Raw genomic sequence first — 140221 nt, 5'->3', positions numbered from 1 at the left:
CAACTCCACCTCAATCCTGCCCTCACGATCAGCTCCATATAAACACAAGTGCTCACACAACAAACCATAAGACAAACTGTGAAGCATCAGATGGGCTCATGGATTCTGAAGTTCAAGTGAGTAGCTCATACTTCACTATTAACAAAAATTATCAGTCTACTTGTGCATGAAATTCTCTCACTTTCACTTGTGGAACACTGTTTTATTTCTGTGCGTTTTGCAATTTTGCATGAGCATAGAAAACATGGACGGAATATATTGTATTTTTGCAATTAGCAAACTCATTTGTGATGAAAACAGACATAAAAATAACAATAATATCAAACTGAAACTCGACAAAGCTCTTCCTCGCTGAACAAACAAACTTGTCTTTTGAATCTGGGGTTTTTACACTGTTGTAAATTTCATATCAGAGAATCAAAATGTTTAGAGCAAATAACTAAATAGCTGATTTTCTTTTTTTCTGTGGTTCCTTTTTTTCGCGATATATGTTCTGCTGACTGACAGCGGTCCAAACACACAATAAACAGCAACACTGGGTCATTTGAAATCATCACTGACCTGGATATTGTGTTAAACAGCGATAACCCTCCGAGTTTTTAATTAGCAAGAGGAAACGGACCAGAAAATAAACCGTCTTGGCCCAGAAAACAAGCTCAGGTTGAAGAGATGAGTGCATCTCAAGTGCACTGGGTAACGCTGTGCATGTTTCTTGTGGGTGCAGCAGGGCACCGACTCTGTATTTGGAGCCTTATGAACAGATGTTGCTGTGATATACGAGTGAAACGGCATGGTATTAGAGCATAACAGTGTTGGAGGGGACACGTTCAGAAGTGGTGTTGTGCATCTCACCTGCTGATCTCCACCGGAACCCCACAGTCACTCATCGGCTTGTCCTGCTCCGCCTTGGGCTCCGGAACCTGAGGAGAAGCGAGCAGGTCACACATGACCGTCTGCAAACACAGCCTCCATCCTCAGATAAAGGTGCGAACGACACGCCGCGTGCCGTCCAGGTGTTGCCGTCCAGATGTCACACCGACAGGACAGTCGGGGGGGAGGTCAGCCCTAATGTCGGGGACCCCGGTGAGAACTCAGAAGTGGGCGGAATCAGGGGTTCGGGCAGCGGCGCTACAGTTAGCCTAGCACCGAGTTCGCTGCTAACGCATTAGCCAACAAACTGGCTTCTGTTTTGGCTTCTCACCGAGCAGCGCGTCGCGTCCGCCGGCGGGGAAACAGCTCACGAACGCCCGCGCAGACCTGTGACGAGCCGGGCTGGAGGGTCGGCCGTGACAGCGGAGTCCCTCCTGGCTGTCAGCGGGGCCTTGGAAAAACACCGTGGAAGGCCCGCCTCTCCATCGGCCCGGGAGCTTCTCAGTCGCTGGCCCGCTCCGAAACCTCCATTGTCTGCCTCCGCGGTTCACTTTTCACCTCGCCCGCTTCGGTCCGCTTCCCAGCCCCGGCGTCTTTGTTGACTTTCCGCTGTGTTCCGTGTGCATTCCTCCTGCCTTCGGCTGACTGTTCTCCGCTGTGGATCGGGTCTCGGTGCCCCCCCCCCTCCGGAGACGGCTGCTGCTCCGATGCTGCCTGTGTTAAGATGGTCGTTTCCTGTCTGCATAATGGTTCCGGGTGGCACCGTGTCGGGGGTCACCGGTGCCTCGGTTCCCCCGACCGCCGCAACGCTGCAGAACTGCCTGACGAATTAAGAACCATTCTCGAGTGCGAGTCCTTGCACAAGCACAAGCATTGGCGAGTAAATTATTTAAAAATTAAGCGACTTTTATTTTCCTACAAACGCTGCCAAACCACAAAACACACACGTTTAATTGTTATTTTGACAGTTTGTTCATCGTTTTTAGACAGAAATAAATATAAATAAATCATATATAAATAATAAATAAATCAGATGTATTTCGTTAATAATCCGTTTTAATCATTATTTGTCAAATGGTCAAAGTCACTGTGTTTCTTAGGTCATTTTATCCTGATCAGAGTTGGTGATGCTTAATAAAATGTGTATGTAAAATCATGTAGCGTGACACAGGACTGAGTGTAGTTCTAGTAAATGACACCAAAGGGCGCTCCTGTATATGCAACCGGCTTTATGCGCTTCAAATTTACTGACACAAACGAGGCAAGGGCCACATTTGGAGCGTATGTTTTTGGCCCTCTGGAGAAATGATTTTCCATTAGGTTTTCTTGAGGAACACGACTCATCTGCCCTCACGAGCATCACGCACACCTCAGACATGACCTGAACAGTGTGGCCCCGGGGGCCTCATGTGGCCCTCATGAAGTCAGACTGAAATTATGAAGCGGATCAACAAGAAATATGTCCAGCAATAATCTGAATTCTAAATACAACTTTGAGGACTTGCTTCTCTGTACTCTACCTTTTTATCCCACTGACCATTTTTCCGTCAAAAAGACCTTAAAATTGAAAAAAAACTAAAATAAAAAATATTAAAATAAAATGCTCATTAAAAACATGTTCTGTAAAAACTCAAAATTATATAATCATATAACCTATTTTACAATGTGTGAACAACTTTGAAATCTGACTTTGCAGGATTTGTTTTTAAAATATTTATTTACAATTTTTTTTTGTTTTACATATGTATTTACTTTTTCTGTCTGCACTTTTCGCTTCATCTTCTTCATTTCTTCTTTCTTGGGGTTCGAGGAAATGTAATTGCACGCCCCTGGTGTCGACAGTTATTAAATGAAAGTTATGAAATCAACCGTGTCTCGGCACTAAAACAGGATACAGACAAAATTTCCCCCTAACTAAATTTTAATTGGCCATTTTAGCAGTTATTTTTAATGGCAAGACTTAAAAAAATGTTACTGAATCTGTTTGTTTGCAAAATAGCTAGCTTAACGTTATCTGTAGAGATTTAAAAACTACAATAATACTTAAAAAAAAAAACTTGGTGGTGATAGATTTGTCTCTGTGTCAGCTGAAAAACAAAACATGACTTTATCAAACAATAAGATCAATAAAACAACCGGCTGTGGTGTCAGGCCAACAAAAAAGAAGTTCAGCTTCACAACTTTTAAGAACGAATGATGACAATAATATCAGACGACAGATCACATTGTGCGGAAAAGATCTGTGCCTTTTTAGTTTAATTCTCTTTTCTGTCTTCTATCATTCATTTGCAATCTGTGTGTTGCTTCTCTGTCATTCACCATTTGGATTTGTGCCTCGCATAAAGGTTTATTTATCTTACATAACAACAAGCTAAAATCCGTGCCTCACAAAACACCACCCACTCCTGCAATCCCTGGCTTCACCTGACTCAGAAACACCACAACATCAAATGGACTTCAGGTGCAGCCTGGCACACGACCTTTGACTCCAGCCCTTGTGCTCATCACATCAGAGGTTGAAGGTTCCATTCTCCACAGGACCATCGCTCGAGTCCTGATGGCTGAGCCAAAGATCTGCTCCACAGACGGACATGCAGCTTTTCGTATTTCAAACGCACAAAACATCTCGAACACATTGTTCTGAGTGGGATTTTTTTTTTTTTATTCTTATTATCAACGTACCAGTATGATTTTGTACAAACGCAAGAGTTAATCACCAATAACAAAAGGGTCGCACATCACTTTTGCTTGGACCTCGGACATATTAGAGGGGGTGTAGTAAATAAATGTATCATACAGTTTGAGGTATGCAGAGTAGATTTGAGATTACAAATATGTCCATGCCTGTTCCTCCTCCGCCTCCTTCCACAGTGGTGATGCAATCACACGCAGACGTCCACTCACACCCATAAAGGGACAAAACGGTTTCACCGACGTTCACCGTCGTGTTTCTGGCTCCTGTAGCCAAACACTGTTTCTAGCCAGCCTAAATCTGGTATCACAGTCCACTCTGTGTTGGGGATGACCTTTGGTGCCTGTCGCTGAGGAGCTCTGATATACGGGTGGTGGCAGCAGGACTGCTGGGCCTAAGGGGCGCACGCTCACCTCAAACCTTCCCTCCGCACATGGAAAGCAGAACGAATGTAAAAGAGGGTATTTTAGGAAACAATGCTTGGCATTCTGTGCGTGGGCGTCCCGGGGCTAGATGAACATGCAGACGACTCCCCTTAAAATAAGACTGATTCGTGTCGACATTTCATCGCACCTCTCAGGACACGTGGAATTTGGTTCAGCCGACTGCTGTCGGTAGGAAGACATGCCATGACGCAACAGGCTGGATGCAAGCTGGCAGATTCACACCCTCATCTGAGTTGGGAATCGATGGTGAAACTTTGGTGGTTTAGAGGTGTTTATCAGTGGCATGTGTGGCATGTGCCGCGACAGCTGGTGCCATGCTGCGTCGGAGAACTTTATAAGACACAGCTTAAAATCAAATTGAATATAACAATTTAAACTACTTCCCAAAATGTGACGTTACTTTGGGGTTGCTAAGTAAGATGGCTAGCGCTACATGCTAGCATCGGCATCACCGTTTAGCGGCTAGGACTCTGTGACATGTGTGAGCACAACAACAAGGTAATCATTATATTATAGATTTGATTTAATGTTGCGTATTTTACGAAGTGGCAGAGGTATGTGCTCTCTGAGTACTTTACTAGTTCACAATATTGGTTTGATCTGGTTTCATCGCTGTATATGACTAATATCAAAGGTCCTGTCCTCCACAAAAAGTACACACATTTGTGCCATGGCAGCTGGCGCCATGCTACGTTGGGAAACTTTATAAAACACAGCCTAAAATAGAATACAATAATTTAAACTACTTCCCAAAATGTGACGTTACTTTCGGGTTGCTAAGTAAGATGGCTAGCACAACATGCTAACGTCGGCATCACCATTTAGCGGCTAGGACTCAAATTTAAAAATTATTTTGTAGATTAGATTTAATGTCGTGTTTTTTACGAAGTGGCAGGTGTTTGCGCTCTCTGAGTACTTTACTAGTTCACAATATTGGTTTGCTCTGGTTTCATCGCTGTATATGTCTTGTTCTACACAAGATGCACACACATTTGTGCTCGTAAAGCGACGACAGAAAAGTGTTGATCCTGCATGTTAAAGTAGCCGCCAAGGAAACCCTCCAGTCACAGTCGAGGCTGCCTCTTCTTCATAACATCAGTGAACAATGCAGCGGCCGTTTTCGGCCCCTGAAGACACCAGTCTTTCAATCTGTGAAATGTTGATATGAACGACAAACGCTTGTTAAAGTAATCCAAGTTAGCTTGTAAACAAAGAGTCAGCATTCCAAAGACAAAGGAGACACGGGGCTACAAACACATACAGAAACAGACACACACCGTGACATCATAAGTCAGCACTATGACATCATCAACGCTGGCATCGGACATGCGTTTTGTTTGCATCGGCTCTTTTTCTTCTCCAGACAGTTAAATTCCTGTAGAAATGTTTCAAACGTAGGAAGTTCACAGAGGTTAAAAAAATAATATATGTGTGGAAGTTAAACACACTAGCGGTCACTCCGAGTGGAAGATGAGAACCTCGAGCTCGAGTCCTTTACAAGTCCGAGCGGCCCAAGGCTCAAGCTCACGGCTGCTCGGAGAGTTCTAGAAAATAGAAATGTATGACATCATCATGGCCAGGGCTTCTCCCATGCTGATTCCTCCGAAAAGAAACGTGATTAAAAGTCGCGTAAAAGTTCACCGAATAAGCGGCAGGATTTTTTTTCCACTCGATACCGAAAATGGGTAGTTAGCACACGGGCATGCCTCCGACAAAGACACAGAGATAAAACCATAAGTGAGGCAACACTGTACAGAGCAAAGACGCACAAAGAGAGTTCGGTTTAGCCCTTAGTGGAAAGATTTTGCTCTCCTGTATCCCAACCCCCCCACAGCAACCCCCCCACGCAGCCTGTCGTATGAGTTGAGCAGCTGAAGTGTGTGGCATCGTCGACCCGCAGGGGTCACCCTGCTTCAATAAAAAACACATTTGAGAGGTTGTTTTTTTTCTTTTTTTTTTTTTTTTTTTTTGAAAAGTCAGACCCATGCAATTTTGATGAAATCAAAGGGAGTTCCGTCCGCTAAAATATGGACTATCTTTAAGCGCGGGCTCACAGCACAATGTTTCGTAAATGGCACACCAACGGGTTTCGACTGTACAAAGGCTCGCTCCTCCTCCTTCGTAGGTTTCTTTTTTTTTTTTAATCGAGAATTCAAATTTCAGTCAAGGCCAGAGCACATCACTGCTTTTTGTGTTGCTGTGGCGGGAATATTTGAGCTAGCAGCTAGTGAGCGATCGCACAGGTTTTGGCAACGTCTTCTGGCTGTGTGCGCTTAAATCAAACTGGGTCGAGCAACACAGCCTTGAAGTGGAGCTAACCATGACAAGCTAACATCGGCTAGCATTAGCTAACTTCTGCCAGCGCTCACCTTAAATGCTGGTGAGACAGTTTGTGTCGTTTTTGGCTTTTTTGGAAGCTCCCCGGCCGGATTTGTTTTTGAAATCACAGCCGGAGGAGGAAATGGCAGACTGCCCCTAGCCTTCAGGTTTGGGGGAAAGACCTACCTCAGTGGGGTTGGTCTTCATTGGGAACCATTTTAGATTTGGAAGCGGGGAAAATCGGAGTGACCTCGCGCTGAACGCTCGCCACAAATTCCCGAGAAAAAAAGCCTCTTCCTTCTCCCAGTCTGACGTCTACTGGTCTTCCTCATCGCCGCCTCACACGGTCACTTCGTTCTTGCTCCCCGTCCGCAGCCCCTGCCCCCCTCCCCCACCCGGGATGAAGTGCAGCTGTTCGATGGTGTTCTGCCGCTTGCTGGCGAACGCCATGCGCCGGGCATTCGGGTGAGCTCCGCCGTGGCCCCCGTGAGGCTCCCATCCGCCGTGCATCATCCCCGCCGAGCTGCGTTCGTGCTCGTGGCCGGACGTCGGGTGCGAGTTCATCTTGATCATGTGGTGTCGGTCCATGGACGGCGTGACACAGATGTTCTGCTGCGACTGCGCCTTCTGGTGGTGGCTGAGCCGCCCCATTGTGGGAACCATCCCTCCTCCGCCTCGGTCGCCTCCAATGAGACCCATCCCCATCAAGCGATCCTCCAGTCGGTCTGGGGAGACCAGGAGTCTCTCGTGGGACCTGGAATCAGAGGTCAGTCAGACTGAAACCCTCCAAGTTCTGACACTACTGGCTCCACCTTCCCAGGTAGAACAGGTGTAAAAAGAACAATGTAAATTAATTGGGATGACGTGACACAAAGCACACAGACAGTACTGCTGATCTTGGCTGGCAAAGTTTGACTATTTCAATACAGTTTTGTGTGTGGATCCTTCACATTTTCACTTCAAATGAAGGTTTAAAAAGCAGCCTATACTCCAAATGAAACTTTCCTATCCACAGACAGATGAACCATGAGAATGAATTATCTTTTTTTAGTGTGGTCCGCGCCTGCCTGGACTGAGCAGAGTGGACTGATACCAAAAGTAAATTAAATTGAATGGAACACCCAAAACAACCCTACTTGCAGGGTCTGCCAACCCCCCCTCATGGTCTCACCTGCGGAGAGTCTGGGACGTCGAACTCCTGCTGGGATTCATCATGGCTTTGTAGTACTGGTGCTGCTGGTTCTTGGACAGGCGTGTCAGGGTGTTTCCCTCGCCAAAAGCCAGCAGCTGGTCCTGGGACCTGACCCGCCGGGGAGGACGGTCGAAACTAGAGCTGGTGTACTGAGTCTGGACGGGCAGAGGGTACGGGTTCGGCGTGGAAGGAGGCATATGGAGTCTGGGCCTGGAGCCGTTCAGGGGCAACGTCCCTCTGGATCCCAGAGTGTACTCACCCCCCCAGGGGAGGTGGTGCTGGGAGGAGTGGAACGAGGGCGGGGCATTGGTGGAGCGCCGTTTGGAGCCGTAGTACCCCGAGTACTCGTCCAGTTCTTTCTCTGTGTCAGGAAAGAAAAGGTTGCAGATATTCAGTGAATATTGCCACTACTTTTAAGATCAGATTGGTCTCGCCAAAACAAAAGGAGAAGGACGTGATCTTGGTGTTTTTGAGGGTCTCATCAACAGCTATGAAGCGCCAGCAAGACTACTAGATGAAGACGCGATCAGTTTGGGTTAAATCGAATGCAAAAAGGGTCGTGTTGGTGGGGCCAGGTGATTCTGACTATAAAACAAATCCAGATTTTTGCAACTTTAAAGGACAGACAAACAAGCAGAAAGCGATATTTTTGGTTGTTTGTCCGTCATTGTTGCACATGAAATGGAGATGGTGCTGCGGAAAACTATTTCCCCAAGGACATAGAAAGATAAATCCTATGTCTTTGACCGCAGAAATGTACCGTGAGCCTCACACTGGTTGGTCTTGCCTTTTATCACTACAAAGTCATTTTCTTCGTTTTGGTCTCCAAAGCTAGTGTTGCTTAGTTTTCTCACTGCGAGTTCTCTGGCAGGAACGATAAGGGGGCAACTACAGCAGTGCGCAGGAGAGGGTACTGTAAATAGCCTAGTACGAGGGATAATCGATTGTTTAAAATTACTGTTCAAATAAAAAATCCTGATGTCAATGGAAATCGCTTAGTTCCCCAGCCGTACATGTGGAGACCATGTCAGGACCAGATCATACAGAGAGCAAACTGAAGTGGCAAGAGTCTATCAGTCATGCAGACACACATTTATTTATTCTTGCAAAAAAAAAAAAAAATCAAAATAAATAAATTGAAGTGCTTTGACCTGAATAATCATTCATTATTTTTTTTGTTTCAAAATAAAGTCAAATAAAAGCAGTTTTGATTTGTTTTTCCGTTTTGAAACAAAAACAGAAACCATGATTTTTCCGTTTTGCAGACAAGAACAGAAAAACTAAAGCATGAGACATAAACTGTTTTGATTTGTTTCTACATTTCGGCCATTGCCGCGACTTACCCGGAAGTAGAAAAGGGAGTAAGAAGGCGAGCCTGAATAATGCAACATTATCCATACTATGAGCCGATAAACGATCTTTTTCAAAAGGGAAAACTCCCACTAAACAGAATGTACGTCTCCGTGGTCGACTGAACTAATCCACACTCACACACACAGATTCCACAGGAAATCACAGAACGCTGCAGGAGTCCCTGGATTGTGTTTCCGGATCGATTTGTGAGCAAAGTATTACTGGAAATTGTTTGTTTGAAACAAAACAATGAATGAACGCAAGGATTTGAAACACATGAGTAGTTTGTCCTGTATTCATTTTGGTCTTCCAGTTCAACAGTGACAGAAAAATCGGATGTTTTTAAGTCTCATTCAAATACATGGGCAAATACCGTTGAGCTATTAAGATGACTCCGAAAGCACATTGTGATTTGGACGGATCAAAAGAGTTGCTTTTGCAGATGAAACTGTGTTCTAGCCGCTGCGTGTCACGTGTGTGCCTCACCGAGTCTCTTCAGGGAACTGTAGCGGTTGATTTCAGGCTTCATGGCGGCCTCATACGATGGCGGCAGTTGGGCCAGGTTATGGAAGGAGTGAGAGAAGGAATGATGGCTGCTGTTGTGCCTCATGCCGCCGCCAATGATCCCCCCACCCCCGCCAGCCATTCCTTTACTGGTGCTGGAGATGAGGGTGGGCCCGGAAGAAAGCTGGGGGTTGTTGTTCATGCGGGCGCCTCGTTCTGGTCAGGAAATAAAGAAGGGGAAAAAAACAAACTAGTTAACGAGCAAACACGGAGAGTGTCTCCAGTCTCCATGGCGACCGTCAAGATTGGTGTGCTCCGGACACCCGCGCACACACACACACACACACACACACAATCTATAAAAAACACGACCACATTTATGTGAAAGCGCTGATCAATAAATACAAATATGATTATGTAAGGTCAGCGGCGAGTGGGGGAGGGGTGGCGTGTTATAACACACAGTTGCCGGTTCTTACAGTGACCCGACGTGCGAGTGACCGTAGGGACATTCAAGCACTTATGATGACATCATAGCCGACACGCCAAATCCTGGGCCAGTTTGAATTTCGGGCGACCATTTTGTGGCGGACTGGAAGGTGGGATCATAGCAACAGGCAAACCAACGTTACGTTTTCATTTTAAAACATTTGCTTTACACATCCACTCAGTTTTAGTCTTCATCCAAGGCACCATCTGAAGAGGAAAGTCTATCAAACACAGTGGCATGTAGCACAAACTAATCCATCTTTGCTCGCTACAGTCGTTGAGCTGTGTCAAGACAGAGCGACAGCACAGAGCGAAAACACAAATATCCAGCAGACAAACATCCCGCCTCACACGAATCACCCCAAGCTACTTCCTATCTTTTACTGGTGCACCAACTGCCAATTTGCTTATTTATTTATTTCGCATTTTAAACTGACTAGGATACATGTTTTACGATTTTTTTAAATTTTTTATTAAGAAACCAGTCTATAAAGTAACACCATGGATTCATAATAATAATATAAAGTGTGCAAGTTTTCAAATGAAAGACGGCAACTAACAAAAAAACGACAACCTTAGCAACTGGTCGACGGCATATGATGTGCAGGGGTTGCCAAACACGGCAACATGTCTGAATGTAACGTTGTAAATAGAATATAAATATAGATGAATAAAAACGCATGTTCACTATTTTTTGAAACTTTGCTTTTGAATTTTAAATATTCAAAATACGATGGGGAAGGTACGTGTTGTTATTGAAATGAATGTTTGGGGTCGCAACGGTCACGTAGCCTCAGCTATTTCTCCCCATACTGCAGATTATGCTAAGACAATGACGATCTCACAACATTGCAGTGGAAAATATAGTGCAGACAAAAATGTAACTTTCAAGTGAGGAATTCTAAACTATGAAGTTGCTAATACTGCAAAATAAACTGCCAAAAAAGAGTAACATAAAACTGATATAAAGTGATAACTGCAACAAGTGTAAACTGATTTTTCTACTCCAAATAGTGTGCGCGTTCCGCTAGAGTCAGGAGTACGGCGCAAACATTTAGACACTTGTTAGCTGCGCTAACGTTAGCATCTAAGGATTCAGCTGGCATTAAACCAAAAATAGAACATTTGCCAGCTTGTACATGGTGCGTTGACTTTCCATGACATCACACAGAGGCAAAACAATTTTGCAAAACGAAACAGTTGCAGAGGAAGACAAGCGTCTGAAGCAACATGCATGAACAAAAAATGTGTGGTCAGAGCTTTCATTTACACACATCTGAAAGAACCTGGAGTCCTCTGAAACGAATGTTTCGTTCCGTCTCTGTACACTGACGTTGCCTTCATTTTGTTTTTGTCTCACTGTGCGCACCGTACTCCAGACCAGTTGAAGACAGGAGGCTCTGTCGTGCAAGACAGTAACGTTTCTTGGCCGGCTAGCATTAGCCCTGCTAGCCTCTTGATATCTGTCTCCTGTGTTTCGCCATCAACCGTCCTATGGTTGAACCTTTAGTGTTTTGGACGCTGTTGGTCCCTGGCTAACTGCTCGGTGAAAGGATAAACTGTTATATTTTGTTATTCCTGTTTTTAATGTTCAACGCAGGAGGACGCATAGAGTTCAAACTGACAGATTGTGATGATATCATCATACTAATACAGGGTTTTTGCCAAGATTTTTTTTGAAAAGGTGGCGTAACCTCACAGATTGTTTTCAATTGGAATGTAGCCAGTCAAGAAGAGATCTGACAAAGAAACAAGGCAACCTTGAATGGATGACAAAAACGCTAGTTCTAAATCACCAGAGGTGTTAGAAGTATTTATTTTGGGTTTTTCCCACTAAAAACACATCTGAAACACGTGTTTTCTGATAATCTTTTGATGTTTCCACTTCATTTTATCTTTAGATTATATCTTTTATATTATTATAATTCAGCTTTCTCCTTCTCCATGGTGGAACGCAAGCCATTTTATTGGTGCACTCCCACTATTTTCAAGTTACATCTCGCTCGAACATCCTTCGAACAGGTGACTCTCTCCGCAACCTTGAGCCAATTAACAGGTAAGCAAACATTTGAAAATGAAAACGTAGAGAGGTGGATGTCGTACACCAACAGCTACATAGAGAAGGACACTTGAAAGCAGCTGTGGTGGAAGTGTTGATGGGGGAGGAAAAGGAAGCAGCAAGCAGCTCTGGATCGTCTCATACTTCCACAGAAAAAACAAGGTGCTTGACTTTCAACAACAACCGGGGCTTGTTGGCGGTGGCACGGCTGCTTTCAGCATGTCATCATGGCAACAGAGACACAGACAGACAGTCGGGTTGTGAGGCCAGTCGCCGGGCCGGCAGCAAGACGCCGCCTGCGTTGCACCAAGCCGTGCCAACGCCAGGGCGCTTACCAATGGTAGCAGAATGTTTGGGACTGGAAGCAGACCCCTGCTGGTTAAAATGGTGGTGCAAGTTTCCAGCTGCAGAGAGAGCAGAGCCGACAAACTGATGGACTCCAGAGACAAGAGCATGTCAAGTCAGCATTTGTGTCAGTACAGAGACAGAGAGAGGGAAGGTGGTGAGACAGGACAGAGGGAGAGAGTGAGGGAGGGTGTGGTCAGAGGAGGGGGGCGCTATTTCTCCAGGAATCAACTGATGTTCCTTTCTATAACCAAAACACACGGTACTTTTGTTATTTCATAAACCAGACGCTTTAATTGAATCATGCTAATGCTAACTGCGACTCTGTCCTGGATCTACCAGGTGGAGTCGGAGAACAAGCTATCTCAGAGCAAGATCTCAGCATCATCCTGGAGAAACAGGACCAGAAGAGTTTGTGTGAGACAGCAGCAGAGAGAGCAACAGCAGGACAGAAGAGCCGTAGACAGTCGTAGCAGATTCATCATACGCGACCAACAGGACAGCGGTGTTCCAGTACTGCCTCAACTACTGCTGTGAAGTAAAGGCACCACAGATGGGCTTCTAGCAGACACGGTAGTTGCTAAGGTAACGGTCAAGTTTTTCCCTCCCTCAGTGTTTTTGCAATGACGTTGAACCACATTATACTACAACTCTTGTGAAAATAATTTTCAGGGTTGTTGCTAAATGTCAGACTTCGTCTTAGACTTTTTACGGCAACAATAAAGGCCCATTTATGCTCAACGTTACGTACAGATCTGGATACGGACAGAAACTTCTGTTTGTGCTCTGCCTTCATTGCCTCATATTTCTGACCATTTCCACAAAGCTTACTGATACGAACCAAATGGAGCAGTATCACTGGAAACCATGGGGGGCAGTGTTGCTGTTACTACCCGATATGTAGAAGACATAACAATGGTGGAAACTCCAGAGACCTCCTCCAGTCCTCCAGTGGCGACATATTTAACGGCCTCCTACAACGCTGTCTGCGTTTCTTCTTTTGTGCAAGAGCTACATGATCAATACCTAAAGGAAGCATAAATGGGCCTTTATGTCTTCACATGGCCTTCATTACGTCTTCTCCGACTGTGTAGCGGTTTGCAACAAATGTTCGGTTTACTCAAGGAACGACAGTCTTGAAGATGACGTGCCTATTAGCACGCTAGGTAAATCCACAGAAGAGACTTCCAAACGGTTGGAAATCACATGTTTTTAAGGCGTTCAGGACCTGAGCTAGCATCCTGACTTGAGATCGTAACGGTACCAGTGATGGTATCTGTTTCATCACTGTGTTTTCACGCAGGATTGTCAAAGGGGCCAGACTTGTAACACACACCTGAAAAAAAATAGTGTTTATGCAACAGCCCATCACAGGAATTCTCACTTTGCCATTATTAGTGGCTCGTTTTTTTTTGCGTAAATCATTGTGTGTCACCTTTTTTTCTCCACACCTTTCATCAAATCTGCATTGATTCTGCAATTTTCAGGAAATTAACTGCGTTTTTCTTGTGGGCCTTGACATTTTTTAACCAACTCTTTTAGGCCACGAAATGACTTGACAGGCCAGATTTGGCCGCCAAGCCTCGCCTTTAACCTGTGTCAAGCAAGCAGCGGAGTGACACCTGGACTCCCTCCTTCACTGGGACCAGCCAAAACCTGATTTATAAGAAAACCAATGTTGCACTTCTTACCAACAAACTTCAGTTCAAATCACCTTCTCGAAAACAGCATCTTTGGTGTCTGACCTTGTACATCCGAAGTTTTAAAACGACACAAAACTTCAGTTCTGGTTCAGGTTGAGCTCAGCGCTGCAACTGAATAGGTTGAATCCAACATCTTTTGGAGGGGTCACTTACTGCGGTTGTCTTTGCTCTGCAACACAGGGGTGTAGAGGTTCTTGGAGGTGGTGCTGGTGGTCAACACAGCATTGTTCCTCTCTCCCTGCTGGACTGGACTGGACTGGTGACGCAAGATGTCCACAAGTGACCTACAGCAGGGAGAGACGGAAGGTCAGCAAGACACCAGGAGGTGAGACCAAGTGGAAGTGCAGCCACTCCACAGTTTAATGACCAGTAACAAGACAGAGTGTATAATATATTGCATGATTCACCTGGGCATGTTGACCTCCCTGTTCCGGGGGCGTCGGGCCACCTTGCTGAAGGCAATCCGAACCCCGACAGCGACCACCAGCGTAAAGGAGATCACACCACCGATCACGTAGGCCGTGCTGAGGACAAGAAAGAATCCTTCAGTCCCACGTTACAACAAACATACGACAGCAGCTCTTCTATTCCAAGGTAGATTCAGGGACCAAAACGGAGGAATACATTCTCCAAACAGATTAAGCTATATATTTTCTCTTGGAAGTCCATTCTGTTTTCCAGAGTCCTCTAAGTGAACTGAAGTACAAGTCAAAGCACGCGTGCGAATGAAAGATACAAGAAAGATTCGGTGGGAGAAGCAAAAGTGTTGTTTTGTTACTTCATATTCAGCTGGTAATGCGCCAGCGGGCATGTTTTGCTGCTTTAGGTTTCCTCTCAACTATCTTGGAATTGAGCTCTCAAGCAACTGCTGGGCAGGAAATGAGGGTCTGCCTTTGTTTGCAGGAGCATCTTTCTTATCACCACTTGCCATCCAGAGGGAAATCCTGCTCTAATCTTTGAGGTTTCTAGTCTGTCATGCTGCTCTGAGAACCTTGGATTTAGATGGGTTGAGGACGAACAAATCTTCTGTGTACCCCACCTCGCCCCACACTACGTCCTCTCCTGGCCTCAGTCTCACAAAAGTTTGTTTCATTTTCTCAGATCATTCCACTGTTCTGCCTTGTTTCTGATGAGATCTTCACTCAGATGTAGTTGTCAATATAGTCCTTTGTTTTGGCAGTGTCCTCCTGCCCAGGTGTCTGCTACATGTAGACAATAGTGATGCGGCGCTGCGGCTTAAATGAGAACCGCTATGCCTTCACAAAAATGTCTTTTCTTGAAAGATGAAACGTATTTCAACGATGAGGAAACCATGAAACAAGCAGGAAACACATCACGGAGGTGGTTTGATGTTTTCAGTGGAAAACTGCCCAAAGAAACACCTATAATAATACCATAACCAGCCATTTATAATACAGTATAACCACTTTTTTGGCTTTTATTTTGATGGTTTACTTTACTACCTCCCTCATTGAGGCAATCTTCTTCTTCATCGCCGTCATTTGCTCCTCCCTCCGTCCTTCATTTCTGTTTGAGTCAGTTTCTCCACTCTCTGGTTGTGACCCTCCTTATCTCCGTCATCGCCAACTCTCTAATCTCTTCTGATGCAGCGAGTCCAGCAATGCGGCCGGTGTGTTATCGGTCTATTCAGTCGGAATTTAACTCTGAAATTTCTCAATTTCACCGTCTCTTCTGTCGTTTCACTTTTCTTCTTGTACAACCTTGTAAATCATAGACAATGACCAACAGGACGGGCCAGCTCAGCTCTGACTCTCTGAGTCAGAGATAATCTCCAGCAGCCCTGATTGTCTGCGGGATGACTGAGGTCCCCTCTCTGTCTCGGGGAGACATCGACCTATAAAAATAAATTGACGACCCAGTGGAGAGCCTTCATTTGAGTGTCGTTTTTGAGTGTCACAACTGCGCAGTAAAACACACTCAGAACTGCACCCACAGCTCTGATTAATTTCACTTTGCTTGGCTTCAACAAGACCTCAAGAAATGAAAGCATCTCCCACGTTTCTCGGCCTCGCTCCAGAGGGGCAAACAACCCCACCTTTCACGGGACGAGTCCCCTACAAAGGCTGGGTCAATCTTCACCCACTGAAAGATCCGAAATCCTACAACTCTCACTTGCTAACCTGCTGTTCTGCTGCTGTAGCGTCTCGAAATCTGGGTCGGGCTTGTTGGCTGGTACCGTGACGGGGACCTGCGCCTCAGCCCAGATGGGGGACTTGTAGTTATTGCAGGACTCCTGGTCCAGGCGGTTCCTCTGGTGCTCACAGCAGAAGCGGTAGTGGCATGTTCCGCAGCAGTAGATGTAGCTTCCTTTGGAGCAGTTGAAGGTGCTGTCAAAGTGACCCATCACGTCGAAGTAGCCCCTGAGCAACAAACACAGAATTTTGATTATTATGTTTGTTCCATTATACACCAACAGAGTTCAACGTCACAGCATCCGCCACTGTCCCCATTCCATCGGGGTCCAACTCACTGATACACTTTTCCAGCAGGGATTTCCCGGGAAGACCCAAGTATCAACTTCAGCCCCAACAAGTCCTATAACTCAGGCTAAAGGTTCCAATAATTCTGGGTTCCACGCTGAGCGCCTTTCGTAGATGGTTGACAGACAGACAGACAGATATACAGACCAATGGACAGATCGATGGACAGATAGACAGACAGACAGACAGATCGATAGACAGATAGATAGACAGAAAGATAGATAGATGGAAAGATAGACAGATAGATAGACAGACCGATGGACAGATAGACAGATATAGACAGACAGACTGACAGAAAGACAGACAGATATACAGACCAATGGACAGATAAACAGACAGATAGAAAGACAGACAGAACGATGGACAGATAGATAGACAGAAAGATAGATGGAAAGATAGACAGATAGATAGACAGACAGACAGATAGATAGACAGACCGATGGACAGATAGACAGATAGAAAGACAGACAGAACGATGGACAGATAGACAGATAGATAGATAGACAGACCGATGGACAGATAGACAGATAGAAAGACAGACAGAACGATGGACAGATAGATAGACAGAAAGATAGATGGAAAGATAGACAGATAGACAGATAGACCGATGGACGGATAGACAGATAGATAGACAGACAGACTGACAGAAAGACAGACAGATAGAAAGACAGACAGAACGATGGACAGATAGATAGACAGAAAGATAGATGGAAAGATAGACAGATAGATAGACAGACAGACAGATAGATAGACAGACCGATGGACAGATAGACAGATAGATAGACAGACAGAACGATGGACAGATAGATAGACAGAAAGATAGATGGAAGGATAGACAGATAGATAGACAGACCGATGGACAGATAGACAGATAGATAGACAGACAGACTGACAGAAAGACAGACAGATAGAAAGACAGACAGATATACAGACCAATGGACAGATCGATGGACAGATAGACAGACAGACAGACAGATCGATAGACAGATAGACAGATATAGACAGACAGACTGACAGAAAGACAGACAGATATACAGACCAATGGACAGATCGATGGACAGATAGATAGACAGATAGAAAGACAGACCAAAACATCTGCACACCATCTGAGAAAGGTCGAGCAGACGCCAACCAAGGTCAGCATCAGCCAGATGGTGCATGTGACAACTGGCATGTTCACTTTTCAGGTGAAATTTCATTTTCATCATTTGGTCCTTGGCTTGGATGTAAAAGTTGTTTTGCAGATCTGAATCAGGCATTTATTGTCCGACACTCGCCAACACATGAGGGACGTTGCCTAGCAACAGCCGGACGCCTCTGAGTGCTCCAGTAGGGCCGCAGCAGCGGGAAGAACGGAATCAGATCATCCTGTTGGCTCAGCATCCCACACAGATTTTCTGAATTTTGATGCATAAAATTTATTCTGACCCACGGACGAGCTCTGCACTGTTCACCAGTTCATATGTGAGCGATGATCACGCACCGAATCAGATCACTTCTTCACAAGAGAATTGACTCAGCATCATGACTGTACTGTGTCCCCCAACTGCAGCACAACACACTGAACCCCTCCACTCTCTGAAAAAGCTCTTTGTGTCCAAAACAAAGCTCTTGTTTTGGACACAGTTTGGTGCTATACTTCCTTTGTCTGTGGGTTTTAAGTAAAGGTCCATTATGCTTAATATTACTCATGTATCCGGACGGATCCTTACGAATTTCCTCTATATTTCTGCACGTTTCCACAAAGCTTAATTTAACGCACCATATGGAGCAGTACCACTGGAAAACATGGGGAGCAGTGTGGCTGTCACTAACTGATACATAGCTCTAATGGAGACACGAAGAAGACATTCTCCGTCCTGCAGTGGTGATATATTTAACGTCCTCAGCGACCACCGCCTCCTACAACGCTGCCTCTGTTTCCTCTTCTGTGCAAGAGCTATATGATCAATACTGACTCCACAGGCGCCATGTTGGTTTTGGAGTTTGTTGTTGTCATAAACTTTTGACTGTGAGCTGCTCCCCTTGGTGGATATATTGGTGAACAACAACACTTGCATAAAGAACACATGAAAACATGATCACTGAAGGTTTTAAAAGGACAGGTGCATTTTCATACTTAAAGGGAGCATAAATGGGCCTTTAACATGCATTAAGTGAAAACACTGGATAGTTTATAGAACATGAGACCACAAGAACAACTACGGTCTTCTTTATTTTCATCTTCTTTATCCCCATCAATCTCCTCCACCACAACCCATCCTGATCCTCCTCTAACTTCATGTCCTCCTTCATCATGATCCCCACTGGTTGACTTCTTCTCATCTGTCTCTCTACTCCACATGTCCAAACTTCTCAACATGTCCCTCGAGAACACCCACTTCTGATCTTCTTCCTCAGTATCTTTATCACTGACTCTTCTAACACTGACCGAGACCTCAAAAGGCAGGTGTCAGCGCCCGCTGATAAAGCATCTTGGTCACTCAAACTGCTACATTAACAATCGTCTCCACCCTGCCTGCACCCTCTTCTTTCCTTCCCATGATCTCTGTCTGTGATTCTGGATGACTGGCGCAAAACAATGGTTCCACCATTTCTACTGCTGGTATCATCACCGTTCCTCCTCCTCTCTCTTTCATATTCTATCCTCCACTTTCATCTCGACCTAACCCTCACAACAAATCGCTACATCATCAGCAAACACCGCCATCCATGGCGGCTCCTCCCTAACCATCTCTTCCAGTCTACTCACCGGAGAATTGTCACGTGAATCCCTAGATTCACCTAGAATGCTAACTAATGCTAATTCGAAGCAACATTTCATCACTGTGTTTCATTCTTTGTCAAAACTAGCTTGGAAACTTATTGTTCCTTTGTTTATCTTACCTGCAAACATCCACATCCACCAGTTGTCTTGGGGGCGGAGCCACTTGGGCGGCACCGAGAGGCGGTTTCAAAGCCTCTGAAGTCACGTTCCTCGGCAGCATCGTCTGTGGGAGGGGCTTCGGGGGGACCTCCGCCATGACAGGGGAGTCCTCGCCGTCCTCCACCTCTGCTTTTTTAGGGGCCACTTTAGGTCCAGAGGGAAGCGACGGCCGCTTGTACCCGGTAAGGAGCAACATGGTAGCGCTGGACTTTCCAGTAGCAGCATCAGATTTTCCGGTCAGAGTCCTGACAGCGTTTTCCACAGTGCGTCTCTCATTGGCGAGGGTTACCGTGGAGACGGAGAGGCAGGAGAGTGAAAGCAGGAGGGACACGGACAACATCCTCACTGAAGTTGCAGGTCTCATCGTTGATTCCGAACGAGTCTTTAGTGGGAAAAAAAATCCCTACAGCGTTGATTTACAAAAATATCAAAATTGGCGGGACGGCACACGAGCAAAGTTCCAGACGCTTCACTCTTCTATGTAAACAGTTCTGGAAACTTCACGTTGAGCAGCTTTTGTAAACAATGAGGTCATTTAGAGTTTCAGGCCCGAGTGAAGCGCTGGTCCTCACATTGGGCACCGTCCAAGTTTTCAGTATGGCAGCACGTCGTTGCAAGAAACATCATCCAGCTGGCCTGAATTGTTAAAAACACCCGCCACTGTCTTCAAGAGTCTCTTTGTTCATGGCACAGATGCGTGAGTCTCTCGAGAAAGGAAATCGTGTCTGTAAACATCGAATGCATGTAAACTTCAATGAGTTTGGACAAACGTTCTGAGTTTGGCACTTTTCTTTGTGGAAAACTGGTGTAAGAAGCTCGCAGTTAAGAACAGGTCGTTTGAATTTGGCACAAGCTAACGCGTTTACGATCCCTCAAAGTCAGTAAAGGTTCTTCGACGGAATATAAAGGTTCAGTCGGGAGTTGGCGTGACATCAAGGCATTCACAGAAGATGATGGTGTAAGCAGTCTATGTGCATTCCGTACTCGAGTGTCTCTGCTCGGAACTTAGCTTTGCCCAACCGAAGAGACCAAAGGAGGGCTTGGGCCCGGTGCGGGCGGAACAGCGAGGTTCTGCCCACAGAACAGACATGAAAGTCTCCGGATTCATCCGTCAAAGCAGATCGGAGGAAAGTCGATGACGGGAAGTCGTCAGAAGTCGCGGGTAGAAAAACTGAAAAGCGGACGAGGTGTTAGCTCGACCAGCTCCCTGAATGTCGTGAGTCGTATGGCTGGTGGTGGTTATGGCTTCGGCTCGCTCGGAACTTCCATGGAAATACAGTGGAAGGTTCGGATTTGCATGTTTTCCATTTGAGGAAGAAAAAGTCGTGCAGCCGACCAGATGTCCCTTCTAACACGTGCCGATCCGAAGTACGTTAGCAGCAGATTCACAGCAACACTAGCGACGACTGTGGGGTGATTATGGTCTCATGGGGTGCTGATGTGTCGGGACAGAAACACTAAAGCAGCTTCTCCAACAGTAATAAAGCTCTATGAGGCTCTTCTCCATCTTCTTCTTTTGTCAGTTTGGCAGCAGGTTTTTGGTTTTTATATCGAAAAAACAAATTGTTCTTGTTCCTCTTCTGAGTCGTTTCCTTTACATTCGAGGTTGTTGATCAGTTGTCACACTGCAAGAAACGAGAGACACAGGTGGTAAGATTTGGAACAGCAACATGAGCATGATGCGTTCAGCTAGCGATGGCAGAGCCCACGAGATGGCAACACTTACATCATTTTTTTAACTGACAGCGCCACCTACTGAGCTGTGGCGATGAAGACACTGTTTCATGAAGCCTCGCCACCCTATCAACATGTTTTTGGTGTCTCAGTGAAGCAAAACCTGAGAAGGGAGGCTTAATACCAAGGGCTTCAAAACCTTTGGGGTGAAGTGACTAGGGCTGTGTATTGGCAGGTACCTTGCTATACGATATGCATCCCCATACAAGGGTGGCGATAATTAAAGTAGACTAAGTTCCTTAATGAACAAAATGACTCAAGTTTACAAAAAAACATTATCAGTGTTAAACACATCACAAATGCAGCAGCAAGCCCAGGTATTGTGCATTAAATATCAAGATAGCCGACTTAAAACATCAAGACAATATCACACAATCAAGTATTGTGATGTTTCAGCAAAAATATTGATTCAATAACGTGATATTTAAGTGTATTGATTTTTTTTTTACACCCTTAGAAGTGACCACACACAAGTCAGAGTGCTCAGGTTGACCTGTTGCTCATGTACTCTGAGACCTTAACATCCTGAAAAGCAAGCAAACGTTTTCAGCATCTTGATCCATCAAATCTCATCGCAGGATCAGCTCTATTCTTATCGTAAATATTGACCTTAGCTTAGCTATAACATAGGCACAACCCAGTCTCTTCCTTGCCTGGTATAGGGTTCACAGAATTCATCAGGTTGCTGTGGTGTTGTCTCATCGGTCCAAAATACCAGAATTATTATCACATAACTAAGCAGCATTTGGCAAACAAAACACTTGCAAGTGTTTTAATCCCCAAAGAATAAACGTTTGAAACCCATAATGAACCCAAAAAGCTTTGGAATTTGCAGTTACGGAGTCTATTTCAGTCCAAAAAGGAGGTGATAGCGCCCCCAGTCCAACCTGTCAGAGGGCACTCTCTAGTGATGCGCTTGTGAGGCTTCATGAAACAGTGTCCTCAATTGCAAAGCTACTCCACTAGATGGCACTCTCTCCTCCAGAGTCTTTGGATTTGAATGGCCATTTCCATGAAACATCACATCACAGAGCGCCACCTAGTGAGCTCTGAAGATGAGGACAGTGTTTCATGAGGCCTCACCAGCCCCTCACCAGCTCTCTCTTTCATCTCATCTCACTGTTGAGTCGACTTGTTTACCTGAAGTTACGTACAGAAAACTCAGAGGCACAGAGGTGTTGGCGTATGAAGGCAGCATGAGCCACTATGTAAGAAAACGGCAGCTACAAACTGTTGGATATCACATCTCTGCTCTGCACATAGACTAACAATGGACGTTGGTCACCTCTTTTCCACTCTGCTCGCTCGCAGCCAGTAAACGGAGAAGAAGATAGCTGTTCTTTGCTCTTCAAGATAAGTGGCTGTCCTTTTCAGAGCTCAAATCAGAGCTAAAAGAGGTGAACATGCGGTAGAAGGATCAGCATGGCGGAGCGCTGAACCAACCAGAGGGTCGTATTGTATTCCCTCACTTCAGAGGAGGACAGATTGTTCAGGGCTCAATGTTCTCCTTTCTATTCTCCAGAGTCAAAACTGAGTGACACCTGGTGTGCATTCACAAACCGCGTCCCCCTTGTGTAAGTCATTCTCTTGACGTCACGGAGCGGCTACAAAAGTTCCACTCTCCAGAGAACCTCCACATGATTCAATGGCATCATCGTCACAACTCAAAAAAAACTGTCCGATTTTTAAACAAGTCTGATATTTTCAGCAGCAAGTTATAAAACCTGAGCGGGTGACTAATGTTCCCGGAGTGATTCAAGCACCAGCGACCCTCGTCTGCATGAGCTTCACTCTCCAGTAACAACTATGTGACAGGCCGGATGCCGAGGAGGAAACAGCAGATCAAGATTGGGCTTTTTTTAACGATTTCACCCTTGTCGACAAATGACCTGGGTGTGAAGTGTCTGCAGGAGGGAAGGCGAGTACTCAGAGGAAACCCACGCAGAATAACAAACCACATCAGCAGGTGCTGCAAGACGGCTTTCCAACAAGCCCTTTATTTCCAAACACAGGTCCCAGCACCAACCTTTCATTGTGGATTATATTATTACACGATAAATTGTGAGGACATCATGGGAAGGATCGACCAAGTCACACACAGGATTAAACACAGCTATCTTCAAATGAGGGATGGTCGATGATGGCAAAGTCAGGATGACTTGAGCCAGGCTTTGAACTAGAGGGGCGTCTGAAAAATATGAGCAGGACGCCCTAAATTTCTGATCACTACAGCCTGTATAGTGCCCTAATCGTAGTCCATGAAAAAGGGGTTTCTCTCCAGTAATGTTGTGGGCGCCATATTTGTTTCTGGATCGAAATCTTACCGTGGCGACATGGAAGAGCGCTGTTATTGGTGGGATGTCTGAGGCTGTTGTGAGTGTATTTTTATCCCGACTCACATAAAAGAGAAATTAAAAATATGCATTTGACCAAGAAGAGAATTCCACAAAATCGGCCCCTCAAAATGCCGGAAACAGAGTTTCAGGCAGGGTCAAATTTCTGTTGGGGGGTGCTTCAGGAAGGGTGTGTCTCCGATGGATGTGTGAGGGTGGCAATGTGTCGGGACCTTGGCCTCCTTAAGGCAAATTCATGCTCCCTTTACGTACAAAGTCGTACCTGTCCATTTCAAACAATGTTACCGTCACGGATTACATGCTTCCATGACATCTTTGATGTTCAGCAATATATCCACCAGGAGGAGCAGCTCAGAGTCAAAAGTTTATTACAACAACAAACTCCAGAACCAACATGGTGCCTCTGGAGTCAGTATTGATCAGCGTGGTAGGAGGCGGTGGACGGTGAGGCCGTAAAATATATCGCCACTGGAGGGCGGAGAATTTCTGCCATTGTTATGTCGTCTCACTCTCACGAGGCTACTGACCCCACTGAGGGTTTTCTGGTATACTTGACCTTCAGCGACACCTGTTTGTTGTGTAACTACACATCCCATAGCGTATTTTAAGGGGATATTGTTTTAGTCGAGAGGGTATTATTAATATTGTTTTAGTCAAGAGGGTATTATTAAGAACCAACAACGCAATTTTACAGCGGGTTAAAAGCTCCATAAGTCCGTTTTGTTTTCCCTCCTGTAAATCACCCAGCCACTGTTCAAGTCAATTTTGCAGCTTTTAGGAAGATACTTTTTCAAAAGATGAAATGAACAGACCTGCTGGGTTCATACCAAACACGATAAGATCAATGACTTTGGTTTTATTACCACTGAAAACTATGCATACAAGAGGTAGCTTCCGGGGTTCGGCTGGCTTCACGTTGGTCAGCAACATTGCTAGCGCTAGCGTCAGTTGTCCAGAGAGGTTAATGTCAGTTCATCTTGCTTCACCATCAACCTAAAAACTGAACTAAGTGAAGATGGTTAAGTTAAAATCTATGCCTCAGCAGTTTGGCGACATTGTGAGCTGTAATATCACGGTTTGCTTCCCAGAATCAAAGGACCAGGACCAACGCAGTGTCTAGTTACAGACACACACGACTTCTCTGTCCTGCAAAATATCTGTTCTATAGTCAGAGGAAGCTGTTTCTGGGTGGAAAACCTCAGACAAAACATAAAAAGTTTAACCATCTCCGCTGCTCTACTCCAAATCTATGGTGGATGACTGAGCTCCTCACTGTATCTCAGAGGGAACCACCTACCAGAGTATCTCCGATCTTCCAGGTGAGAGAAATAGATGCCTCTGAAACTCATGTCCAATCACATGCAATGACTATATGACCGAGACTCACTACCTCAAAAAAACAAATGATCTTCATCCATGATCTTAACCCCTGATGCCTTGCCCCCTGGTCAGCGAAACATGTACGAACTAGAATATACAAATGCAACACCGAACTAGAGGGAAGAGAATAATTATGCGTGTGTGAGTGTGTGTGTTTTCCGTCCATGTGCTTGTGTATCTGTGTCACTGCATGACTGGGCTTCCCTTTGAGCGACAGACGAGCTGGAGATACACAGAAGTTCCTGTCAGCTCGGATTAAACAGTAGAACGTGCCCCCCCACACAAGCACACTGACAAGACTTTAGACACGTTTCCCAGACTTTCAACCAGAATTTGTTTGTGCATTCTTGAACCAGCAAATGGAGGCTGAGTTCAAAGGAGACCAACAGGAACATGGGGCGCTTTGTCAAGAGCAGGCCGCCACGATAAATCGCTAAAGACAGAAGATCAAAGAATTTAACACCGCGCCCCCCCCCCCCATGCGATTTCATTTTTTACTTGAGTTTGATTTACATTTAATTTACAAGCCAACAGCATTAGCACCACAAACACTCCTCTCTTCTGTGAGTATTACACTCCCAAGTGCTGCTCTCCTCCGCACAAAGCTCAGGGCTTCACCCTCAGCCAATGACAAAGCGCTTTGAAGTCATGTGTTTAATAGTGACTGACTGTATAGTGCGGCAACAGGATAGAAGCAAAGGAAATATGGATGACAAGCCAGATACTAGTCATCAATCCGTCTCAAACCCAACTTGTTCCTGAAAAAGGATTGATGCATTTGGTTGGCAGTACTTTGGATTCAAACAGGACAACAAGTGTCAGACTCGGGACACGCACAAGACACACCTTCCCCTCGTAACAACAGCGGATAGCAATTGTAACAGGGTTGTGCCGAACATTCGGTTTCTTTACTGGATTCTGTTGACTATTTATGCAATATTTAAAAAAAAAGAAAAAAGTAAAGAAAAGTAAACCACATTAGATATTCTATATTATTCTTTATTCGGCTAAGCATTTAAAATTTTATTTGGTTTTGGCATCTAAATTTTCAATTCGCTACATCCTTACATTCTAAGCTAAAAAAACAAAAAAAAACTATTCATATTTTTCCCAGAATCATGCAGACCTGTTGGCATCTACAATCTGTGGTTGCTCAATTACATTTTTTCCAAAGGCCGCCAATGGCCCCGGGGCCCGACCGGGCTCATGTCTGTACTCAGTAGAAAACAGTCTCCACTACAGCTAATTATTGTAATAATTACCCGACATACATGCAATAACAACTAACATGAGTGTTACACAACAACAGTCCCTGCAGCAGGCGGCAATGTTGCGATCACAACAGTTGACGCATATCTAACCAATCCCTGAGGCGCCACAGTTTTGTCCAATCACAGCGACTTTCCTGCAAATTCCACCCACCACTTTAGCCTCCTCCCCTCTACGCGGCATGTGCCCACAAATGTTGCCGCCAAGGATCGCGATTTGGACGTGAACGATTTTGAATCCATTCCTAAATGTCCAAAGTCCCGTGATGGAAATGTAGAGTAGGGGGAAGTGAAAAGCGGAACTTGTGCAGCGTCACCTGAACACTATAAGGGGCAGATGTAAACAAACATGGCCGACCTCCAGAGCCATCTCTCTCCATTTCTTACACTCCACATGCACCATAATGTTAAAACCGCCATCATGGCAAAAAACCCTGTCTTCACTAGAAGCTGATAAATAAAAAAGTAGTCACTTCACAGCAACAGATAGTTTATGTTATTGGAAATAAACACAAAATCCCACTCACACATCCACAATTGAATCCCAAAATAAAACCGACAGAACAGGCTGTGTTGCACTCCACATGCTTTCTAGGTATCAGTCAGCGTGTCACCAGCTAAACCTTCAGGGTTAGCTGGGATAAACTAGACTGATGATGATGATGATGATGATGCCCAGTGAAAGTGATGTAATTCACTATGGCTGCCACCAGGTGACGTCAAAATATGCCTCTTTAACAGTGTCCCTTGTCTCTAGCCATTTCCAAGCTGCAGCCTTTAGAAGAAGTGACGTCAACGTTTGATAAAAAAAAAAAAAAAAAAAAAAAAAAAAAATCGGCTAAAGGGTTAAGAACAAACCCCTAATCTAACACCATGTTGACCAGAACAAAAAACCAACTTGAAGATGATGTTTCGCAGCTGAAGCCACAGTGAGTCAGTCGCTCTTCAGCTCATCCAGACTTCAGGGCTTCAGCAACACATCCACTCCTATTGTTAGTCTCCGTGTGGCTGCAGTGACCTCAGTCCAGAGAGGTCAGCGCTGCCCTTGAGCCCGACACACTCATGTCCTCTGATCAAACTGGTGTAAACGTATGGATCCATTAATGTGGCCCAGTTCTGGCGCGACAGAGGAGCAGGACAGTCCATTAGCTCTGAAACAACACATTCACGCTGGAAGTTCAGTCAGAGTTGAGGGAACAAACGCCCCTCAGAGGGACACCAGCGTTTGGCCGCAGCAGCCGGGCCCCAGGGTCCCCTCCGCTGGTGAGCAGATGATCGCTGCTGTCATGGCGCCAGCCCGGGCTATCATGGCGCTTGTGCTAGCACAGATACCACGGCGGGATAACACACTTTCACAGACTGAGGGACCCCATTAGACCAGGGAGCTTTTATTGAACCTCAGTTCAGGTTATGATTTGAATCATTATTGACTATTGTTTACACTATAATAAGCAGAGAACAAGCCACTAATACGAGCTGACATTTCCCCGTAGCATCAACCTTGTAGTATGGCAAACAAGCCATTAAGTAATGTAGTAATTTAAATGACTGCGACAACACATCAAACCTCCTTTAATCTGCAGGATGGGGTGGGCAGATACCCCTCTCCTCTCATGGGAGAGTTTGAGAGGACCTCTGGTGACCCACTCTGCTGCTCAAATACTGCACAAACTGGTTAAAAAAAAACTGCTTTATTTCACAATAACAACTGACTCAAGTCTTACTCAAAAAAAACAGAGAAGTACTGTATACTACATCCCGACCCACCCTGTCCGCTCGCACACACCTTTACCTCTCAGACTCCGGCCATCCAAACCTCTGTCAGGCTCCGCCCTTGTGAGGAGCTCCGGAACAAAACAATGAGTGCTTAACTACAGGTTGCCAGCCCAGAAACTACTCACGGAACATCAGCATAAAAAAGAAGGACTTATTTTATCATTGGTTTTTATTCAGCAATTATATTTATTTATTTATTTTGTGTGTGTGATCTTTGCACTTGACATACTAATTGCTCTTTGCAAATAAAGCGCGCTAGCCAAAAACATTCCCTCTTCAGTGGAGGCAAGAAATATCGATACAACTCAAATATCACGATACTAGATTGCACAATCGCAGTATCTTTTTGAGTCCATTAAATGAAATGAATAAATATTAAATATATAATTTAATAAGTTTGCATTTAATATTTGATAAATCATAAAACACTTCAGTATACATTTTATTTAAGACATTGAACAAAATATATTTTTACACATTACATGTATTTTTTTTAAATATCAAATTAAATTGACAAAATAATAAAACTTTGCCTCTTGTTTATTCTTAAACGAATACAATTCCTTAAAAATCTATCATAAAGTGAGACATAAAAAGTCGAAACCCAAAAATAAACGTGCATTGCTTATTTACTAATTCATGATTTGTAGTGGTCCAAGCAAATTAAAAATATATAGGTAAATAAAATTCTAAAAACAAAATCTGAATTAATTTAAATTTATGAATTAATCTTTATTAAATAATTATCTTTTTTAATCACTATTGTTAACGAATGACAATATATGGCAGTGCTTGCAGTATATCAATTTATCTACGATATATTGCATCGCCACACCTGCACCAGGATACGTATTGTATCGCCAGATTCTGTCAAAACGCAGCCAAAGTATTGTATTGTATGTTACAATATAAATGACTTGATGTGTAAATGTTTGAATTCATTGTTGCTCTCGGTTTGCAACACAATCTGTTCACACCACAACTGTGAGACGATTCTGACAAATCTGACTCTGTTTTTTCCCGCGTCATCACTCAAAACATTTCAGACGCCGATGACTTGATTCTGTCGGAGGTGAGAATTATTCCCGCGAGTGTTAAGATTTCACCAGCGACGCCTCAAGAGGCGAGATCATAACAGACGTCGGGGAGGAGGTGGGTGCCGCGGCCTCCCTTCCCGGGTGGGTACAAGACCAGCCACATGATTTGCGGGCCCTGAAAACGATGACTCAGCACTCAGTCAACAATTTGAGGGAAGCGTTGAAGAGGACACGGGTAAACAAGTTGACAAACAATAGCCGTGACAACAGACTGCTGCTGAGTGTCCTCGCAGGGAGGGAGGCGAGAATATAAGCCAGACAATGAGGGTGTTTAGAGGATTATAGCGAGTTAGCGACCAAGCTAGCGGTCAGCAACACGCAATGTTTGAAACCCCAAATTGTTTTCTCAATACGAAAACCCCTGAGTCAAACAGCTCACTGAGCAGGGGAGAAAGATATGTGACTGAAGAGAGCGTTGACCACAGCGGGTGTTGAGGCAGGACACTCGGTCCACAACCTCCAGTCTTAGGTTTAAGGTGCAGTCTGAACCCCTCCAGCCGATTCATCACCCCTGACTCACCCAGCAGCCTGAGTAAAGCTGCAGATGATGAACAACCTCCATCACCACTGGGAGACCAAGCGTCATCGGCAGTCTGACTAAAGTGGCCAGTTGGTAATCGTGGCTGGAAAACACCCCCGTGGCAACCCCTTTCCTCTCCGTTATATAAGGCAGCGTTGATGCGCTTCTGTGGCTGGTGAAGCCTCTTTTGTTTCCACTTCAGTCAGAGATTCCCAGCGATTCCCAGAATGCCCTTGAGCGGCCCCCAGAGAGTGGGCGTCCACTTGTTGACTCTGAACTGAAGTGGGCGTTTGCGGGCTTCAAAGTGCCATGGCTCGGGATGCGCTACTCTACTTTCCAGCGGGTGCATCGATTTTCACGGCCCGTCGATGAGAACAGGCATTTCTGAGAGCGGCAAGAGAGAACGACTAAAACCCGAAAATCTATACGTACAGTTGATCAGGCAACGGATCGGCTGAGGCCTCACATCCTTGTTTAATAGGCTCAAATCAAAATGAAAGTCAATTCCTGAGGATTTTAAGGGGCTTAACAGCACATCAACCTCTAAAGTCTCTCATATCCTCTTCATAACCTCATCCTCTCCTTCGTCCCCAACATTCTTGCTTCACCACTGTCTCTCCTCTCTGTATGTCCAAACCATCTGGGCTCCCTAACTTTGTCTCCAAGCTTCTCCACCGCCATATTGACGATTGTCTAGTGGACCTTGGCATTCAAAGTCAGCCTTCCACGTTGGTGAACTTCAGGTAAGAGCCACCCCAAGACTTTACTCTCCCCCCATTCTCCGGTACAACTCTGCCTACAGCGTCCGTAAACATTGGATTCAGACGCCTTAGGAGTGAGGCCATGTTGTCTCCACATGAGTCGTCCTCCAATGTACTCATTTATGACCTTGTCCTTTCCAGTCACTGGACGACCTCTGTATCTTCATCTCCGACTGTTCTAACTCCGCCTCTTGCAGTTGTGGGGGAGCTACTCTTTCTGCACCATACCTGCTGGCAGGTCTCACTGCTGTCCTAGGAGGTGTCCCTTTCACTTAGGTCAATGAATATAGCTCAACACCCACCGACTGAAGCCTGATGACTTTGAGTCAGCAACAACTGCAATCTACTCCGAAACGGTTGGTATCAGTCCACCGAATTACCTGAAACAATGAAGGGGCGGGGCTTTTCCACGGACATGACTTAAAGGAAAAGTCTCCTGGACGATCTCGGAGCCACAGCACTAGCTCACACAGGCTTTTAGCTAGGATTTTGAAACATGGCGTCCAAAGCCCCGCCCCCAGCCCATTCTGACTAACAACTTGCTTTGTAAAAAAACATCAAGTAAACATCAATTTGTACAAAATAACTTAAAACTTAAAGATAAAAACAAACATCTGAGTCAAATAAGAAACGTTAGCAGAGATGAACTCAGTAGCTGTTGCCACAACACTTTCAGATGCAGGACTCTCACTCAGCTGACCCTGATGTACAAAAAAAATACATATTTTTTATCATGATTCTTTCCCTTACTACAAGCTAAATGAAGCCAGATTATGCCGGTAAACAAATATGGCGTCCAAGATATGGCTGCAAGATTCAGCGGAATGTCGATCATTTTGGGTGAAATTACCTGGCGGAAACACTCGCGTATGAGGACACTACGAGCTGGGTGTTGTACAGGCACTAATAAATGGACATTGTGGGCGTCCTGTGTGACATGAATGATGAAAACGGCCGTCCACCCATTTGCTGCTGCTTATCTGCATCTGAGTCGCAGTGGCAACAGTCGCACCAGGGAAGCCCAGACACGCCTCTCCTCTGCCACCTGTTCCGGGTTGGATTCCGCGGCGTTCCCGGACTAGCTAGGAGACAGAATCTCTCCAGAGTGTCCTGGATACTACCCATGGCCTACTCCCAGAGGCCCATACCTGCAGTACCTCCCCAGGGAGATGCCCGAGAGGGAAACCCAGGAGCAGCGGTTCATCCTTCTCTCTCTCCCAGATGTCGGCGCGCCTTCTGACGCGACTTTCAATTCCAAAGAAAGATCAAAACACTGAATCACTGTCACCCAGAACAAATTCCTGACCTTGCCCTGACCAGATCTGTCCCACCCTCTGGTCCACAGGCTCTATGTCAACCGAGATGTAGCATTATGAAACTGGAACTGGATTTCTGATTCATGATTACAACTTGGGAAGACAGGGAGCAACACAGTGACAGTGCTCACTGGTTTTTGGTGATCATCTCACACATAAGTCCTCACAAGGACGGACAGACACTGGTCTACAGCACAAGTGCATGACTGAACTGGAAGCATGTGGAGTGGCGCCAGCAGAACGACCTCCAGATAAAGTCTGAGGAGCAGGTGCTGGCGCTTCAAAGGCCCAGCCTGGACCCCACAGCAGCTGTTCATGCTCGAGTCCATGTCGGGAGTCAAACTGAGCTTCAGAGTGGCAACTTCCTTTCAAAAAACAGAGTCCAGCTGATGTCCACAGAGCCAACGCTCACATCTTATCAGCCAAAATCCTCACAGCGGCCAAGTCTCAGCAGGGAGGAGTCACAGAGGAGCGACTTCATGAGCGTCAATTCATAAATATACTTCAGGTGTAGGAGGCCGGAGCCAGTCCCTCGGTTTAACAACATCCTGAGTAGCAATCACCCGCAAACACACACCCACCCACGCACACACCTACAGGCCTGACACACACACGCTGGTCATCTGGTGGAATTATGGTATAACGTTGTCACGGTAACAGCAAGTGCGGTTGCTCGATGGGTCTGATTTTTGCAGGGATCTTCAGTGTCCTTCTCAAGGTACTCCACTGTTCCTTCTTCAAAACAATAGCAAGGAGGTAGTGAAGAACATCCCAAAAAATATTTGACCATTACATTTTTTGGTCAAACATTTGACCAAAAAATCTCCACAACATCCTCCCCCTCTCTCCAGTTACACCCTCCTCTGGATCCAGCTGTTGTAGCTGCACCTCCTCCACCCCTTGTCTCCCCCCCGGGAGTCCCACAAGGATGTGTGCTTGGTCACCTTCACTCATGACCCGCGGCACCACATTTTCAACAGAAAACTGAAATCCAGCTGACTGAAATGTCGAATACTTTTACTGCAAGTACATTTTCAGCACAAGTAAATAAGTAAGTAGTTATTTTAAAAACAAAAATGTAAACAAAAAAAACATTTGCACTTGCTTCATCTTTGCATAAATTGAATAGAATATAATCTTATTATGATGTCATTTTCAGATTCTATTTCTAGACCAGAGGAAAGTTGTTTTCATATCATCTTCACAACAAGTCGAGGATTATAGCGAGTTAGCGACCAAGCTAGTGATCGGCAACACGCAATGTTTGAAACCCTAGGCCGTCTCTTCATAAGTTGCAATGGATTTTCTGTCCGGGATTTTTCCCATTTAAAACACGGCAGAAACCAGCAGGACCATGATGTTCACTTTGTTTTTCATCACATGCACATTGATCTATACACAGAGATGATTATTCTGAGGGCATGGCGGCTCTTGTGGTGGTGCACTACACTCATAAACATGTAGCAGAAACCCTGCACATGGATCCAAAAAAACTTCTTCAAATAGGTGACAAATATTGATCCAGAATACACACACTGCCTTCTCACATCTCAGGAACAGAAGACGTCTCTGGCTGCCAGCCTCCTAGTCCTCACCCAGATCAGAGGATCTTCTCCACCTCAACAGATGCTCTTGAAAAAATACGTAGAAGAGACACCGACCTTCAGAGCTTTTAATATAAGATGAAACACAATACAGAGCTGGAGCTCAAAATACGCAGCGAAAAGTACTCGTAATTGGATGTGACAATATGAAAATCAGTGTTTTAACGCTACATTTCTCTTAGTTTGAGACATTTCTTCTCATTTATCTTGGTGTGGCACGGCCCCCCTCTGCTAGGACCAAATCCTGGGGAGGAACCTGCAGATATTTGGATCAAAACCAGGCAATCAATTTGTCTATAAAGCCAGGAAGCAATTTTCAATATTGTCTTTTGGACTCTCAGCAAGTTCTAGTTTATGTGTTTCACAACAGGTTGGTTCCAACAAGACAGAAAAACAGGAGTGACTTTTCAATATAATTACGACTTTGTTCGATCAAGGGTTGTCACTTTACTGAAAGGTCACATCCGGAATTCACTATTAATGCATTCATAACACATCATAATGCATCTATGAGGCTTTATGGAACATGACTGCTCATAGTCATCTACGGTCAAGTCGAGGGGCGAGGTGGAGGTCTGCAGAAGAAAGGGCCAGAGAGGCAAGGTCTAAGGGCCAGAGAGGTGACGTCTAGGGACCAGAGCGGCAAGGTCTGAGGGCCAGAGAGGTGACGTCTAGGGACCAGAGAGGTGACGTCTAGGGGCCAGAGAGGTGACGTCTAGGGGCCAGAGCGGCAAGGTCTGAGGGCCAGAGAGGCGAGGTCTAGGGACCAGAGAGGTGACGTCTAGGGGCCAGAGCGGCAAGGTCTGAGGGCCAGAGAGGCGAGGTCTAGGGACCAGAGAGGTGACGTCTAGGGGCCAGAGCGGCAAGGTCTGAGGGCCAGAGAGGCGAGGTCTAGGGGCCACATGGGCGAGGCCAAGGATCCTGAGAGGTGAGGTCCAGGGGCCAAAAAGGCAAGGTCTAGGGTCCCGAGATGTGAGGTCTAAGGGCCTGAGAGGAGAGGTCTATGATCCAGGGAGGTGAGGTCTAGGGTCCTGAGAGGAGAGGTCGAGGGGCCTGAGAGGAAAGGTCTAGGGTCCTGAGAGGAGAGGTCTAGGGTCCTGAGAGGAGAGGTCTAGGGGCCTGAGAGGAGAGGTCTAGGAGCCAGAGAGGCAAGGTCTAGGGGCCAAAGAGGTGAGGTCTGCAGCCAGACTGTTTTGACTAACAAGGTAACTTCAGAAAAGATTTATCTGATATCATAAGTTGTAGTTTTCACTTAATCTAGTTATGTAGACTGTCGAGTACTAAGTGTATTGTTAGAAATAAGATGACACTGTTATTTCAAATTCTGTACCTTAAAATCCTTAATAAACCTTGTTATAAGTTGCCATTCATCCATGGAGCCTTATAAACACACTCTTCTTTATTCCATGCTGTGCCTCTCATGATGACGTCTTTATGTTGGAAGGAATTCCCTCCACAATATAGCACCTGGTTATTAACAATCATGACTGGCTTCCATCCCGACTCCACTGAAGTCTGCGCTGGTCCCACTCTGCCCATTAAAGGCCAGTTAAGTCACCTGGAGTCCAGAAAAATCAATTATGATTCTGTAATGGTATAAATCTGCGGCACATTATGGGCCTTTATCATGGCGCACTGATCCAGGCGCTTGAGCTACACCTGCGCATCGGATCCATCTGTGTGAAGCCGACCTCATCGGCGCAGGAGCGTCGCACCGGGGGAGACGTGGGACTTTTCTTAGCCTCATTAGACTTTGATTTTAATCCGATAATACACTCTGATATGCAACAGGCCACGGCAACAACAACGTTTTAGTGTCATCATGAGGAGGCAGCACGGCACTAAGACGGCTTTAACGTTTTTTATAAACCCATTATAGCCGATGTCTCTCTGGTGACTGAAATACACAACACCGACGTAAGGTCCCTCTGGTAATTAAGCCACACTACTATCGCACAAAATATTAGTTAAAGAAACATAAAAAAAGCAAATGAACAACTCAAAACTTTCCATTTAAAAATATAAAATAAAAGAGGGAGCACATAAAAGTAGCAACTTCCTTTCCAAAACCGCATGAAAGATATGAAACTCAACACAGATAACTTGTTAAATCCAAAAATATTAAGCAAAATACACAATAAACACACAAGCCTCGCACAATATAAACATTCAGTGCCAGTTGTTGCACACTGGAGTGTTTTTCTTTACAAGCAGAAGCATTTCTGACTCCTTTTCTCATCCATCGCGTCCGATCGAGCTAAAGTTAAATGCTAACTATCGGTCATACAACAGTTCTGTCCATGGAACTACTGAGCGTGTGAAGATCCACAGCAGGAAGCCGTAAACTTGCTCTTAACCTCGAAGTCATTTCAGCCCTTTTCACACACAGTTTTCCATGTGAAAGCAGAACCCATCCTCCTGTGTCCGTTCCCAATGGGAAACGTTTGGAAACTGGATCTGAGAAATACAAGAACACATCTGATCTGAACCACAGCCATTCAGATATCGATGTGTCGTTTTTAATTCAAGCATCTGATACCAGAACACACACTGAACAGAAGGGGCCACTCATTCAAGTGGAACGTGCCGTGTAAATTATTGTAACAGACTGGATCAAGTTTTTCAGAATTTACAACTGGAGCCCACGATCTGCCACAAATATGGCCGCCAAGGGTCAGGATTCAGATGTGAAGGATTCTAAATCCATCCCCAAATGTCCAATTTCCCATGATGGAAATGTAGAATAGAGGGAAGTGAAAAGCATAAGTGACTAGTGCAGCGTTCCCCAAAAACTCTACATGGCGGACGTAAACAAACATGGCCGACCTCCGGATCCATCTCTCTCCAGGCTGTTTCTGAGCCTCGACATCCCTCACGACACTGTGGAACAGATCAGCAGCTACTGTGTGAATGAGCCGCTCACACACACCTTCACCTCTCAGACTCCGCCCCATCCAAACCTCCATCAGGCTCCGACCTTGTGAGGAGCCCCGGAACAAAACAACCAGCGCTCACTACACGCTATCAGGCCGGAAACTACTCAAGGAACATCAGCATAAAAAAGCTTCTGTTCTTTGCACTTGAAATACTCATTGCTTTTTCAAATATTTGGTTCAAATGGAGCTTTTTTAAGGCTAAAAACAGATGCTATCTTTTTTTTATCTTATTTCCCATCATGTTGTTCCAAAAGGAGAAATGATCACCGCTATTTTTTTATTTTTTTTTTAAAGATCGGCCGCAAAATCTGGCGTGTTTGGAGGCGACAATCAATAAAAGTGTCCTGGAGGGTCAGATTAAGCGATCACTTTCTACGAACCCACTGACGGCCAACTCAACAAGTGGTCTACGGGTGACGAGTCCTGAATGCTGCCGCACAACACACACAAAACCCACTGTACAACTTTGTTGCCTCTTTAAAAAAGGGGATAAAAATGGGAAATGAGTTCCCAACCTTCACTATTTCACAATTCAAACAAGGTTCTGCAGCTTCTTTGATCCAAGTTCTCAGGTCCAGTTCGATAAAATAACATTCCTGCACGTTACATTTGGTTATTTATCGCTCAAGTTAAGCGCAATCTTAAAGAAGAAGAGACGACAGAATTGCAGCTATGATTTATCAATAAAGTTGTGACAGGTGCAACATAACTAAAACGCCATGCACCATGACATTAAACTGGTTTAGCCCTGACTTCCTCGGTGAACTCTGACATTTCCAACATGAACATGCTCCCGTCCATCTCTCCTCCATGAGGGCAGACGACAATGGAGGCTGAATCCGGGGAGTCACGGTGAATATTTCATCCCAATAAACGACATGTTGTGCCAATGTGTGGCTGCATCACAGGCAGACAAAATGGGAGGGTTTTGTTGGGCTCAACTGAGGCGGTTCTCCATTGTTCCGAGGCGATTAAAACCCAGTCCGGGTCTCCACTGCAGCAACTACTGAAAAAAGGAAGCACCTGTTTGTGTGTGTGTGTGCGCGCGCGCGGGCGCGTGTGTGCTGGCAGCAGACCCGGAGAAGATGCTGGTTCTGATGATGCGGCACCGTGTGTGGAGCGAAACACCGATGACGACGCGTCAGTTCGACACATGAAACGTTGCCTCTCGCTGAAAACTCCACGCTCCGCCAGACCATGTCACACTCGAGGAGGGGGGAACGCGACGTTCGGCTCACCTGGACCTGTTGTCTCCTCCGCTTGGTTCCGGTTCAGAAGAAGAAAAATGTCACCTACATTTTCCAGCGCGACTCATGGGCTCGTGAGCGAGGGGCGTGTGTCCGCAGTGGAGCCCGGCTCGGTGGCCACATCCCGGGCAGAACCAGGGCCAGAGACGCGGGGCGAGGGGGCGGAGGAAGCCGCGGTTCTGTTCGGTTCCAGAGAGCAGCTCCGACCTTCTGCTGATGCTCCAAGGCTCCGCGTCCACCTGGACTCGCCTCTCCTCCGCGTCGCTGACTGATACTGCTTTCACTGAGGTCCGCCGCGGAGCTCCGCTCGCCGATTGGACCGTGTGGTTCTGGCCCATGTCCGCCGCAGTAGATCCGCCAATCAGAGCGCGCCAAGGTCACGTGCTCGCCGGTGATAGGCGGCGGAGCGCGCACCGCGGCGAACATGTTCCCGTAACATGCGAACCTGATGACGGACTATATGAATATTAATGTGCAATAACCGGAATAGAAATGTAGAGATTCCGCACATTCGTGACACATGAATTCGCCTCGGTCGAGCCTGGCTGCAAAACCAGAGGTGAAAGATGTTTATATTTCAGCATCCAGCAGATGGAACACTGAAGAATTCTGCTCCCAAATCCTTCAAGTCTCCTTCTTCTTTGGATAAAAACCAGTCAGATTTCTGTGATGTCTGTGGTCACACGCACACGTTTCTTCATCACTAAATCATCATCACCACATTGTAGTAGATTATAGTAGAGACTCAACAACAGTGAAGTTGGTCTGCATTGAAATGTTCACCACTGATGTTCAAATCCCACAGTCACAGCTCTGGCAGATGGATCAAGACTCAGGACTGAAATGGCCATTTTTTCTAGTTTCTCTCCTTCTCCAGGGTGGGATTCATCTTCTTCCTCCTCTCTAGGGTGGGACTCCTCTTCCTCTAGGCAGGACCTCTTTTGTTGGGGTGGGACTCCTCTTCTCCTGGGTGGCTTCTCCTCTCCTGGATGGACCTCTCACCCCCTGGGCCTTCTTACTTGTTGTCTCCAGGGTGGGACTCCTCCTCTCCTCTATGGGACTTCTCTTTTCTGAAGTGGGACTCCTCTTCTCCTGGGTGGGACTCCTTCTCACCATGGTCTTTTTACTCATCTTCTCCTGGGTGAGACTCCTTCCCACCACAATCTTCTTACTCATCTTCTCCAGAGTGGGACTCCTTCTCACCAAGGTCTTCTTACTCATCTTCTCCAGGGTGAGCCACCTTCTCACCAAGGTCTTCTTACTCATCTTCTCCAGGGTGAGCCACCTTCTCACCAAGGTCTTCGTACTCATATTCTCCTTGGTGGGACTCCTTCTCACCATGGTCTTTTTACTCATCTCCAGAGTGGGACTCCTTCTCACCAAGGTCTTCTTACTCATCTTCTCCGGGTTGGGACTCCATCTCTCCGAGGTCTTCGTACTCATCTTCTCCAGGGTGGGACTCCTCCTCTCCAGGGCCTTCCTACTCACCTTCTCCTTGGTGGAACCTCAGGGTGGGCTTCACATTAAGCCAACAATCCAGCTAAACCTGCATCGTAGATACAGGCACTACAATAGTACAAATTATTACAGCTATGCTCCGCCAACTCTACATGAAATTTACCATAATATTACAGTATGTTGTCACACAGGTGTCTTTCTGAAAAATTTGCACAGAATGTTTTATATCTTTGGGTCTCTTGCTGAAGTGGCTTTTTGTCACTGTAATGAAAACAAAAATTGTCAAGATGGTTCAGATAGTGGAAAAAAACAAAACAAAAAAACTGCATCAATGTGATGAGATTTGTTCAAATGACAGCTGAGGAAAGTCACATTTGGGCGCAGGTCCAGTGTGGTGTTGTGCACATGTGGCTACAGTGATTCACGTGAGGAGGAATGAAGAGGAAAAAAAAGGGGGGGAACAGATATTCACGGGAAAGAAACTGGGAGGAGAGTGGCAGGACGTGATCTTTGTGACTCAGCAGTTGAACACTTGGTTGGGCTGATGCTGACGGGAAGGGTGGCAGGAGTGGACCTGACTTGAGAGCTGCAGGAGCTGTTCACCCCGGGTCAGAAGTGTTCACCTCAGAGGCTCCTTCAGAGGTCATCCCTGCCCGACCTCTTCAGGGTCAGGGTCACCACGAGGGCAGAGTCAGAGCATCATTAACAACGCAGCGGCTCTTTCCAGCCTCATTTCCAGCCTCATGCAGCAGATGTTTTTGTGGCTGTCGCCTCTGTTTCGAGCAGAATCTCATCAGGGTTCCAGCGTGGAAGTGTAGCTGGAGCTGGGACGTGATGGATGGTGAAATGGGACCAGGAGAGGGCTCCACTCGGGGCCGGGCTCCTGGCTCCATGGTTAGCGAAGAAGCGACCCGTGTTCCTGCGCTGGAGCTGACCGGGTCGTGACCCCGCCTCACCGCTGCCGCTCTTCCAGAACGTGGCGAACCTTCATGAGCGGTATCTGTCGCGCAGTCAAAGCAATCCAGACGTGGCAACCCTCCTCCAGCATGAATCCGCTTCTCAGACTCCCCTCCCCCGTCTGCTTGCTTTGCTCAATGGTTCCTGATGAATCGGAGAAAAGGGTTGGGGGGGAGGGGAGGGGGAGCACCAAGTGATAATGTTGTGTCATCAGTTGCCTTGACAACAGCAGCCTTTGCATCCAATGTGTTAATTATGTTTCATTTTTGCCTGGAAAGGAAGAGCAGCTGGTCGTCGGTGGCGCCTCGGCGCCGACTTCAACAACAAATGCAGAGCTCTCTATAAATGTGCGGAGCATGAACGCAGGAGAGGGACGCGGCACTGGAGCCCACCGTCCACGCTGAAGTGATGCGACGTGACAAGGAGCCGCACACGCCGCCGAAGACTCATCGAATCCTGGACAGAGCGCCGCATTTTAGCTGCGGGAGCCTGCGCTGTTCCGTAATGCGCTCGCCGGCATGTCAGCGGAAAACAGCAGATCAGAGACGTGACCTCACAGGTCAGTGGGCAGGAAGTCGAGAGGAGCGCTCTCCTGCCACTGACACAGATGGGATGACTGAACACTCTTCTGTCTGGCCACCTGCCTGTTTCTAACACACGTGAAGCACTTATATCCACAAAAAGATGAATTATTCCCTCCTGGTAAAGATGGCCGGCTGTCGCTTGGTGATGATGTCACGCTGCGCACAGTTCTCAAAACAGAGCAATTGTGTTGTAGTCAAAACACCAAGAGTGCGAGACTGAGTCTAGGCCGACACCAGAACATACAGAGACCATGTCCAAGACCAAGACATCGGGCATCTGAGACTGAGTCAAGACCAAGACCAGAACATACAGAGAACGAGACCAGAACATACAGAGACCAGGTCCAAGACCAAGACATTATAGTCTAGTCTTGGTCTAGTCTCAGTCTAGTCTCAGTCTAGTCTAGTCTCAGTCTAGTCTCGTCTCAATCTAGTCTCAATCTAGACTCAGTCTAGTCTAGTCTCGGTCTAGTCTCAGTCTAGTCTAGTCTATTCTGAGTCTTGTCTCAGTCTAGTCTAGTCTTAATCTAGTCTCAGTCTAGGTCTAGTCTCGTCTAGCCTAGTCTATTCTCGATCTAGTGTTTGTCTAGTCTCAGTCTAGTCTCGATCTAATCCCAGTCTAGTCTCTGTCTAGTCTCACTCTAGTTTATTCTCGGTCTAGTCTCAGTCTAGTCTCAGTCTAGTCTCAGTCTAGTCTCAGTCTAGTCTCAATCTAGTCTAGTCTCAATCTAGTCTAGGTCTAGTCTCAGTCTAGGTCTAGTCTCAGTCTAGGTCTAAGTCTAGTCTCGTCTAGTCTCGTCTAGTCTCGTCTCGTCTAGTCTAGTCTAGTCTAGTCTAGTCTAGTCTAGTCTAGTCTAGTCTCGATCTAGTGTCTGTCTAGTCTCAGTCTAGTCTCGAATCCCAGTCTAGTCTATGTCTAATCTCACTCTAGTTTAGTCTCAGTGAAGTCTCAGTCTAGTCTAGTCTAGTCTAGTCTAGTCTAGTCTAGTCTATTCTTGGTCTAGTCTCAGTCTAGTCTCAGTCTAGTCTAGTCTTGGTCTAGTCTCAGTCTTGATCTTGTCTCGATCTAGTCTCGATCTAGTCGATCAGGAACTGGCTCTGGTCTAGTCTCAGTCTTGATCTTGTCTCGATCTAGTCTCGATCTAGTCGATCAGGAACTGGCTCTGGTCTAGTCTCAGTCTTGATCTTGTCTTGATCTTGTCTCGATCTAGTCTCGATCTAGTCGATCAGGAACTGGCTCCTGCGCCGGAGTCACATGGACGACGTCATGAGTTGGACCAACAATTCTTATGGCCTTATGGTGCACGCATCGGAAACAAGTCTCAAGTCCAGGGAAATACCGCTAAGATACTCAAATATCAATAACAGTATTATTAATTTCAGCTCCTTCTGCTCCTCCACATCAACAGATTTCAGTCATGTGGGTGGCAGCCTCGGGGCAGACCCAGGTCTCAAGTGGCTTGGGAGCTCCCCCTGAGAAGTGGCGAGGGAAGTCTGGGGCTCCATGGCCCGACCCTGACTGAACAAAACAATGCCAATGACAACACACACTTTCAGAGATGAAGAGAGGTGAAGGGCTTAAAAGCCAGATGGATCCATAAATGGTGTTTATGTAAGGCGCTCAATAGATCAATGCCTCCACCAAACGCGTGGTCGATGCGCCGCTTGATGACGTTCTCGGCTGCGCTGAGTAACGTTGAGCGGGAGGCTGTGGAGCAGCTCCGTTTCACTGCCATCAATCATTCACGACCGTCAGCCATCATCGCCGCGGCCACTCAGTCGTCTCAATCGTTGGCTCCCATTGATCCGGCGACATCTGCTCCTCCAGCTTCAGGAGGTTGAGCCGCTCACCTCTGAGTGGAGGCACAATGGAATGGCCAGCGCAGACTTGGCGCTCTCAAGTTCCACACATCTTTGTCCCCCATTGTCTTCCATGACAGGTCCCCAGTGACGGGAGGAGACCGCCACGTCGTTCCACGTTGAGTCGACCCTTAAACATCGCAAACCATCCCGATATCCCGAACTATATTGATATTCAAACATAAATACTTGAACATGCTGCTGCATCCGTGACACGCGTTTTATAGTATTAAAGTTTTCTCTCTTTGTGGATGAAGGCAGCTGTTCATTCCTCTGAGTTCATAATAATAAACTTGTTTTCATGCACATTATGTTTGGCTGCATGATCGGATTTTCCCCATTAAAATCAAGGCTATTGTGGACAATATATTCCTGGACTTATAATATCGCAATATATCACAAAGCACGGTATCACTAGACTAGTGACGTGCTCATGAGGCTTCATGAAACAGTGTCCTCATTTCAAAGCCCACTAGGTGGCGCTATCAGCTGAAAAATCTTTGGATTTTAACAACCACTTCAATTAAACCTCGCGTCTCTTCACGGATTAACTTTAGGTTGGACATTTATTTTCTTTACGGGAGCTTTGTATCGATGAATATCCCTGAATACATGTTAAAAATGTACAAATAAATCTATTCATTATTCAATTCTATGAGTTTAACCATTTTTTAGAAGCGTTCAAAAAAGTGCTTCATAACCTGTAGTTTCCTGAAATATCCGCGTTCACTGAATCCATGCAGTACACATGCCAGGCCTGTAGGTGGCGTTTGTGGCAGAGAAGAAGCGGCTACAGAAGATTGTGGGTTCATGTTTCGAAGCTGTCAGATGTTGCAGAATGATGCCAACTTGGTTGTCCACCCTTGTTGTTGTCAAGCTATGAACCCAGAGGGTCGGAGCTCCAGCAGAGACTCGGAGAAGAGCAAGTAGCCTGCTGTGAAAGAAGATGCATATGCAACATCTTTGGTGAAGAGGGGATCCTTCATCGGGGGAGGGCGATGTTGTCATTCGACCTTCCTCCCCCGTCTGTCGGAGCGAGTCCCCGCGAGAGTCATTCAGGGTCGACTTCACACAGGAGCTCAGGATGACCTCCGCTGTGTGTCCTCACCTCCTGATGCTTTGCTCCTGGAACCAGACAAACCATCTCTGTTTCAGTGGTGGGCCTGAAGTTCACGCCGTCTGTGAACTCCCTGCAGAGACTTGCAGAGTTGCCTGGTCCTGGTGGGCCTTCAGACCTTCACACACCCACTGGATGTTTCTGGACTGTGGGAGGAAACCAGAGTGCTGGGAGGAACCCCGCGCAAGCACGAGGGGAACATTCAAACCCCACACCAGAAGGACAGAGGTTCACCTGCTTCAAGTCGGAGTGGAACCCTCTAGCTCAACCTTTGAAAACAAAATATAAATATATATTTTATTACTGGCAATAGACTTTGGAATGATGGGAGTCTCATAATGTGGAAATAAGTGAGGGAAAATGAATGAAAATAAAATCAAATATTATATGTTTAATTACATTTACAGTTCTCTTTATTTTCCTCTTATTCATTCCCACATTGTGCATTTATTTCTTTTTATTTTTATTCATTTACACATTTATTTTGCAATGGTGGAAGTGCATTTTATATGTTTGAAATGACATTTTATTTACATTATCATAGTTCATGAATACAACTCTTTTTTTTTAATAACAATGTATTTAAAATATCCAAAATATCATGAGAAAAAAATTTCTTCAAAGAAATAAAAGTTGAAACACACACACACACACATATATATATATATATATATATATATATATATATATATATATATATATATATATATATATATATACATCTCCTTTGTTGTTTGTGGGTTATTTATTTTAATTTTAGTTTAATTTATGTTCATGAACACTTTCCTCTGATTCTGATTATATACAGTATATATATATATAATATTGTCCAAATTCAACAATATTTATTGAAAAAAAATATATATGTGTATATATATGTACACTTTCCTCTGATTCTGATTATATACAGTATATATATATATAACATTGTCCACATTCAACAATATTTATCGAATATATATATATATATATATATATATATATATATATATATATATGCCTCCAAATTCAACAATATTTATTGAATATATATTTCTTTTTTCAATAAATATTGTTGTATATATATATTTTTTTCCAATAAATATAAATATTGTCTATATATATATATATATAGATATATATATACAACAATATTTATTGAAAAAAAATATATATATTCAATAAATATTGTTGAAGTTGGAGGCATATAACAAAAATATTTGAGCGACATGATCCATATTTATTTCCTTGAACCGGTGGGTCCAACATTAGCAAGAATAGCTTTTGACGTTGTGTGGTTCAACAAGAGAATAAAAGGAAGACGAGATCATGCAAATCTCAGTAGTCGCCATAGAAACAAATCTTTGGTGAAGCAGTGGAGTGGTGCGACGGTGCAGCACGTTAATGTGTGTGAAGTTTCCTGTCTTCAGCAGCAGAGCCAGCGCATCTCGGGGGTCGAGGCCCGACGGTGCTGCTGTTGTCGGCAGCAGCTGCTTCTTCTGCCTCCGAGTCCGGAGCAGCCAAACTTTCTTGGGGCAGTTTCCTGCTCGTCTGCTCCAGAAACACCAACGCGTGTCGCCATGGTAACACGTTGGAACCGATAAACGTCAAGAATGTAGGTCAAAGCAGAAGCTGTCTTCACCTAACGTGTGCACGGAGGTGTGCACGGGCGAGCGCAGATCCCTGAATCACCGGAGGAAGCTTCAGCGGCCGAGCCGGCATCTGCACGACTTTGCTTTCATCCTCAAGGATCTGGTGAAGAAAGTGACCTGGATCGGGAGTCAGACGCTGTTTGTTCCGCCTCATTTCCCGCCAGTCCTGAGCACAGATGGTGCTGTCGTGCTCCTCCTGCACGTTTGTGGGTCCCAGACAGGAAAGAGTGGTGTTTGATGGAGAACTGAGGTCGACTGAGCGCCGGCGTCACGACCAGAAGCCGCTCGCTGCTTCGTCCGCGATGAGTCGCGAGGATTCATTCCCTTCAGACGTGTCTTGTGAATCCAACACCAGTAAAAAGGCGGACTGACCGTTGGAAACTACAAAGCAAAACCGAAACTACAAAGCGTCAGTAGCCACTATTACTAGCTGATGAGGCTTCATGAAACACTGTCCAGTTTTTTATCGCCCACTGGATGGCACTCTGAACAATAATGTCAAAGGAACCGCACATTATTTTTAGACCAAGGGCGCCACCTACTGACCTCTAGAAATGAGGAGACTGTTTCGTGAAGCCTCGTGAAGCCCATCACGAATATTTTTATACTGATGTTTGTCTGTTCTTTACGCAACAACAAGGACCATTTCCCAGGAAGAAGAATCACAGTCCTCTCTGCTGATGTCAGACGGCGGCTGGCGGAGACAGCGACCAAGGGACCATCCTCCAATTGACGAACAGAAACTTGTAATATCTCCAAAACTACAGCGCTAATGTACAACAACCTGAGTTGGTACTGAAATTATTTGATTTCATTTTTTATAAATAATTATGTGTAATTTTTATGGGTTTTTTTTTCTGAAGCACCAGCCCTATAGTCATGGAAGTGTTGCGGAGAATATATACATGATTTTACGACCTGACATGAGGTCGCCTGAGGTAAGGTCGTGTACCGACATAGTGTTGAGTTGGGCATGAAAATAATTCAATATTTGTTCTTGTTCTGTTAGTTAAAATGGCTGACTCTGTTAAAATGCCCCTAACCATACGTCGCCATTTTTCATACAGATAAAAGAAAACTTTTGATACGGGCTTTCATTTTTGTACTTATGATTTGATGTAGCATTTGGGTTTATATTGTAACAGTATTTTTGTATTATCTGTGCGAAAATGTATATGGTACAATGTCATGGTGATTCGCTGACACGTGGTCGCCAGAGATTGCTGACTCATGGCGCGCAGCACTCCATCTGTCCTTAACACGCGTCGTTGTTTTTGATACAGATGAAGCAAATTTACTGTTGTGATTCCTCCACAACGCAGAGTAAGAACGCCTGGTAGTACCATGTACTAACTATCAAACCTAACAGTGAGCGCTAGTTTAGCTCGGCCGGACGTGTGAAGGGTGGAAAGTTCGTCTTCTTGCGATGCCTCTTGATCGCCTCCCGGGTCTGGGCCCGGGTCAGATCCTGGTCATCCATGAGGAGCGACTCCGCCTGGAGGAGGATTCAGCTCCTCTCTTGCTGGAGACGTGGGACAAAACATCTAATGTCAACACAAACAGGGCTCCTCTTCTTCAACCTTTGGACCTCCCTTGTAAGATCTCATCTTATGAAAGACTTCGGGCTCGGAGGATGCGATTCTAGGTCGGAGGTGAGGCTGAATCTGTGGTGTGTGGTGAGCAGTGACGGGGCTCGGTGACACCACACAGGACGACCGACACGAGGCTTTTTATCTTTCAGTGTGGAGTCCTTATAAAGATACAGATACAAATCCTTGTGCGACGTCCCCCTTTATCCTGCAGACGACATCTGGGTCATTTTTCAGCATCAGATTCATGAACTGGTTTGAAGGTCTTCCTCCTCCACCTCCGTCACAAAGCCGTCCAAACTTGCTCTTCTGAACAGATCCATATCTTGGAGCGTGGACTGAGGTGAAGCCCCCGATGTTCGGTGACCCGCACAAAAGACGGATCGGGACGGCGTCAACATGGCGGCAGATGGACTCCAGATGTTTGACCTGAAGTGAAGACGAGACGAGGAAACGAGGAAGTATTTACGCTGAGCGAAGGTCGACACAAGCTGAACTCTGACTGGGATTTAACCACATCTAGTCGCATGAAACATCTTTCTTCACATGAGTAAAGCACCAATGCAATACTTCTTTCCTGGAGAATTCATGCTGACATTTTTAGGGAACAACATTTAGAAAAATACTTTATTACATCACAAATCCCCATTTGTTTTTAGATTAGTTTATATCTTTTTAAACCATCTGTTACCCAAACACTTCATTTTTGCGAACGACTCTCCCCTAATTTTGTCTAACAATTGATTCAAATATAAAGGTGACGTCTTAGTTTCTGTTATCGACAGCAGCATCAGTTTTGTACCTCCACTGCTTCCGTAGCTATTTTGGGACTTTTCGTTTTTACATCCGTCTTGAAGTAGAGTCACGTGTGGAGGGACATTTGCACTTAGTCAAATAGAATAGAGAGCAACTTCAGCCTGTCCCCGTTAGCATAAGTTAGCTCCTTAAGCTACGTCACAGAGGTTTGTTTGGCCCTGAATATGTTATTATTGTGGCGTGTGTTTGTATGTCTGTTCAGTTTACAGAGGCTTCAGTCAGGCGTCCGAAAGTAACGTCAGCGTTTTTATTGGTTCATAGTCTGCCAAGTCAGATAGAAGCTAAAGCTTTTAGAGTGAAGTTGACTCTGTATTGATTCGGACTTCAATAAGACAAACGTGAAAACGTGTTGAAACACAAACTTTACCCGTTTCAGTGTGAGCCACAGACTTCAGACGCTTTTTAGCCGAAATTTTATCTGGTTGAACTATACGGATGTCAGCCAGCAGGTGGGGGAAGACGGCGACCAAGGGACCGTCCTCCAATTGACGAACAGAAAAAAAAAGTTACTACTACTTTAGTGATGTGTAATGTACAACTACCTGCGTTGGTACTGCAATAATTTGTTTTTCAGATTTCATTTTTTGTAAATATTGATGTAATATTTTATTTTGTTTTTCTAAACTACCAGCCCTGCAGTTACGGAAATATTGCAAAGAATATGTACGATTTCACATGGACATATTTTTGAAAAATAAAGCATCATGGGGAGGTCAGAAGTGACTTTCTGAAGATATTATTCTACAGCGTCACATTTTCCGAAGTTTTCAAAACCAAACAGCAGCTGCTGAACTGTTTCATGCTGTTGCTAACAAACAACATTATCTTTCACTTGAACTTTTCGGGGTCAGTTTTATGGTTCATGCGTGAATTAACTGTTCCTCACCTGCCAGGATGGACTTATTGATGCGAAGGAAAAGCAGCAGAATAAAACATTCAGAAATAAAAACACACATTAGCGACGGGATTAATTTTTAACAAACAGCAAGGGAAGAAAAAGGCGCCGGTGTTTCGCTTGAATATTTCATTCTTCTCTACATTTACACATTAAAAGCTTCGTAACAACTTTTCTCACCTTGATCCTTTACCTCCTGTTTGGTCCCCTGGTAAAAATAGAAGCCCCTCGTACGAGCCGCGTGGCAGGTGATTAAAAAAACAGCGTGAGCGTTGAGGTACACTTTAAGTCGTGTCAGCAGCGCCGTTAGCTGAAGCATCGGCGCGGAAAACCAGTCAATTTACTGAAATATTTATCAGGATTCATATTAATGCAGCGCTGACACGTGTTCGGTACGAGGGAACAAAAGTTTGACGGGAGCATCGGGTCACACGACTAATAAAAGACGCCACATGGAGACCAAACCAGAGACATGCTAGCAGCTTGCTAGCCTGTCGAAGCGAAAACTGTGATAAAACGCTAGCAGGCTAGCTTGTTTTAATATACATGATTAATACAGAAGCTGTGTATGTATGGAGCTAGAACAGGGACAGCTTACATTGGCTGAGAAAAAAAGAATATTGGCTGAAAAAATAAATTAAAAAAAGATATTCACATTCTAAATTTTTATGATTCAACGTCAGCTCTTCTAGCCCCATATGCTAACTGCTTTCTCGATAGCATACTGTCGATGATGCTAACAAAACAAAGTAGCCAGGCTCAGTGGAAGCTAACAAACGTTATTGACTTGTGACACATATTTGACAGCATGCGAGCCTGCACATGTAGCTAGCATCACACAAACATGCTAACAGTAATATGGAGAATAAAACCTAGGTGATCTAGGGGGCGCTACGGAATAGCTTTCCTGCCACTCACCAATCTTTAAAGCAATTTTCCGGGTGTTTCCGACTATTCCAAAAACCTTGGCTCAACAACTTTGGACTGAAGTTGTGTGTGCGAGGAGCTAATGTTCGCGTGAACACGCTAATGGGCGCAGTACGAAGCTCAGCGTCAGCAGAAGCTGCTGAGCCAGTGACATCCATTAAACATGCCTGTGTGCGGAAAGTGATTTCTAATGTTGCAGGGAGGGAGGAGGAACGCTCGTAGCCATTAGCACAGGGCTTGGCTGGTATCACGGAGAAGGCCTGCCCGGGACAAAGGTGCTGCCTGAACGGGCCCCGAGCTTTTCAGGTGGATCTGCTCACCGGATTAGATCAGGTTAGAGGGCGATGCTGAAAAGTGCATGGTTTTCATGAGACTCTGACTACATACATACATACATATATATATATATATGTACACCTTGTTAAGATTTAGATGAGCAAAATAATGTTACAATGAAGAACAACTTTGTTGATATTGTTTTTTAGTTTGCAGCAGAAAACACTTTGTAATCTTTTAACTGTAACTCAAAAGAGGGCACGACAAATATTCGCATCATACTACATACTATTAGAGAAAAAAGAAAAATAGTGGAATTTGCGGATCGACTTGACGTCCCATGGTTCATTGCAACAATTCAACCACTAATACTGGTTACATTCTTGGACCAATTTCAGCGTGAAGCCTCCGCAGTGAGAATTTCCACTGGCATTTTTCGTTTTTGTCTCGATGAATTGTTGGTATTTGTAATGTGAATTTGCGAGAGAACAACCTTATCTTGTGATCGTGACGTTTGGAAATGACACGTAAAGCTCGAGCAGGTCACATGAAACGACTTGTGGGGTCAGATTTGAGTTGAAACGATGGACTTCAGGCCGCCAGCCAAACCCTGCATCTTTATTTTGCAAGTTTCATGCTGCATCTTAAACTCAGTATGGAAACACAGCCACAACAAAAATCCACAACTCACTTCAGTGAGTCAAAATAAAGAGCAACGTTTGCCTTCAATGAGCCAAACTCTGGCGAGAACTCATGAGGCAGAAAGCAAAGTGAACAGAGGAACAGGAGACGTGGTGTCAACGCTGGAAAACAAAGTGAACTTTCTCCTCAAACGATAAGGCTTTTCCACTCAGCTCTGTCGTGGACGGCTCCTAACTCTTCCTGAATCTGTAGGTGATGGGGAGCAGCTTGTTGTTGTTCTTCATCTTCTTGATCTTGGCGTGCATCTGCTCGTCCATGGAGGCGTAGCAGCGCCGCGCGTACTCCAGCAGCTTCTCTTTCGACGAGTCAAACTCCCCGACCTCAGCCATCTGAGAACCGCCACACAGAGCCGTCAGACCTCGAAACTCACCACGGGCTGCTGACAAGCAACCTTCTCGGGGGCCACCAGCAGGAGCTCGGCGATGGGGTTGGTGGAGGCCAGAGTGTTGCGGTCGATGCCGTGAATCCGCAGAGACCTGGAGATGCTGCGGACGTGCTGGAACGTGGTCAGGATCTTCTTGTAGCGATGCAGGACACCGTCTGGGTTCTTCACTGTGGAACAGGAAGGGACACACGGCTGCATCTCAAAACGAAGAAACAGTGGCCCCAAGCGCAAGACGATGGTATTACAATGTGTTTTTGTAGCGCATTTCACAACCAGGCGGAGAGGAGCCTAGAGGAGGCTGTGGTCACGTGACTCTCACCCCTCTGTCTCTCGAACCTCGGTGCAATGCCAAGGTTGCGAAGGCGAACCCCTCCGTGGCCCTTCATGGCCCCGGGCTCCAGCCACAGCTCGTCCTCCTCCTTCTTCTTCACGTAGAGTTTGGAGTCGCAGTGCTCCCGCTCCAGCGCCGAGTCCTCAGTGTCTGAAAGGCAAGAAGAAGGGCAGGAACATAGAGCATGTGGACCAAGCATCTGGCAAAAGGTGGAGCCCACAAAGACCTGGGAAACTGAGGTGTTCCTTGGTCAGAGTGGGGGCCCCTCCACAGCTGGCTTCATCTCCTCCTCTGGTCACAGAGCGGAGCTGCAGTGGTGGGCTGGTGAGGCTTTGTTTTCAGAGCTCAGTAGGTGGCGCTCTTCAAGAGGGATTTGGAGCCCAGAGCGCCATCTAGTGGGCTCTGAAGAGGACCTCACAGTTTCATGAAGCACCACCAGCGACTGAGTGAATTGACTTCGAACTAAATTACATACATAGTAGTACTACAATCTGGAGTACTAAGATTTTGCAATCTTAATAGTCAAAGCGCTTATCGCAGTGGTGTCCAAAAAGCGTATCACGATGAAGGAGTATTGCAGTTCCTATGTAGTTCTTATACTCCCAGTACAGTACTTGTAGTCCTGCTTCGTGTTTGTTGCCGGCGTGCTATCACAGAAGTCGTGCTACAGTTCGTACTAGCACACCGTGCTAGTTCTGGCGTAGTATAAAAGGAGGCTGAAGGACAACAGTACTAGCAGTTCTAGCCTCCATAGTACTTGTGATCACAATGTAGGAAGCACTGTCGGCAGTACTAATGTTAGCTTGAGAAAAGTATTTTGAGTATTACTGCTAGCTGTTTTATTCTTCAATGTTCAGTCCTCATGAGGTTTCAGGGGCCCATCCCAGATGCTACAGGTGAGAGGCAGGGGGCGCCCTCTCATGGCCATCACCCTTCCCCCAGCCTCCCCCCCTAAACCGAACCATCCAAAACACATGGCTCACACGAACCAGGACTCACACAGACTGGAGCCCAGTTTGGTATTTTGATGTTTTCATCATTGAGGCTTAACCTTGTGAGTTACAGGCAAATGCCCCAGTAATGTCATACGGTCCTCACAAGGATAGTGTTTTGTCAAGAATTATAGGATAAACAGGATACACAAACCCAGTAATAATATAAATTGAGGCTTCATCTTTTGGGGCTAAGCCTCAAATGTCCCCACAAGGCACTAGTAAGTGTGTTTCCAAGAATTGGTCCCCACAAATAAAGCTAAGCCAGGTACCCATACACACAGTTGGTTTTTGGACTGTGGGAGGAAACCGGAGTGCCAAAGAGGCAAACAAACTCTGCCCAGAAAGGACCCAGGTTCTATCTAAGCGCTCCCAGCTGGGAGGCTGCAGCGCGAGCCACTACCCCACCACACTGCTGTCACAGCAGCGCCGCTGTGCTTGAAGCTCTGATCAGGAAGCAGCAGTGCAGTGAGTGAGAGTGGGGCCTCCTCACCCATCACGGCGCTCCTGTACTCTCCTGGGTCCTGCAGGCTCATTCCCGAGCGGGTGGTCACACACGAGGTGGAGCTGGCGGGCTCGGTCTTCACCACCACCTCCTGGTCTGAGCACACCTGGGCGGAGGGATCTGCGCCGGCAGCACCACAACAAGTCACTCACGGGTCGGGGCCACTCGCCCGGACCTGGACGCACCCTTGAAGCTGATGTTGGAGATGAGCCGGTCCAACTGCAGCCGCAGGAAGTTGCGCTCCTCCTCCAGCTCGGCGATGCACTTCTGCATCCAGGCGTTCTTCTCCAGGGCCAGGACCAGGTTGGTGCGCAGGTTGATCACCTGGATCATGGAGGTGCAGCCGCAGGGGAAGGACTCCTGCTGCTCCTCGCCCTCTGAAACCAGCACGCACCTCTCAGTACGGCCCCTTACCACAAATGACCTACTGCTCAGGAAACACACCCACAACCCCTGCTTAAAAATAATAGAATATTATGACATATAACAGAGTGCAGAAGACCAAAAAATACATTATTTATGTGATATAAAATAGGATTTTTCATGAAAACAGCAATGAATTCCTCCTCATTAACAAAGCAAAAACTTAAGCACAAGCCACGCTAGATCAGAAATGATGTATTTTTACATGCAAGTTATTGATATTTAAGGTTTTTTTTTTAAACCAACCTAATACTTTCGCGATACATTTTTACACTTTTTATACTTCATACATACATTTTTTTATTTCTATGTACATAGAAATATATATATGGGGAAAATGTTTAATGTATGAAGTATAAAAAGTGTCAAAATGTAAAAAAACAAATGTATTCATATATACACACACATATATATATATATATATATATACATATACATATATATATATATATATATATATATATATACATATACATATATATATATATACACTCTGTTTAGGAGACTGTTTCATGAAGCCTCACCTGCCCAATACTCGTGATGGTACTTGAAACAATAAAACAATAAATACATTTTGGCAAAATAAAGATAAATATTGACAGCAGAGTGAAAATACGAAACAAGTCCTGAAGTTTTCACTCCAACGCCGCCTGACTCTGAGGCCAGCTGAAGTTTCACATCCAGAAAGAGTTTGACTCCTTGCTGAAGACGCTCCCCCTGAAGGCTGGACTTTTCTTTCCCTCAGCAGCACCCGTTCTTGAGCACAACTTAAACAGTTTATAACAGCTAGAATGGCCTCAGAATTTTCTCAAACATAATAAACCTAAATTTAATTTGGAATCTGAATTCAACCTACCAGTAGTGCTGAGGAACTAGTGGTGGGTGTGCTGGAGTGTGTCGTACCGTTGGTGGTCTGGTTCTCCTCCTCAGGATAGGACGTGTCCAGGGACTGGCACCTCAAAGCGCCTTCATCCTCCGCTGGAGCAGAGTGAGACATGGACACTTCTGTGGACCCACACAGTTGGCTGTGACCAAGCAGACCTTGACTGTTCTGAGGCTCTGACCTTCAAACAAGGTCACGTTTACGGACAGGAACACAGAGCCTCACACCGTCGACCATTTTAGGGGTTTAAAGATGAAACGTTCATACATTTATGGCCATACATTTGGACTGAACCTGCCGCAAGTGTCCGGTTCCAAGGAGCAGCAGACGAGCGAGTGTCCAAAAAGTACAGCAGCGGTTTCACAATGGGTTAAGCTCAGAAATGAAAGATCTTCAGCTTTTCTGTACATTTTTTTCAGCATCGCATGGTCACAAGTTTTCTTGTCTGAGATCAGAGCAGGGCATCACAAACACACCCAGGTGATGTGCGTTTCAATGGCTAGTTCTCAATAGCAGGTCCAGCTTCAGCAGGAAGTGACATCACCAAAGCTGCATGAGCGTACCGTTCATCTGCAGACTTTGGTCTTGGTCCCGTGCGTTGTCCTCCACGGAGACCGACATGTCGAGGGCTTCCTGAGTCGGCCCTGCAGCGCCCCCTGCATGAGCACACTGGGACATGGTTGCTTCTGAGGAGGACATCAAGAGAAGTGTGTGAGGGAGGCGCTGCACGTGTGAGGGCCGAGGTGAGGTGAGCTGCAGGTGAGAGGGTGATGTCGCCACGTGTCTCAGGAGTGAGGAGAAGCTCCAGAGGTGGAGTGGCTCAGACATGCAGCACAGAATATGGGAGTGTGAACAAGAGAGTGGCAGAGGAGGTGGTGAAAACAGTTCAGGTGTTTGGGTTCAGCCGCAGAGATGAAGTCAAACACATAGCAGAGCTCCAACTGAACAGTTGCATTCAACAGTCAGTTCCACTTTTAGGTCGACAACTATAGATAAATGATTGAAAGACAATGTTTCACTTGACATTTTTGCTCCGCTACAGGTGTTTTATTCAAATACCTTCAGTATTTCTAGTAGCAAAATAAGCAAAACGGCAGATACAAGTATTCAACTAATAATGACGACATACTGAGTGCGTTCACTTGGATAAGCGCCAAAAACCTCACTCCAAATTCACCTGCACTAAATTAAAATAGCTGATAAAAACGGGACCACTGCAACACAAACGCCACCGAAGGTAATACGAGTTGAACAAGCTTTCGTGGCTAGCAAACTCCACCAAGCTAGTGGTTTATTTTTTCAGTTTACAGCCACTTTTTTCCTCCCAGCAGAGGTTTGTGGTGATAATACGTGGAGGGGAAGTTGCTAAAAGTTGCCGGTTTGGCGAGACAAAGTGAGCTCATGACCAAGTTTGAAGAGTAATTACCACCGGCGACGACACGACGACGTTAGAAACACCGGAGGCTTCAGTCGCTGCTGCTGCTGCTGCTGCTGCTGGAATCACCTGCAGCTGAGGAACGCCAGTTATCAGCCGCGCACATGCGCATGCGCCTGCTCCCGCAACCCTCGGCTTTACCGCACTTTAAAAAAAATATTTATTGTTAAATAAATAATAGCCATCGTCGCAATAAATATGAGTGGGAAAGAAGACATCGAATATAAATAGATTATTGCACTGAATAAATTTAGTTTTTAATTTAAAATAGGTCATTTTACTCGCCATCTTGTCCTTTTTTTCCACTATTTTCTCTTTAAAAAGCATTTTACGAGTTCAACTTTTTTCCAATTATTTTGAAATATGTATTCGTTGTACTTAAAACTGATCACTATTTTTTTATTGATTATTATAATATACAATTATATTATTATAATCTATTTGTAAATAGCAGGAAAAAAATAGCGAGCCACACCGGAAGTGGGTGTGGCTCAGGTACACGGCCGGGAGCCGCTCTGGAACCAGGAAGCTGCGACAAAGGCGGAGTTGAAAACATTTACAGGTAAAAGATGAATAACAACAACTAAGCAACGACCGAGCGAACGTCGCTATTTAACCGACACGAGAATCGTTTTCAGCTTGACTTCCGTTCCCGCAACTTTTCTTTTGTTCGGTCAGTTTCTGTCAAACAGCCAGCGAGGCACAGTAAACGGTGCCACCAGCGGCTCGCGACCGCTCCACGGGAACCTGGTGAAATGCATATGTGGTGAAGGTTCGATCACAAACATGAAGACATGAATCTGCTGCTGCGTTTCTTCCACCTGCTCTCCCGAACTCCGCCACTAGAGGTCGCGGTTGACCTTCTTCTGTGGCGCTACTTTTCTAAATTCTCATAATTTACAAAACAAAATATACTTTATGACAAATCCAAATGTTTGCTTTTACAGCGCTTGCCTGTCTATAATCTATAAATATGTTTGTGTGGGAGTTCAGAGTAGACTAGTATTTATATTTGTAAGGATGGAACATACACGAACAAAACAAAACACGGTTCATGGTGTCTAGTTATGGCCTTAAAAGAAGCAACTCATAACTAAAACATAAAGTTATGACCATTTTGACCATCGTGCCTGCACTTATGCTGCCCGCATGTGGTCACAGCAAAACCCAACGTGTTGCTGTTTGAATTCTGAATTAAACTTTATTTATTTTTGCATCTGATTTTCCCTGTAGATATTGATAATTATATTGGAATGTTAAATGAAAAAAAAACGAAAGAGCAATATACATTTTCACTGTATGTCTTGAAAATGTCCTGAAAATAAATACAGTGGTACCTCAGTTCCCGAACGTCCCGGAATTTGAACAAATTGGAGTTCGAACAAAAATGTCGAGATTTTTTTGCTTCGGATTTCGAGCGAAAATCCAGAACTCGAATGCCCACGGAAAAAGCCAGAAAAAACATAATGTGCGTGGACTGATCGGCTGACCCACGAGGCGCTCTGTTATTGTGTATAAAGCAGCTTCTGTATGCAGACGTGTCCCGTTCGCTACATTTACTGACTGTTTTTTCTTCATATTGAGGTGTAAAACCTTTCCTGTCTCCACACTGGACCGTGGTAGAGTGTCACAGGGGAGGTGCTGGAGCGCTCACTCCAGGGTTTGATGTCCTGTTGTGGGCTGGAGCTGGGACAGGGATGAGGCCAGTCTGGGACAGAGCGTGACTTGGTTTATGACTTTGTCACAGCCAAACTGCACAGAAGCGCACATTCAGAGCTGGACACGCACCGGGCACCTCTTCACTTCTGGAGAGACCTCACTCACTCGGCAACCCCTCCCACATGCAGCGGCCACACACATAGAGGAACAGCGCACCTGCAGCAGACACTCCACATTCACTCCTACAAAAGACTATTTTAAGGCTTGGAACACATTATTTCTTTTTCCATTCATTGTAATGGGAAAAATCCATTCAGATTTCAAACAATTTGCTTCTTGAACGGCCGTCTGGAACGGATTGTGGTCGAGACCCCAGGTACCACTGTATAACAAAATCCATTGGGCCCAAGAAGCCTTGTTATTAAGCGCCTGTCAGGATGTCAACCCTTAAAAAGATCATCCATTATTATGATTTATATCGGGAATCTTTTAATAAAACGTCTTCAAAGTCAAATGATATGAAAACAATAACATATTTGAAGCAACGTATATTGACACAATCTCCCTGCTTCCTCCTGGTTTGATAATATTTAGCCGCAGAGTGTTGTTTAACTTTTAAGTAGTAAGTACTTAGTTTTTTTTGTCCCTTCCGTATTTGAGCTTGGGGCCCCTCACAACAGTCCCAGTATATAGGCACTTGAATTGCCCAGTCCTGCTCTGAAGGCAGGTGTTGGAGTCTTTGTTTCAAACTCTTCAGAGGTCGTGGTGTTCACCCAGCTGCTGTCTTCGCCCGCAGGGCCGCGATGGGCGTGTGCGATGGCCTCTCGCGCTGTAAGCTAGCGCTGGCCTTTGCTGTGCTGATGGACCTCCTGGGCGTGGTGGCCCTCCTGCTGGGGGTCTTTGCCCGGCTGGAGATCAAGGGACGAGACTTTGGGGACTTGCTGGTCTACACAGGTGCCCGGTGTTCTCATCTGTCGGTGATGATGTTTTTGGCTGACGCTGACGTCTGTGCAGGAGCGCTGTTCGTGCTGATGTCCCTGGCTGGCTGGGTTCTGTGGTACAGCGGGAACATCGAGGGTCTGACCTCCAAGCGAGAGCTGGGACACATTAACAGCGCCGTCGACAGGCTGGCGCGAAACCTCAGCCGCAAGATACGCACGTACAGAAGCAACCGCTGAGGCCCGGTCCAGCGCCCGCCGTGTGCCAGTGTTACAAGCAAATGTCCGCAACATCTCAGTCGAACGTTTCATGTTACTTTTTTTTGTACTTTTTAAATAAACACCTTTATATATGTGTCTTGTCTGATCCAGAATTATGGAAGAAAATATAAACTGAGTGATTTAAGGTTGCGGGGGCAGCAGTCGTGGCAAAGAGGGCCAGACATACGTCTTCTTAGGAGCCTCCTCCAGCTCCCAGGCCAACGGTAACACACCTCTCAGGTCTGACGCATGGGCTCCTCCCGGTATATAAAGAAAAAACTATGTATAAATACAAGTCATGATAATACAAATGAATGCTAGCCATGCTAACTGCTAACAGACTTGTCATGAGGGAACTACAAAGCCCTTCCTCCTCCATCTCCTCAAGCCTCATGGTTTAAAGATTGGCTTCCTCAACGCATCAGGTCCTTCAGTCCGCCTGGATCTGGATCCACTGATCTACTTGCCACATGCGTGGTGCTGCTGCCAAATCCTCTTTAGGCCACGGTCCACCAGCTCCACTCTCCCTAATCCTGCCCTTCTACCAATCAAAGGATTCTGCTCTCCTTTCGCTCTAATTCTGGTTTGGGGCCGGCGGTGAGCTCCTTCCAGCCAAAGGTCTGTGTCAGGAGACCAAGACTGATAATCCCATTTGTGCAGACCTCCGCCTGGAAGCGAACTTTCTAGTCCTGAATAAGGGTCCAGATTACCACTCAGCTCACACTTTGATCTCTGCTGGAGACAGACGAAAAGGAGGCGGACCCGTTGAAGCGGGACTGTTTACGATGCCTGTCTGTACCTTAGAGACCTTAGAGATCTACGGTTGTCAACTAGAGTCCTGTGCTGCTCCTCTTTTTTGACTAAAGTCGAGGCTCCAGCGTGATATTTAGAGGAACCGGTACGACTAGCTAGTTCTGCTTGGCAGAACAGTTGTTGTTCACCCTGCGTGTGGCGCTACGTTGACTTCCAGCTGTCACCTCTTGGGCGAAGAACGCAAACATGTTCCACCACTTATCCTTAGTTGGGTCACGGGGGCAGCAAAGAGACCCAGATTTCCCTCTCCGGATCTTCTGAGGGAACACCTGGCAAACCTATAGCAAAGTCCCTCCCACGATGCCTGGCTTCTCTCATCATGGAGGTTCTACTCTGAGTCTCTCCCAGATGACGGAGATCCTCACCCTCAAGAGACAAAGTCAGACATAAACACTTATTTCGATGCTGAAAAAGACCAATGGGCTGCGGCCAAAATCTATTTCACTTTGAGCAGAGTCTACTGAGACAGACTCTACTCTGAGTCTCCTTCAGTAGAGACTCACAGTAGAGTCTCCTCTTTGTTGGGAGGACACACGTGCTCTGCAGGAGGCGAGGATTTCAGAGCCAATAGGTCAAAAATGCAGTTTATATTCTGTCAAATCACAAATATTTCAGCCTCATCCGTCCATCTAACTTCCCTTGCTCACCATCACCCTCATGCAGTGAGCTGGGAGCTGGTGTTGCCAGCTCCAGAGCGGGTGGCGAGGCCCCTCCTCCCTGATGAGGATTCAGCCCTCAGGTTTGATGGCTCCGCCTCACAGTGATCCACCTTAATAGACTTATCGCAGCAGAAGGAGGTGCAGTCCAGCTGACCCGGGGCTGAGCATCGCGTCTGTCCAGCACCCGCTCATCCAGGTAAGAAGCCGACCTTCTCCTCAAGTTTCGTTGTTTAAAATAGTGAGTGAATTCCACATGGCTTTCTGTCAAAAGTGAGAATAATACTTTTTTAATAATACAACTTCATCCACTGACAAAAATAACAGTAATATTTTCTAAGAGTCAAATAGTATCTTCATCGCAATAAATTGTATTCATTTATTAATAATAAAAAAAGTATATTATTAATAATAAAATAAATGCTACTTGGTAGTTGACAAATTCAGTAATATTTATATAATCTTTTTTGCTATTTACAGTAGTTAAATTATAAAATAAATAAAAACATACATCTATAAAACAAATATATATGTATATATATATATATATAAATATATATATATATATATATACACACATATATATATATATATAGATAGATAGATAGATAGATATATATAGATATATAAGCAATAAAAGTTACGTTATTTTATTTGAACGATTAATAATGGACCACTGCACTTAAATGTAAACTCAATTCTGTTGTGGTTTTGTCTGTAAACAAAGATTTTAGTGAAAATTGAAACGTGCAAAATAACAGCACGATTTAATCCAACTAGTTTAGTTGAATTTAGTGAAAGATTAATGTCTTCCACAATTAAAACCAACATCCGAGCGCCATCTAATCTCTTCATTTACGACCAGTATTTCACTACCCTGCTGTGGTCTCAGGCGTCTGCTTCTCCTCCAGTTTCCACTGAGGACTTGGCCTCCAACACTTCCACAGGCACCAAAGCGAAACAGCAGAGGAAGCTCGAGAAGTAAACAAGCATGGGTAACGCCAAGAGTGGAGCCATGTCCAAGCAGATCCTGGAGGACCTGAAGCTCAACACCAAGTTCACGGAGACAGAGCTGGTGCAGTGGTACGAGAACTTCCAGAGACAGTGTCCCACGGGTCAGATCTCTCAGGAGGAGTTTCAGACCATCTACGCCAAGTTCTTCCCGGAGAGCGACGCCAACACCTACGCTCAGCACGCCTTCCGCTCCTTCGACACCAACGAAGACGGCACTCTGGACTTCAAGGAGTACATCGTGGCCCTGCACATGACCTCCACCGGCACGGCCACCAGGAAGCTGGAGTGGGCCTTCGCCTTGTTCGATGTGGACAAGAACGGCTACATCACCAAGTCGGAGGTCAAGGAGATCTGCACGGTGAGTGGCACTGAAAACACAGCGTGCAATTTAACCAGATCCTGACAGTCATCCTTCCTCCATGTGGAGGCAAGATGAGGGGAAGCGGTCGTCCTTCAGAAGCATCGGAGCCAAACTGCTGGGCTCCAACTGACGTCCCTTATGACCTCAGACAACCAGTCCTTCTCCGACTGGCTGTTGCTTCACCAATAACACCATTTTCATGAGCAACATAGGATCTTTCTGATAACTGAAGCGGTAAAAACAGAGCAAGACTAATGCTAAAGGTTCTCCGCACTGTAAATTGTGCAGACGTTTCAGAGGTGACTCTGGAAAGCCGTCCTGGGCTCACAGTCAGTTATTGTTGAGGCTGAGTTGAAGTGTCCTGCGATGGCAGCGCTGGAGCCAGATTGTCCTCCTTTGGATCAGACGTTAATTGAAGCTATAAACTGTTTAGGATCAAGTGACTACAGGATAAACAACTCATGCAGGGAACCTGGAGAAGGTTCGGTCGCTGTATCTGGGTCAGCTCTCACACCTACGACTTCTAGCATGATCTGATATCGTGTCGCGGCTTTAGCGCCTTTTTTTGCTGTCAGGTCGAGAAGATACAGTTGCTGTTGAAGAATCACAAAATACGAGTGAGAGGTCAATTTGAGGAAGTGTATCCAGAACCAAAGTAATGTCACAGTATCATCAGCGTACAGCATTATTTTGGGCTCCCAAAAAACTATAGAAAGACTAACACCAGGAGGAGTAACATCAACTGTTGCAGTGCATTATGCGGACACAGAGTGCTGTTGACTGGCCATTAATCGGAGACTGCAAGCTTTATATCACTGTACTGCGACAAGCCTGGTGTCGGGATTCATCATGGTTTGAAGATGACCTCACTGTTTGTCTTCCTCTTCTTCATCTCATGTGTCCAAACCATCCAAACGCCTCTGCACGTCCCTCTGATATCCTCAATCCGGACCTTCAACATACTCCTTTTGACATCCTGAGCCTCTTCATCTCTGCTCTTCTAACTATGACTCCTGAGTCTAAACCATCTGTGACCCTTCTACAGTAACTTTGACTCCTGACGGTTGTCTCCACCCGTCCCACCCTGCCTGCTTGCTCCTCTTCACCTCTCTTCATCTCAGATCCCAAACTCCTCTATTATCATTTGAAATAAATCTCCTAAAGCCCCCTGGCAGCCATCTTTGTTATGGAGTCGGAGATAGGTGTTTATATCCAGTCAGCTTGGAAACAAGACCTGTTCTTCATACTGTTAAACACATGCGAACAGCAGGTTCAGCAGAACTGCCAGTGATACTGTGAACTACTGCTCATCATCATCATCAGTGATGAAGGTGACTCTATAGTGTTTCCGTCAATTGTTATTCTGTTTATTCCAATGTTGAGAGTAAACTATCACCGTCTGTATTTATTTCACACAGAAGACAATTCTGTAAAAATGCAAATATGTCTGTGATGAAACATGAGGAAGAAGTTTCAAAGATATTTCTGAGTTTCATGGGTTTTTTTTTCTGACGTACGGACCCACATGCCGACGTTTGGACCCTTGAGCAGTTAGAATGGCGGTTTATCGCGGAAATAACTTTAACTAGTGACAGAAACTGCCTCCTCATTTTCAGAGCCCACTAGATGGCACTTAAGTCTTTGCATTTGAACAAAATTTCATTGAAACCCCACAACATTCTTTCACCAAGAGCGCTGCCTTCTCTGAAGAGGAGGACACTGTTTCATGAAGCCTCACCTGAGGGACGGGAGTTGGGAGCCATGGCCACCACAGACAGCAGCCACACAAAGACCCCATGCGAACACGACTGAACGCACTTCACCTTGAGAAGAGTCACAGAGAATTAGTGATGGATAGATCAGGTGTCATGACACAGTGTCCTGATCTTCAGAGGCCAGCAGGTGGCGCTATCTGCTATAAAATGTTTGGACATGAACAACTAATTCAATGAAACCTCACATCATTTCTAAACCAACAGCGCCATCTAGTGGCCTCTGAAAGTGAGGACACTGTTTCAATACTGTTTCACGATGCCTCATCTCCCCATCACCACAGAAAATGAACCGTTTTGCTTCATGTTTGAGATAAAAATGCCATTCTCTCATGAGTTTATCATCACATCAGCTCTAATTTCAGTAATGGCTCCCAGGAACGTTCTGGGACGGGGGTCTCAAAAAACCGCTGAAGCGTGAGTCCGTCTCCACTCTGTGGAATTAAACCCTCAGTTTAATCACCCCTGCGAGCTCAGCTATTGTCTTGGTGCCGCCATTGTTTGTCACTTTTGGATTTTGGAGATTACAGTTCATTAAATCATAGAAATAATCCGGAGAGCTTTTCGTAAGCCTTTAATGGCTCCATAAAACTTCCTCTTCCGAGACGACGAAACGTCCAGGTGAGGTGAGGATGAAAGGAATCCTGGGCTTTGACTCATGACTGAATTTGTTGTGTCCCTTCAAGGCCATCTTCAAGCTGATCCCCAAACACGAGATCCCCCGCCTGCCGCCGGACGAGAACACGGCGGAGAAACGAGCCGACAAACTCTGGAAGTTCTTCGAGAAGGAAAATAACGGTGAGACTGAAGGAGCAGGGGAGAGCTAGACTCCTGGAATATGATGTGAATCTGAATAATGGGAATGATTTTTAAATAAAAGACCGACCAAAAAAGTCAGAAAATATTGGAAAATTCTGACGGAAAAATAAGAAATTTAAATGGAAAATTTAAATGTGTTTTGTTTTTATATTATCATGTAACAATGACACTTCTGAAGCAAGAACCTGCAACAAGCTTATAACAATGCACAAGGATAAATACGACAGGAAATATTGAGTAAAACAAAATGGGGTGAAAACCGGTGCTGGTGAGGCTTCATGAAACAGTGTCCTCATTTCACTGCTCAGTAGGTGGAGCGCTGTGTTTTCAAATGATGTGACTTTTCATTGACATGCTTGTTAAAATCCAAATATTCTGGAACAGAGAGCGCCATCTAGTGAGCTCTGGAAATGAGGATGTGAAGCCTCCTCAGATCATTGAAAGAAAAAAACCCTGTAAAAACAAACTCTGAATGTGGAGGTTTACAGTGGATGCTGTAAGGTTTACAGCAGAGTGATGGGCTGGTGAAGCTTCATGAAACAGTGTTGTCACTGAGAACACTATTTCATGAAGCCTCAGTGCATCACTACTTGTTGCTTCAGTTTACAGTAGTGATGAGCTGGTGAGGCTTCATGAAACAGTGGTCTCAGTTTCAGAGGCCACTAGATGGCACTGTCTAAAACCTTTGGATTTGAACAACCATTTCAATGTAGCATCATATCATTTTTTAAAAACTGAGAGCGCCGCCTACTGAGCTCGGATGAGGACAAGGTTTCATGAAGCCTCACCAGCCCGTCCCTCCTCTGAGGATTTGCTCCTGAGCTGATCCAGCTGTTGTGTTTCAGAGCGAGTGACCGAGAGCCAGTTCATCAAGGGGGTTCTGGAGAACGAAGCGGCTCTGGGACTGATTCAGTACCGAGCCGCCCAGTAGAAGCGCGAGCTGCGTCGCCCTCCTGTGTTCGTGCGCAGAAGTCCCAGAGTAGAGCCCTGTTGGTCCTGAAATAAAGTAATGAACACACTCTGGTGTGGCGTTGTGTGTGTGTGTGTGTGTGGGAGCGAGTGTTGCACATGAGAGAGAGTGAGGGTTGTGTTACTGTCTTCATCACTAGTGTGTGTACTTAACTGTCTGTTCATGTGTTTTTGCACCTCAAATCCTAATTTGTTAAAAAGCTTCATTAAACATATGAGTGTATCAGCTCCACTCACTCTGTGTTCTTCTGCTGCTTGTGTTTCCACGGTGCTCCCTCAGAGGTCAGTGACCTCAAGACAGCTCTGACGGCAGGAGAGTATCGACTGGAAATAACGAGATTAAAAAACGGAATTATTCGTCAGATATTTCAGGCGCAGTGTGTTGATCTGCTCACCTCACAACTGGAGCAGTGAACCAACAGGTGGCGCCAAAGTCCGAGAAAGAAAAGAGACTAGTAATAACTTCACTTTAATTCAGGCAGAAGTTCCAGGTGTTTTTGAGGTTTTAATTCCGATTTCATTTCTCTCATTGACACACAAATCGTACTTTTCGTTCAGAAAATGAAGTGACTAAAAAATGAAATATTTGTATATATATATATATATATATATATATATATTTGTTGATAAGGTTGTGGGATCGAACCCACAACTTTCTTGCTGCTTTTCACATTTTTTATTTATTTTTTGTTTTTAGAATGCAAACATACATACATACATACACACACACACACACATATGTATAAATTAATACATTTATTTTTCATTTCTCTTTTCGTTCAGAAAATGATGTGACTAAAAAATGAAATTTAAATAAATATATAATACATATATTTTTTAAATGTAAATCTACTGCATATATTCATTTATTTTTAAAATTTATTTTATTGTTTTTTTGTGGATTCGCTTTTACAAAAAAAAAAAAAAAAAAAAAAAAAATATATATATATATATATATATATATATATATATATATATATATAAATGAAGAAATATTACTTATTACTAAATACATAAAAAATGTGAAAAGCTTTGAAATGAAACCCCTAAATTAATTGAAGCACTACAGAAAAAAACTGGTGAAAAAATGTTTTTTTTAAATCGGCCAAATAATTAAAATAGAAAAATAGAAATCAGGATCCAAACAGTTTTGATTCAAATCAATAAAATGAGCTTCCTGTCAACAGTAAGGAAGAGGCTTCACCTCGATCTCGATGAAGCTCTGTGAAGCTCCACCTGCGGCACAAATCTCATGTGAGTTTGAACCACTGCTGCTCGACTCGGACACGTGTCACAACTTCACCTTCCAACAGAAACTCACCAGTCATCAGGAACCTCATTGATTGTGGATCGTCGGTCTTGGTCATGTGACCCGGCCGTTGTGTTGTATAACCAGTTCTCTGGTTTAATTGAATATTTTTAATTACTGGTTCAGTTCGGCATCAGAGAGTCCCTCAGATTAGCGACTTAATCTGCCGCCAGAGCTGGAAAACATCTGCTGCACCTTCCAAAGCTGCTGGAGTTTGTCTGTCGCTCGAGGAAACCCTGAATTACACCAGGGAAATATAGTCTGCCTCTCAAATATATGACAATAATAACAATAATACAGTAAAATAAGCAGGTAAAAACAAGCAAAAAAGTGTTTATACAAATGAGAACAAATATAGAAACTACCTGGACAGAGGAAAATGGAACCATGAGCACAGAAAAGTGTTTCTTTTCTTTCATCTGTCAGGATTCTTCCTTGTCTTTGTCTCTCACTCAAAGGAAAGGAAACCAAAAACAAGACGATCCAGAGACGTATTGAAACGATTTAATGTTTCTGTAGGAAACAAGTGAAACAACTGAGCGCCAGGGCTCAGCAGAGTGAGTCCTCTCTCTCTTCCTGCAGAGAGTATTCTATCTCATCCATCTCACGCTCACAGTCTTCACATCCTTCGGCGCAGCAGCCCTCCACCACCACCAGGGGGTCCACCAGTCGTCCTCCCACTGCTCCCACCGAGCCCATCCTCCCTATAGCTCCGACGCCGATGCCGGCACCGCCCACCAACAGCGCGCCTCCGGCCCCGCACGCCAGGGGCCCCACGGCGGGTCCCACCCCTCGGGGCCACAGCGAGTCCATGAGCACCCCCTGCTGGCCCAGCTGGATCAGCTGGCTGACGGAGTAGATGCTGCCCCCGCCGCCTCGGACCACTTCTTCGTAGGAGGGGGCGTGGCTCGAGGCGCGGACCTCCTCCAGCCGCACCCGGGCGCGGTGCTTCATCTCGATGATGGTCTTGGTGTAGGAGTTGAGTGTGGCCACGGCGGCCGCCATGCAGCAGCTGAAGGAGAGCCAGGCCATCCTGGAGAGCAGAGGGCCGTTACGGGGTCTCCAGCTCCGGTCCACGCTCACTGACTGCAGCCACATATCTTTAGCGATAGCTCCATGAGTACGGCTCCTCATCTTCCTCTTAACCTTCCAAAATAAAAGCCTGACCAATGTGCGCCACACAGCCTCTTTGTATCAGGAAGGAAGAGCGACGGATCAGTCCCAACTTTCATCTAAATTATCGCGCTTTTCTCTGCTTCTCAAAGACATTTTACAGAGCAAAATAAAAAACACAATGAAGGGTGCAGACTGGCAGATGATGAATACTGAGGAGCAAGTGAAGAGGAGGCAGACAGCTCATGAACATGGGTCGAGGAGGAAGTCAGTTTTCAAAAGTGGCTCTGAAGAGGTGGGTTTTGCGTTGACTGTTGAAAGAGGAGAGTGTGTTGGAGGACCGGATATGAAGGGGCAGGGAGTTGGGAACCTGTCGCCCAGGGTGCGGTATTTCAACCTGGTGATGGGGGTGAGAAGGTGGGCGTCAGCAGAGCAGAGGTGTCGAGTCGGGGAATGATGCTGCAGAAGGCCAGTTAGGTGTGAAGGGGTGAGGATCTTATCATGAATAGACATGTGCTGATGAAGCTCCATGAAGCCTCATTTTCAGTCGCGATGGACTTCATGAATAGTGCCCTCATTTATAGTGGCCACTAGATGGCAGTGTTTGCTCTAGAGTCTTGGGATTTGAACGATCATTTCACAATTTCACAATTTCACAAAAACAGAGCGCCACCTACTCAGCAGTGGAAATGAGAGCATTGTTTCATGATGCCTCACAAGTCATCAGTAATATTCAGCGCTGAGGTTTCATCATAACCGAAGACTGTAGAGCAGAGGGCACCATCTCGTGGGCTCTGAAACAAAACCCTGGCTACACATTGGTGATTTAAGCCGTCACTTTCAGTTCAGAGTTCCCAAAACCTGAGAGCTCTGAAGTTCAGTATCACTTCAAACACCCATCTGAAGTTTGCAGGTCATCCGCCATCTTTCCCATCACTGTACGGAAGCAAACTCACGCGAAGGACCAGCCGTAGTCCCAGCTCTGGGGTCTCCAGTCTTTCGGCCCGATGCTGACGGTCATCTGGAACACGGTGGTGTACATCATGTGGGCGACCATCCCCATCATACCTGACCACAGGAAGACAGCAGGTGTGACACGGCTTACATAAACAATACGTAAACAAGAGGAAAGAATCAGGATGGCAGCGCTACGACGGGCAGATGATCCAGACTCATGGAGCTCAAAGGTCATCCCTGCTTCTTCATAGCTTTCAGATGAACCCTCTGTTCGATCAGTTTTCGTAACCTGGGGTGTAATGTCCATCATGGCGACCCTTCAGTGTCAGGTGGGATTTTAAAACTTGTGTGGCTCCACTTTGGTTTTCATCAGCTGACTTCCTGGCTCAACGATCCGATGTACTATAAGGCCCATTTCTGCTCCCTTTTCGTATGAAATTGAACCCGTCCAACACCAACATGGCGACTGTGGAGTCAGTATTGATCATGTAGCTCTTGCACAAAAGAGGAAACGGAGGCAGCGTTGTAGGAGGAGGTGGTTGGTGAAGCTGTTAAATATGTCTCCACTGGAGGACGGAAAGGTTCCATTGTTAGGTCTCTCATTTCAGCTACGTATCGGGTGGTAACAGCAACACTGCCCCCCATGGTTTCCGGTGGTACTGCTCTGTTTGGCCCATATCCGCAAGCTTTGTGGATGAAATACGGAGGAAATGAACGCAGAGCACGGACAGATGTGTCTGTCTGTATCCGGATCCGTATGTAATGTTGAGCCACCTGGTTCTGCTGCTGGTTGTAGGTGCTCATCTGGGTGGAGACTCACCCACTCTTCCCACCTGAGGTCAAGAGCTTGGGTTCCTACCTGACAGGACGGTGCACATGGCAGCGAAGGCGTTGATCTTCAGTGCGTTCATCTCTCTCTTGGCACAAAGACAGATCACCTCCACACACATGAGCAGGAAGCCCATCGCCAGAAGCCCAATGTAGGTGAACTCGCTGATGACCGAGAGCCACAGCACGCCTGGAGGGAGGACAGGCAGAGAGGAAGGTAGTTTGATCTGAGAGACTGTGTGGCTCATGAGAATCAGGGGGAAGGAAGTGGTCTGGTGGGTGAACTACAGCTCATATGCTGTACCGTAATATTCTTTCAGATTAGGTTAGGCATCCTTTATTGGCCCCACAGTGGGGAAATTCAATGTGTTTTTGACTGCATCACATGACTTAAATGCCTGAAAAGAACAGTTTGGACTCACCTTGTGTCTCTCCTGGAGTCAGCTCGATGAAGCTGCGGCACTTTTCCTCCTGGTCTTCACCTGACGGAGGAAACGTTTTGAGAACTATCTCACATGGTACACACTGTTGTTTTGTGCGTGTGTAAACAACTCCCCACTATGGCTTTGGGAATACAGTGTAATCCCAGTATAGGCATGAAACATAAACATAAGCTTTAATACTCACTGATGTCAGATATAAAAAGTATTTACCAAAACTGTTCTAATCTCTCTGACCTTCTGTCTGGGTTCATGAAGATGAACGACTGTAGCGTCTGTTTGTGTTTGCTTCATGCAGCACCCGACATATTAATCGACAGCTGCACATACAGCAAAAGCGCTTCACAAAACAAACAAAATACCAGCGGATTAATGGCCCAAGATCAGTCTGGCGACTCAGAAAACAGTTCACTCAACTAAAGTGAAACCGCCACGTCTTGGTGGCCCCGCCGCTCACCTTCGTTGTGCTTCTCGCAGGACAGCCAGAATCCCGTGTGGAAGTAGCGCAGCATGTATTTGTCTTCTCCCGTCTCCCAGATGTAGTGGACAGCGTTCGCCATCTGCTTTCTCTTTAGCCGGGCCAGTTCTTCCTTCTGTAGAGGGGTCAGGGTCACATTGGTTGATGGGCTTTTGGGGTCCGGAGTGGGAGCCTCTGACCGGAGGGAAGATCACATTCAGGGACAAGAATGAAGGGATTAGGTCTGGCCGTAACACAGCACAAATCTGGCTCAAGTTTTTCTGTCCCACAGAGATAAATAAGCTAAACTAAGCAAGTCAGCCTTCACCTTAACCTATCTTCATCATCCTCCCTGCGCACAGAATCACACCTTTCATCCACACCTTATTACGAAGTTGAAGTTCCAGTAATGTCATCATAACAGACAACCAATCATCTGTTATACAAACAAACACCTACACACAATAAAACAGCATCGACAAGCATGATGGTATCAGGTGGCTGTGATACGTTTCACTGATGGGACAGAACTTGTTTAATACTTTGAACTAGTGATGGGCTGGTGAGGCTTCATGAAACGGTGTCCTCCTCTTCAGAGCTCAGTAGGTGGCGCTCTCAGATCAAGAAATGGTTATTTAAATCCAAAGCTTTTAGAGCAGATAGTGCCATCTAGTGGGCTCTAAAATGACAGCACAGTTTCATGAAACCTCACTAGCCCACCACTACTTTGAACCCAAAGAGACACACTAAGCTGATCGATCTCCATTGTCACCCTCATGGCCTCATTCATCCATCCATCATCCTCATTGGTGTAGTTCATCTGCTTCATCTCCAACTCTATCTCTCCTCTCCACATGTCCACCCATCTGTCCACCCTCACTTTGTCTCCAAACATGTTCCTCTGATAGACGCATTTCTGATCTAGATCTAGTCCCAACCTCAGTAACTTCATCTCCGACTCGGACTCCTGAGTCTCTAAACAAAATATCATGACAGCTCTCACGACTGAATGAGGCTTCCCTTTCATTCTGCCTGCTACCTTTATGTCTCAGTTCATTCCTCTCAGTCATCCACCCTGCCTGCGCTCTCTTCTTCACCTCCCTTGAACTCTGTCCATCACTCTGTGTGACTGATCCCAAAAACTAGACCCTCTACTCTTCCCCACCTTCACTCTCCCTCCTCCTCTCTTTCATTTACACACATGACAAAAATACACAGCCACTACACTGCACAGGTTTTAGAACTAAAATGAATCTGCCAGTTCATAGAGATACAGAAACCCTTGCGGAGGTGGGTTCAGATCAGACACAGTGTTGCAACATATTCAGATGCTGTTCCAAGAATCCTGACATAAATCCTGACATAATCTGGGAAGAAGGCCTGACGGGGGTCATGTCACGAAAGTGACGCTGTGTCTGAAACGGTCGTCACCAATGATCACGCAGAGAACATGGAAACAAGATAAGACAAATCCACAAAACAAGAGGTATGAAGTCGCGAGATTAGAGACAAAGCTTGGATTAGTAGGATCTCCGTCTGCAAGTATTAATCTTGGACAGCGACAAAAGAAGAAGTTTCAAAGCAACATTTTTTTAGTTGATTAAAAACAGCTAACGTTGAAGCCAACTTTGAAAAAAAAGATGTTTGCGGGTGCCAGCGAGCAAACTTGAGATGAGATCAAGGATATAACCGACAGCCATTGATGCTGCTTTATCAGGTTGTTGTTGTCGGGTGTTCTATTCAAATGCTTCAAAACTTCTTAGCGAATTTAGAGAAAACACGCAGGAAGAAAATACAACTTCACACCATTTCCATTTGTTATTATTTTAAGGTTATTGAGGGAAGTGTGCACCATGTGATGATGTCATCAGAAAGTGTTTCTCTGCCGTCTCTCTCGGCTGACGGTCAACAATCCCCCACAAACATCTCACTATATTTTCTATTTTTGGACCATAATGTATATGTGTGGCGTGATATCTGGTCCATTCAATGTTTATCCCCAAAACCTGTTGCCAAAGCAAAAAGCCTTTTTGCCAATTTCCAGCCACTTTTTCAAAATTTAAACATTACCATGAATATTTATTTTCACTATTGGTGATGGATGGAAACCCCATTATTGTCTAAAGATGCACCTTGGTCACAGTCTTTGTCCCTAATGGGGGATCCATCTGTACAGAGATTGAAGGCAGACCAATGACCAAATGGGAATTAAATATCTGCATTCGAAATGCATGAAATATGGAGGGCGACGATGCCTGGACAGGTTGTTTGGCCACCACTACTGAAGCCTAAAACCCAATGTGAGCTTCCCAGCAAAGGCCATCGAAGGTAGAGTGAGTGGGATGGTCTGGTCCAGGACAGACACTCAGAGAACCTTCTAAACTAGTTGGTGTTTGAGATGTTGTTCCATCTTTAAAGTCTCAATTCAGACAGGAGATAAAGCCTTCTCTTTGAAGGATCCTTAACTATGGAGCCAAGAGATACGCCTGGTGAGGTGTTTGCCTTCTTTTTTAAAACTCACTTTTATACATTGTCATGCGAGGTTGCCGTTCCGTCGCCTTTCGGTGGTTTTCATTTGCGATATGTTTGAAGCTTAGGTGCGAGGCGCCTGCTGCGAGGCTCAGCTCACTGTCGGCAGAAATGTTTGACGTCCTCACCTGTGGTGTAAGGCTGGCTGTTGTTCTGGCCGCAGTTCTTCATTTTGACCGGCGACAGGCAGAGCGGCTTCACCACCTTGTGAGTCCCCACGCACCAGTAGGACGTGCAGAAAGCTGAGACGGACAAGGTCAGGGCCAGAGAGGTGAGGGAGAGGGAGAGCAGGGAGCGGTTTCTCCTGGACACTTTCTCCAACATGGAGGCAGCTTTGGCAAACAGAGCCAGGATGATGTCACAGTGCTCCAAGTTTCAAAACTCAGAGAGAGAGAGAGACAGAGAGAGAGGTGGATCCAGGTTTCAAGAGGAGTTATTCAGGATCGCTGGGGTCAGGTCGAGGGTTTTGGTGACATCACAAGAACAAATGAGTGATGCAATGATGCAGCTAAGATTCAATTCATAGAGTGGAAAAGATAAAGCGAGGAGAGGGGATTAGAGACGTTTGAGAACAAGAACAAAGGTCAGCAGGGGAGCTGGAATGAGGAACGATGGTGCGGGGGGATTGAAGGAGGAGAGCAGGGGATGAGCTGAGGTCAGAGGACAGTGGAGAAATATCAGCTGCTGGGATTTAATCACTTCCAGCACAGATGTGCTGTGAGGAACCAGCTCCCGTATTAGTCAGGAAAATCAGAAAGTTATAAAACAGCAGGAGACGGACGGGACAATGAGGAGAAGTGGCCGCTTCTGAAGAGTGAGCGGAGGAAATCCTGCTCCTGTGGCTGTCAAGGACTCAAACACAAGGAAGCCACGGGGAAGATCTTCAGCGCACGCCACTCTTCTTTCACTGTTTGCGCTCTCTCTCCCATCATCTTGTTCCAGTCAGATGAAGATAAAAGTCTGATCCAGCGGATTTGCCGCTTCCTCGTCCTCCTCCTGTACTTCTCCGGCGCGATTGAGCCGATTATTGAAACGTCTTGCAGTTACCTTCGGGCTGGGGGCGGTAATCATCCAGTGGTGGATCGGATTAAAGGCCACCTGCACTGAAGGACAAGCACACAAGAAAATATTCTTGGAAACAAAGAGGAGGATTTGTGCTTTGCCCTACATTAGAATCTCTTAACTGGAAGATGCAGATGTCATTGAAGGACAGACTTGGAACAGGATGTTTCAAGTGATTTGCTCAAGCTACTTAAAAGCCCACTATGGTCAAAGAACCAGTTACTATCGTGTCACAGCCGACTGTGGAACAGTGGTCGATGAAGACATCAATAGATATAAGGGAATAAGTGGTTTATCTCACGATTTCCACACCCACTAAATTTAAGAAGATTTGTACCCACATGGTCTGATGCGACAAGGCTCAGTATCTCAGTGGCATGAAGCTTGTTTGCATGTAAAAATCCATGCATTACACGCATCATTGTCAAAGCCACAGGGTTCAGACGATGAGAAAAAAAGGAGCAGTTTTTTTCTCTGGAAACATGCGGTACATTTTGAGAACACAACTAGTAAGGTTTGGCCCGAGGCTCCTCCTGTGCCTCCTAGTCGAGACAGCAGTGATGGCCCCTTCGACAGGCCATTGAGTGAATATGAGGTATATCATAGGTTACCGTCTCAGACAGGTACGAAACTGCCCACCAATCTGTGTTCCGCCAGGCAAGGACGACAAGAGCTGACCACAACAGACGGTCAGGGCTTCTGAGAGGATCACCAACCCTCCACCCAAGACATGGACAGAGTCAGGAGTCGGGCCCACCGCGTCATCTTCCACAATGAGGGCCAAAACCAACAGCCTGCACCATCACAGTCGTAGGCCAACACACCTCAAGGAATGATGCAAAAAACTATGACATAAAACTAAGAAACTAATGAGAGATTCCAGAAGATGTAACCATGGCTTCTGTTGTATGGAATAAATGATGATGTGACACTATCTGACATTAATGTATAGTCACAGATGGCCAGTCCTGGTGTGTAGCCAGACATGATATCTGTTCACAGCCAGTGCTTCACATGGCCATGGCTCATGCGGCCAATGGTTACCAGCCTATTTTTTTTTTTAAAGCTTTAAAAAAACTTAACGAAAGTATGCTTTCATCATTTTAATGCATTTTTTTGCCGTCAAAAATAATCAGGATTTGTGGTTTCATCAGCAGCTGTAGGGGGACAATGGACTTTATATGAGAAATGTTCGGTGAAGGAATTAAGTGAAAAACAAATTCTGAATTTGTTTGACCTGTGACTTCTTTTAGTGGGGCGACTTAAGAATGTATTCAGGCAAATGTACCTCGAACAACTAAGGAGGGACAAAACTTAAAGGGGAACATTTGCGGTGCTGTGAGCAACATGGTGGTCACTTGAGGAACATAGTTTTTCACAGATAATACTGAAAATAATCTTTCAATTTCAGTTCCAAATAAAAATAGAACAAATCAAGCGCATGTTTTTTTAATCTATTTTTGTTTTATCCATCCATTCATGTGCGTAATCGTCAAAATCCTGAAAGCCTCATGACCTCATAAATGTCATCAGTCTTTCCAGTGCGGGGATAACTTGCGACAGCTTGAGAGAAAATATGCAAGTTGTCGTAAATATAAAACATTTCTCTCCCATCTAGCAGTGAATTGGGATGAAGCAACATGAGACCAGGTTCTTGACATACGAATACCAGTCCTCATCTTCACACTGGTTGAGAATTAAGTCTGTTTCACCCACAGATGCAAACACAAGAGAGCACAATTAAACACATACAGTGAATAAACAACAGGTGCAACTCACCTGAATGCGGAGTCTTCTCTTCTCTTCCTGTGCTCCCGTCAGCTGCTCATGCTCCCTTTGCTCGCTCCCGTCATTTCGCCCTCATCTTGAGTGAGTTTCCCCCACGAACTGTCACAGATTTCTCCTCTTTAATCCTCAAGTCCATCTGTTACTTTCTCTCACTCGCCACAGTGTAGCTTCCTTGTGTCTTTGGTTTCCTCCCACTGCTGATCGGAGCGCTCTAGAACTCTGATCCCAAAGTGATTAATATGACATCGATGGTATAGAACAGCTAAAGGGTTCATCTCCACACTGACCGGTACACATGTTCTCTGCTGCCTCGGCTTTTCTTGCCCGCACCGGAGGAGTCAGCGTGTCCAACAACACGTGCCTGGAGGACTGAACAAAACTCCTAAAATGTGCCAACTAAGCAGAAAATTTGGTTGACACAGGAATGTGGAGATGAATATTTACAGGAAGGATGTGCTCATGCTTAGCTCCTCACCGATTCCTTTTGGGGAGAAGGAAGGCATGGATCGGGGTCAGCTTCGTTGGGTCACAGACCCTGGTTCAAGCACCTGTTTTCCGGTGATCATAAGCTGGAGCATGTGATTTGCTGAGACTGAACTGAGCCAAAAGGCAAAGCTCGATCCATCCTTCTTCTCTCACCTAGAGTCATACGTTTTGCAGCGCTGAAGTAGTTAGGACTCACTTTAGAGTAAGAGCTTGGCCATGCAGGTGAGACTCAGCGTGAAGCTTCTCAGTTTTAAGAGTTGGACCTGAACCTGGTGTTTCTTGGTTGACCTAAGCCTGAGCTTTTGGGAAGAATGAAGTCTGACCTCATCACTTGAACTACTGTCCCCAGGACCCGACCATGGATAAGTGGAGGAACAAGACCAATCTTTTTTTCAATGAAAATGCTCCCTACCGACTGCGTAACTCTACAGATTTACTTGTCTGATTCTATACAGACCAACAGCGTCTGACAGTGGAAATAACCACATGATCCCACAGACTACATGTTCTGTTGGAGACAGCTTAGGGGAAAGTCTTCCTGAAGTTGAGGGGTCACCAAGGGAGTAATGTTCTCAAAGGCAAGTCAGACTTGATATTAAAGATGGCTGCCCCTTGCCCACATCTTTGATCCTGGTTTTCAGGACAGGAGGCCTCGAACATTTCAGACACAAGTTCAATGAACTGAGGATGAAATCACTTCTTTTTCACAGATGATGTAATGGTGTTGGCTTCATGTGTGTAACCTACAGCTCACACCAGATGTATGGGCCTTTGAGAAGTAAGTCAATCTGATCTGCTCTCAGCATCATGCGATGAGTTCTTTTTGCGAGTCGTAACAAAAACACATAGTGTACTTCACACCTTTGATTGAAGCCACTGTGGGAATCAGGGACAGTCTCTCCGTAGTCCTGAGGTTTCTGGGGTGAGGGAAGTCTCAGCCTCTTAGTTTAGACTGCTGTCCCTGCGGTCTGACCTTGGAAAGGCAGAGGAAACTAGATGGATCCATGGAGACCATTTCAAGGTTTTCAACACAAGACAAAATATCATAAAATTCAGCAGTTTAGTATATTTAAAGGAAGGAAACTGAAGGTATCCAAACCTTGTGGAAATTTACTGCAGATGTCATTACGAAAAGAAAGCTGGGTTGGGTCCACTTCAACAGGGAATCTCATGAATGAACATCCGGAAGTGTGTTCTCACGAAATCCTAAAAAAAAGGCAGTGGTCTGAGCCAACTGACCATCGTGTCCTAATGTTGCCCCGACAAACTGACAAAATCTCAATCTCTCCTTCATGCACTCTAAGCTCTGAAAGACAAACAATCCGGCTCAAGCACCAAACCCGCTTTGCTCCCTCACCATACACTCTGTCACTGACTCAATTGACACAGATGCAGAGGAAAACACAACTGCAACTGAGAGCTGAGGGCAAAGTTGTCCTGAGAGTAAAATGTACCTGGCTCAGATGTACTCTGGGATCCCATCTGGATCTCAGCCGATCTGTTATCTGGATCCGAAACAGAGGTGTTACAAGTCAATGTGCGACACGAAAACAGTACATATCTGGGCCACAATCTGTCAAAATATAACTGCACCTCCTGGTGGATCCGACCTGGACGGATCTGATTCCTATATAGACTTAACAGCCAGGATCTGGGTGGGAGATCCAGTGTTTTTGACATGACATTACCATCAGCATGAACCAGACTTAAACAAGCCGGTGATCGATGCCCTCAAGTCTGCAGGGTCATTAAAGAATCAAAGCTCTTCTACAAACACATTTTGATAATTCCCACTATTAAATACTCTTCAGACACTTAAATAAATGTAGATCTATCACTAAAACCAGTAAAACCCACAAGTAAAAGTTCATCCACATACATTCAAAGTTAGTTGGGGATTTGACTGAAAGCACAGTCAGATACAAGTGCTATCTGTTGCTGGTTAAAAAACATAGAAAGCACTGTGAGAATAGACCGGGGACACGCGAAAATATGACGTTAAGTTTAGAGGCGGGAAAATGTGGATCATCCATCATCAAAAAAAGTTAATTTATAAGAAATACAATTGAATTTGTAAGCGACTTTTCTTATCAATAATAAGCAGCCGAAGGTCCACCCAAAGTAGGGTGAATTATATTCCCCTCCCATAAATGAAAAAAGTCATGTAATAAAGTGTTAAAACACTGTTAGAATGTTAACCCTGAAATGCATGGTTTTTCACATAACACAAAATTAAAATGTCAGTACGCAACATCTCTGCTGTTTTCATGTTTTTAGCTCCTTTTTTAGATAATATCAACTAGGAAATGGTAAGAAAACACAACAACGTTTCCTTAATGTCGCTACTATCTAATAATGTTGTAACTATCAGACAAAAACGTAACACCTGAAAACATGTGAAACCACAAAAGCAGCGATGCCCATTAACAGGAAACTCAAACTGTTTTATTCTCCAGCTTGTCGCGGCTGAACATCTCACACGAATACACTTGTGTTGGTCGTCTAACAGCGGGAACTACAGAGAAACACCGATCACTCACACGATGAACCAAAACATCAGGAGAGATAAAGCCACAGTTGGTCACTGAGTCGATTGATGAACGATCATGCGCGAACAAGAGTTAACCTGATTGGCTGCTGGCCTTCGCTGCATCAATAAATATTCAAGCCATAAATACATCAATAAATACTCTGATATACACTATAGGTCATGTGATTACAGTGAGTATTTACATCAGCACAATATTGAATTCACACACGAACACTCACTCGGCGAGAGGAACCTCCTCACACTCGATTTATCTGCCAGGTTTCACCTGGTCCCATGAACATGAAGACTCACTCTGGCCGTCCACAAAACAAAGAGGGATCTGACGGCTGGTCGCTTCAGTCAGGCTTTAATGTGCAGGTAAATATGATGGAATAGAAGCTTGCTTGAAGCCAAGAATGTAATTGCATCCATGTTCAGCTCTTCAGAGCAGGAAGGGATTTGTTCCTTTGGACTTGTTAGGGCCCTTCAACAACGGCTGTGGTCCTGATTGATGAACCGGGGCAGAAACACTGGGATGGACCAACCGCTTTCCTGTGTTTGACTCCGGGAATCTCAAGAATCCAGGGGTGGTTTGAAGTCCCATCTCAGGTCTGTTCCACGCAGGAGAAAATAGATGCGCGACCTCTGCATCCCCCGGCAGATTTATGGCTGGCTCGCGCCCTCTAGTGGCTCGAAAAGGCGGATGAAGGAGTGGGGTTTGACCGGGAGTGATTGACGCTCCGAAAGGTGCGATGGGTGAAGGGTTAGCTGCAGCAAGGATGGAGGTGGGACTTCGGGGAGGAGGAGCTGAGGGCCTAGCCATGATGGAGGTTTTAGCGACTCCTGGGAAATGATGAGAAACTAAAGGAGGCAGGCGAAGATATGAAGTGTATACCAGGATGAGAATGAGAGAGATGGCACATGGTCACGCGTCTGATCAGCAGAGGTGGTAGGAATAACAGCTCTGACACCACGTGGATCAGACACAGAATGCTGGCCGGTTTGACACCAGTTTGAACACTTCCTTGAAGAATGAAGAAAGATTTACTGCTCCTGCTGCTGCTCTCGGATGGATCGAATTCAGCACAATGTCAAAGGGCAAAACTTACCTGGCACACTCTCCTATAAGACACCTGCGTCCAAAGACTTGTCTATCAAAGCGGTTTAATAGGACTCAGTCTATCGGTGTAAGTTACTGTAGCGATGTCTACTCTTCTGAGGCACCACAGTGCATCAGTGAGCTTGTTTCAAAAAGTCACTCGCGAAAGGAGGTTCTTCAATTATCAACATCTCTTAATTTCTAGAGAATATTTAGCATAAACATGAAATTAAATAAGTAAACAATGTTGAGGGATCACATGAATAATTCAGCTATTGCTTCGTTCTCCCGTTTGAACCTTGACCTCGACACGATCTTAGTTTGAGGCCCATTCGCACCACTTTCCTCTTCCATCCTGTTAGTGCATATCAAAAACACTAGCACCACCCCTGCTGACCAGCGCAGTATTCAAAAAACACAACATTGATGCTCCACAGCAGACCACCAGGGGGCGCCCGTCCAGAACACACACACACACAGAATGACACTTATGACAATGTTGTTGCCAACGTTTGCTTACTCCCAGCATAAGATCCCCAGGGTCCTGAAATCCTCACGTCTTGTGAGCAAAATCCTGCTACCGTTCCTTACCAAAGCCGGGAGTCTGGACTGAGTTGGATGACAACAGGTGATCGAGGTGGACCAGCGAAGAACCAGCTGAGCCAAAAAACAAATCAGCCATCCTGTTCCAGTCTGTCACTTGAACTGTTCCTGCAATAAGATAAAGGTCCGGTTCTACTCTAGAAGGTGTTTTCTTGCAGGTGAGGGAGGGGAAGAGAGAGCAAAGCAGAGAAGAAAGTTAGTCGGTTAAAGCAGCAAACAGAGAGGAGGTTGAGGAAGACAGGAAACTACAAGACAACATAGACTGCGAAGGTGTGAAGATGAAGAAAAGGGTTAAATGAAGAAGTAAAAAGACCAGGTTGTTGTGCAGCTATTGGTTGTTTGGCAACTTGGCAAGGACACGGACATCTCTCTTGTGTACCAGACAGCTACACTAACATCTCCACCAGTTGCCTGTCAAAGTGACTCAGTGAAGTAGACACACTCGATGATAATGAACAGGTATTGTGGCTGGATGAAAACATGAACATCTCGGACTCATGGCACTCAAAGTCTCCTACCTGTGCTGTTGGTGCTGGGCGCCCCCCAGGGATCACTGTTTTTAGCATCTCCGAATGGGTCACTTGGGGATGAGTCTGTGGGAGGAGCAGGGGAACCCCACGCATCATCAGTGCTGGTCGGCGCCACAGCTGTAAAACAAGTGACAGACTCAGGTACGATTTATTTATTAAACAATGACCAAATGTAGCTTGACTGGAAGCATCATTTTCTTTGGTTATTCCTACACACTGGTTGTGAACTGCTGTGAAAGACCAAAGGTCCAACCTCGGAAGTGTACTCAGTTAATTTACGCAGTGCTATGATAGCCAGCCAGAAAACATAGTTCAACTGAAAAGTTAGCCTGAGTGCAACCTTCAAGGGTGTTGGCTGCACATAAAGACAAAAAAATAATTGCAATAAATGTTAATTTATTTATAAATAAATGTAATTTTGGCGATATACAAACTGTCAGTTCTTTGTCTTGTGTTATGAAAAACCGTGCCTTATTGAAGATTTCAGTCATACTTTAAGCACTTTAGAATTTGTTGATGCCTAAGTGAGGGCAGCTTGTAGCATTAGCGCTGCCTGTGAGAGTGTGTCCGCGATCAGTGAACCTTAATGGGGACGCGGAAGAGGTCGCCGCTGCCAATACCAGAGTGGAGCTCCGTCCAATATCGAACTATTTTCACCAGGGTGTTTGGCCGAGGCCCCAGCGCAGCACGAGACCTGCATGTGTTGATGTGAACCAAGGCAGACGAGCGCGTCAGAGGACCACTCGATCTAATAAATTAAATAACTCAGAGTCGACCAGTGTCATTATCAAAGGTTCCATGGATTAAAAATCACTTTCAAACTAAAATGGTGAACCAAAGTCCACCACACTCTCCACAACTGAAAGTGTGAGAGTGCTGCAGGTCCATGTATGCAGGTCCAATGCAGCGAGTGTGAGTGTTTATCGAATTTATCGTGAGATGCAGAATTGTCATCATGGGTATTGTGTTTGTCGGTATATTGTGTACCATAAGTTATCGCCCATCCCTAGTAGAATCAGTCTGTGTGAATGTACAATCACGCTAGTTAAGATTAAGATACCGACAGCTACAGTTTCAACAGTACCTGGTGCTCCCCAGGGGTCGTCAGCCTTTGAGCCATCACCAAATGGGTCGGAGCTGTCCACTACAGAGGAACCATCCACGCCGTCTCCCCAAGGGTCTGCACCTTTTGTTTCCCCCGGTGGAGATGATACATCCCCCCAAGGATCTGACGCAGGTGGTGAGCTGGGCACAAATGCAGCCGATTCCGTTAAGGGGCTGGTCGGAGCGTTGAACGGGTCGGCTTGTGTTGCGGGTTCAGTGAAAGGGTCCTCTTTGGGGGAGTCGCGTTTAGGTGGCGAAGTGGGGGCAGCAAATGGATCGTCTTGACTGGCCGCAGAGAATGCATCCTTCGGGGAAGTTGGCGATACAAGAGCTTCTTTCGGAGCACAGAACGGATCATCCTTAGACGTTCCAAATGGATCATTTATAGGGGAGCTAATCGCTTCATCTTTATCATTGCTAAATGGATCCTTTGGTGAGCTACTTGAATCATCTTTTGGAGTGCTGAATGGATCATCTTTAGATGCTGTAAACGGATCGTCCTTCTGTGCCGTGAACGGATCGTCTTTAGATGCTGTGAACGGATCGTCCTTCTGTGCCGTGAACGGATCGTCTTTAGATGCTGTGAACGGATCATCTTTAGATGCTGTAAACGGATCGTCCTTCTGCGCCGTGAACGGATCGTCTTTAGATGCTGTGAACGGATCGTCCTTCTGTACTGCGAATGGATCATCTTTCGATGCTGTAAACGGATCGTCCTTTGGTGCATTAAATGAGTCATCCTTGGAGGATGTAAACGGATCATCTTTTGGGGCATTAAATGGATCATCCTTAGGTGTGTTAAATGGATCATCTTTAGGTGTATTGAATGGATCATCTTTCTGTGTGTTGAATGGATCATCTTTTGGTGTGTTGAATGGATCATCTTTTGGTGTGTTGAATGGATCATCTTTTGGTGTGTTGAATGGATCATCTTTTGGTGTGTTGAATGGATCATCTTTTGGTGTGTTAAACGCATCATCTTTAGGTGTTTTAAACGGATCATCCTTGGGTGCTTTAAATGGATCATCCTTAGGTGCATTAAACGGATCCTCTGTCTCTTTAGGTCCATCAAAGCCATCAGCTCCATTACTTGCACCTTTAAAAGGGTCTTCCTTTGGCGCATTGAAAGGATCTGAGCTATTCTTTACTGCAAATGGATCCTCCGAGTTTGTTGGTGATGAAAACGAATCGTCTCCATTCTTCGCGGGGGCGAATGGGTCTTCCTTACTGTTGTCAAATGAATCCTTTTTAGGCGCAGCACCCCATGCATCATCATCAGGCGTTGTGGACTTGGATGGCTCTGCAGATCCGCCCCAGGCATCCGTTTTCTCCTCTTCCTCAGCCTTCTGTTCTCCCCATGCATCTCCTCGAAGCGCACCTTTGCTCGCATCCTCCCATTTCAGCTCATCTTCACTCAGCTTTGCCTAAAATATAAAGAAAACAGATTGAAAACAGTCCCCAAACACTCACATAGCAAGTCACTTGCAAACCAAGCTACGACTATATTAGTTTAGTTTTGATCAATCTGACTAACTCATTGAATATTGTTGGACAATATTTAATTGTATTGTTTCTATCTATATACAGCATGGCATGGCAGTAGCTTGGAGCAGTGAGTTAAAACTGTGTTGTGCTTCATTGCCTCCAACTCTACCCTGTGTGGACACCCTCCTTAGTAGGAACCAACCAGTCATTGCTTCTTACATACATGGACAAGCTGACACTGCTTGAAATCCTCACACATTCATGAAAAAGAGCAGGTCCTTAACACTCCTGATAAAACTACCTTGACTTCCGGACTTTATAGCGCACTGGAATATTAGCCGCATCCACTAAATTTAAGAAGGAAAATAGATCTTGTTCATACATAAGCTGCACCAGGCTATAAGCCGCAGCTTCAATGGTACTGTCTGCGCTGGACAGGTCAGTGGTCCAGCATCGAGAGTGAGAAAATAGCGGAAACAAGCAGCGTAATACGGAGCGTCTTGATTTATCCACGCTGCTCTCACAATAGACACGGTGCAGCTCTCCAGCCTCAAGTCAGCGGCCGAAACCCGACTCGCATGTGTTCACATCGGGCTTCTGAGTCCAACATGAGACAGCGTCTCACATCTTCCGACACAAAGTTCAGACACCACAGCCAGTCTCAGCAGCTGCTTCTCCAGACCTCCAATATCTCCAATTCCAGACCTCCAGGAGATCGACTCTGTTGACAGAGCTGTGGACACGTGGGCGAAAACAGAGTGCTTTAACAGTAAATATAAAGCCTCTGATTTAATTGATTTCATCGTCTCTGATTTAATCTGTTTAGAGCTGAGCTGTTGTATAGGACGCAGGGCTCAGACCAGGAGAAAAAAATAACGGCTTATGGTCTGGAAATTAGGGTGACCAGAAATGATAAAGCTACCTTGACCTAGCATTTACGGAGGCACCAGCTATCTTGAGTCCAATTCCCAGAAACTGTGTGCCACTCACTGAAGTCAAATGTTTAGTGGTCAGTGACATGAAATGCTGTGGACATTGTTGCGTAGCCACTTACCCTCCTCTCATCCTCCTTCTTTTGAGCTTCTTGTTTCAATCGCTCTTCCTTGCGAGCATTAAATGAAGCAGTCAAGTCAGCCACAGAAGGAATGTTGTCCAAAGACGGAAGGCCGGTCGCTCCAGGAACATAACAAGGCTTGTAGTTTGGATCTTTGACAGCATCTGTAGATGAGGCTGAGACAGGAAATGACATCAAGAGTTTAAATAGCGTGCTAAACGACAGAGAAATAAATGAGTGTCTCCTCCTCACCCGCAGCGCCTTTGGAGGTCTTCTCTCTGGTTTTGACGGCAAAGTCTCGTTCTTCTTTGAGCTTGTCATCGTCTTCCATGAGAACCAGCACAACCTTTGCCTTCTCTCTCACATTCACGCCCTGCAACATATCCACCGGTCTAGTTAACCACATTTTCTTGATCTACGGTCAATATGAAGGCGTGCAAATAAGACAACAACCGATAAGAAATATCACCTGGTCTTTTCCATCCTTCTCTGTAAAGCGATACTCAGTCAGAGCTTTGACGATGTAGATGTTATCTTTCATCTTGAGAAGCACGCGGTCATCACCAGTCTTCAACAGGTACTCCAGAAGAGTCAAAGACTAGAAGGAACGAATATGATCAGTCAAATAGAAATATAGTATCTTGGCCATATCAGAGAGATCACTTGATGCATAAAGGAAAACTCTCTCATAGATCCAAGTCGTTTTTGTTTTTACTGTGAAATGGTAATTGATGAGTCTCTATTACCTTATGAATGTGTCTCCAGTTCCTGTCATCTTTCAGTCGTTTCCACAGCATGGTCATGATCTCATTACAGGCCACAACATTGTAGGTGAGGTCTGAGATGTCGGCCATCTGAGTGCTGGACGGGCCCCATGGGTCATTGGAAGTCGCCTCTCTCACCTGGGTATCAGGAAAACGGACTCGAGTACAAATCTTGTGCATCATAATATCACTGACTATTTTATTGGACCAGCAAATTATAACGTACATAAATTACTAAATAAATGACGACAAACACAAGAACAGCAAGATTTAAGAACAAAGAAACAGCAAAGCAAAAACAATGAAGTCATAAAAAAAATAAATGATAAAATAGAATTTAGAGATTACATTAATCACAGGTTAAAAAATGAAAATGAAACGGTGTGATTTTAAACCGTTACAGCCCTTTATTAGTTTCCGTCAACTCTTTCCTTTAAGCTTTCTCATACCACCACTCTATCAAACCTTCAAGTCTTACCTTGACCTCAGCCTCAGAATAATTCTGGACCAGGTTCTTCAGCTGTCTACGAAGCATTGAGGACGTCATGTTGCCTGGGGAAAGTAAAACATGAGTTATGATCAGATAGAAAGTCATTTGCAGATGTGTTTGTCAGCATTAGCTCTCCAGTGATATCTGCATCGCATCTTTCTGCTTGTTCTTCTTGTGTTATTGAGGTGCACCACTAAATGGCAGACTGATGGACTAGCCCACTTTATTGTTATTCTGCGTGTAGTTGTCACAGAGAACTGATCATGTTGGGCTCTTAGAGCGATGCATTTGCAGTCATTACTGTAAAACACTTTTGCATTTCTAAATATATCAGGCTTCACAGTCACAACAGGCTACGTTTGCAGGACTAAATGTGCCCGAGTATGAGTGTGTATTTTGTCTGGCAGTGAACTAATGTCCTCACAACCATGGACGACTGTGAAGGGTGCTGTCTAGCTGTGAGAGCCACACAAACCTGTTGTTTCGTCCTGTTTATATACGACTGCGCAGCGTTGGAGGGAAGGTTCGTCTTCACTGAGCGTCCATCCTACTGCACTGCTCTCTCTTGGACCGCAGACAGAGAAAAACAAAGACATATCAGCACCCGAAACGACTGAAGCCAAACACCAGGCGCTATAATCTGAGACTCAAGTGTCGCCTCCACGTACTGTTGCGACAAACAGCCAGCACGTAAGCTAGCTGCTAAGCTTAGCTGCTAGCCAGGGAAAGCGTCAGGCCTTAGTTAAGTTAAACTCGAACCAGTCATTTGCACACATGAACGTGGTCTTTATCACCACAGAAGGCGACGGTTTTCCAACAGCTCCTGTTGTGTTTCAGAACCTCGGAGAGCGACGGAAAGGACCTGCTGTGGTCAATATGGCGACGGGCTAGCAGCGCCCCACAACCCCAGGATTTACAGCTCAAACGCCGGAAGAATAGCTTCAAATCAGCCGCGTAATACAAGCCCCATGGTATAACGTCACGCACCGGTCATAAAAAGCGACACAAGTGATCAGGTACGAGAGGTATCTCCATAAACCAGCGCCTCACCTCGATAATAGCCAGAGAATCCTTCGAGGAGACTGTGGACGGTTTCCGTTTCCGGTGTTGTCACGCCAAAGCGACACGCCCCTTTGTTTTAAATTGATGGGAAATAACGTCTACTCTATAAACGCTTAAAGTACAGCGCTAGAAATATTTTGTGAGTATTTTTCTATTATAGTTTAATATTTTTTTGTTTATTTTTCATATTTATATATAGGTCAAGAGAACAGGTGTTATTCTTTATGTCATTATTAGTCATTATGGTTATAAATAAGTACATGACTTAATAAGAAGTGAAAATGTACTAGAGAATACAATGTCATTATTAATAAATGTGGTTTTCCCCTTAAACTAAATGCCAAATTCTGCTCATATGTATTTCAACATGACAGGCCACTGCCTAAAAATACTTTTCTCATGACCTTCCTCATCTTTGACTCATATTTCTTCTATTTTTTATTATCTTTGCCCCTCTAAAAACTGTTTATCACAGCTGTCAATAAAGAATGAAAACATATATTCACCTCTCCTCATGAAAGAGAGGCTTGTCTGTTTATCAAACAAATTTTGCTTCATGCTATGTGCTTTATTATACTGTATAATGTAGCATGTACAAACATAGGCAGCCATACATTATATTTTAAAATCATGTTGAAGTACTCAGACTTTGCCAAAGGGCTCCTTTTTGCCTCACGTGTGCCTGTATTTGAAGTCATATTCATTAAAATATCTGAGCAGAACTGCCACGCCACTATGTCTTCTCCTGCTTGTTGAAGCAGAGAAAAGATCCGGAGCTCAGAAACCCAGCAGGAGGTTGTGTACGTGACCTCATCCTGCGGCAGACTTGAGTTTAGCTGACAGACAGAAACAGAGATCCGTGGCAGCAAAGGTTCACCATGCCCAAAGAGACAATTCATCTTCCTCTCCTGACTCTGCCTCATGACCTTAGACTTCTGGCAGTGGAACGCATGCACCACGTCCTTTTCAGTTTGGAAGGTTGATTTATGTGTTAAAGTAAACACATCACACTGTCGTCCATATCAGCTGCATTTGGAGGCCGAGTCACTATCCTGCGCACAGGGCTGTATTCAGCTGGTCCCCTGCCAGTGACACCAGGCGGAGATTCGGTTTCTTATTGATCATCTCCATTATATCATCCTGCAGATGCTTCAACTGCAATTCATCAGAAGCAAAACAGTGGACAATGGGGACACAGACTGATATAAAAACCAACAAAAAGAACAGAAATTGGAAATCTGAGTTGTTTTTTCACAATCAATTACAGGAACTCTTTCACTGTCTTGTGTCTTGCCTGCTGTGAAATGAACACATACGTTTGTTTCTCTATCCTTGTGAGGACCTCACATTGCCATCACCCTTTCCCCAGCCTCTCATCTTAAACCTAACCATCCAAAACACATGGCTCACCTGAACCAGGACTCTGAACCAGACTGGAACCCACTTATAATGACCAAATTATTTTGAAGTTTAGATCCTTGTGGAGACAGGCAAAGTGTCCCTGCAAAGCAAAATGACCTCACAAGTAGGTGTGTTTATTGATCCCCAGAAGTATAGCTAAACCAGATACACACCCACATAGTCAGGCTATACCTTACACAACTTGGCAGCTCTTCCTCCACCTCATCGACCTGGCCACTGCTAACAAGCCAGCAAGGTCGAGGAAGCCCACTGCTGATTTGCTGATGTTCACAGGGTCGAAGGTCAGTGGGTTGGTTGAGTTGGTTTAAGTTTAGAAATAATTACGCGCATAAATTAATATCATGTAAAGCGGAGTTATTTATTCAAGTTTTATTTCATTTCACACCAAACAACAGATATAAAAGGCCAGAATTATTTCTGTTTCAGCGCTCCACTTGCAATATTTTTCCAAAAATAAAATGCTTTACAGTTTGTGGATGAAAGCCAGGCAGAACAGTTAGCCACCACACGTCTTCACCTGAATCTCTTCCAGGAAAGTTTGGCCACCTCTGATCTCCCTCCTGACATGTAGCTCAACAACACCCATCTCATGTTTCCTTTGTCTGTCCGTCCTCTACACACGCCACATTTGCAGTCAATATCATTATAGGCATATTTTCAAGTGAAATTTGGGGTGACTCTGAGAAGTGTTGGACCGAAAAGATTTGAAGCCCAAATACAAATAAAAAATAAGTGCACGAGCTGCTGTGTGTGACTTTGTTGGACCGAGGGCGAGGGATCAGAGGCGAGCTGCGGAGTGGCACCGTATCAGGTTCAGCGGTGGCAGTCGGCTATTTTTGAAAACATCTGGAGAAGCTCTGCTGCTGAACGTCAGCCAGTGCAGTGCGTGTGTGTGTATGTGTGAGGACATTTGCAACAGATTGAGGGACCGTAAATCACCAGCATTGGTGTATAGTTTCAAAGAACCAGACATACTGTATGTGATATCAGCAGCTAGTACATGTGCAATTTATGACACACAACTGTATCCTAAATTAAACCAATGCAAATTTACACTTGTTTTTTTAAATCAAAAATATCCTTAAAGTCATGTAGCTCATAACCTAATTTATTTATTCAGATTTCTGAAAATGAGGTTTAAGTAAATAGGCCAGAGAGCATGAGACACTTGAATAAAACTCAAACAAAACAGGAAAAACTCAAAAGGAAAATAGAATTTTGGTCTAAATATTGTTTGGATTCGAATGATCTCAAGACAGAAATATGGACAGTCGACAAATTAAGAAGAAAAATATGAACTGCCTGAATGCGAGGAGTTAAACGCGTCTCTCTGCCAAAGCAATTCTAACTTGGAAGCCAGACTGCAGTTAGATAAAATGATCTCAGTGTGTGTGTATGTTTTACAGCGGCACACTATCAGACCCAGCAGGAGACGCGGTTCATTTACAAGGAGATGACTGCATTACATCACCAGAAGCCATAAATATTCTTCCGCTCTGACCTGCTATGAAAGATGAGCGCCGTAGCTGTATGTTATATTTAGATGCATATTGTAATATTTCACTCCAAAAAATATGATGAATCATGAAGATCATAATCATTTAGAAGTCGACCTGAACATCTGCCTTTGGGAAAACATCTGGTGAGAAACACATTATGAAGTTGTGCTAAGGGCATGTGTCAAACTCGAGGCCCGGGGACCAAATCTGGCCGAACAATCATTTAATGCGGCCCACAGCAAAAAAGAACAGCTCCAGCCAGAGTTTTTCTTGTTCACTGCGTTGCTGACTCAGCTCCAGTTATTTATTTTGGCCCCTGTCTGAGTTTGACACCCTCTCGAGTCATGAGGCGCACAGCTATGAGATTTGCCTCAGAAAAGTTCACGTCTGCCCGACCCTTAAATGCTGATCTCACTATCTCTCCCCGCGTCCCTCCATCTCTTTCATATTCCTTAACGCTCCTTTGCCGCTTTTCTTCTCTCTCTTTTCCTGCAGTCGGGCCCTCTCGGGCTCCAACACCCAGTTTCCTCCGAGGAATCTGAGCGCACACTCTGGCTGCCCTCGGAACCCGGGCCTGGGGTCAAGCAGCGAGTGGAAGAAAGAGCAAGCCAGTGAGGTGAAACATGCAAACTGAGGAGCTTTGGGCAATTCTGAGTTCAGACTCGGCTGCTGAGTCTCCGCCCACACATCCAAGGCATCGACGGGCCTGTTGGCTCTGTCGAACCATTCCAGGTATGTCTGATAAGAGAAGCAGTCGCTGGCAGTCTCTGCCCAGGGATGTGTGCCGGTGAGCATTGCGTAGGTCAGTATTCCCAGAGCCCAGCTGTCTGTGCTGGGCTCCACTGAAACCCAGATCCTCTTCTTGGATTCATCTTTCTGGTCACCATCCTTGATGCCTTTCGAGCTGTCCTCGTTTCCCCGGGCCACTTCTGCTTCTGGTGTGCAGTAGGGGGAGCTGTACCAGACCTCTGGGACTCTGGAGCCCTGGGACTTCACCTGAGGGGAACGGAATTAGACTTCCTGAAGCTTGACATTTGATCAAATGTATTGGTTTTAACTGCTTCAGAATGAGGCCCCCAAAACTCTGAACGACATGTCGGCGGGTGCTGAAGGATTGGACCTCCACGTTCGAATGTCAGCAATAGAGCACATACAGCATGTTGTGTGGAACTCCACTGACCATGCCGAAGTCTCCAAGTTTGACCCATCGACACGCAGAGTCGCACAAGAAGACATTCTCCGGCTTCAGATCTCTGTGGACGAACCCCAGATGGTGCAGGTGGGTCAGAGCGCCACACAGCTGGGACACAACTCTGTGACAGACTTCCTCTTCCACACCGACCTGAGAGGAAATCGTAAATAAGTGTCCCCACCTCAGACCGCGACACAGTGTCTTACCTCAGGAATGATGACATCATAGAGGTCCCCGAAGAGGCTGGCCTGCTGAGCGAACACATAGTGCGAGGGTGTGGAGTAGGCGATCCCCAGAGCTCTGGTGAGAGAGGGGTGAGTGCAGAAAGAAAGGGAGAGGTTGTACTCTCTCAGGAAGGAGAAGATCGGGGTGGACTCTCGAGGGAAGAACTTCAGCGCCATTGGAGTACCTGGAGGAGCAGCAAATTTAGGTGGTAAAATAGGAGAAGTGGTGATGAGGCTTCATGAAACTGTGTCTTCATATTTAGAGGTCAGTAGGTGGCGCTCTTGGTGTAAAAATAATGTGAGGTGACATTGAAATGGTTGTTGGGGCTGAGAGTGCCATCTAAATTTGGACAGTGCTTCATGAAGCCTCATCACTAAGAGAAGGTAGTTTTCTGGTTCCTCACCTCTCTTCCGATGAACTGCCAGCATGACCTTCCCGTACGATCCTTCACCGAGGAGCTTCAGCACCTTGAAGTGTTCTGACGTATCCATCGGTGCCAAAGACTGAATCGTCAAGTGGCACATCTCATCGAGAAGCTTGGTGGCAGCCTGGACATCCACAGAGACAACCGTGAGCTTGTTTCACGTTTTCTTTGTCCTACTGGCATTTCCTGTCTTGTGGACCTCTCTCTAAACCTCTCTACACCGTCATCGCGTCACCATCATGAACCTCACTGGCTCCTTCTGATCATCCCTGGTCCAACAGTGTCTTCTCTCCACCGGTTCAACCAACTTCTCCACACGTCCCTGAGAGAAACTTTTCTAACTTTGACTCCAGGTGGAGAGAAGAGACTTGGACCATAAATGACCAAAAGGAACCAGTGACGCCCACTTTCCCAACGTCCATATATGACGCCATGGGAGTGAGGATGAGTTTGTCTCCTCCTTACTGTCCTTTGATCTCCTTCTATCATCATGGTTCTCTATCCGATGGGGCTGACTGGTCTGACACTGCTTTACTGCAAAGGTAAGGGAGGACTGCAATGACCAGTCAACATAGTCGACTGTAATACTAGTAAATTACTCGCCAGCTGTTCGGGTTCCAGGACAACAAACCACATTTATTTCAAAACAACATTTAACACTATAAAAGTGTTATTTGCTCTACAATCAGATGAGTCAGCGCATTCTTCAACCTGTACACGTCAACACATCCATGTACGCCATTGGTCGTCATGTGCAACTCCATCCACCCTCAAGCACAAGTCATAGATGTAAAAAGTGTAGTCAAGTGCCACGTGTTCTGTTTTGATCCAATTCCTCACCATAAAGCACAGCAATGTCATGTGATATGGAACTTTAACAGTCAGTATTTGGAGCCATTTCAACATCTTGCTGAAAGTTCCACCGTGTAGAAAAACAATCAGAGCAGCAGCTGTGGACTGCTACCATAGTGATGCCGGACAAACTGATCCACGAGTATAAACAAGTCTGTTAATAGTCTCTCGAAATCCTGAGAGAGTCCACTAAATCTTTGTTTGGTCTGAAGGCACGCTGGCGTTTCCAGAACAGCTGGTGCTTTGGCACGGAGCGTTACAGCTCTTTAGACAGAAACTGAAGCTGTGAATGTAAAGTACATGGATGCCACGAATCCTGGAGGGAAGTTTGCTTGCGGCAAAACTCATCGAAACGGGAAGGTGAGACAAAACATCCGAGAGCATCAGAGATGAAGACGCCGCGAGGCGGCAGCTGGCTAAATATAGTCTTGTTCTATGAGGCAAAGAAGCAAACCACTTTACTGCAAAGCTTTCAAAACAATAAGACAGAAACCAGGGGAAAAATGGAGTATGAATACTGACATGTCTAAACATAAATAAAAACATGAGAGCCAAAAAAAGATGCCCAATTTATCCACCACAGAGCAACAGTGATACACACTCCAGAGTGAGACCTCAGAGTCAGAACTTTACGATCAGGAGAACTGTAGATGACTTCAAGCGAAGGCAAGCCATCGTATAAATCTTTGCTCCTGAAATTGAGCCATCACTCTGAATTCATGGGAATTTCTGCGGTCTAACTTTACATGTATTTATAGAGTTGGTAGAAACACATCTCCAGCTATTTAGAAACGTAATGGTTCTGGTAGAGTAGATCTGGTTTCCATTCATGTCAACATTAGCATTCAGCCTGGAGTCATTTCACCTATTTGTCTCTTGTGTTCAGTGAGCTGCTCATCTGACTGGAGAGCAGTAAACAAAGTCAACATCAGAGTGGCTGTCAATTCAAGGAGGAATGACGTATCACCCAGGCCTCATTCAGACCTATCACATCCCCAACAGAAGATAGTTGACTTGATTTGTCAGCAGTCTATAAGCTGTGTGCAGTGCTGCTGTCTGCGTGGTAGAAAGGTCAGTGGTGCACCTTAAAAATGCATGAGGATCACTTCTAAACTAGTTTGGAAAACGGCCTCCAGCATGGAGACTGACTCATGAAACAAACTGGCAATGTTCCTAACTGGAATCATCAGCTCCTCACATCTTTTATTGACATTAAAGTGCTCAAAATGCGCTGTTGTCACCAGTGTGTCCAAAGTTCCGACACCACAGCCGCTCTCAGCTGCTGCTTCTCGTCTCCTCTCCTCCAGGAGATCGGCTCTGTGGGCAGAGCTACGGACACGCGGGCGAAAACAGCACATTTTCAGCGCTTTAAGGTCAATAAAACGCCTGTGATGTCATCAGTTTGATGTGACGAGGCCCAATATTTTGGCCGAATGATGCTTTTCAGCCTGTAAAAATTCATATATAAGCCATGTTGTTGTATAAGCCGCAGGGTTTGGATCACAAGAAAAAAGTTGCAAGAAATTTGAATTATTATCTGAAATTGAACTTGAACTGAACCAACTAAATAAAACATATCGAGCTGCAAACATGAAACAAAACCTCTTGGAAATTTCTCTCTTTTTCATGCTTCACCATCAACAGCTTCCAATACGAGTCCCTGAGCCAGAGCTGCAGACAGAAGTGAAGTGATTCATCGAGGTGTCGATGATCTGACACCAGCAGACTCAACATGCCAATTACGCAATGGACAAGGTGCCTGGGTGTAGCTGTATGTCTTGCCCGATACATAGTCTCTAGTCTCCATTACATCCAGGCCAAAAATACTGAATGAAACTCCATGTTTGGAAGAGTGCAAAGAAGAATAGTAAAATAACAGCAACAACATAAAACACCTTTGGAAACACCAGTGTACAGCACAAGAACAATGGATGCAATACACAAACTGTACAGAATGAAAAGTGTTGCACACATAAAAAAAATACTAATAAAATGCATAAAACATACAGAAGAATTTAGAATAAAAAAATACTTCACTTGAGCTCTGTCATTATTGATTTTTTAACTCATGAATTGCAGTCAGTACAATTATTTGAGAATGGATTTCAGCCAGAATGATGATACCATTTCCACATCAGCGTGGATAAGACTCACCGTCATCTTGCTGAGCTGCTCTGTGAAGCTCCAGATTCTGGGGTCCAGTCAGTCCAGAGACGCCTGGCTGTGCTGCATCAGGGAGGACACGTCGGTCCCTCTAGTGATCAGCAGTCACTCACTCCCCTCGCTGTCCCTCCCCATTCGAGACTCTGTGTGTGAGTGTGTGTGTGTGTGTGTGTGCCATACTTGTGAGTACCAAGTCTTCACAAGCCACCTTCTTGTGAGGACATTTTGAGGAGAGTTCTCACAAGGTTTAGAGGGTTAAAACCGCCGTAAAAAAAGTTTATTATCATCAGGGTCCAGTTTGGTTCAGAGTCCTGGTTCTGGTGAGTCATGTGTTTTGGATGGTCAGGTTTAGGGAGAGAGGCTGGGGAAAGGGTGATGGCTATGAGAGGTCCTCACAAAAAAAGAAAAACAAATGTTTGTTTGCATGTGTTTTGAAGAATATCTAGCCGAGTAAGGTCCAATTTTGGGGAAAACACCTTCTTATGGGGACCTTATGTCTTTGTGGAACCCATTTGCTGGACCCCACAAGGTTAAGCCTCAATTTGAGAGTGAAGACTTCACTCTCAAAAAATAGCTGGGTCATCAAGGTTAGCCTGGTTCAGGTGAGGTGAGTTTTGGATGGTTAGGTTTAGGGTGAAAGGCTGGGGAAAGGGGCCCCACAAAGACAGTGTGACAAATCGTTGTGTATATATATATATATATATATATATATATATATAAATATATATTTTTTTATTTTTTAATCATTTGAAAACAAATGAAGATCAAAGTTCAGTTATTGAAAATAGATTCATTTAACATCATCCAGATTTAGAACACAGATACTGTTTGTTACGGACAGAAAACAATGTTTATTGTTAAAAGTTAAACAACGTTTAACAAATGTGGTTTGTCCTCCAGTGACCGAGAAGGAGCTGAAGCAAGCAGCACCAGTCTGACAAACAAACAACAACAAAAACATGCCCCCACTGTGGCCCTCTTGTGGATCAGTTTGAGACCCCTGATAAAAACAACACAACAAACCTCAACAAAAGGCCAGAATCTGCAGTTTCCTCTGTCAGTCTCGACCAGTCTTGAATAGAAATCCAGAGTCCACCAGTCCGAGACAGAGACGAGGCTGAGTATAAATCAAAATCATAGGAGCTAATTTGGTTAAAAGTGATGCACTTGTTATGAAGTGAGAAGATCCATGTCAGGTGGTCATGAGGAGCATCAATCTTATGGGGAGAAAAACAGCATTAAAATCTTGGGAGAACTTGTAAACCAGAGTGCTTCATTCTGTTGAGATGAACTAGTCAACAATGGTCATCAAAGTAACCCAAAACTGTCAAGAGAGGGACTGGTTTTCGGCACCAAATATTCAGTCCACCAAAATACATGCGGCGGTCATTATCGCCTGCCACTCAGCGGAGTGGAGCTCTGACGTCCGGCTTCAGAGTCTCAGCTGCTGCCAGTGACGGATGGGTCTGCTGGAGCATGTGAGCTCATCTGTCTGTCTCCACATGTCAACACAGATATTACGCAAGAGGCTCTTTAGTGTGTGTGTGTCTGCGGCTCAGGTTGCCCCTGCTGCTACTGCTGTTTGCATTTCAGACCTGGTTTTATAGGCCGGGAACATTTCAGTGGCCTTTCATCGCAGCGGGAGCCAAACTGGAGATGTTCCTCCAGACGCAGTGTGGAGAGCAGGCGGCACTGAGATCTGCTGCCCCCTGGAAGGTCACAGAGTTTGGATGTTCTCTTGAGGTGGTTGGGAGCTCTGGTTTCCTCCTACATATACATATAAATATATATATATATAGGTCCATAGGTGCGACTTGTTCCAGCATACTTGCACTGTATGCTGACTCAGCAACCTTTCAGTCACCAAGCTCATGGTCCTGGTTGTGGTCAGGGGTGGGCCATACAAGTCCTCTGTCCCACACCCACTAAACAAAACCCCACCTTCATTACCATGAGTGTATTAGCTTGTGTGTGCACCTGGTCTAGCTATACTTATAGGGACCAATTTTTGGAAACACGCTGTCTTTGTGGGGACATTTCACTGACTTTCACCCTTTCCCCAGCCTCTCACCTTAAACCTAACCATCCAAGACACATGGCTCATCTGAACCAGGGCTCTGAAACAAACTGGAACCCACTTATAATGACCCAGTTATTTTGGAGTTTTAATCCTCAAAATTGAGGCTTTAACTTGTGGGGACTGGCACAAATGTCCTCGCAAAGCAGAATGTCCTCACAAGTAAGAGAGTTTTCGGTTCTCAGTGGTCTTCACAATGATGGCAAAACCTGGTACACATACACCGCACACAGACCGCACACACACACACACACACACACACACACACACACACACACACACACACACACACAAAATCATCATCATCACCCTCCAGTGGTGAAGACGTGACTCGCACGTGTCATATTAACAGTCACCTGAATATTGAGTTTAGTGCAGTGACCCAGCAGGTGAAGAACATTCTGGGAGCAGGTGGTGAGGAAGCCCAGGGCCACTACAGCCACACCACAACTCAGACATTGAATCACAGACTCAATGTCTGTGACGCACAAAAAAATAAAATAAATAAAAAAAATACTGGCTCAACAGTTTGAGATGAAATTTCATTTATTCATGTTGCACAGAACCAAAGGTCACTCATACCATAAATAGCACAGATTGAAAAGCCTCAGCTGACTGACTTTATTATATAAATATTCAAATAGAAAATAAACAGAGATGCCTGCACCTCTAAATAACACTGGTGTAAAAACACAATAAATAGCTCTCTACATTACTAGTACCTGTGAAAAACACTCAGATCAATACAAAAATACTCGTGGCTCTCAAGGCAACGGCGGATGTAAACGTCTATGACCCGTTCTCCAGACCTAAGGTCAGCAAGATTACCCACAATCCATCAGCCACAGGGGCTCTACTCTAGTCTCAGAGGAGGCTGGGATTTATCTGGGGCAGCGTGACTGGAAGTATCGGAGGACACGTTTGGAGAAACGGCAGAAAACTTTGAGTTTCTCAGAGACTTCGATGGAGAACTTGAGGACGTCGAAGGCTGTTGAGGCATTTGGGAAAGTTGGGACTGTCGTCACGGGGGGATCAACTTTCAGCTGTGGATGGAGAAGCTATTATTACTGAGAGAAAGATGTTTATTACAGAAGATCAAGAAAGAAAAAAAAAAACACCATTCTTTTGATGCCCACGTTACTCATCTGTGTGTGTATGTGTGTGTATTCCCCTTTTTTACTCATATTTAATCACAAAATTGAGAACAAAACACATAGAAATTGAAAATCTACATGATAATGGATTGTTTGAAGCAAATGTGCAAACAATTTTGTTTACATATCCTGTTGAATTAAAAACAAAAAAGATCTTTCAATTTATTTCCCCCTTAAAAAAATCGAAATTGTTAAGAATAGTATATCTGTCAGTTTTTAGTTTTTTGGTTAAAATACATTTTACATTATTTAATTTATCTAAAGCTATCTAAAAAGGAATTTAGTGTATGTGATAAACACACCTCAGAATGTCAAATCACTGAGTGAAATATGGACTTAAGTTCAGTTTAAATAAAAAAAAAAAAATAAATAATAATAATAATAATCTCATCTGAGAGAAAAAAAATAACAATGCTATGCATGTTATTTAGTTTTTTTTATTAAATTCGAAATGATTAATTAATTTACTTATATTTTTTCATTTTCTTTCATTCTTTTTTTTTAATTTAATATGGCTGGTAACACGCTGTAAAATTACTGAGATAAAATAAAGACTTGATAATAATAATAATAACAACAAAACTACTACTACTACTACTACTACTAGTAATAATAATAATAATAATAATTATTATTATTGTAGTCCCATCTGAGGGGAAAAGAAAGAATCATATACTTGTAAACGTTTATTTAATTATTTAAATTACATTATTAAATTAAATTCTAATATGTTTAATTCATTTACTAACGGTATTTTTATTAATATATGTGGTTAACACGCTTTAAAATGTCAGTAAAAATAATGACTTCATTTTGACTACTACTACTAATAATAATAATAGTAATGATCAGCATCGTCGTCATCATCATCCTCCGCGACAGAATTCAGACGTGACTGGAGACGATTCTTCAGCCCTGTTTGAGCGACGCCTCACCTGCTGCAGCGCGGCGGTCAGGAGGCGGGACAGCTGCACTAGTAGGACTCTGGCGCCCTCTGCTGCCTCGGTGGGTAAACTGTAGTTCTCCTGGACAGTTCTCAGCCAATCAGCATGCAACCGGAAACTGTGAGCCTGAGCGAACATCTGCGCCAGAGACTCGTTCATCTGTGGAGGACACAGAACTTGAGTCCAAGAGCCAGAGCCAAACTCTCAGGAGAAAAAAAAACCCAGCGTCACCTTCATGGTCTGGAAATGAGCAGCATTGTGTTGAATGACAGGAAGGGACCCCAGGTGATGTTCATCTGAGATCAGATCCAGCAGCTCCTCCTTGGTCTGCAACAGGAGATTGGTCACTCAGTCACTGCAGTTCCTCACCAGTTCCTGACCTGAGAGTCTCACCAGGCCGTGCAGCCGCCGGGACATGTGGACCAGGGCGTCCAGCTGCTTCTCGCTGGAATTGAAGATGGTCCTGAGGGAGCTGCAGGGGGAGACGGGCCGAGGAGAGCAGTGGACCATCCGCTCAGCCAGAAGCAGCAGGAGAAGCAAGGTGGAGTCCAGGTCAACTGCGGAGATGTTGGCGACACAGTTAGGGAGACGGTGCCAGGTTCCCAGGGCCAGAGGCTGAAGACACCCGGAACATCATTTAGGCAGACGTTTCCTCATGATAAGAGGATTTATTTTTAGCCCTGCTGCCATGACGTTGCTCCTCGGGAATTCCAGCTATGGCCCCGTCTGATCACTCAGATGAATATTCGCAAGGTGATGTCATCACACCCACGCACGACCCTTTCACACGCCATCATCAGAGTGAGTGTCATTCATTCAGGTTAGACAAAGGTCGCGGGCAAAATAGGCCTTTCATGCATCAGCCTGACTGACTCACATTCAGGCAGCTGACATAGTTCATGAAATAATGGCCAACGAAAAGCTAAAGTTGCTGTATTTACAGTGACATGCTCAAATAGGAACATGGCTGGAGTGGAGTGAGGTTTGACTAGTGTCCTCCTGAGGCCACCGTAGCTGGAGAGCCGCGACTGAAGTGCAACATAATGGTCAGTGTGCAACTCGTGTGGGAACCTTGAGTAAACTAGATTTAAGCAACGTATTTCACCACATGGTGGAGTCTCTTTAGCGCCTTTTTAAGGGAACAAAAAACATAAGTTGCTGGCCCAAACAATAGAGTTTAGCCCTTTTTCCTTAATTCTGTAACAAATAAAGGACATTAGACAGATAAATACGTGAATAATTTAACATTATAAATAAATAAATATTATGACTAAATTGTGTATTGCATAGTATAACATATATATATATATATATATATATATATATATGAATATGTCTAGAAATATGACACTAGAATTAAGAATCATCTCTACTTATGGTTGCAGGTGTTCTAAAAGAAAAAAAAAGTTGGAAAAAATTAAAATAAATAAATAGAAAAAAATAGACAAATAAAAACAAAGCCATCTGACAGCACAGCATATCTAAATATTGTAACCATTATTATGTATTATAAAATAAACGAAGTTTATCATAAACAGAAACAGTGAAAAACTAACTAAACTAAACAAACAAAACATGTCCAATGTAGTGACACATGTTGAAAGGAAACCAAGGAAACCATGAGTCTTAAAAAAAACAGCAAAAACATCTGTGTGAAATTAAAGTAACTATACTGAGTAAAAAAGTGTGTCATCTACAGAGCGTGTCGAGAAGCTGAATCTACTCTGGAATGTCGAGAAGTCGACATCAGCAAAGGAAACGCAGAAGCAGCAGAAGCAGTGGAGGTTAATGCTTTTCGCAGAAGACTCCACAGTGACACACGCATGACCTGCTTCCATCGACGTGAGCTGACTCAGGTGTTGAGCTACTTTCTGCTGGAACATGAAAGGACAGGAAGCCCTCTCATGTGGCTGAGAACTTTCACTGAAAACCTCAAAGTGCTCCTGCGCGGCTGAGCCAAGTTCTCCCGCCAGGTCGGTTGCTCACAGCCGTAATCGCACAAGTGCTGAAACATCAGTGAATCAGGTCGGGTCTGAGCCCAGTCAGGACCAGAGTGAGTCAATCTGGAGCACATCGAGGACCTGTCGTGAGATGAACATCTGCTCTCCCTAATGTTGGCCATGTGGTCTTGTCCCGGTTCTGTTTGGTGCAGGCTCTTGCCACAGGACTGAGTCCACCAGGTGGTCTTCTTCTGTTGGGAACTCTGGAAAGTCCGCTCCAAAGTACCATGCTGGGTTTCCACTGGTGCTGAGTCTGTACTGAGGTCTTGTCCTGGTCTTGTGTTTGCCACAAGGTACTGACCTGGTACAGTGTCTCCCGTAAGGTCCTGACCTGGTATGGACTCTGCTTTGAGGTTTTGTCCTGGTACAGAGTCTGCCATAAGGTCGTGACCCCGTACTGAATCTACTCTGAGGTCTTGACCTCGTTCTGTGTCGACGTTTTGGTCTTGACCTGGTACTGAGTCTGCTCTGAAGTACTGATCTGGTACTCAGTCTGCCATAAGGTCGAGACCCCGTACTGAATCTACTCTGAGGTCCTTACCTGGTTCTGAGTCTGCCTATTGGTCTTGACCTGGATCTGAGTTTGCCATAAGGCCCTGACCTGGGACTGAGACTGCTCTGAGGTCTCGTCCCATTTCTGAGCCATAAAGTCCTGATCTTGTACTGAATCTACTCTGGGGTCCTGACCTGTTACTCCCATATGGTCCTGACCTGGTTCTTAGTCTGCCATAAGGTCGTGACCCGGTACTGACACTGCTCTAAGGTCTTGTCCTGGTACAAAGCCTACCACATGGTCCTGACCTGGTACTAGGTCTGCTCTGAAGACCTGACCTGGTACTGAGTCGACCACATGGTCCTGACCGGGTGCTGAATCTGCTCCGAGGTCGAGCACCTCCAGTGCCGGCCCAGGGTTTGCCCCAGTTTATGATCCCAATCTCTGTTCTACAGACTAGCAAGACTCTTGCAGGTTGCTGGTTTGATTCCCGTGTTCTGCTTCAGCAGCTCAGAGAAATGACCCTCCAGCTGTGAGTTCAAGCTTCACCTTCCTCTCATGACAGAGAGGTTGCAGGTTCAACTCCAAGCATTTCAAGGCAATTGAACGCAGCGTCTGAGTGAGGCTGTCCTTCCCGATATTCTCCAAATGTTTCGGAGCGTCTGAAAACAGTCGCAGGGGCCATGTATCACGAGAAGTCTGCCTCTGCTGTCTCATGTTTCCCTCGGCGACGTCATGGCTGTGACATCACTGCAGGAAGTGAAAGCTCAGGCTGCGGTGACGGGAATCCGGCTGGGATTCATCATGTTTTTGTTTTTCCCTGCCCGGTGCGATGATGTCACCGAGGAGCAGGTCACCCGACACGGAGGGAGGGGGGCGGGGTCAGCTGCAGCGTGGGGAGGTGTGTCAGGTGGAGCTCACGCATCAATAATGCAGCCACAACTGGGATCAGCTCAGGTCAGGAGGAACCTCTTGCTCGCTCTCTATTGAACTTAGATGCCTTTTATGAAGAAGAAGCAAATGTTAGTGTCGCTGTTGCTGCTCACTCTGCTCCTCTGATCCTCCGTGTTTTTCAGATTAAGCCTTGAGTCGCACCCCCAGAGTTCCCTCCCACTGAAGCATTTCACTTCATACTTCATATTTATTGTTTCATATTTTCTGTTTTAAAAGCCGTTTTTGACCCAGAAACCCACCCACCACACTTTTATAAACTGCCAAAACTCAATGTTGACAAGATTTATCAAAAAATAACAAGCAAAGTCATCGATTTGGAAGCAAATTATTACAGCTGTGGATGAAACAGCCATTTATGACTTTATTGAATGATTTGGTTATTTGTTATTTATATATTGTTATTATTATTTTTCAGCAGTTTTACCCTAAACTGTTTTTTAAGCATTAAAAAATATAATACGGTGGGATACGATTAAAAAAAAAAATCTGGTTAGTTAGAGAATTTGTGATTAATTAATCTAAATGAATTGCAGTTTAGTGGTATCAGAATATTTGCCACAAGATGCCACGTTTTTCAGTTTGAATGGATTTGGTGTCTGACTGAACCAAATGATGGAGCCATACATACATTTAAACAACAAAATATTGTTTATTTTGCATCAGTTTGACAATAGCACTATAGATCACCATGGTGGCTAAATTCAGGTTTTTATATCGCCTTATTTAAAGCAAAGCTCTTTTCATGAAAATATTTGAATAAGAATTTCAATTTTATAATATTAAATTATTTTTTGGTTGTAATTAATGAATCGTATTTCATTCATTAAAGTCCCACCACTAATAAAAACAAAATAAAAATATATATATATACATAACATGTCATGCCTTTTCACCAACTTCAAGGATATATATATATATTTTTTTGTTTTCAAGCCATTTTTTCTGACAGAAACCTTTCCCTGACAGCAACATGTATCTGTACTGTGGGATCCATTCCGGATCCAGACCACATGCAAAAACAACATATCCAGCACATTTACAGGTTTTGCATCACACTCAGTCCAGATCCTGCCAAAATACAACATGGACCGTTCCAGATACTGGCCGACTCCACGCTAGAGGCAGTAAGCAGGTTTAGTTCCTACGTGGATCTGAAGACTTGTAGCCGGGTCCGACTCGGATCCTGCTGATATCTGGGTCACTATCGTCTCACATGACCAAACCTGGAGCAAAAAGTAGTTCACTCAAGTGCACTTTTTTTTACGCTGCATTGTAGTTATATTACAGTATACCTTTTGCATAATACATTTTATTTACTTAAGCTTGCTTTCTACCAAGTACTAGTACTAACTATTACTCCTACTTCCTTTCAGAATGATGTATAAATTTAGCATCCAAACTGAAGGTCATCCCATTCATGTTCAAGGTCATCAAGTGCTGGAGTTCAAATATTCTCAAAGTGAACTTCAACAAGTAAATACAGTATGTGGAGTACACCTAGTACACTAGTTGCATATCAGTGAGTGTACTTCTCTCTAAAATGTGTCAATTTAGTCAGAAGAAGTATTAAATAAGTATATTTTCCAGTCCACTTCCACTAGTACTTAGCAGCACTAGTGTACTTGCTACGCTCAAGATGAATGTGCTTTTTGCTGAGGGAATTTCTAAGCAGAGCACTTGTATTGAAGGAGGCTTGAGGGGTTAAACTAGCGTTGAGGTCAGTCACTCGTAACTCGGCTCATTTGCTGCGACTGTAATGGACTTTTGAAACGGCGATGAGTCACCACTCAGGCAGTGAGTGTGCAGATTCAATTACAGTAGAGAATGATGACATCGCTGCTCACACACACTTTCTTCAGCACTTCAAACATGACTACTACTGATGTAAGTCAGGGCAACTGCAGAAAGTCAGCAGATGTAGTTTGTTTACATCCAGAGACGCAACACAGACATTAAAAAGCAGGGAAACAATCCTAGTCTTATGTATGAGAAATGATTTATGATGCTTATTCTTCTAAACCAGTGGTTCAGTTTGACTGAAAAATGTTGGTTTTACCACTAAAACTGAGCGGTTCCTTGTCACTTTGACAGCCCTCATGCTGTTACTAGAACAACAGGGAGTTCTACCTGCTGGTTCAGGAGAATAAATCCGCTTCACTGCCTGGTTCTAACCTGAAATCCTGATGTTTACAGCAACATTTCAGGGCTCAGCCCCAGGCTGCCTTGTGTACGGGAGGAGGACCAGTGCAGCCGGCTACAGCACCGTCACGTTTAAAAGCCTGTTCCCTCCAGTTACTGGAGAAAGTGACAACCACGTGGAGGAGTCCCCCCCACCTCCTCCCTTCCTCCCGGCTTCACTCTCGCTCTCACACGCTTCATACAAAAGTGTTAAACTTACATTTCATCGTTGTGATTCTCCCGTAAACAAAGGTCCTCCACCAGAGTCCGGCATGTGTGTGTGAGTGTGTGTGTTTGTGGACAAATGTAAAAGTTCCCCTTTATAGTGAAGGGGATGACACATCACCTGAGTCATCAGCCGTCGTCGCCATTCAAACATTTCCCCGCTCTCTCTCTCTCTCTCTCTCTCTCTCTCACACACACACACACACACACTCCCTCCTCATCTGCACCAACTTCTGAACAAAACCCAAACTGTCTTTTTTTTCGCTGACGGAGAGTGAATCATGGACCTTAACAACTTCACCTTGAGCAATAACTTCCTTCTGCTTCCTGATGAACACTTTTCTGCTGAAGATGATATTACGGTCGGATATTACCAGAACATCATGATGCAAAACCTTTCAGCGAAGATCACGAGCTCACTTTGCCATGAGCAACACCAAAGGCAACGAAGAACCTCAGCTGGAAAACAGCATGACGTCACAGAATATAGTGGATAGAATGAAACAGTTACACAACAAAGGCGCATGAGAAGAACACATCTAGGGGCAGACACCAGGATTGCGTCACCGAGGGTCGGTTTGGGTGGACGCATTGACGGCGATTACATCTTTGAACGTTGTTTGAGAATTTCCAAGAAGCCACGCGTTTCCTGTGAATTCAAGAGTCGAACTTCGTCCCACATCACAGACGCTGGCAGTTGAGGAGGTGAAATGAGGAACTACAGACTTTCATTCATGTCTGGGAAGCAAAAACCTAACGGTCGCTCGGCCTCCCCCTGGGAGGGGGTGTGTGTGTGTCTGCTGTAGCTGTGCTTGTGGGGGCCAATTCTTGGAAGCAGACCTACTGTACTTGTGAGGGCTTTGTGGGGTCCCATGAGGTCAAGCCTCAGTATGTGGATTCAACCTTCCAAATACCCGGGACTCAGTCCTGGTTCAGGTGAGCCATGTGTTTTGGATGGTTAGGTTTAAGGGGAGAGGGAGGCTGGGGAAAGGGTGATGGCCAGGAGAGGTTCCCACAAAAATATAAATATGTGACCGTGAGTGTGTGTGCCCTTGCATAGCTATACTTCTGGGGAACAATTCTTGGAAACACACCTACTTGTGAGGACTTTATGCTTCGTGGGCTTCCCACAAAGTCAAGCCTCAACGTGTGAATTCAACCTTCCAAATAACTGGGACTCAGTTTGGTTGAGAGTCCTGGTTCAGGTGAGCCATGTGTTTTGGATTTTTAGGGGGAGAGGCTGGGGAAAGGGTTGTGGCAATGAAAAGCGGTGCAAGTGTGTGTGTGTGTGTGTGTGTGTACAGTCCATCACCTCCGCAGCCACCCACAGTCTTCTTGTCTTTCCCTGCTCAGGAATGCCTGGAATCTTTCGACGTGAGGGGGTGGAGTGGTGCATAAATAATAGAGGGGGGATTTTTTTTTTCTGAAGGGGCGCAGACCACGGGGCTCCGGCCCAGTTTTGGTGACAAGAGATAAAAAAAAAAACACTAAACGTACAGGCAACAATTAACTCTCTATCCTTATGGGTCGTGGGAGGAAATCAGAGTGACTGGAGGAGTCTCTGACAGAGTCTCAGACAGGAAGCTGCTTTGCTCCAAGCATGTTCCCACACAAGCTACGTGAGACTGTAGCCTCAAGCGGCTTCAGCTTGAGGATTCATGTCTTTCAGGGCTCTGCCAATAGAATGTCAGTACAGGTCGGGTCGCGGGGGCAGCAGTTGGAGAACACAAGTCCAGACTTCACACTTCCCAGAAGCCTACACTGAGGTGTTCAGGCCAACCATGTTGACTCTCTTTGAACTTACAGTCCAACCACCCTGTGAGGACCACTTAAGCTTGAGGTCATCTTTCCCTCACTCAAGAACAAGAGCCCAAGGTTTTCAAACTCCTCCACCTAAGGAAAGGACCTCTCCACCAACCCCTGATTGAGAACCATGACCTCAGATTCAGGCTTTATTTTTAATTTTTGTCATTAATCTGCCCCTGTGAGACTCACAAACACACCGTGACACAACAGTGGTCTCCATTTTGAACTGCATCTGTCTTTTCCAAAGTAAGGCCAGGGGCCATTTGTGGCCCTTGAACCGATGTGTGAGTAGATCAGATATTTCACTCAAGACGGTGTGCAGGGATCTTCAGGTTTCCGTAGTGTAGTGGTTATCACGTTCGCCTAACACGCGAAAGGTCCCCGGTTCGAGACCGGGCGGAAACAAGTCCCTTTTTGTACTGCAAGTTTTTGCTTGAAGTTAATGAAGTTTTTCTGATAGAAAACCTGTTCTCAACAGGTGTTTACAGTTGTGGAACAGCACCGCCTGTTTTATGGTGACGTTAGTGATGAGCTGATGAAACAGTGTCCATATTTTCAGAGCCCACGAGATGGCACTCTCTGCTCTGGAATGTTCGGATTTTCAATGAAGGATCACATGATTTTAAAACACGGAGCGCCACCTACTGAGCAATGGATCTGAGGACACTGTTTCACGGAGCCTCACCAGCCCATCTCAGGTAACCGTGGATTTGTTAATTCCCAATGTTTTCAGATCAAACCAAGTTGAATCTTCCTTCTTGGAGCGAGATGTTGCGTGGAAACTGTCCTGGAGGACCTTCGTGAAGCATCTCGTGCCACGAACTTGAGAACTCCGATGGAGTGCAGGCGAAATAATCGCTGACTTGGCGGGGGAAAGCGGGGAGCTGCTTAATCACTCCCCCGAGAAACATTTTGGATCCAGACATGAGCTGTTCTCCCGAATGGAAGCGTGAAATCAAAGCCGCTTCCTCCGGAATCCTCTGTGGAATGTGGGAGTGGGACTTTCAGACGGGGGGCCCGGTCCATCACATTCCCTCTGCTATTTTCATGCTCACCAAGTTCCTCACTGACGTCACAGATTCCATTCAGCCTCAGCGCGGCGGCGACATCGGGGTCTGGTTAGAGATCAGGCTAAATTTAGACCCCCATCGTCCCAGTTTGGGGGGAAACTTGCGACTTGTGTTGACGACTCGGCGACATACGTGATGGAGACGCTTCAGCCTCTGGAAAGGACGTGTGACGTGAACTGACAGGAAAGTTCATCACCTTTACCACAGTGACCTCTCGACATCCTTTATGACTGTGTACTGTTCAGTGCGTCCGCAGTCTTGTGTGCTGTGGTGCTACTTCTCGTTTGACTTTGTTGGAGAACCTTCCTCTATCACTGTTTCTGCTCATTCTAAAACTACAACTTCTACTGAACTTACTATCACTAGTACCTCTTATCGGCTTTTACTGCCATAACTCTACCACGATGACCTCTGGTACTAACATCAACTACTGTCAACGTGTTTCCGACATTCATAAATCTATTCTTCTTCTGCTACGACCACCACCACTACTACTCTAACATCCTTTCGTCATCCTTTTACTCCTCTTGCAATGACCACCGCCAGAGTTAGTACCAATTCTACTATGACTATACTGTGGCCTCTATTATGGTCATCATCGCTGTCAAGGCGACTACTTTATTCACATTTTTACTGCGACTACCACTACTACTACTATCACTTTTTCTAGCACTTCGTCGACTGAGCTGATACTTAAATCATTTTACTACTTCTATATCTGCTCTTACTTTATTGCTACTCTTTTACCACCACCTGCTACCACCTATTACTTCTAGTACTACAAGAAATGTACCTCTACTACTACGGACACTAATACTATCTCTGCTTAAATGGAAATAATTCTACGATTATTTAGACTACAGCTGCTACTACTGCTACTTCTCCGTGACAGTATCTGAGAGTAGAATAGATGAGCCTAGTTTAGATAAGATCCCACAGTGGGCAACTTTGAGCTGTTACAGTAGCGCTCAAACATTAAAGACATTAAAGACAAACATCGAACATGATAGACAAACTACGCAACAACACAATCAAAACAAGTCGTAAAAATGAAACTAAAACCAAAAAGCAACATGAGAATAAAAAATGAAATATACATAAATGAATAAATAGCTAAGTAGAATACATTCATTGAATAACATTAAGTCAAAATAGCACAAAAACTGCACAGGGAGTCCAGACGGAGTCCTCCCTCAGGCAGCGAAGGTGGACAGGTCCGTGTCTGGAGACGCTGCCCAGCTCCGCCAGAGCGAGAGAGAAGCCTCGGAGCGACACAAGCCTGTGGAAATGAGTGTTTGAACTACTACGATTACTCCAGTGGAGGGAGGGATCCACCCCTGCCCATGAACAAAAAAATCACTATCACTACAGTAAATATATGTAGCCATCTTAAAGCTAAAACAGTGCCTTTCAGAGTGACTGGAGGAGTCTCAGACAGAGTCTCAGACAGGAAGCTGCTTCGCTCCAAGCATGTTCCCACGCAAGCTACGTGAGACTGTAGCCTCAAGCGGCTTCAGCTTGAGGATTCATGTCTTTCAAGGCTCTGCCAATAGAATGTCAGCACAGGACGGGTTGCGGGGGCAGCAGTTGGAGAACACAAGTCCAGACTTCACTCATCCCAGAAGCCTACACTGAGGTGTTCAGGCCCACCAACAGACATGGCCTCAGGATCTGGGTCCAACAATTCTTCCTCTCTCATCCGCCATGTTGACTCTCTTTGAACTTAAGCCCCGCCACTTTTTTAACATGATTTGAACATGACTCCGAGGCTTCTCTCCCGCGCCATCTTAAAGCTAAAACAGCGTCTTTCATTGGTCCTCACTCCACATGGCAAACAGCATCGACAATAAGCGACGTTGATGGACTCAACACAAAGCACACAACCTGACATCCCGCCACCAACCTACAGGGGGAGCTGGTGCTCAGGCCAGAAGGAAGGTCAGTCATTGCAAAAGAAATATTATTGTGGTTGACACTGATGTAACCAACAGGAACATCTCCTCCATGTGCAACATGTAGCGCACCCTGGCATGCAGCCAGTCCGTGGCCTGGTGCATTGTGGGTAAAAGGTTGTGGGTTCGCAACCAGACCATGGCTCCTCACGTTATTATTGAACCACACAGGCGGATTTGTGAAACTCAGACTGTGATTCAAAGGCTTGAGGGCGAGGAGCGGTGGGAGGTCCTCTGGGATTAGCTTCTGGAGGAACCCAGCCAGACGGTTGTTGGTGTAGCAAAAGATGAAATATGGAAGCTGTCACTCAAACCTGGCTGGAGAAGACACCTGGAGGTGAGTCACTTCCTGCCTCCATCAGACACAGGGACCCGGAGAACAGCCAGACTCTGACTCGACCCGCGAAGGCTACGCTCTTATCTGATCTGGGTTTTCCATGGAAGCAGCTCTGACCTTGATGAATGCCTTTCATGCATCTTGGGAAGACAAACAGAAGAGGAACGTCATACACTCAGGAATGTGCCTGTTAATCATTAATCAGCCAGTCGGTAACCATCACGCTCAGGTTTCAGCCTGGAGCTCTGAAAAATAAAGGTCGGAATTTTTCATATGTATTTTGTTAATTGGGAAGGCAAGTTCCCACAGAGTCATTTACTCTTTATTCTGCTGGATAGGCCTAACATCAGTGCCCCATAACATCTAATATAATATAATATAATATAATATAATATAATATAATATAATATAATATAATATAATATAATATAATATAATATAATATAATATAATATAATATAATATAAATAATGTTGTTACTATTATTATTATTATTATTATTTACACATACATATAATGTCACAATAATCCTTAGATTAATTTGTTGGATTTAAATGTTATTAGTTCATTAAATGTGGAGAAAATGTAATATATGAATGGCATTACAGCACTGCAGTGGCCTTAAAGTTTTGAGGTCTACAACATAATATGATAATAATACGTATGCAATCCTGCAGTGGTATTATTTATTTATTAGAGGAAAAAATACAATTCTGCTACTACTACTGCTGCTACTATAATAATAATAATAATAATAATAATAATAATAATAATAATAACAATAGTAATAATAATTCATGAGATAAAAATGATTTGTAACACATTCAATATTGGGAAAATATAATATATATGAATAATATTGCAATTTGAAACTGTAACCTTCATCAGTTTACGAGCAGAGACTCGCTGCACTCCCGAATCATTGGCTGAAGTGAGTGAGTGGACAGTGAGTCAGAAGCTGTTAATGAAGGAACAAGTGAAAAACAAACGTCTGGTTCATTTCAAGCCGCTGCAGCTGAGTTTGTTGTTGAAGAACTGAGGCCACTGCAGTGACTGTGGAGGAACAACATGATCAGGGAAGTCTGCAGTCAAACCTGCATGTTGAGAAAGTTAGCTACATTCATGACAACTTCACGGAAATGGAATGGTTTTAAAAAAAAAACGACCAAAAAAATCACAGCATCGTTTCTCAATTTAAACGTGGCCACTCGAGGCTGGAGGCCACAGAAGGTTAAATGGCCCCATCTGCTGGTTAAAAAATGCGTTGCAGAAGGTAAAAGAAAAGTCAGCATTGCCGCCCTCTGGTGGCACAAACACGTCAATCCACTGACCGCACATCCACCGTAACAGTGACCACATCATAAGAGACCAATTTGGTCGCTAAAAAAGGTCTTTAAACATTGACGCCGTGACGTCATACGCGACCTCAGCTGCTGCTGTAGACTATTTCTTAAACGTCTCGGATTTTTTTTTTTTTAGTTTTGTATGGCACGATCTAACTGTCTAGACCCCAAAACCATGCGGCCATTTCTTAGGTTTTCACTGCGACAGAAGCAGAGGCGACAGCTGGACATGTGATAATGCGAGAAAGCGGAAGAATGTTGGTGAGTTTCACACACGAGCTCGAGCGCTCACTTGGGTCAGCCGACGTCCACCGGCCACCACGGCGGCAGCTGAAGGTAGGAGACCAGAGAGTCCTCCTCAAATGCTCCTCGCTTTTCTGGGTCGCACGAATGACGCTGGCGCTTCAGAAGACTGTGGACCTGCGTGACGTCACCGCGGACCTCGAAGGTGCTGCGCGACCAAAGACGCGCACGTTAAACTAGAAATAAATAAACAGTTTATTAATAAGTGCTTGACGTTTTTACGGATTTAACGCGGTTTGTCTTTCACAGTTTTTTTTTTGTCTGAGCGCTTTTTTATTCGAAGCCAATATTTGAGTTTCCTAGCGCCATAAAAGTTGAATTAGCTGTTGACCTTCTGTCAGCTGTACCAGGTGAACCAGGTGAAACTAAGATGGAAACACGACTTGTTTGACTTGTGAGATACGTGCGAGGGACATGCTGTTATTACAGCCTCATAAATGAGTCTTAGTCGGACTGTTTCTCTTCATTTAACCCGCAAAATGTGAATAAAGTAATGACTAGTTTATAGCTGTTGACTGACCACGCCACCTTTTAAATGCATTAAATATAAGCTAGATTTTGATCTTCATCCATGTCACACTGGAATCACAATATTCCATTTTAAAGAGTCAAACATCAGCCATGCAACTGTGATTTGGGTTTCTTTCCCTCAGTAGTGCGTGTGTTTGTGAGGGGGGTGCATGTGGGCTTGTTTAGCCTACTTTTTGGGGACCAGTTATTGACAAAACATTGTCCTTGTGAGGATTGGATGACTTTGCGGCGACCTTTTGTCGGTCCCCACGAGGTTAAGCCTCGATTTGAGGAGTAAAACGTCAAAATAACTGGGGCAATATAATTGAATTTAAGTGTGGTTTAGCAGCTGGTTCAGGTGAGCCCTGCGTTTCAGGGGAAGAGGCTGGGGAAAGGGGGATGTCAGTGAGAAACTTCCAAAAGTCGGCAAAACACTATCCTTGTGTGGACTGTGTGGCTTTGTGGGGACATTTGGCTGGATCCCACAAGGTTGAGCCTCAATTTGAGGATGACAACTGGATGATTCTAACTGGGTTCCAGTCTGGTTCAGAGTCCTGGTTCAGTTGAGGTTGATGGTTAGGTTTAGGGGGAGAGGCTGGGGAAAGGGAAGAAACCTCTCAATGTCCCCGCGAGGACAGTAATACAAACATGTGTGTGTATGTGTGTGTATGTGTGTGCGTGCGAAGACCACAAAAGGTCTCCCACAATGCGACTCAAGTAGCAGCCTTCCTTTCCGTTCCCCACACAGCAGTGTGTGGTGGTCGGTTTCTACCGTTGAGTCAATGGACTTTTGAATTTCAGCATCGCTCTCACCTGAATGACACTTGAAGAAGGTCATTTTGGAGTAAAATCAAAGTGTTTCAGTGGATAATGGACGTCTCAGGAGGAAGGAATGAAGAAGGAAGTTTTGAAAGCAGCTTGTTTCCTCTTTATTCCAGTGTTTATTTTCGACTCGCACGCCTACGGTAACAAGGTTGTCCAGCCACGAAGGGCACCGTGAAGCCGCCACCTACTGAGCGCTGAAGATGAGGACACTGTTTCATGAAGCCTCACCAAGAAGCCTCACTTTTTTCCAAGAGCTCCAGAGACCTGGTCTGGACTTGAGCTCAGGTTAGGCGGTTTCCTGAACCCGACTTGTAGCTCTTAGCTCAAGGTTAGGAACGACAGAGATGCGGGGGGAGAAAACTTTGCAGTTCGGCACCAGAATAAAGGCACAGTGCGGCTCAGCGTCGCTATGATCTGGACACCAGAGTTGCCGAACTCTGCGCCCTGCGCGTGCTGACACACACTCTCCCACTGCAGCCTCTGAGTCAGTGAGCAGAAATAAACATCAGCGTCTTCTTTCCGATCCCATCAGAAGGTGTGAAAACAGACTCTGACAGCCTTGTTTCTTTATCAACCATTCAGGCTTTTCAACAAGAAAATAAAGTGATTCAAATGACGGATTGTGAGGATTAGGAATTCAGTTCTAAGAGCTTCAACTGTTGCTGTGAGTTGTGGCACTTGGTTTTGTTGTCGGCCTCATTTCCTTTTGTGGCGGGCTGGATGGGGCCCCGCAGCCTTCAGTTTGACACACCTGATGTAAACATCTTCCCTTGCTTTCCAGCTCCCTGCAGCCATGTCTCTCAACTCCTCTTGGGTCAAAGGCGACGCTCCATCATCGGTGGACGTGGACGCCATCATGGACCACGTGGTCATCGTCTTCTACACGCTCACCATCGTCCTCGGCATCACCGGGAACTCAGTGGTCATCTGGATGACGGGATTCAAGCTGAAAGTGAGGGCACCCGAAACTAACTTGTGGTCCACTGAAGTGTCTGACTGGAGCGTCTTTGTGACTCTCCGCAGCCGAACGTCACCAACGTCTGGCTGGTCAACCTGGCCGTCGCCGACCTGATCTTCTGCTTCACGCGCATCTTCTCCCTGCTCAAAAAGCTTTTCTTCACCTACTGGCCCTTCGGCACGTTCCTCTGCAAGTTCAACGGCTTCTTCAAGTACGCCAACATGTTCTGCTCCGTGTTCCTGCTGGCGGCCATCAGTCTGGACCGGGCCGTCTGCGTCTGGCTGCCCGTCTTCGCCAAGCGCCGTCGCACCCTGTGGACGGCCAGGTGCGTGTCGGTCTGCATCTGGGTGTCCGCCGTCATCTTCAGCACGCCGTATTTCATCTACCGCCAAGTTTACCTGGCCAAGGGCAACCTGAGCAAGTGCTCCTTGGAGGTGAAGGAGTCGGGGGACGGAAGCCAAACCCCCAAACTGGCCCTCTACTCCATCCGCTTCCTGTGTGGCTTCCTGCTGCCGTTCTTGGTGATCCTCACCTGCTACATTCTGGCCGCCGTGGGGATCAAACGCACGCGTCTGCTCGGGAAGAAACGCTCTTTACGCATCGTGGCCTCGCTGGTCATCGCCTTCTTCCTGTGCTGGGGGCCGTATCACTGCCTCCTGCTGGTCAAGATGATTGATAGCAAGAACATACTGGTGAAGGTCTGGCATCCCATCGCCAAGTGCGTGGCCTACTTCAACAGCTGCGTCAATCCGCTCTTGTACTTCTGCATGGGACTCAGTGGCGGCCGGGGGCTGAGGCAGAGTCTGACCAAGGTCTACAGGCGAGCGCTGGCCAACGACGTGGACGCAGACGTGCAGGCTTCCATGGACGACAGCTCCGCCTCCAAAAACACGTCCTTGACTCCCAGAACGAACGAAGGGAAGGCGCGGATTTAGCCGCCATCCGGATGACGTCATACCCCCCAGTGCTTTCAGACCGTCATGTGACCACGCTGCAGAAAAACTGGCACGAGACGATTACAAACAAGACTCCAAGAAACCAGCTCCAGAGAGTTCTGACCACGCCCAGACACCGGGTTTCCTACTGTTGGGCTGGTGAGGCTTCATGAAACAGTGTCATTATTTTCAGAGCTCAGCTGTTGCCTTAAAAATGATGTGAGGTTTCAGTGAAGTTGTTCAAATCCAAATATGTTTTGAGCAGACAGTGCCATCTAGTGGGCTTTGAAGATGACGACGCTGTTTCATGAAGCCTCATCAGCCGGTCACTACGCTGTTCCCGCTTGCTCACTAGTGAGGACCTTTACAAGCCGCAACATGGTGACACGCTGAGTACTGACTTTGATCTGTCTTTCTGGACCGAACCAACGACTGAAACATAAGGCGCACGAATATTAAGGCATTTTCTAACTATTTTTCTGCATCAACACAGTAACTGAGTTCAAAAAATATCACCAGTGTGGCCAGAATAAAAAAAAAAATAGTTTAAACAAACTTGGCTGTGAGTCAATAGGACGTTCCTGTGTCTCTTCCTTCAGTCAAAGTTCCAGTGTTCTGTTTTCTCGACCCATGAACCAAGCGTTTCTGATTTTCACCTTGTCTGACTGCCGTCCTCAGTATCCCACCTTCTTTTGAAATAAAAGGCTTTGCTGAACTCTAAACTGCTGTGTGCCGCGCTTTCGAGTGCAGATTCGGTGGTGCCTGATAAACAGCGCCCCCTATCGACCAGGCCTATAATTTTGAGAGTTTGAGACGAAGAGTTTCGGGGTGCACTAGTGACTGTTAACCATAGGGTCCAAAAAAAGTTTTTTTTTTTTTTCCATTTCGCACCTGTCGGTCGTGAGGGTCGCGAGACGCTCAGTTTTAATACAACGCTCGGCCATTTGGTGGCAGTAGCGCATCGTTCAATTGACTTGATGCGAGAGTTAGCGACAGTTAGCAACTATGAAATTCTTAGAAAAGAAAAACTGTTCATGGGAACCCCTGATGAAGAAGTTTTTGTAATTAATTTGAAGAATTTATAGCGATATTTTCCTTTATACATTTCTTAATATTTATTTATATTATATGATCTGTATTTTATTATGTTTATTTTGTTTTATTACATATATTTTATCCATGATTTTATTCAAGTCCAGTTTTTCCAATTTCCTTAATGTTTTGTGTCAATTTTAATTTTTTTTAAATTTAATTTATTTTACTATTATTTCTAAATTAGTCATTAGACAAATGATGTCTTTGACGACCAATAAATAAATATATTTATAAGTAAATTGAATATGGTTATGGAATGAAAATGTTATCAAGAGTAACACTGTTATTTCAATTCAAATTCAAATCAGTCGCGTGCTGTTCTGCGTGTTAAGTTCTGTTGTGCATGTCGAGCTGTGAAAGTCTGCTCATGTGCTGCTCCAGCACGACTTATCACAATGAGACCGCATTTTAAAGTGATAAAGAGAAGTCGATTTTTCAAGAGAATGAAGTCTGTTCTCCTCTTCTCGTTCTTGTCAGCGTTATTTATTTATTTTCGGCTTTGCTCAATAGACAGAAGCCATTTGAGTTTGTGACAAAGAAGGAAAGTAGAAGTGTGAGCGGCTCGGAAGACAAGCACAGGAAGTGAAACTTGCGGTTAAAAGGTCACAGCAAATCACACAACAATATCCCCCTATTTGTAGTGAAATGACTCCCAAATATTGAGTGCAGAGACTTTGATAATGTGTTCACAACTACAATGGAAAACGGTGTTTTGGTGTTTGGCCTGCACCGACTTGGGCGGTGGTCACCTGATCTCCCAGGCTCCAAGGTTTTCCGGGAAGTGCAGAGAACAGCAATGACGATGACGCGTCTTTCCCGTCCCAGAAGATCTTCAAGAAGATCTCAAACAACAAAGGCTGATCTCAAATTTAACAGTCTGATGGCTGAGGAACTGCTTCTTTTCTTTTCTTTTATATATATATATATATATATATATATATATATATTTTTATATATATAGCGACAGTACCGCAGTGAGCCAGAGGGTGTCACTGTTTCGCTGCGGGCTTTGTTCAGGGGAGTGTTTCTTTGGTTCACACCTAACAGGTTTCTTTTTTCAAATGTAGTGATAAAATGTACTTAAAATGCGACCTTAAATCCACCCGCATTTATTTGTATGTTTAATATATACGAGACTCACATGTGAGGAGGAGACCGGCACAAACAGATGCAGGCAAAAGTGGAACTTGAATCAGATTTGCTTTATTATTTCACGTTATTTTATATGAAGACACAGTTGCACCAAAAGAACAGACAATTAAATTAAATTTAAATAATCACATGAGTCAATTGATGTTTAGAAGCAGATACATGAATAAAACATTTAAATGGAAATGACATTTGTCTATATATGCAGTGGAAAATCACCCGTTAGGAATTGGTCCCAGGTCGTACATAAAATCAAAACTTAAAAACACTGTTCGGACAGTCACGTCACAAGATGCGATGTGATGAAATCTCCAGAGGTAACACATCACTGAACCAGGTCGAGGGGGCAGCAGAGCCAGTCAAGAGGCCCAGCAATCTGCGCCAGCTCCTTAGGGATGACCCCGCCCACCTCTCCTGGGTCTGACCCGGGGCCCCCTCCTTGTGAATATTTGTTTAAAGAAGGGGGCGAGTCAGAGGAAGAGAGGGAAGAGGACCGCCCAACAGGACAGTGTTCCAGTTGAATAAGTTCACAAACAGTGTGCAAAGAAGTCTGCGATGAAACGCATCTGTCAAGTGAAGTAACATCCTCTGAGCATTAAAAGTACTTCCAACACTGTGTACTTTGACTCCCTGAGAACACACGACTAACAACACTTCATGTTCTAAAACCTCCAGGTTTGTACTGACTCCGTTCACCAGTGAATTTTTCACAGAAATAAACAAGAATTTATTCACATTTGAAGTTCAGTGTTGTATGGAAGGCAGCACCAAAACTGGCGGTTATAGCTACACACGTAACAGTCCAAACACACATGCATTTTCTGCCTTCGTGTCTCCAAATATGTTGAGCAGATGGGTGGCTCCATGACGTGAGAAACTGTTTTCATTTTGTCCAGTGATGTTTCAGAAATAAATTCCATTTAAAGTCAAAAGCTCTTTTGAGGAGATTTTCTGTCTTCAAATATCAATTTTAAAAAAAAAATAAAAAAATTGAATCTGACTCAGGAGTCAGAGCTAAGTGTGGCTATTGTTCAACAGAGCCTTGTGGATCCAGAACAATGATGTAACTGAATCAAACGCGAGCTTGGCTCGACAGTGACCTCGCAGTGCCTGTTCCAAATTCCTTTTTGCACTGCAACAATTGCGGGTGCGGTGAGATGGCAATTGAACTGAGTGACAGTTGATAGCCAGAGGGTGAGGTCAATAAAGTGCTGAGATATTGATCGATAATTATGGAAACCAGATTAAGTTTCCAAGCATCCAGTGCCAGCTTCACAGGTATGACATCTATGAGGAAATATGCGTATCACTGCTACTTATACTAAAATTAGAATAAATTACTTTCATATTCTGATAGAATAAGGACACACACACACATACACTTGTACCGCTGTCTTTGTGGGGACCTCTCATTGCCATAACCCTAAGCCTCACCAGCTGAACCAAAACATCCAAAACCTGAACAAGGGCCAAACTGAAACCCAGTTATTTTTAATCCTCAAATTGAGACTTAACCTCAGCCAAAATGGCCCCACAAGTGTAGCTATACACTCACACGCACACGCAAACACACACACACTGAGGAAGTGTTGTGATTCAGCAGCAATGATCGACGACGTTGTAGAGACGAAAAGTCTGTTTTAAAGAAACCCTAAAAACGCTGTGCCAGACAGGTCAAACCAGGGTCCCCAGGTCGCGGCTCCTCGGCAGCAGACCCGGAAACATGAAGTCGCTTTCGTCGTCGGAGGGCTCGCTGCTGGCCTCGCTGCTGGCCTCGCTCACCTGCTGCAACAGAGGTGATACATCTCAGGGTGTGTTGCACATTCTTGGTGGCGCGTTTATGGGCACGGAGAAACGTCACCATCAGATAATGCGATGTTGTAAAGCCGTCTGTCAGCGAGGATTAAAAACGGAACTAGGGAAGCACAAGTAAACAAATAGTTCCTAGATCCAGACGGTGACCTGGATCGCTCCAGAACTTGAGATCACGTTGGACACAGACAGAGCAACAGACAGACAAATAACAGAAGTCTGATAGAGAGGGTGCCTGATATGAGGAGAAAAAAGAATGTGGAAAATGTGATTTATCTTTTCTTCTTTAGGATGGCCAGGTTTTATTTTCATTTTGGCTTGGTACCAGTAGTTATTCATATCTGACTGAAATAGGAGGAGAGTTTTCTTCACTCTAAGAACTGTCGAATGACATGAATCCTGCTGAGAGGTTGAACTTGAAAGTCATTTTCACACTTTTATTATCAGGTTCTGAGGCAAATGTGATGAGTCAAACCAGTGTTTGTAGCTTCTGAAGCTAACGTTGCTTCATGATTTTGAGGGAGACTCGTGTGTGAAGCAACTCGACCAGCGAAGGTGAGCTAACAGACTCAACAAACCATCTCCTCCCCTGAGAAGTTTACCAGCGCCGCTCTCTCTTTGTCTCCCCACTCCATCTCCGTGACCCTGTTGCTGCCTTCGTGTGCTGCCTTTGACTGGCATCACTCACATTCCACGCATCGTTGGAAAGCTCGGTTTCACCGTGGCAACACACGAAACAAAGAGTGGCACCTCCTGAGTCAGTGTCACTGGCCCACCAACAGACACAAGCCGACTTGTCTGTGACTTAAGTTCAGTAATAAAACATAGTACAGTCCAGTCTGTCCTCTTCAAACGGAGTTCATAGAACAGAACGCAGCTAATCGCCATGGTGCGTATTAAAGCTCAGGTTTCCATCCGAACATTTTGACACTTTTTAGCAATTTTAGTGAAAAAGAAAATATGATTTTTTGCTTCCATTTGTTACTATTTTATTGAGAGGAGAGTGCGCCATAAGATGATGTCATCAGAAAGCGCCTCTCTCTCTGTCTCTACCACTAAACAGACAAGACGCTCGGAAAGAATCTTGGGGAAAAAAAATATGATAATAGTAAATAACTAGACTAGAAAACTTATATAATACTTATTGGGAAAATGTATTTTTGACTGAAGAAATTTCCATTTTCACATTATGCTAACGTTGTAGAGCGTTTGGAGAAGCTACTCACCTTCTTGACTTCAACGGTCTTCTCTTGCTGTTTCTTGAACTTGGAATCTGTGTCCGTGAAGGCGACAAAATGGATGAGTGTGTAGACTCTGAAATCGGAAATCTCTAGTTTAGGCCAGGGAATGTCGGGATCATGATCACAAAGTTCTTCCATGGATGTGGTTGGTTGTTCCACATGAATTGTACAGCAACATCCTGGTACGTACCTGTGGTACAGCATGGCTATGAACTGCAGAACCACCAGGAAGATGAAGGCCAGGATGAACATGAAGCCGAGGGGGTCGATGTAGATGTAGTCGCCCGTAGGGTCCAAGTTGACGTCGACTTTGGGGACCCGGATGAAGATATTGGATTGTTGGAGTTGCATGGAGAAGGTCGCGACCAGCCAGAAGCCATTGCAAAGGAAGTAGACAAAAGTAATCTGTAGAGAAACCAGACACGAGTCCGTCAGAGGGTCACGTGGAGAAGGTTGGAGACACGGTAAAGGAGATCACGCAGAGACAGTGTTGGACCAAGAATGTTAGAGATGAAGAAGCGTAACCAATGAGGTTCATGATGGAGGAGTAAATTAGAAGAAGATGACAGAGGCAAACTGGCGATTCACAGACCTTGTTTCTCAGTTGTTTCAGTTTGTCGGCCATTTTCTTCTGTTTCTTTTTGTTGGCTGGCAAAGGCTCCAGGTACTGAACGGTCAGGTCTCTGAAGAACTGCGCCTCCTCCTGCGCCCCACAGGTTTACGTGAATCAAAGTTCAGTAGAACAAGTTTCAATTTCACTTCAGAACAAAACCAAAGGTTTTAGAGCCGTAGCTGTTCCAGCGTCAGGAAGTTGTTGCAGAAAGAAAGGAAAGTATTTTTCAAGACCAGGGGCCCACATTCAGCACTTTCTCAGAATTTTCGTGGCCCTCATGAAGTCACAGTGAAACTACAAAGTTTGTTAAAATGTATTTGTATTTGTTGCAAATTTAAAAATCAATAAATAAAATCTTGTTACATATTGTGGTAGTTCTTTTACCAAGATATGCACCACTTATATAGAAAATATTGATTTATATATTTTATAAAATGAGAATGCATGGTGAGCATTTTATTTATTAATAGATGAATGTGGGTAAATAACACTCAAGTGAACATTCTTTAGTTTCTCAAATCAATTCCGTCATGTTTTATTTTCAGGGTAGACTGACAAAATGTTCCAGAAAACAAACAAGGCTCTGCCCATGATGTTCATGTGTGTTTAGCTTTGGAGCTTCAGATTAGTCTATGACCAAAACAAGTAATAGTTTTTGAGAGATAATTTCAAAATTTCAAACTCGTTTTTTCTTCTGAAGAAGCAGCATCAGCGGGATTTTTCTATCAGGTTTGCTAACGGAGCGCTTCGAATCTACAGCACGGTGACATCACCAGCAGAGTCCTACCTCTGGCAGGAGGCCCTCTTCCAAGTGCATGTCGTCTGAAAGAGACTGCAACTGCGTGACCCAACCTGAGGGAACAAGCAGAGTGTTAGCATTAGCCTCCAATCTGTGCATACTTACTGAGTGTGTGTGTGTGTCTTACACTGGTTGGGACAGGTGAATTCGGGCTCCTCCACCCTGAAATCAAACCAAAAACCCTAGTGAGTCAGTGACTGCCAATGGTGCCTCTTCATAGTGAGAATGCTCGATGAAGCGGGCCTCACTGTCACGCATTGGCTACTGTTTTCATCCAATTGTTTCTAGCTTAATGGCAGCACAGCTGGATATCATTCCGCTGAACGGTCTGCAAGGATTTCTACTCCTGGGTTCCAGTCTGTGCTGCCAGATGGTCACTTTGTGACCGATGGTAAAGCTTTCCCTCTCGACCCTCCGATCTCTGATGATTCAGATTTACATTCCTGTTCCCGTATAAGGTGTTTATTTGTTCTTCTCGCTTGCCTTTGTTTAGTTTTATTGATCGTGTGTGAGTGTTATTTATCGTACTCTCCATTTCTGTGCGTAGAACCACCACCGAGCGCTTTTAGTTATTTAGCCTTGTGAGTTTAGTTTCCGAGAGCCTTTGTCAGTTGTCCTGTTTGTTCAGGTTTGAGCTTTATTCACCTGCCTTTTCTGTTTTCAGGTTTTCACCCTTCCCAAGTGCTTGTCCTCCTCGCTCCGCTTCTGGTGTTCGGTTGTTCCTTATTGTTAGTGTTTGAGTTGTGTTATTTGTATTAAAGTTACTGTTAACTTTTACTCTGGTTGTTCGAGTCTTCTGTAAACCGTCATCGACATTGCCATTGAGTCAGACTCTCTTAGCAATCAGGATATGAGGAGGAAGGTGGAACGTGTGCTTCAATTGGAAGTGTAATGCGTCAACAAGCAACGCAACGAAGGCTTGTTCAGAGGTTGCGTCACCATCAGTCCCACCATCAGTATGGTGCGCCCTGGGATTGAGGGTAGGTTGGTCTAGTTACCTCTGCCCCATCTTCTGAATCGTCTCTTCCTCCACGATGGTGTTTTGTGGAAGCAGCCCCGGCTCAATCTCCTGTGGCACTGGGCTCTGCAGGACCACCACGGGTTCCTCCTTGGTGTTGCATTTGCAGCCTCGGCAGCGTTTGATCCAGGAGATGAACTTGTTCAACTTGCTTTCCACTGCAGATGGGTGAGAGGAAGGGACAGTTCCGTGCTTCAGAAATAGATAACAGTGAGGGAACTTGCAGTTGACAGACTCCGGCCCAGGTCCATTCTGCTCAAAACAAACTAGACCCGAAGAAGACTTTTGTTGACAAAGGAACGAAAGCAATGAAGAAAACTGGCCCAACCGGTGGACACACACAGAGGCCAGGAAATACTTCTTGGTGTTTGGACATAAATGACTCAGCTCGGTTTTGGTAGAGAACGGTTTACACGGAAGAACAGCATGTTCACCTTTCTGAGGAGGCGTCTCCTGAACCACCACTTCAGGCTTGGGAGCTCCAGCCGGTGGCGCCGTCTCCCTGGTCCCCCAGGACACATTGTTCATGTTGACCATGGAGTAAATGGCCAGCAGCAGGTAGGCGCTGGGGATGCACAGGATGTAGAGTAACCCGTATATCACCAGGCCCATCTCCTGAGGATGAAGCAGGGCGGTGACCAGGTAGAACATGGCCAGGGCCACGATGAAGATGCTGCTTGGCGTCAGGATGGTGTTGTCCTTCACCATGGTGCCTGGAACGCAGGAATGGTTACGACAGGAGCTGAAGCAGAAGAGGTGTCCTGAGCGCCGGGCTTACCGATGATGGCGATGGCCGTGATCATCATGGTGAAGGCGTACAGGATGCTCATAAACCCCGCGATCTTGATCTGCGTGTCCGACTTGATTTTGAAGCTGACGCCGAGGAAGATGATGGGAGGAATCATGGCGATGACCAGCGCCCCGTTGGCACTGACGTCCAGAATCACAGTCAGGGAACCTAAGGTCAAAACCTTTGATTCAGCAAGTTCGCTGACTCACCAAGTCTTTTGAGGTATTTTCGACAATACGAATAAACAAAGTCTGGACCCATTGGATCCACGTCGAGCTGTTGACATTTAGCTCCAACTCTGGGTCTTGAACCATCTCGTCTCACACGTTTCATATGAGCTGGTTTTGAGTTTGCAAGAAAGAAACCGACAGAACTGCAGCACTGGTCCATTATAAGAGACCTCCGCGTGAAATATGACCCCAAAAACCAGACAGAGGCTGGTGAATCTGGCTCACGCGCTCACCTGCGATCATGATGATGACGGTGGACGGAGCCAGGATTGAGGCGGCCAGGCTGAACAGCTGGTACAACATGTACGGTCTGGACATGGACGAGTTCTTCTTCGTGATCAAGTTCCCGGACCCCAACAGGTCCACGATGTTCGCCATGGTGGACGGCCCCCAACGACGACGCTGGGGTAAAAGAAACACATTAAAGACGGGTCGTCTCTCCATCACGGGGCTTGTGGAGGCAGCCATCTTGTTGAAAACCATTTTGAACTCTATGTTTTTTGGCAAATCCATGCTGTCCCGATGCCGCAGGTAACTCTTGTGTGATTGATGTTTTTGAGTAGTTGAGTCGTTGAGAATTGAGTCGGCACGGTGGAAGAGCCAACGTGATAAATACAATACAATACATTTCATCCTTTATTTTGACCTAGTGGAGTACAGAACAATGTACTACTTCATTCAAAAGAAAGCATTTCAGTTCTTTATTTATTCTGGGAAGAAAACAACAACAACAAAAAAACGACTGTTTCTTTTGCAGTGAGAAACAGAACGTGTGCTCGTATGACTGATAGACTTGTGCCTCTCTATTCAGTTTGTCAGGTCTTGGGGTCAATTCCATTTCCTCTCTTAATCCTCCTTCCGTAACCCTCAAGCTCAATCTTAACCCTTAACCTTAGTTCTCAAAACCAAGAGTTAAGGGCTCTGTGTGGCTTAGAAATTTGACCCCACGAAATGCAGATACATCCTCAGACTGTGAGGGGCAGCATTACGCAAAAGCGGTGTTCAGTCTATCAATTCAGAAGAAGACGATCGACAAAAAAATCGTAAAATAAAGTAAATGTTATGCAACAATGAGGGAAATAATCGATAAAATGGCCGAAACTAAGATGATACAATGGTTTTACGAGTGACAGAGTACGCCTTTTGGACGCCTGTTTTTATTGGAAATATGCAAAGCATTCTGGGTAGTCTGGTTATTCCTCAATTCTAAGGCAGGTGCTGGTGAATCTCAAAATAGAGGAACCCGCTTTTCTGAATCTTGCTCCTCAGCTGAGACAGCGAAGAATCGCGACAGCCCTTGCACTCGCATTTCTGAGGTTGAGGACTGAGCTCGAGGATTAAGCAAGACCGTGGAATTCACCCGAGGCCTCCTCACGCTCTGGTCTCGACACCGTCTGGACTACAACACAACTGACTGGCAGCATATTCAGAGTCGGCTGGAAAAATGAATGAACCCATCAGGAACAGAAAAATGAGCAAGTGCTTTTATGGATATACAAGACGTAGTTTTGTAGGTCACAATCACACTCTCCGCACTTCTAAGTAACCTGTATTGAGGTTGAGATTTAATTAGTTTGGTGGAAATTGAGGTGAGATTGAAAGATGAATGTCAAAGGTAATTGTTTTCTGTCGTCAACATCATTAACAACGTGATATGCAGCAGTAGTGGCACGCACGGCATGTGCTACACAAGGGAACAAACCTGACGCACCAGAGTGGAACTGGAGCACAAAATGACATACTGAGGAAGGAAAGACATTGTAGCTCAGTTGCCCGCTAGCTTCATTACGTTTCATCGCCTGCGTTGCTGCAGGGAAGGTAAAGGTAGTAGCTGCTGGCTCCTCCGGCATGTTAATTACACTCATTTCAGCTATCACTGTGTACCGTGACAACGCTAATGACCCGTCCCATACATGCGATCCGTGACTGACCAAAGTCCCTGTGAATACAAAGGGTTTGTTTCGAACTTGTTTAGTTTTTACGAGACGTCTGGTAGTTCAGACAGAAATGTGACGGCACAGATCGACCGCTTTTGCCCCTTTTTTTGACCATTCCCTCTTAAATTCCCCCCAATAAAGACCAAACAAACAAAAAAATGGGGGTCTTTATTGAGATTTTTCAAGATTTGTTCCTGCTCAAAAGTCCCTCCCACCCCCTCCTCAAGAAATGCTGACTACCAAGGGCTTCTATGACCAGCAGCATCGGACAGGTGAATGCCGTTATTGTACGCTCCCCTTACATTGTTTGGAGCTAAACAAGCCACTGAAAACGACAGTCCGATGTGGCTGAAGAACTGTAGTGGGTCACGGTTAACTGCATGAACATGAACCAGCCACCTTGCGTTCCTCGGAGTTGAGACACATTTGGTCACCAGTCAATCAGAAAGCTGATGTATTTCTGTGCCTCGACTGTACGTGGTGTTTTATTATACCTTGTCCATACCGTACCTTGTAGTAGATAGAAATCTTGGATGGAGCACCTGCTCCCAAAACGCCTGTGCCCGCGCCTGCATATCATTCATTCCTATAGGCCAAGTCGGCTCCTAACGTGCCGCTTGGTTGTGCTGTGGTCATGTGCCATTGACGGTATACCAGAAACGTACCCATAAAAATGCCCACTAAGAGGTCAAATGTTGTGGATATGTCAACGGCGTGACTCAGAATATTGAGATTGTTTCTGACCTGGTTGTAGAACTCCTTGAACTCCTCAGGGGCGTTGGTGTAGGCATCAGCGGCGGCGTTGTACTCCACCCTCCACCCTTGCTTCAGTAGCAGCGTGCACAGCCAGCGATCCTCCCCTGAAGAACCACATCAGTCCAGTGAGCCCATCTGAATCTGGTGCCGACAGCGGCGGAGCTGGAGCCTACCTTGGTCGTACTGGATGTGATGTCGAGCCTGCGACGCTTTGATGGTGTACTTCTTCATCACGTTATCGTCCATCAGCGCGGCCGCCCGGAACAAGCTGAAGCAGCCGGGACTGCAGAGCACGCAGCCGAACACGTGCTCGGCCGTCTTGTGAAGCCAGTGCCCGACAGCGTACTCGAACTTCTGGTACCAGACCATTGGACCTGGAGAGTGATTCACCATGAAATATGTATTTCGGAAGCCATTGATTCATCCAGAAGTGTTCAATGTTTTGCAACAAGATTATGTTTATCAGTATTTTTTCCCAGAAAATTTGACATTTTGTGTTACATTTTTGTCTTAGGGGTTGAATGTCTGGGGCACAATGACTTCACCTCTCAACATCAAGTTAAACCTATCTATAGATGAGGTGGAAGGAGGAGCCCCAGAAGGAGGAGATGATGTTTGCGGATGATATAGTGATTTGTAGCAAGGAAGAGGAGGAGGACAAGCTGGTGATAATGCAGGAGAAGGGGTGGAAAAAAAGACCCATACTTGGGATCAGTCATCCCGAGTGATGGATGAAGATGAAAGGAGGTGAAAAGGAGAGTGCAGGCAGGGTGGACCCATTGAAGAGGAGTGACTGGGGTATCTGAGACAGAAGAGTGGCAACTAGAGTGAAAGGAAAGATTTTTAGGGCGGTAGAATGGTAGGTAATGTTGGAGATGAAGGTGAGGAAGACCACCAGCCAGGTTTGTGATGGAGGTGTGACCAGAGGATGATCAAGATGTTTCAGGACTGAAGAACTTTCAGGTGCTGCTGATGTGCTCAACAGACCTGAACCGGTTGGATGGATCCGTCCGCACGCCGCCCCGACCTTCGGGTACAGCTTCAGCCGATCAATGAGCAACATGACAGCAGATGGCTGGAAGTCAGTGTCCCCATCCAGAGCCAGGAGGTAGGTGTTGTGCTTCTCTTTCTACAGCGACAGTAACACACACAAACACATAAGTGCATTGCACATAAAGTAGTGCAGTGTGATCATGAGTCTTCTGACCTGAAGCTCCATCTTCAGCGTCTGCTCGTCTTCTCCCTTTTGCCAACGTTTATAATACTTGGTTGTGATTTTCCACCCAAGGAGGTAGTACAAATACATGACCTGGAGCAGAGAAATGGTATTTTTCTTTGTTAAAAACATGTTTTTTAAACTGTTTTTTGTTGTAGCCGCTTCACTTGGGGTGAAAATTTCCAGGATTCTTGAGTGTCACTTTCACCTACTAAGGTAAATAGGACAGACAAAAGAATTTGTGCTGAGCAAATTCTAGCCTTGCGCCTGCAAAATAACGACAGTGGCTTTAACTTATCTTCCCTCGATTATAACTGAACTTAATGAGGATGTTGACAAGTGCCTCGTGAGAGCCTCGAACTACTGTCCGAACACTCAGGTGGATACAGTGAAGTAATCTCCACTCACTTGTGACCATCTTTTTTTGTGTCGAATGAGGTTCTTGTCTTTGAAATGAACCACCAGACTGTTTCCGTGAGGCATCGTCACCACCAGGCGACCTCCGTACGGCGTCCGGACCAGCGTCTGCTCCGGGACCTGGTACTGTTTTCGGAACATGCCCTTGTCCAGGTTCAGAAAAATGCTGGAAAAAAAACAGGATGGATTAAGGATGGAAGTGACTTGGCAGTGGTGGGGAGTTTTCGAGCCTCCTTTGCAGTCAAATGCGGGAGGCGGTCCGAAAACGTGGCTGGATTTTTTTCAAAATATACATTTTACCTAAAAACCTCTTTGATGATTTCCACCAGCATCTCGGCGTATTCGTTGACGTGTCGACCCATGCTGCCTGGAACGTCTCTGAAGGCGTCGTCAAAGTAGATATGACCCTCGAAAGTGACATCGCTCGAGTCCTTCTTGGGTCTGTATTCGTCGAGTCTAAATCACCAAAAAGGGAAATTTTCCATTAAGACATGAAAAAATGATCTGGACATCATTGCCATTGCCTTAGTGGAGTTACGCTCTGCATGTCAGCAGCAAGCATTTGACTGGACAGTGGCCAGTGAGCCCACCTTCACTTAGAATGGAGCTCAATGTACAATGTATGTGCTGAAGACAAGCTAGTTTTTGCCATCATACAAACACGTGTCCACGATGGCCATTATCAATACGAGTTCAACTGTTTGGAAACTTACCGAAAAATTGAGATGATAATTTTCATCATTTCATCGTACGTCTCATGCCACATGGTCGCGCAAAGAAAGACGTTTACTGGCTCGAGTGTCCGGAACCTGAGAAGAGAAGGCACCAGCATTTGTCTCTTTGTTTGTTGTGGGAACTTTCTCCTTCACCACGACGCATACTTCTTTCGCCGCTCAGTTTTCTGGACTTCAAAGCGAACGTTGAGCAGCAGAGACTGTTCCATGAAGGCGCCTTCGTAGAGTCTCCTGATGAACAACTGCTGTGTTCTCTGGATGCGGTACAGACCGAGCGACCAAAGGTGGACCGTGGTCAAAACGAGGCCCAGCCACCAGGACACAGCAGATCCTAAAGCAAAGGTACAGTCGGACTGAGTAGAAAAACATTATCATGGCATTTTAAAAAAGCCCCACAACGCACCGCAAAACTGTAGCCCGAATGTTGATACAAATTTTCAAGGTCAATTCTGATCAAGTTTGTGCCCATTATTGTTGAGAAGAAAATCCCTGAGTCCTGTTTGGCCACTTCCTGCACCTTCCCACCGAATGTGAGTCAAGAGAGGTGTGCAACAAATGGTCGCACTACTAAATGGAAGCATGGGACGGATGGTTTAGGTCGACAGAACCAACCACAGAATATTGTGATGGGCTGGTGAGGCTTCATGACACAGTGTCCTCATTTTCAGAGCTCAGTAGGTGACGCTCTTGGTCTAAAAACAATGTGAGGTTACATTGAAGTTGTGTTTCATGATGTTTCATGAAGCCTCATGAGCCCATCGCTAACAGAGTGCTACATATAGAGGTTCATTCTCTCTAAACGCCAAAATCCGAACTCTGTCGTGGTGTGTGAACCAATCTCGGCCCAGATTTTACCGTGTTTAGAGGGGGACAATTCCTTGACAAAACAAGAAGGGAATGGGAGCGAAGCTGATGCGGTTTCAGGAAATCATGACCCACCATTGACTATGCTCCTGTGAAGGGTCTGTTGGACCCTAACACATTTCTAGTGTATTTGCTTTCAATTGATTCAGATTATCTGCGTTCCACAGCATTTCCTGACGCCTAAGTCCACTCAAAAATAGTCGCTACTTGATGCTTTAGGTGTGAATATATGTCGTGACTTTAGATCCCCCCCCGTAACGTGAGAGGCGACAGGAAGTCACATTGGTGGCTGGAAACCAGCGACTACCACGAATGCACCTTTTCAGTGTCCACTTAATAGTAGATTTGTAGATTTTCTTTGACCTTGTGATTTAACTGTAGACGAAGCGAAACACTATTTGATATAAGGTGAATAGAAAACTGAGATAGTAACCCTTCTCGTGTGCCTTGAATATTTAGGCATTTTCCAAAATAGTCGGGATTTCCGAGAGCACAGCTCGGCAGTATTACCTGTCAGAACCCCGATGTCGAAGATCTTGGACATGTCCAGGAAACACAGCGTGTGTGTCACGTCACGAACCAGGTGAGGGAAGACACTTCCAGTCTGGGTGTCATTTCTGGAGTAGATGACGTCGTGGCAGTAACCGGTGAAGTTGATCTGAGTCCCGTTCAGGGTGGCTCTGTAGTCGTAGTAGTAGACGATGACCGGGACGACCAGCAGGGCCATGACGGACAGAGAGGCCAGGTACAGGGGCACGATGAAGCAGCTTCGTAGCGCATGCATCTTACAGGCCGCCAGGGAGAACCAGTGGCACAGCGCCGAGGAGATGAGCTGGACTCCAATAATGATAGCTATGATTTTGGTCTGTCGACGAGGGATGGAGGTCACGGCATCCCAGTCCAGTCCAGAGAGAGGGACGTAGGCCCCGAGCACCGCGGCGGTCACCGCCATTCGGAGCAGACTGGAGAGGATGTTGAGGATGTTCTCACAGCGGGACACATCGTGGCAAAGGTTCTTGAGGAAAACCGAACTACTGTTCTCGCTGATCAGCTTGAAGTAGTTCTCCCACCAGTTGAAGGAGACCAGGAAGCAAGCTCCAACGGCCAGGCCTATCCACGTCAGCATCTTGGTGTCGTTCGGGTCCTTGGTGATGTAGAGCACCAGGAAGAGGATGAAGCCCAGAAGGAGCAGGAGCACAGAGGTGATGGACGGCACCAGGAAGCGGTTCCTCTCCTTGGCGGCGCACTGAGAGATGACCTGCAGGAGCGCGGACAGGATCCCGATCCCGTTCAGGATGGTCACGTTGGTCACGATGTCCAAGTGAGGCATGGCCACGATGGTGAGAATTGCCGCCCCGAAAGACACCAGAAACTCAAAGAACAGAACCTGATGGACAGAAGGACAGAAAGACATCTGACGGCTGAGTTCCTACAGGTCAGCTGTTCTCACGAATGAAAGGCAGGACTCTCACCAGCGCCACCGTGGTCTTTTCAGGCATCTTGGAGGTCTTGTAACAGGCTTTCCACAGACTTTTCTGGAGCAGAAGAACGCTGGATGTGATGAGAGCGCAGCCGATGCACAGCAGCGCGACAGGCTTCTGATCCGCGGGCAGAACCTTTGTCCCGTCATTGGCTAGAGTGATGAGGAGGAGGAAGGACGTCTGGAGGGAGACGCAGATCATCTCCCGTCATATTCGTGCCAACGTATTCACAGCCTTTCACAAGCCAGAGTGGAGACCCAGACGGTCGTTCTATTTTTCTCATTTGGGAAGTGGACTTCTGCGTCCTATACTGACTCCAAAGGCAGCCGTTGGCATTGCATGTTGACGCATATGCGTCGGCGTGGAGGGCGGGGCAAGCACGCCGAAGTCATTGTGCGGGCGTAGAGAGACGTGTGGAAGTTCTCTTCACTGAATTATAGTGGATGTCAGTTGCTCAGTCGAAGTCACCGTAACTAAAACTCACTGCCATTGGACAGGCTAAATTGACATATTGCTACATGAAGAATGGGTGGAGCACCATCCCATGGCTCACCTAACCTTTTTTCTTATGTTTTCACAAATGAATAGGGATTTTCTATAGGACTTTAAGCACAAGTGCACTTTAGCTGAGATTCTTTTGGTGGTGTGTCTCTGGATTTTTTCAATCAACCAAGGCTGCCGTGGCTAGAAAAAGGTTGAATAAACACTGGGCTAATGCACCAACATGCAACGCTGAGGGCTGCCTTTGTGGAAATAAGAAGTTACCTCCAAGTCAGAAGAAGAAAAATAACAGAATTGGAAATACTATCATCGTATCATATTGTATTATTATGAACTACAGGAGTTGGACAGAATAAAAAAATATTTTTTTTAGCTTTAAGGTGTCTCCATTTTGTCCAACCCCTGTATGTTGATAATACATTTATCCGCAGGGATTGTGGGCGTGTAAGTGTCTGGCGGTTTAAGGGGGGCTGTCGAGCACCAACCAACCTTGCTGCAAAGCACCAAACCAAACACAAACAGGCCGACGACGCTGAGGCTGATGAACCTCAGCAGGCGGATCAGTTTCCACGGAGTCTGTTCGTCTGTGATGACGGGAACGATACGTCCAATGTCCCACGGCCTCCTGGTCATAAAAAAACAAACAAAAAAACCCAAATACAAATATGAACCTGGTTTCAAAAAAATCCAATTTCTCTGTCAGAGTTGGTGACATTCTTCTCAGAATCATGAACCCTGTCATCCAGTCGAGTGGAGGAGCCTCTTAATAACTCTCGAGGCATCAAAACCAGTCGGGGCAAGATGTTTTACACATGCGTACATCCATACGTCCAAAAGATTTACTGCTGTGAGAAAAGGTTTTAACATATATATATATATATATGTATCTTTTTTATTCACTTTTATATATATATATATATATATATATATATATATATACATACATACATATATATGTATATATAAATATATATATATAAAATATATATATATAAAAAACAACAACTTTATATTACCACTGTTATTCTTTCTTATATATATATATATATATATATATATATATATATATATATATATATATATATATATATATATATATATATATATATAATTCTTTCTTATATATATATATAAGAAAGAATAACAGTGGTAATATAAAGGTTTTTTTTTTTTTTTTGTTAAAGTCACAAAATACAGATAAGTCGTGGGTGGACTCACTTGGGAATACTGTGCGGCTCCTCCATGGTCGTCGTCTGCTCTCCTCAGCGAACACCTTGACAGTGGCGCAACTCTTCTCCATTGTTTACCTTTCATGCCTCTCCAGATTCCGTTGGCATCGACGGTGAATCACATCAAGTTACGCGACGCCCCTAATTATACGGTAACGCCCGAGTTCAGACACTGAAGGATTGACAGCTTTCACATTCTCATCGCCAGCAGAGCAATTAAGATTATGACCCGAGGACAAATGTGCGTTTGCTGGACGAGGAACAAAGATCAGATGACGGTGTTGAATACGAAGGAATCGCTTCAAACTGGATGGAAAGGTGTGAGAAGTGTGACATTTTTTTGGCCTGTTGAGGACACACATGAGTTCCATAGACTGTGTGAGCCTCGAGAGGCAAGCTTTCCAGCGTCTCCTCAGCTCTGACGTGAAAATCAAAATCGCAGACTGACACACTTCGATCTCCTCTTAGCAATAAATCACGAAGCCTCTTCTGACTTCCAACATCCCTAACCACACTGCCTGCCACATACCACAAATGAGACCACGGTAATAAATAAAAAAGGAGTTACTTTCAGCCACAAGCCTCCGCCTGAATATGTATCGCTGTTGGTGGAAGTTTAACCCGTTCAAATGGAGAGGATTCGTCGCCCGCTGACGTCATGTGACGGATGAGGCTTTTACAAACGCAAAAGCAATGTAATAATATGTTTTTCCATTCTCATGTTTCTGCGATGATGTAAAGAAAGACATTATATTTCTTATGAGCACCTTTCGTTCAAAGGACACACTATTATACCCAAACAATAATTTTCTAAAACAATGATGCTGCACACAACAATAACATTGGTTCTTTCTTATATAACACAATGGCATTAAATAATACACATCGTTGTTTTGAGCAACAAAGCAGCTTGTCATGATCATACTTATAAAGCTACACGGTCAAAAGTCGCTCAGACATCAGTCATTTTGACTTTTGCGTGGATTCGCATTTAAAATTTTCAAATGTTGAATTAATGTTTATCAACCATCGCAGTATTTTGTTGTTCATGGAGACAGTCATATGTACATGAACTGTGTTGGTTGTTTGGTAAAAAAAAAAACGTAGAATTTTAGAATTTCTTTGGTTAATGCGTGGGAGTTTCAGGCGTCACTTTTTGCTGAGGTCCGTTTTGTGCGCACGTCACACAGATCCTGTAAACCGTTGTGACCCTGGTTATTTTCAGTAGTTTAGAAATTCAGACACTCATGAACGCATCATCGACAGATGATCAGCGCTTCACCCGAGGCAGGGAAGGAAATAGAGACAAGAAGGGAAAGCTAAGCGGATTTTGAGGTCGCATGGTGGACAGTTCCCAAGGTCTCAGGACACTTTGGACATGCTACTGAGGTTCCTAATTCTGTCAGGTTGCTATTGCCACAATGGGTTCCCCTCCATAATGATGCAAAATTGTTGTTTAAACTACATGAATTAGCAGGATGTATTACAATTTTCAAGTAAAAAAAAATCACCTGAGCTCTATGCATTATGTTAGTATGGATGCTCCGATCAGGAGGTTTGCCGCTGAGCACCGATACAGATCCCATGGATTGACAATGAATTTGTCAGCAAAATGATGAGACCTTCTGTGTACATGATGCCAAAAAATTATTTATTTACTCATTTTAATTCAGACATGTTTTTATATACCTCTTCAAGGAGGCAAAAAATAGAAAAACCTTGCTGAATGCAGCAACTTTTCTCTTAAGACTTTGCTACGTACATGAAATATTTACATACTGGCCACTTGTCGTGGGACTCCGAGACAGAGAGCACAGCATTCATGAAAGATTCCACTCCGGACCTTCTGAAAAGTTTCAGATTCAGGCGGCTAACAAACGTGGCACCCATGTTTTTTCCCACCAAAATTTAACTTGGAAAAGCCAGGTTAAGTCAGGGGTCTCAAAGCCTCAGCCAGGAAGGTCATGGGGCGACAGCCTCTACCTAGAAAACAGGTCCAAAATCCATCATCACCCGTCAGCAAAACACTGCAAATATGACCATCATGTATTCACCCTCAGCCTGGGGGAAACTTTGGGTCCTGCAATGCATGCTGGGAAGCTTGTTAATGAGTGGAATGAGGGGAGGCTCACCCAAGGTTGAGGACAAGTTACCGTGCGAAAACTATACTTATCTTTTATACATTCTTAGTACTGTACATTCGTAAAAAGCCAGCAACATGTTTTGAATGTTCATATTATAGATGAGACCTGAATATGAAGGGTAACCAAACTTTTTAGTTGCTTTGACATGCCTTTTTTCATCTGTGAAGTTAGATGTGTTTTTGTCAAACACACATGCTATGAACTAGAATATTTACTCCGAATGTGAAGTAGTTTTAAGGGGGACCTGAATTCTGACAAGACCGGTACCGAAACTTGTCGGATGTGAGCGACACATGAAACCATGTGCGTGAGCACCACCTCCGTGCCGCTGGTATCTTGTGCTAAAAATACATAGAGCCAGTCAGGTGGGCGGAGCTACCACAGAGTTGGTTGATGGCACTTGGCTATGAACCAATCAGCTCCAGGGACGAGTGTGCAATTATGGGCTGGTTATGATTTAGTCAAACAATGCATAATCGTCCATTGTTTTCTACGGAACTGAACCCTGTGTTCCACGCTGTCTGAACCTGTTGTGCAGCGTGGGGCTTATGAAACACTGTTTTCAATCGCCTGGTGGTAGTTTGTTTTGTTTTGAGTCGGGCTTAAAAATAAAGCTAAATCAAGCATGAAGTCACTCGACAGCCAGAGTGTGTTGATGAACACAAAAGTCAATGCTAAGGAGAGCGGATTCCCAGCATGCAGTGCAGGACTGCAGGGTTCCTGCTGCTGCTGTTAAAGGTCATGGGAGATACTTGGTTACATTTTATTTTTTAATCAAATCTCACACCTGTGAAGTAGCTTTGGACTAAAATAATAGTTTAAATGTTTTCAATGATTTATGGAGTTATATTTAGAGTCTGACCACCTCAGGCTGTTGAAACAGGAAGGACTACAAAAATGGCCGACCGGGCTCATGGTTGCTTTCCAGTTTTCACCACCCCGAGTTTGCAAATCAAGATGGCTTCCTCGAACGTAACACGGACGTAGACGTTTAGAATAAATGAAATACCCCAAAGGAATTCCACACATTTCCATTTCCACTTCATCTTGCGGGTTTTCTTTCTTGTCGTGAACTGGACGCTTTGTCAAGACGTTTATATTCGGACAAACCACGCATCCAACCATGATTTAGTGGAACGCACTAAACTCGGCTGTGATGTCTTTCCTGGCTCGGACCCAGGCGCAGGAAGTGGAGAGGCAGACACGTAATAACGTTTATTACAATGCGACAGACCCACGACAAACGGGACATGGTCCAAAAGTCTCCAACAGACGAAACACAGTGATCACAAGTCCAGGGAATTCAGTCCAAAGAGTCCGGAAGCAGCGCGCTACAGGTCCGACGTGAGAAAAACTACAAACAAGAGAGCAAAGCTACAACAATCTTGCTCAGACACAGGGGAACCAGGAGGTAACAACACAACGCAGGAAAAGGCGATTCAAAGAGACGATCTGAGGGTGATGGTCTCATCGGGAAAACAAAGTTCAACAGGGTATTATTACTCAGTTATTACCACAATTATTACTATGAGTACTGCTTAAGAAAATGGGTCAAATGTTGATCTCTTCCTTTTTAATTGTCATTATTAGCCACTTGTATGGACACTCCCTGCACCACCTGTAGTTATCGTACAACAAGAGGGCTAAACTGCATCGTGTGGCTGGAGCCTCTGTACAAGGTTCAGCCCGACTCAGTTCAGGGCTTTTTAAAATGGTACTGGATGTGGTTCAGTATTAACTCAGTGTTTGAAATGTTTGTGAATGAAAGCACTTGTGATATTGTGCATCAATGGTACAACAATCGTGCCATTTGTGAGGGTTTCGCAGATTTTTGTGTAGATATTTGTGGACAATTTTAAACACTATAAATTCCCCAAACACCATAAGCGATGACAAAGGAGGAGTAAGTAGCTGTTCAGTAGTGATGAACTGATGAGGCTTCATGAAACAGGGCTTCAGTTTCAGTGCACACCAGATGCTCTTCAATCTTTACATTTGAAGAACCATTTCGATGAAACCTTTTAATCCGACAGCGCCACCTACTGAGCTCTGAAGATGAGGACGCTGTTTCATGAAGCCTCACCAACACACCAGCTTCACGGAACAGTGCTTCAGTTTCAGACCACGCCAGATGCTCTTCTATCTTTACATTTGAAGAACCATTTTGATGAAACCTTTTAATCCGAGAGCGCCACCGACTGAGCTCTGAAGATGAGGACACTGTTTCATGAAGCCTCACCAGCACATCACTGGTAGCAGCATGAGCAGAATGGTCGAAAAACTGATCCGATTCAAGAATGACTTAAGGAATTTTAATAACTCGAGCTTTATTTTAAGGAATAAATATGACTCATGAAGTATATAAACAACTGAAAATAAGTGACGCTAATGAAGCGACGCCAATGCAAAAGGTGAATACCAGCTTCAGTGCGGCGTTGAGTTGAGACAATGAAGTCAGTGCACACATCATGACATGACTGTCGACACTAACTGTGCTGAACAGTAGCTGCCGCGTGCGCCGCTCTGGGTGTGACACGTGCGCAAGAAGTCACTCATCATTCAGTCAACATCTGCAACGGAGTACTTATATCTCGTGATATACTTAAGTACAGTGTTGAGTATCTGCTCCTTATTTTCAGTGCACATCTCGAAGGGCCTTGGAACTTGCTTTTCCTACGCTACATCGCATTACAACGTCATTTAAAACTGTCAGTGATCATCCTTCAGGACGCAGCAGAGAACGCAGCGCCATCTACAGCTCCATTTTTCACTTGAAGATTTCACATTAAGGACATTTAAGCGGTTTTAGTAGTAGTCCACAGGTTCCATGCCTTTATTTTGAAAAACACCTTGTCCTTCAGGAATCAAAAGAGCCGCTCTGGATTCAAATCCATGTTTGTGTTGTCTGTTTTCAGGAGAAGAATCAGATCTTTTGTTTTCACACTTCAGTGTTTCAATGTGGACAATCTTAAGATGATAAACCTGGAGATGAACTCCAAGTATTCAAACAACGCAGACATTATATTTGAGTTATTACTCGTGGTTTTTGGTGAAGAGATGACTGAGTAGGAAAGCACCCAGAGAGCGCAGCCCTCCACCGAGCAGCTCATTTCCTGACAGGCAGGCAGACACATGTCAGCAGCAATAATTCATCATGATTCAAGAGCCTTTGAAAAGCCTCACTTTTGTGCTCGTGACTTATTTTATCTCCTTATATTTCCCCACCTCATCAGCCCAACACTCGGTCCAGGACACCAAGAACAAGACAGATTTCAGAGGCAGAAATCGATCTGTGATATGGAGACACACTTTCATTTCTGACTGCAAGAGAATTGCTACATAAGTCAAGAAATGAAATGATCTAGGTCTCTGTCTCGCTCTCCTCGAAGTCTTGGTCTTGGACTTTGTTTTTTGTTCATTACGATGCAACTGAAACATAACTTCCTTGTTTTCTTTTTCTTTTTTTTATTGTCTGTCTTTTCTGTCGACTATTTCAGGAGCATTTCTTGTCCCTTAAAACACATCAGAATTGAAAGTAGATTTTGAAATGTGTGAGACACACTGAGAAACTTTAAATTGAATGTGGTTTAAATGAAACATTTTCTGTACATTTTTTAAAGTGGAACACTTGATTTTTATTTTAAATTTTCTCTTGCCCTCCTTCCTTGTGTTTGACAGCACCTCTCAGCGGTCACACTATATAACCTGGACCCTTTCATTGCCCACCTCTTGTGTTGGTCGCGACTCGGACTCGGCCGGGTGCACTTGACTGCAACACAGGGGGGCGCTGTGTCCCGCTGCCCACCACGTTCTCTATGGTTCGTTTCCAGTAGACCACGGCACCTCACCTTCACCTTGGGCTCCAGGTTCCCTGTGCTGAGGCTCAGGACTGAGCCGAGGTCTGAGTGAGAGTCACCAGGACCCAGTTCCAGAGGGACTCCAGGAAGGAGGAAGTCCAGAAGGGAGGCTCTTCTGTTGGAGCCATGTGGGAACTGCATGATAGAATATGTGACTATAAACCAGTAATACACACGATCGTAAGCCTCTCAGGTCAGACGCACGAGGGCGTGTCGCTGCGAGCCGATCGACACTCGGCTGCACATATCTGAAGTTGTTAGTCAACACACGCTAATCCTTTGACTTTAATTGCTTTGATGTAAGTGGTATGTTCATTCTGTACATTCCCTCAGTGGAGGACAAAAGAAGCATCTTTATGTGAGGAGGATACGAGCCAAACACACTATATGACCTGAGGAGAGCGCAGCTCAGCCACAGGGAGGACGGTATGGCAATGCTGTGCCTTCATATATATATATATACATATATATAATTTTATTAATTTGTATTTTATTTTTTTATTTAAAAAATAACATGCAAAAAGAGTTTTTATAATATATATATATATATATATATATATATATATGCGTCAGGCTGACAGGAGAATGTGGGTCAACATTTATGGGTCAAGAAAAGAGCAGGATTCCCAGCTGTAGATCATCCGATACCTGGATTTGGGCTGTTCGTAGATGTGTGTGACACTCAAGCGAAGCTGTGATCAATCATTTCCTGTTCGACGGAGCCTTGTAATATGCTGGAAGTCAGCAGAAAAATAGCTGGATGAATTAGTATATATGTTTTTTTTTTTTTATGTTTTCAACATCTATTCTTGTGGCAACAACAAGTCATGAAACGCAACAGCTCTGAAAGTGGCTCTGCTGGGTTGGCGCCCTCTAGTGTTCAGATGTTTCTATTCAGGCTCATATATTGTTGACCTTGGCAAGTTTTGACTGAAGGTAAAAACCGCGTGACCTGCGGGGGGAGCTGAAGATCCAACCTCCTGTTCCGTCTCTTGCAGTAATAACTGGGTCATGCATGGTAACAGCTTCTCTGGTCTTAGTCCTGAGACGTGTGCGAATTAAAGGTGAGAAATGTGAGGGTTTGGGAGGGGCCTGGAGTTTCTAGAGTAAAAGAAAAAATAAAATAACCATGAAACAATTATCTTTTGAAAACTCAATTTGTTTAATACCCCTGTCATTATTGCTGTCATTCTGCATGAATGAATCACTGAGAGAAGAAAAGCCGACGCTGATCTACATCGCTGTCATGGAAAGGACCGGTTCCCAAGTGTGTAATGACACTAACACAGCGCCACAGCGTGTGGAAATCTATGTGTGAATTTCTCCATAGCTGACCGTGACTGGGCGCAATTTTTCCTCAATTTTCAGGGATTTTTCTACCTCGTACTCCATGTTGAATGAGTCTGCAGTAACCTGAGCAAGGCACAGGCGGGGGACAAACATCTCTTCATGACACCAGCCTTCAGTCCTCGACTGAGGCCGCTGGCTGGTGGGAAGAAGCCATTTACAGGAAACCAGCCGGACGGTTAGTTGTCAGTGTTTTATGACTATAAGGAAAATGCATGTTGCCTACAAGGGAGTGCTGAAGACAGCGTGAACCAAAACCCTCATTTCTGCCTGAGAAGCAACGCACAAGAGCATCCGCCTCCTGGAGAATCAGCTTTGACCATCAAGAGTAACATGTTACTATCTTGAATTAACGTCATAACATCATGAAATAACTTCATATACTGTGAAATAACGCAATACAATCTTGAAAGAACGTGATGCTATGATGAAATAACATGGTAATATCATGAAGTAACACGACAAGTATCATAAAATAACATCATACAATCTTGAAATAACATGATAATAGCATGAAATAGCATGATACTATCCTGAAAGAACGTGATACTATGATGAAATAACATGGTAATATCATGAAGTAACGCGACAAATATCATAAAATAACATGATACAATCTTGAAATAACGCGATAATAGCATGAAATAATGTCATACTATCATGAAAGAATGTGATACTATGATGAAATAACATGGAAATATGATGAAGTAATGTGACAAGTATCATGAAATAATGTCATACTATGTTGAAATAGCATAAAAAATGAAATGAAAATAACATGATACTGTCATAAAATAATGTGATAATATTTTGACTAACGTGATAATATTATGCATATTGTGTTATATCATGAAGTAATGAGATAGTATAAATAGCATGATATGTATCCTGAAGTAATGTGACACTAGATGCAAAAACAGCTATGATGTTGCGACCACTGTGTCGGCTGACCATCTAAAGCATCACCTTCAAGTCGATGCCTGACTCTTGATGGTTGTTGTATAGAGTATATGGCATCTTCTTCTATAGAACCAGGGTTT

The 140221-nt window shown here is 45.0% G+C and overlaps 11 protein-coding genes and 1 non-coding gene across 23 annotated transcripts in view; 4 read left to right on the top strand and 8 right to left on the bottom strand.

Annotated features, from left to right (window-relative positions):
* Positions 1–1599, bottom strand: part of LOC128757853 (uncharacterized) — a 12996-nt gene extending 11397 nt beyond the window's left edge. Inside the window, exons 1-2 of the mRNA XM_053863435.1 lie at positions 1202–1599; positions 853–920 (exon numbers count right to left, since the gene is read on the bottom strand). The gene's annotated coding sequence lies outside the window, so the exon portion shown is untranslated. The remainder of the gene's footprint in view (positions 1–852; positions 921–1201) is intronic.
* Positions 1600–3516: 1917 nt separating this feature from the next.
* Positions 3517–37702, bottom strand: shisa7b (shisa family member 7). Of its 3 annotated transcripts, none has more exons than XM_053863443.1 (9): positions 37384–37702; positions 19360–21024; positions 16114–16353; positions 14380–14496; positions 14126–14256; positions 12260–12328; positions 9359–9592; positions 7499–7880; positions 3517–7081 (listed from the first exon to the last, which is right to left on the bottom strand). In XM_053863443.1, the coding sequence occupies exons 2-9, from the start codon at positions 19761–19763 to the stop codon at positions 6667–6669; spliced, it is 1992 nt and encodes a 663-aa protein (XP_053719418.1). In that variant the 5' UTR covers positions 19764–21024; positions 37384–37702; the 3' UTR covers positions 3517–6666. The 3 variants fall into 3 exon arrangements, with proteins under 3 accessions (XP_053719418.1, XP_053719419.1, XP_053719420.1); XM_053863444.1 differs by having other exon boundaries at positions 37442–37702; XM_053863445.1 differs by lacking the exon at positions 12260–12328 and having other exon boundaries at positions 37384–37700.
* Positions 37703–48620: 10918 nt separating this feature from the next.
* LOC128757865 (coiled-coil domain-containing protein 106-like) lies at positions 48621–64743 on the bottom strand. Of its 2 annotated transcripts, none has more exons than XM_053863477.1 (8): positions 64658–64743; positions 54287–54409; positions 53744–53845; positions 52603–52794; positions 52406–52537; positions 50909–51070; positions 50596–50756; positions 48621–50533 (listed from the first exon to the last, which is right to left on the bottom strand). In XM_053863477.1, the coding sequence occupies exons 2-8, from the start codon at positions 54399–54401 to the stop codon at positions 50375–50377; spliced, it is 1023 nt and encodes a 340-aa protein (XP_053719452.1). In that variant the 5' UTR covers positions 54402–54409; positions 64658–64743; the 3' UTR covers positions 48621–50374. The 2 variants fall into 2 exon arrangements, with proteins under 2 accessions (XP_053719452.1, XP_053719451.1); XM_053863476.1 differs by lacking the exon at positions 64658–64743 and adding an exon at positions 55150–55247 and having other exon boundaries at positions 48622–50533.
* tmem238a (transmembrane protein 238a) lies at positions 55651–58101 on the top strand. Its single transcript, XM_053863484.1, has 3 exons — positions 55651–55720; positions 57614–57771; positions 57832–58101. Exons 2-3 carry the CDS (start codon positions 57621–57623, stop codon positions 57993–57995), a joined length of 315 nt encoding a protein of 104 aa, XP_053719459.1. The 5' UTR covers positions 55651–55720; positions 57614–57620; the 3' UTR covers positions 57996–58101.
* On the top strand, positions 59598–64656 carry LOC128757868 (recoverin-like). 2 transcript variants are annotated; one of them, XM_053863482.1, is made up of 4 exons: positions 59598–59684; positions 60397–60857; positions 63319–63430; positions 64297–64656. In XM_053863482.1, exons 2-4 carry the CDS (start codon positions 60477–60479, stop codon positions 64380–64382), a joined length of 579 nt encoding a protein of 192 aa, XP_053719457.1. In that variant the 5' UTR covers positions 59598–59684; positions 60397–60476; the 3' UTR covers positions 64383–64656. The 2 variants fall into 2 exon arrangements, with proteins under 2 accessions (XP_053719457.1, XP_053719458.1); XM_053863483.1 differs by lacking the exon at positions 59598–59684 and having other exon boundaries at positions 60378–60857.
* Positions 64744–65471: 728 nt separating the features above from the next.
* Positions 65472–76740, bottom strand: si:ch211-232m10.6 (uncharacterized protein LOC572203 homolog). Of its 3 annotated transcripts, XM_053863467.1 has the most exons (7): positions 74895–76740; positions 72182–73156; positions 69525–69719; positions 69050–69109; positions 68659–68817; positions 67799–67910; positions 65472–66762 (listed from the first exon to the last, which is right to left on the bottom strand). In XM_053863467.1, exons 2-7 carry the CDS (start codon positions 72375–72377, stop codon positions 66279–66281), a joined length of 1206 nt encoding a protein of 401 aa, XP_053719442.1. In that variant the 5' UTR covers positions 72378–73156; positions 74895–76740; the 3' UTR covers positions 65472–66278. The 3 variants fall into 3 exon arrangements, with proteins under 3 accessions (XP_053719442.1, XP_053719444.1, XP_053719443.1); XM_053863469.1 differs by lacking the exon at positions 74895–76740 and having other exon boundaries at positions 69525–69660; positions 72182–72330; XM_053863468.1 differs by lacking the exon at positions 74895–76740 and having other exon boundaries at positions 69525–69717; positions 72182–72313.
* A 225-nt stretch (positions 76741–76965) lies between these two features.
* On the bottom strand, positions 76966–86157 carry LOC128757855 (epsin-1-like). Of its 4 annotated transcripts, none has more exons than XM_053863438.1 (11): positions 86099–86157; positions 85524–85612; positions 85037–85110; positions 84541–84696; positions 84264–84392; positions 84047–84167; positions 83795–83970; positions 81236–82679; positions 80140–80268; positions 79610–79729; positions 76966–78780 (listed from the first exon to the last, which is right to left on the bottom strand). In XM_053863438.1, the coding sequence occupies exons 3-11, from the start codon at positions 85103–85105 to the stop codon at positions 78362–78364; spliced, it is 2763 nt and encodes a 920-aa protein (XP_053719413.1). In that variant the 5' UTR covers positions 85106–85110; positions 85524–85612; positions 86099–86157; the 3' UTR covers positions 76966–78361. The 4 variants fall into 4 exon arrangements, with proteins under 4 accessions (XP_053719413.1, XP_053719414.1, XP_053719415.1 ...); XM_053863439.1 differs by lacking the exon at positions 86099–86157 and adding an exon at positions 86036–86081; XM_053863440.1 differs by lacking the exon at positions 79610–79729.
* Positions 86158–87923: 1766 nt separating this feature from the next.
* Positions 87924–93975, bottom strand: si:ch211-171h4.3 (serine/threonine-protein kinase SBK1). 2 transcript variants are annotated; one of them, XM_053863471.1, is made up of 5 exons: positions 93879–93975; positions 90852–90996; positions 90430–90632; positions 90212–90373; positions 87924–90027 (listed from the first exon to the last, which is right to left on the bottom strand). In XM_053863471.1, exons 1-5 carry the CDS (start codon positions 93882–93884, stop codon positions 89446–89448), a joined length of 1098 nt encoding a protein of 365 aa, XP_053719446.1. In that variant the 5' UTR covers positions 93885–93975; the 3' UTR covers positions 87924–89445. The 2 variants fall into 2 exon arrangements, with proteins under 2 accessions (XP_053719446.1, XP_053719445.1); XM_053863470.1 differs by lacking the exon at positions 93879–93975 and adding an exon at positions 91713–92013.
* Positions 93976–96545: 2570 nt separating this feature from the next.
* Positions 96546–103977, bottom strand: il11b (interleukin 11b). 2 transcript variants are annotated; one of them, XM_053863481.1, is made up of 5 exons: positions 103908–103977; positions 98456–98619; positions 98294–98389; positions 98054–98221; positions 96546–97007 (listed from the first exon to the last, which is right to left on the bottom strand). In XM_053863481.1, the coding sequence occupies exons 1-5, from the start codon at positions 103912–103914 to the stop codon at positions 96846–96848; spliced, it is 597 nt and encodes a 198-aa protein (XP_053719456.1). In that variant the 5' UTR covers positions 103915–103977; the 3' UTR covers positions 96546–96845. The 2 variants fall into 2 exon arrangements, with proteins under 2 accessions (XP_053719456.1, XP_053719455.1); XM_053863480.1 differs by lacking the exon at positions 103908–103977 and adding an exon at positions 98940–99167.
* A 2073-nt stretch (positions 103978–106050) lies between these two features.
* Positions 106051–106123, top strand: trnav-aac (transfer RNA valine (anticodon AAC)). Its single transcript has one exon. It is a non-coding gene; the product is annotated as a tRNA-Val (tRNA).
* Positions 106124–110697: 4574 nt separating this feature from the next.
* Positions 110698–114648, top strand: LOC128757864 (C3a anaphylatoxin chemotactic receptor-like). Its single transcript, XM_053863474.1, has 3 exons — positions 110698–110756; positions 112840–113010; positions 113082–114648. The coding sequence occupies exons 2-3, from the start codon at positions 112852–112854 to the stop codon at positions 113949–113951; spliced, it is 1029 nt and encodes a 342-aa protein (XP_053719449.1). The 5' UTR covers positions 110698–110756; positions 112840–112851; the 3' UTR covers positions 113952–114648.
* A 3221-nt stretch (positions 114649–117869) lies between these two features.
* LOC128756787 (chitin synthase chs-1-like) lies at positions 117870–137975 on the bottom strand. Its single transcript, XM_053861452.1, is given in 20 exon segments — positions 117870–117980; positions 119234–119321; positions 119439–119653; positions 119841–119951; positions 120649–120713; positions 120788–120822; positions 121659–121836; positions 122113–122391; positions 122457–122636; positions 122932–123100; positions 125380–125495; positions 125565–125765; positions 126379–126700; positions 127016–127190; positions 127325–127480; positions 127738–127833; positions 127906–128089; positions 129133–130009; positions 130095–130283; positions 137826–137975. Coding segments are annotated over 20 exon segments (3897 nt in total).
* Positions 137976–140221: the final 2246 nt, after the last annotated feature.

This window comes from Synchiropus splendidus, chromosome 4 (genome assembly GCF_027744825.2).
Source record: "Synchiropus splendidus isolate RoL2022-P1 chromosome 4, RoL_Sspl_1.0, whole genome shotgun sequence".
Taxonomy (NCBI): Eukaryota; Metazoa; Chordata; class Actinopteri; order Syngnathiformes; family Callionymidae; genus Synchiropus; species Synchiropus splendidus.
The sequence above is the reverse complement of the archived record's forward strand: the minus strand, read 5'-3'. Positions and strand labels throughout refer to the sequence as shown.

What these genes read in the sequence shown, in the direction of transcription:
- tmem238a (XM_053863484.1), top strand. Translation starts at nt 57,621, where the DNA reads ATGGGCGTGTGCGATGGCCTCTCGCGCTGTAAGCTAGCGCTGGCCTTT. An exon ending in GGACTTGCTGGTCTACACAG is followed by an intron (nt 57,772 to 57,831) that starts GTGCCCGGTGTT and finishes ACGTCTGTGCAG; the next exon opens with GAGCGCTGTTCGTGCTGATG.
- il11b (XM_053863480.1), bottom strand. Translation starts at nt 99,027, where the DNA reads ATGTTCCTATTTGAGCATGTCACTGTAAATACAGCAACTTTAGCTTTT. An exon ending in ACTATGTCAGCTGCCTGAAT is followed by an intron (nt 98,620 to 98,939) that starts GTGAGTCAGTCA and finishes ACATCTCCGCAG; the next exon opens with TTGACCTGGACTCCACCTTG. An exon ending in CTCATTTCCAGACCATGAAG is followed by an intron (nt 98,222 to 98,293) that starts GTGACGCTGGGT and finishes TGTCCTCCACAG; the next exon opens with ATGAACGAGTCTCTGGCGCA.
- LOC128757855 (XM_053863438.1), bottom strand. Translation starts at nt 85,105, where the DNA reads ATGACGTCCTCAATGCTTCGTAGACAGCTGAAGAACCTGGTCCAGAAT. An exon ending in GACCTCCAAAGGCGCTGCGG is followed by an intron (nt 83,971 to 84,046) that starts GTGAGGAGGAGA and finishes TTCCTGTCTCAG; the next exon opens with CCTCATCTACAGATGCTGTC. An exon ending in CGACCCCTGGGGAGCACCAG is followed by an intron (nt 80,269 to 81,235) that starts GTACTGTTGAAA and finishes CTTGTTTTACAG; the next exon opens with CTGTGGCGCCGACCAGCACT.
- si:ch211-232m10.6 (XM_053863467.1), bottom strand. Translation starts at nt 72,377, where the DNA reads ATGTTGGAGAAAGTGTCCAGGAGAAACCGCTCCCTGCTCTCCCTCTCC. An exon ending in CTGCGAGAAGCACAACGAAG is followed by an intron (nt 69,110 to 69,524) that starts GTGAGCGGCGGG and finishes TTCCTCCGTCAG; the next exon opens with GTGAAGACCAGGAGGAAAAG. An exon ending in CATGTGCACCGTCCTGTCAG is followed by an intron (nt 67,911 to 68,658) that starts GTAGGAACCCAA and finishes TCCTGTGGTCAG; the next exon opens with GTATGATGGGGATGGTCGCC.
- LOC128757865 (XM_053863477.1), bottom strand. Translation starts at nt 54,401, where the DNA reads ATGTCCCAGTGTGCTCATGCAGGGGGCGCTGCAGGGCCGACTCAGGAA. An exon ending in GGAGAACCAGACCACCAACG is followed by an intron (nt 52,795 to 53,743) that starts GTACGACACACT and finishes TGCTGGTTTCAG; the next exon opens with AGGGCGAGGAGCAGCAGGAG. An exon ending in CTCCAACATCAGCTTCAAGG is followed by an intron (nt 52,538 to 52,602) that starts GTGCGTCCAGGT and finishes CTGCCGGCGCAG; the next exon opens with ATCCCTCCGCCCAGGTGTGC.
- LOC128757864 (XM_053863474.1), top strand. Translation starts at nt 112,852, where the DNA reads ATGTCTCTCAACTCCTCTTGGGTCAAAGGCGACGCTCCATCATCGGTG. An exon ending in TGACGGGATTCAAGCTGAAA is followed by an intron (nt 113,011 to 113,081) that starts GTGAGGGCACCC and finishes GACTCTCCGCAG; the next exon opens with CCGAACGTCACCAACGTCTG.
- si:ch211-171h4.3 (XM_053863470.1), bottom strand. Translation starts at nt 91,778, where the DNA reads ATGTTGAAATGGCTCCAAATACTGACTGTTAAAGTTCCATATCACATG. An exon ending in GGCAGTTCATCGGAAGAGAG is followed by an intron (nt 90,633 to 90,851) that starts GTGAGGAACCAG and finishes CTGCTCCTCCAG; the next exon opens with GTACTCCAATGGCGCTGAAG. An exon ending in ATGATGTCATCATTCCTGAG is followed by an intron (nt 90,374 to 90,429) that starts GTAAGACACTGT and finishes ATTTCCTCTCAG; the next exon opens with GTCGGTGTGGAAGAGGAAGT.
- shisa7b (XM_053863443.1), bottom strand. Translation starts at nt 19,763, where the DNA reads ATGAGACCTGCAACTTCAGTGAGGATGTTGTCCGTGTCCCTCCTGCTT. An exon ending in GTGGATGTGGATGTTTGCAG is followed by an intron (nt 16,354 to 19,359) that starts GTAAGATAAACA and finishes TTTGTTGCTCAG; the next exon opens with GGGCTACTTCGACGTGATGG. An exon ending in CAAACATTCTGCTACCATTG is followed by an intron (nt 9,593 to 12,259) that starts GTAAGCGCCCTG and finishes TTTCCTGACCAG; the next exon opens with AACGAGGCGCCCGCATGAAC.
- LOC128757868 (XM_053863482.1), top strand. Translation starts at nt 60,477, where the DNA reads ATGGGTAACGCCAAGAGTGGAGCCATGTCCAAGCAGATCCTGGAGGAC. An exon ending in AGGTCAAGGAGATCTGCACG is followed by an intron (nt 60,858 to 63,318) that starts GTGAGTGGCACT and finishes TGTCCCTTCAAG; the next exon opens with GCCATCTTCAAGCTGATCCC. An exon ending in CTTCGAGAAGGAAAATAACG is followed by an intron (nt 63,431 to 64,296) that starts GTGAGACTGAAG and finishes GTTGTGTTTCAG; the next exon opens with AGCGAGTGACCGAGAGCCAG.